The sequence below is a fragment of the Cydia splendana genome, chromosome 22, assembly GCF_910591565.1.
Source record: "Cydia splendana chromosome 22, ilCydSple1.2, whole genome shotgun sequence".
In the NCBI taxonomy this organism is placed as follows: Eukaryota; Metazoa; Arthropoda; class Insecta; order Lepidoptera; family Tortricidae; genus Cydia; species Cydia splendana.
Window position 1 is genome coordinate 10300751 of NC_085981.1, and position 144179 is coordinate 10444929.

Consider the following 144179-nt stretch of genomic DNA (forward strand, 5'->3'; position numbering starts at 1 on the left):
GTTAAAAAAAGTCGTGTGAAGAAACTGTCGCCAGAAGAAATCAGTTTTAGAACAAAGGGCCATATTACAATAAGGAAAAAGAGGTGCAATTTAAATAACAACTTTTTTGATCCATTTTGGGAGTTTCTTGTAGATGAGATGAACAAGGCTAATATGACAATGTCAGTAACAAAAACCACACTGAACCAACATCATCACGCTATAAATAACACAGCAAATACAATCGTCCAAAATTGTCCGCTTGAATATTGGAACAATTTAGGTAACGTATTGCTAGACAAAGAAAGAGATATCTATAGAGAAGACTTGGAAATAGAGCATGTGATAGATAAACTGATGACTATGGTCAAAAATGAAGGATTGCCGAAAGGATGGGAGACAAATTCAAAGTTAGAGGAATACAGTAGAACAGCTGAACAGAAATATATATTTATTTCCGATAATCTATTACAATTCTTTGCAAACATGCAAAAATCTCAATATTACAAAACAATAAGTATATATAAACACATTAAACAGTAATTAAATTGTTTTTTTTTACACATCACATCTCTTACCCTAGTAAGGTCGACATTGATAAGTGCAACAATGGGACTATTGCGTCTATTTGAGTTCTTTTTTACACAATGTGAAATAAAAGAGCTTCCTGCATCAAGTAAATGCCTGGCCAATCGTACCTATTCGACAAATAAGTGAAATAAGTAACAGACACAATTATCCTATAGATGCATTTACCCCAATTGGCATTATCATTCCCTGATAGGTCATTTATTGTTCAAAAAAACATACGTTATTTTTGTCAAAAATAAGAAAACTTACTATAGAATATTAAACAATCTTTTACTAACTTTTTGAGTTTGGTGGAAAACTATACATATATATTTTATGTCTTAATTATATTTTATTTTTCACCTCAGCAGCTAGAACAAGGGTAGGCACTTTGCATTATATTATATACTTTGCACAATATATAGCGCTGGTGGCCTAGCTGTAAGAGCGTGCGACTTTCAATCTGGAGGTCGCGGGTTCAGGCTTGTACCGATGAGTTTTATGGAACTTGCAAAATGCCGAGACAACGCGAGGAAGATGATGATGATGACTTTGCCCAATGGAACAAATAGTTTGTAAGCATTATTGTTATTTTAGTTTCATCTGAGATGTCATAACAATGGTAAAGATATATTTCCTGTTAGACCGATTCCAGTGTCCGCCATTGTATCGATATTAAATCCGATGTATCGTAATCCGGCGGTCGTGATGTCGCATCACTAATAGCGCGCGTTTTGCGCCGGCTTACTAGTGATGTGCCTGTTTGTTTCATCGAATCGATATGCAGGTGTTTTTATGCGGATTTAACGTTATTAATACCAAAGACATATCTAACTTCGTATAAGACGAATAAAGTCTAAGGAAAAAACGTGCCTCGGAATTGAAGCAAAAGTCATTCTCGAATAGATGGCGCACACACCTTTAGCCTATCCTCGGCTAGATGGCGTGACGACACCGTTTCATATTTAACAATTTTAACACATAGATATTAGTTGAATGAACATGGATCAAAATGATATAAAAATAATAAAATCATTTATCCATATATATACATTTTTTGATAACTTTATACGTTTTCATTTTGAGTTTTAGTCGTGTGTCGATAGATGGCAGTAAATTTACTGTGACTACAAAATTTACAATGACAGGACCCCTCTATACTATCTATTCTTTTTGTTAATACTAACAATTTTATGGACCTATGCAGTCTGAAATAAATATATTGAATTGAATTGAATAATGTATTTTTAGGGTTGCAAATAGAAAAAAAACCAAATGTTTTTTTTTCAACTTTATGAAAAAAAACCTGGCACCATGGTTTTTTTTCTAAATTAGGTTTTTTTCAGATGAACAAAAATATGCCACGATAACGGTTTTTCGTGATTTATTTATATAAGTAACTTAAAACCAAGTAATTTTTGGGGAATCCCTGAATTCCCTGATGCGGCGACGAGAGGCGTTGGTGTTGCCAACAGTAAATTGCGATAACTACCACTACAGATTTCATTTATGTTGTTATTAATCAAAGTTGTTAAATTAAATTGGTTTAATGGTTAACATAAAGTCTAAAACAAGTAAAACAACCGTATAAAAGTATTACCTGCCTTGCAAATTTTGAGTTTTCATACTTTTGAAAAAAAACGTACTCCAGAAAAAAAACGTTTTTTTTTTCACGGTTTTTTTCATGTTTTTTTTCAAGTCAGAAAAAAAACCGTTTTTTTACAACCCTATGTATTTTACAGTACATATGGTACTTTACCGCCCTAGTGCGGTAACTACCACAGCTAGCACTATACTTGCGTATGTCGAAAATTCAAAGGGCCGTATGTAGGTACTAAAACGTTGTACAATACACGTGCGAATAGGTAATTCGCAACTCGTGTCGATTTAAAACACTCCCTTCGGTCGTGTTTTAATTTATCGCCACTCGTTGCAAATCTCCTACTTCTCGTATTTGTATCGTAATGTACTAATATTGCACAAATATAAATATATTTCACATGTACCTAAAACGATAAAGAAAATTTAACTAAGTAACAACAGGCGGTCAACATTAACTATTAAAATATATAAGTATTGAAATTTAGCTCAGATTCGTTCAGTTATTGCTTTTTAGTTTTTGTACTGGTTTTAGCTTCGCTATGCACAAGTTGTTATGCAACCTATACACTTTACCTTTGCACACTATAATAGAATTTAGTTACTAACACAAATAAATTTAGTACCGAAATTCCACTTTCCTTTGTCCCAGTGACATTATTGACCCATTGAACGCTATAATTAAATCCATTGGTTGCATTACATCATTAAGGGGTTAATACTGAATTTCCAAATAGAACACTAGGCTATTGTCAATGAAACTGTACCTTAATCTGACAATGCAGTTGGTTAAGCCGCGGTTTCATTGAACAATTGTTGGTTTAAATATATTAGAAATGGTATGTACATTGTGCAACGTGGGAGGTAAGTGAAATATTTAGTTATAATCGTCAGTATTTTAAAACGAAAACTCATTTATACCTACTTGGTTCGTATGAATTAGTGACATAATTAATAAAAGCTATAACTTTAAAATGTGGGGTACGTCAGGGTGGACTAACATCTCCCGTGCTGCTCAACCTCTATGTGAATGAGTTGATTGAGGGGCTCAGCAATAGGTACACATGTCGGATGTCATATAGATACAATGTGTATTAACAACATCAGTTATGCAGACGACATGGTATTGGTGGGTCCGTCGAGCGACTCGTTATAGTCCGGTGGCCGGCTGCATGAAACAAACCTCATCAAAAAATAGAATATACCTACCCTGTAGAGGTACCTGACATTTAGTAGCTTCCAACGCACTTGGTCGGCCTAGGCTTAACCTGGCAGATTTTGTACAAATGGCAAAAACGTTGGACAAAAATTCATCAAAAAAAACCTCATCGAAAAATAGAATGAAACTTGTATGGTAGGATACCTGACCTTGAGGACAGTAAAAAAAAATTGGTCGGCCTCACCTTAGCCTGGCAGTTTTTGCAGTCCGACCAGATTTATTGGGTCACGTGAGAGCTACAATTTACCTCATCGAAAAATAGAATGAAACAAACGGATTATAATAGCTAAAATAAGCCTGTTGACGTATGTCTTGGTCGGCCTCACCTTAACCTGGCAGTTTTTGCAGTCCGACCAAATTTATAAAAAAATCATCAAAAATTTTTTATCGAAAAATCGTATGAAACTGGTATGGTACGATGGCTGCCTTTGAGGACAGTAAAAAAAAAGTGGTCGGCCAAATCCTGTGTTGGCAGGTTCCTGTGTCCGACCAATTTTGTGGTACCACGTGAGAGCTACAATTTTACCTCATCGAAAAATAGAATGAAACAAACGGATTATAATAGCTAAAATAAGCCTGTTGACGTATGTCTTGGTCGGCCTCACCTTAACCTGGCAGTTTTTGCAGTCCGACCAAATTTATAAAAAAAACATCAAAAATTTTTTTATCGAAAAATCGTATGAAACTTGTAGGGTACGATAGCTGCCTTTGAGGACAGTAAAAAAAAATGTGGTCGGCCAAATCCTGTGTTGGCAGGTTCCTGTGTCCGACGAATTTTGTGGTACCACGTGAGAGCTACAATTTACCTCATCGAAAAATAGAATGTAACAAACGGATTATAATACCTAAAATAAACCTGTTGACGTATGGCTTGGTCGGCCTCACCGTAGCCTGGCAGTTTTTGCAGTCCGGCCAAATTTGTGGTACCACGTGACAGCTACAATTTACCTCATCGAAAATAGGATAAAAAAAAAACGGATTATAATAGCTAAAATAAACCTGTTGACGTATGGCTTGTTACGGACGGCTTTCATAAATTCAATGTGGCAGTGTGCGGCAGAATCCACTTGCATCAAATTTGATGCAACACATTGTGGCTGGACATTAAGAGATGAAATGTATAAGATGAAATGGTTTGAAGGACACATAACGCCTTTGCGAGTCGAAGAAATAACAATAGATAAGTCGGAGTCTGGGGAAAGTTCGTCAGACTTCGACTCCGAAGATGATTATGATTAACAGTAATTATTAACAATAAAAGGGTTATTCCCACTAGTTACCACCAGGTTCTTATCAGTGGTAACTACTGGGAATTATTTTCCCACCTTTTACCACTGGTAACTACTGGGAAAAAAAAATCCTAGTAGTTACCACCAACTCGGTTTGGTGGTACCTACTGGGAATTTTTATTCCCTGGTAAAAGGTGGGAATTTCTTTTCTACAAACCGAGCTTCGAAGGAGAAATGATACAGTTGATGGAAAAAAGGCTGATTTGATGCAAAGATAATCACTTAATATATGTGAGGTTATCTTGTGTATTTTACCGTTTATTAAAATTTTGGAAGGCTCACGTGCAGTTTTTCCTCTTATATTACAAGTGTTCGATTGAAAACTAAGCTTTGGTGTATACCTGGATCACCTGCATGTACAAGAAGGCGTTTCATATACGCCCGCCCATCAGATAGGTACACAAAGTCATGATGCGTATGGAATACAGCATGTGTGGCCAAGCCATTATGCCCTAAATTATGTACTACTTCGTTAAAACTTAGCTTACCTGTGTATTTACTCTTTCCAAAATATTTATCTTCCTTAAAATGCAGCCTACACAAACGGTCTTTGTCATTTGCCTTAGTTTTTGGTACTCAAAGATTTTTCTCACCGATTTATGCATATCGGGTCCTTGGGAAAAAAGGGAGATCCTATAGGTATATTTCCACAATTTGTCGCACACTATTGCAGTATTGTGGAGAAAAAAAACATACAACCGAATTGATAACCTTCTCCTTTGGGATTTGGAAGTCGGTTAAAAAAGGAGAATGTTTAAAATTTATTGGAAACAATGTATGTGATTTGACAGTGACAGCAACTCCACTATGGAGGCGCCACCTGGCGTGATAAAATGTCAGTTATGCCTCCTCATTCTATCTGTAGTAGAAAAGTAGGATATACGATTCAAAACTTGTCAAAAATCGATGAAAACCTTTTTATTTTTGACATCTGTGAGACATCATCTCAACGTAAGTGTTACTCTGAAACCACGTCGGTAGTTAGAAAACGTTATTTAGATATTAGATAGATTTATGAATAAAATTTGAACTGAATGTTTTCTTTTTTTTTAAAGCCCTCTAAGACCTCCATGGACTCATTTACTTATGACTTTTTTCAGTTAGCATTATTAAGTTAAGTTCAAGCTGCGAAGAAACCATATTTTCAATATAGAAATTATTATTCTTTATTTTAATGTGGTCGGACTGCAAAAACTGCCTGGCTAAGGTGAGGCCGACCAAGACATATGTCAACAGGCTTATTTTAGCTATTATAATCCGTTTGTTTCATTCTATTTTTGGATGAGGTAAATTGTAGCTCTCACGTGGTACCACAAAATTGGTCGGACACAGGAACCTGCCAACACAGGATTTGGCCGACCACTTTTTTTTTACTGTCCTCAAAGGCAGCTATTGTACCATACAAGTTTCATACGATTTTGCGATAAAAATTTTTTGATGATTTTTGTATAAATTTGGTCGGACTGCAAAAACTGCCAGGTTAAGGTGAGGCCGACCAAGACATACGTCAACAGGCTTATTTTAGCTATTATAATCCGTTTGTTTCATTCTATTTTTCGATGAGGTAAATTGTAGCTCTCACGTGGTACCACAAAATTGGTCGGACACAAGAACCTGCCAACACAGGATTTGGCCAACCACTTTTTTTTTACTGTCCTCAAAGGCAGCTATCGTACCATACAAGTTTCATACGATTTTTCGATAAAAAAATTTTGATGTTTTTTTTATAAATTTGGTCGGACTGCAAAAACTGCCAGGTTAAGGTGAGGCCGACCAACACATACGTCAACAGGCTTATTTTAGCTATTATAATCCGTTTGTTTCATTCTATTTTTCGATGAGGTAAAATTGTAGCTCTCACGTGGTACCACAAAATTGGTCGGACACAGGAACCTGCCAACACAGGATTTGGCCGACCACTTTTTTTTTACTGTCCTCAAAGGCAGCCATCGTACCATACCAGTTTCATACGATTTTTCGATAAAAAATTTTTGATGATTTTTTTATAAATTTGGTCGGACTGCAAAAACTGCCAGGTTAAGGTGAGGCCGACCAAGACATACGTCAACAGGCTTATTTTAGCTATTATAATCCGTTTGTTTCATTCTATTTTTCGATGAGGTAAATTGTAGCTCTCACGTGACCCAATAAATCTGGTCGGACTGCAAAAACTGCCAGGCTAAGGTGAGGCCGACCACTTTTTTTTTACTGTCCTCAAGGTCAGGTATACTACCATACAAGTTTCATTCTATTTTTCGATGAGGTTTTTTTTGATGAATTTTTGTCCAACGTTTTTGCCATTTGTACAATATCTGCCAGGTTAAGCCTAGGCCGACCAAGTGCGTTGGAAGCTACTAAATGTCAGGTACCTCTACAGGGTAGGTATATTCTATTTTTTGATAAGGTTTGTTTCATGCAGCCGGCCACCGGACTATTACGGCAACTCATTTCGATGTGTGAGGGGTATGCTGAGCAGCATGGTCTTAGATATAACACAAGCAAGAGCGAGTTTGTACTCTTCCAGTAAATACAACCCTACAACAATACCTAGGATCATGCTGTGCGGCGTGCCCTTGAAGAGAGTTGAGAGGTTCAAATACCTGGGGCATATCCTTACAGAGACCTAAAGGATGACCTGGATATAGAGAGGGAGAGAAGGGCGATGGCGGTGCGTGGTAATATGCTTGCCCGCAGATTTGCAAGGTGTAATGAACAAGTCAAATTGACGCTTTTCAAAGCCTACTGTCAGACGTTCCACACTTGCAGTCTGTGGGTAGGTTTTACACAGAGGGCATACAATGCACTAAGAGTCCAATATAACAATATTTTGAGGATGCGGTTGCGGCTGCCGAAGCACTGTAGTGCGTACAACATGTTTGCAGAAGTGCGAACGGACGACTTTTTCGCAATCAGACGCAAGCGTGTGGGATCACTACTCAGGCGTGGCAGCGGCAACGGCCTCCTCAAAGTATTGTCGGAGAGCCTTGACTGCCCTTTAACTAAATACTGGGTCGAAGTGGCCATCGGCAGGGCCAAATAGGATGAGGCCGCGACCAATCGCGGGCCAATTTGTCATGTTTTGTATATTTTCTGTACCTACTAACTTAGTTATTAAGTCAAAAGTGTTACTAACATTATATGGATCTTTGATCTGCAATAAATGATTTTTATTTTTATTTAATTTATCACTCCCTAGGGAGTTATAGCTTTTCTTTCACAATCCATTACTTTCGCGGGAACAATATAGGCCTTTGTCCTTAGTAGCTACACCTGCATGAAATAAGATCTTTTACAGTACATATGGTCCTATTTTCCCGCACTAGTGCGTAAAATAGCACTTTTCGTATGATGTCAAAAGTTTAAAGGGCCATATGTACTGTAAAACGTTGTACGATACACGTGCGAATAGGTAATTCGCAACTCGTGTCGATTTAAAACACTCCCTTCGGTCGTGTTTTAATTTATCGCCACTTGTTTCGAATTTCCTCTTTTCCGCACTTGTATCGTAAATAACTATTTCGAGCAAGTGTGATGAAATACTTAGTGCGGAAAAGAGGAAATTCGAATCGAGTGGCGATAAATTAAAACACGACCGAAGGGGGTGTTTTAAATCGACACGAGTTGCCAATTACCTATTCGCACGTGTATCGTACAACGTTTTACAGTACATATGGCCCTTTAAACTTTTGACATCGCACGAAAAGAGCTATTTTACGCACTAGTACGGGAAAAAAGGACCATATGTACTGTAAACTGTATTTTCAGGCGACTTAGAATGTAGACTTACATCGGAATGATATTTGAATCATGTTGTTTTGTTATCGCGCGTCTTTTCCTGCCCGGATTTTTGACATTTGCAGCAACAATGCAGTCGGCAGCAATGTCACGCCGCAATAGCGCAGCAGTAACGCTGTTGCAGTTTGATTCCGAATGGGACCTTTAGGGTAACATTCCATTTCTGACCGCAGCTGCACTACTAGTACGAACGCGTCGGTGTTATTGTCAATTTCCATAGTAAAATGAACGGTAGTGCTGCTGTCGTTGGAAATGGACTGTCACCTTTAGGCAATTGTTATTTCACAAATCTTTCAATCGTTTATTTGCAATTTCTACAACGCAGTTCAGCTATACTGTACTCGTACCATTTTACTTTGATTAAAAACGTTCTATAAAATACTCGATTTGGCTTTTTAAAAGCTGACTGAAAACTAAAATGGCGGTGGGTGCTGAAAAAATGAAACAGTTATTTTTGTGTCAGCTTTTTCGGGTGTTTTAGATGAAAACTGAAAACCCAGGTATGGCATCGTTCTTTTTTTAGTAACAAAAATGTTTTTGCTTCTATTTTTAGACCTAAATATACAGAACGACTCATAAATCATATATGTACATAGTTAATATATATATGTAAATAGTTATAGCTTTGGGACAACAATGTCCGTGCAAGTTAATAATATATGCGAATTCTGTGACTTCTTGGTCACGGAGTAAAGTCGAGAGCGGACATACTTTTTGACTAAAACGATTATGAATTATAAACTGAAATGGATGTTATCTTCTTCTTCTTCCTCGCGGTATCCCGGCATTTTGCCACGGCTCATGGGAGCCTTGGGTCCGCTTGACAACTAATCCCCATGATTTGACGTAGGCACTAGTTTTTACGAAAGCGACTGCCATCTGACCTTCCAACCCAGAGGGTAAACTAGGCCTTATTGGGATTAGTCCGGTTTCCGCACGATGTTTTCTTTCACCGAAAAGCGACTGGCAAATATCAAATGATATGTTAGTACTTACCGAAAAACTCAGGATTAGTTGCCAAGCGGACCCCAGGCTCCCATGAGCCGTGGCAAAATGCCGGGATAACGCGAGGAAGATGATGATTGTGCTGTGCTATTCGCTCGGACGTATTGTACAGTCACCACAAGGGAAATTGGAAATTCTGTAGCGTAAGTATTAAACAACTAATTTAGCTAGGACCCTAAATGGCGCAACAATCGCGGGGCGTGATGGTACATGTAATAGCGGGCGAGACGCACGAGAACTAAATGACATCATTCATGTATTAATCTGATGTCAGTGTACGTTTTGTTATATTATACACTCATAATTATTTTGTTTACCAGGTAAAACTAAAATGTAGGTGAAGCATTGACAGCAATATAATTGTATAAAAATTCGAATAACAGTAAAAACAAGGCCACTCGCAATTTAATCTTTAACATAGATCTAGTAATGTGTATTTTGTGTCTAGTATTAAATAAAGTGTATTTTGGTTGAATAAACTGTTTGGGTTGTATTCAAAAGTTTTCTTCGAAACTCCAACGGAGGCCGCCCTGCCTCTCCGTCAATATACTTACCCCGTTCTCGAAATTGCATTAATGATTCGGTGACTAACTAATTGGGACGCATTTGCCGTTTCTAATTACGGTTCAGCCAAGTTATGGTTAACTTGATTTGCAGTTTAATCAGATACAGGTGTTGACAAGTTAGGGTGACATGGGTGTAATGGGTGTAATATGATTACGGCGATTGTATGGTTAATTTGTAGTTCAAGGGTTTGTGCCCTTAGCGCCACTTGTTCCATCTCACTAACCCGGGGTTAACCCGTTGAATCTGGAGTTCCCAATGGTTACCCGAACAAATTGACACTGGGTTAACGGTTTAACCGGTTAAACCCGGGTTAGTGGGATGGTGCAAGTTGCGCTTAGTGACCTGCACTTAGGGTTACCAGATTTAAATTTGGAATTTCCTGACAAAATTCCTGATTTACGAATGTTTTTCCTGGCGCTCATATCGGTGACGGGGGCTAACCGTAAGCGATATCTATGTAAATGCTTGATACATTGTATAAGAATAATGTACCTTTTTAGGTACATAAGTAATAGAAAAGTTAATTCACTAAAATTCCTGTCATTTTCATATTCCGGCCGTATTCCTGACAAACGGTCAAAATTCCTGACATGTCAGGAAAAATCTAGTAACCCTACCCACACTAGCATCTTTTGAGTGTCGGCGTCTAGTGAGCCCTATGGAAAATGGCGTCGCTGCGCAGTTGCGCCAACGTTGTGTCGAGCAGCAGCCATAGAGTTGACTAGACGCAGACGGAGACGCTAGTGTCGGGCGGCTCTAAAACTCTGGTTTCCTAGGATACTGGTGCCGTCTCTATACAAAATACTACGAGATCCATATTTAGCCGTATTATTTTTTATGGAGACGGCCGCTATATGACGGCACCGCTATCCTAGGAAACCAGAGCCTTAGGACTAGGCTCGGGTAGTATTTGTAAATTTGGAATATGTAGTACTTAGTGCACATATAGACTTAGGCTGCCTGTACACTGGAGAGGAGCGTGGCAGCGAAGCGTTGAGCGAGTTAAAAATCCACCATTAGAATTGCATTTAATCTCTATATTAAGGTTCCGTTATATTTGTTTATTTAATACTAGGTTCAAACTAATTTTAAACACGTAAGGATAAATGTCGCTAGCAATTTACTCATTAAGGATGACTCACGCTATTATAGACCGATTATATAATAGACCGGGCCGTGCCCGGGCCGAGGCGTCCGATATGTTATTTTCTATGACGGCTGATCGGTGATCACTGATCACGTAGTGCTTTCCATAGAATACGAAGCTCCGTCCCGGCCCCGGCCCGGTCTAGCGTGAGTCATCCTTTAACCATATTTCCGGGTATCGCAAAAGCCTCAGTAATCGAATGCACTCGGCCTACTCCGATGACCTAGATCCAAACGAATGCACTAATCATAGGGCTTGCATGATGCAGCTTTTATAGGCTTGTCAGCGATTAAGTGACATTAGAAAATTACACAGAAAAAACAGCGAAAAAAACAACCGACCGAGTGCGAGTCGGACTCGCGCACATAGGGTTTCGTACTTTTACGAAAAAAACGGCAAAAAAATCACGTTTGTTGTATGGGAGCCCCACTTAAATAGTTATTATTCTGTTTTTAGTATTTGTTGTTATAGCGGCAACAGAAATACATCATCTGTGAAAATTTCAACTGCCTATGCCTAGCTATCACGGTTCATGAGATACAGCCTGGTGACAGATAGACAGACGGACGGACAGACAGACGGACAGTGGAGTCTTAGTAATAGGGTCACGTTTTTACCCTTTGGGTACGGAACCTTAAAAACTTACAAAACTTGTACTAACAAAACACCCATGCGACAGACACACATTAAACAACATTATTAGATCCTTTACTTAAAATATATCGGGTGGAATGGAACAGAACGAAGGACTTTTACGCAAACGGGGAATTGTTTAGGCTACGTACTTTATTTTTCACTTATTAATCACGTTAATATTTCTTTTTGAGATACAGTTTGTTAAACATTAGTGCAAAAATCTGTATGTTTCAACCCTAGCAAGTAGATCCTAATGAATGACATGACATGTGTCAATTTAAAATGTAAATAACTTTGTAGGGTTGTCACTGGTATAAAATTATTTCATTTTATTTTAATGATTTTGTTTTACTTTTTAATCCATACGATTATAATAACTCGATTGTAGATCACATAGATAACACTATCTTTTCAGCTCAGTCTCTAGAAATGTTCCACCCATATGTATTGAATATTTAGATGAAATAGTCGTTTTCGGCAAGAATAACTGGCCTTCTGTCTTCTATTGCAGTCTTAAGGAAACAGTATTCCACTCTGAAATCGCTCCCCGACACGCAGACAGATATTACAATCTTTATTACCATCTTGTTCGTTTTAAAACCATCTAATGGCACTAGAACTATAATAAAGCTTTTTAAAACCGGAGTGAAATGCGTTAGCTCTCGTAGGTGTATTCAGACTTTCATGAGTTTTATAAACTCTGTAGTACAAATTGAATACGGTAAGTATGTGAATTGAATACCCGACTATACAGAGCCTCTACCATCAGTTTTAACATTGACATAACGCTCACGTCTACGTAATTTACTTTCTGTACATCTCTCTTCCACTATTGCTCGCATATGCGAGTACGAGCGAGATGCATAGAAAGTAAGTTACGTAAACGTGAGCGCTATGTCAATGTCAAAACTGGTGGTAGCCGTACAGGCCGTTTTTTGAACAACCAGCCATATTGTACGAGGTGATTTGGTGGGCCATACTGAACAACTTTTTCTATGGGACCAACTCCGAAAACACAAAAAAATTTTTGGCCGATTCATACATTTTGGTCCAGTGGATGTCGACGACGGGAAGGCCAAATCTTTTTTGGGATTTCGGGGTTGAACCCATTGAAAAAGTTGTTCAGTATGACCTACCTAATGACCTTGCACAATGTGGCTAGTTGTTCAAAAAACGCCCTGTATAGTCGGGCAAACCAATTTATCAATAGAAAAAGGTATAATTTGTTACTTTAAAAAATTTTTGTTGCGCGCGTAGGGGATAAACTTTCAAGAAAAATGTGGTGGTTAATTTTTTTACCATCGCTGATGTGTGTATTTATCACAAAGTATTGTGATAAATACATACTTACTCGGTAAATACGTCGGTCAATCCGTTTTTAACTTGGAAAATTATTCTTGTGAACTAATGAACAAACAACATTTCACCATATGTAAACTCAAATACTGACTCCGTTCCGTCGGTAAAAACATTAGATTGAGAGGTGTGCAAGTGCAATAAACAGTATTGTATTGTACCTACATTAAATGATATTAATCTCAGTACCTATGTACCACCAATAAATAAACGGAGAGTTTGCACCTAAATATCAAATCAATATACAATTTGATAAATCTAAATCTGTACCTCGGAATCCTTTTACAAATCGACCACTTTCGCAGCGTCATAAAAACGACCAATTTGATAATAAAACGGGCGACATTTCAAAGGCATTTGAACATTTTGAACTGGTTTAATCTTAGAGGATATAACCAAACGGAGACTCCATGTCTGTACTTTTCGGTACAAAATAGTCTGCCGATTTTTGCGGGAGAGGGGCACGTCAAATCTATACGTAGCCAGGCGTGGCTCACTCCGCGATTTCGTCGCTTTGCAACAGGTAGCTACAAGTACATCCGTTCCACACCAATTTTGGTGGCTAGCCATAAGCCGCGCGTGGCGCTGTCGCCACCTAGCGGCCATATCTGTCCTGATCGTTACAGACGCGTTTTGTTAGAGAGTGAGTCTTCTGTACCTAGTACTATTATTTATTCTGTGACGTAATGTAAAAATAGCCATGTCAGATAAACGTCAGTCCATACAATGTGTATGACCATTGGGTGCCTATTTTCGATAGAGGGGAACGCCTGTTAATGGCTACTCCGTTTGGTTATATCCGCTTAGGGTTGAATGCTAGTTTGAGCGAGACTCGGACTGGATGACACTTGCCAATAGATGTCTTTTCACTTCTATTTGCGTAGTTTATAAACTGGGGATTTTAAAAATGTCTAGAGTTAGACCGAGATAACTCTGCAACGATTTTCACAGAACAAACTAAGCAAGTTTTATTAATACGTCATAATTTCATAGAAGCTTGACGTTTAAAATAACACTTGCACAGTCTGGGCTATCAAAATCGCTGCAGACTTATCTTGGTCTAACTCTGTCATAAGTTTTCAGTGGCTGACGACACAATACCTATTACATTTCCGGTGTCACATGTGGAACCTAAAAAGAGTGAATTTCATGATGCGAAAATTCATATTTTACTGTGTTTTTGTCTAGACAGACAAACGGCAATCTGTTTTTTACTAGTTATATTTTTTAATCTACGTATATTTCGGGTGCTGAAAGATACACAATGTCCCCCGCCGTGTCTGTCTGTCTGTGGATGTACGAGTATGTTCGCGATAAACTCGAAAACTAAGTGAACGGACTTTCATGCTGTTTTCACCTGTCAATTTAGTGATTCTTGAGGAAGGTTTAGGTGTATAATTAAAGAAGCCAGGGCGGGTCGCTACTATATGATAAAACTTTCATAAGTTAATTTGGCCATGTGACCTTATCGTATCAAAACATCGAATTTAAAACTTTTTAAAAGTTACCTAACTATATTTAAGAGGAGGGATGTCTCATTATTTTATAAGACGGTGCTCATTTCAAGACCAATTGGTAACTTCTACTTACAGAAAGTTTTTAAATGTCTGACTCAGCATAGATTACTAAGGTACATGTTATTACAGCAGATACGTAACGTAAGCGTTTAGCATCTAGTTTGTGTATATTTGTGTTGTATGTGTTATTTTTTGTACTCAATTAAGATGTGAAATAAATGTATTTTCACCACACCAACCCGTAGCAAATATTAAATGTAAAATATCAAATAAGATCAAACCAAATATTAAATATTTATCATCCAAAATCATGAATTAAAAGTCAATTCTACCAGCAAACATAAGAAAACAACTCAAAATTTGCATTTGATTACTTTGCCTCACATGTGAATAAAATGCATCTTTGCTATCAGTTTTTGAAGTGCAAAATGCAAGTGCTTTTCCGAGTTGGTGCGGTGAAAATGTATTTCTTCTTCTAAAACAGAAAGTACCTACCGGAGATATATAAAATTATTGTTAGTAATTCCATGTTCTTTCCTCCTTATTCCTAGATATAACGTTTGGTAGTAGGTAGTAGGTCGTACTCGCATATTAGTGCGAGCGAGATGTATATAAAGTAAATAACGTTCTCGATAGCGTATATGTCAGTTTTGACACTGTCAGTGACTCATGGTACGGGCTGGTTATTTGTTTTGCACTTTACTTAACTGCTGGTTTTTAAGCACCAGTACAGGTGCGGATACAATGGGGCTGAGGCAAAAGCCAGCTTTGTCAGAAGGCGCGAAATTAAAAGTTTGTATCCTTCGCGTCTATATTATGCTCCCTTTTCTCACTGTGCGGTCTGACGTAAAACTCCCCAGCCAATGCAGGATTTTAGCAAATCTTAGAAATTATAAAAAAAATTTGAATACACTATCGTCACTACTTTGACGACCGGAGTGACCCTGCCTATGAATGATGCCGATGGTCCCGGGTTCGAATCCCGGTAAGGGCATTTATTTGTGTGATGACACAGATATTTGTTCCTGAGTCACGGTTGTTTTCTATGTATTTAAGTATTATATATGTCGTTGTCTGAGTACCCACAACACAAGCTTTCTTGACCTTACCGTGGGGCTTAGTCAATTTGTGTAAAAGTGTCCTATAATATTTATTTATTTACTATCAAGCATAAAGACTGTAACGTAGAGGCTCCAGTCCCCGACACAGCTCCAATAATCGACATTTTCAATCATACTGTCATAGCAATAAAGTTGATAGCAAGGTGTCGAATATTGGGTGTTAACATTGTTCGAGCCAATATAGTTTGATGTCCTAATTTCACCAAAGATGGCGCAGTTACAAACGCAAACAAGGTAATGGTAGTTCATCGTAGAATATGTACATATATAACTGTCAAATATAAGAACGATTGGTATTGGTAACTTAGCAACTTATTCAAACAAACATGTTGATTATTGGAGTGTCTACGCTAAATAACTTTACATAGTACTTAAGTAATCTGCGCTCAGACACTAAAGGGATTCGGAGACATCGCACATTTTACCCTATTTTATTGTAAACGAAATTCCTAGAATTCTCTTATTTGCGAGATTACCTAAAGCTTGTTACGGAATTTCATCTCTTTTTCAAGTTTTTTCGAGAGAGATAATATTTATTTTGCAGTTTCGTTTGACAGTAATTCGCAGAAAAAGCAGTAATGAGTATCTCTAGGGATAATATTTGAAGAAAACTAACAACTTCGGTAATGGTCTGTATAAAAACATTTTATTAAAATGTTAACCATTTTTTTTAAGGTTTGTAAAGCCTTAAAATGAAAGTAAGTTAAATATATATAAAGCAAATGACTCCAGTAGGTAAGTTTTTTTAAGCTGTTCTCGCGAATAATTAGTCCATTTTCTTTCGATTAAAAACTAGTGGTAATTATCAAATGATATTTTTATCTAGTCCCTCGTTTGAGCACTAAAGGGGCCCAAATATTACCAGTTCGCCCGCCGATATCAGCCTGTCAGTTAAACGCAAAAGATGACAGTTCCGAACAACTGACTAGCTGACATCGTCCGGCGAACTGGTAATCTGTGGGGTTAAGAAACTAAATTTTTGTGTACATTTGAATTTTAAGTAATAGGTACAGCCGGCGTATTATGTATAGCTTTGTCCATCTTTATACACGTGATAAAGTAACTGTCATTTTTTAACACCGAGGGATAGAAGTGACGGACGCCGTTTTATCACGCTGTCACGTATAGATAAGAACGACCATTATATCCGTACAGAATAAGTTAAAACAGAAGTGTTGACCAATAAATTAACAGATTTTAAAACATATACATATTATTTACAGGCAATTATGATCTTAGAGTTTTATTTCCAATGGTTTATTCACTTTATTCGCAAACAGAAACAGATATCGTTTTCTTTCAAACCACTTTCAATAACTACTCTGTATAGCTAACAACTTATTTAACAAAAAAATGGCTATTCATTTTAAATCCTCATAAAATGGATTCTCGAACAATCCGCGGATGATTGAAAAAGTTTAATTTCGAACAGTCCCGACACTTCGGTCTCTCTATCTATATTGGAACCTTGTCAAAGGAACTTGGTACAGGACGGAAAAAGTGGCTCATTAGGTTGCTATTCGAGTGGAAAGTTGTAGGTTTTAATAGAACGGGGAATTGCGTTGTGCAAAGTTTGCATTTTTAATTAAATACATTATAGTACATTATGATACAAGTGCGAAAAATAGGAAATTATTATATAATGACTTAAGGAGTTGCGAATTACCTATTCGCACATGTATCGTACAACGTTTTACAGTACATATGGCCCTTTAAATTTTCGACATACGCAATTTACGCACGTATAGGTGTAGTGCTAGTTACCGCACTAGGGCGGTAAATAAACACCATAATTATTGTATACTGTAAATTAATATGTAAAACTTTTGATCCATTAATTTACCTACACTATTAAAAAGTTAATAATCAAACTCTAAATATTAAAATACATACAGTATTCTTCATTTTAGTTTCAAATTACCCTCACTAAAAGCTAACGTTAAATGACTAATTTTGGCGCAGCAATATCGTTATTTATACCGCAAAGTCATTTATCAAAGCTTAAAAAGCACTTTTAGTTTTTTCACTAAGCATAAAAGCATCATAGAAAAAATGGACACCCGGCTTCAGTCCAAAAGCATGAAAATAAACATGTTTCATAGCGGAAATGCGGCCGTGGCAAAAATATGGTATTGCAAAAACCTAACCACAGAAGATGTGATATCAGAGAAGCTGGTCTTATATATGTGCAAATTAGCTCTGAAATGAAAACTCACGCCTAGTACTCTAACTCGAGCATTTAGTAACTGGAGACGTCATGGCTGTCATTTTCTGTAGAAAATAGTCTGCCGATTTTTGCGGGGGAGGGGACGTCAAATGTATTGCTATTTCTACATGATTTGTACGTAACGTACAAATAGCCATGTCAGTCCATACATAAATTTGCACAATGTGCATGGTTTTCGGCAGAGGGGTAAGCTCTTAAAGGCGACTCCAGTTATTAATGCTCTAAGCTAGTAGGTACTCCTTGCTAGGTCCTAGGTAAATTCCCTATGTTAAAGTTACCTAGAGTTAGACCAAGAGAAGTCTGCAACGATTTTGATAGCACACGCAGTGAAACTGTTGTTAAATTTATACGTCACAATTTCATAGAAATTTGAAGTTTAAAATAACACTTGCACTGCGCGTGCTATCAAAATCGTCGCAGACCTTTCTTGTTCTAACTCTATGTAATTCGTACTGTACCTAGTATGTAGTTAGTAGGTAGGTAGGTAGGTAGGTAGCTAAATCTATAAAAATATCAAAGTCCATCTTCCAGAAATAGACGTGATGATAAATATGATACCGTTAAAAATCTCTGTTTACATTTCGATCTACAAGTAGTGAATTCGTTTACTGCTACTTATTAAATGTTTACGCTTCAGCAGCTGAAATAATTACTGACAGACTGACAGACGAAGCACAGTCAAAAATATAAATATGCCTTCCTGAAGGTAAAGGTACAATTTGTCGCGAGATGTTATTGCATCTTTTACCTTTAACCCTTTATTGACATGCAATAACAGCAGTAACTTGTGGTAATGGTAACGACAGTATTTGTACAATGTTTTCCTTAAAGATCAATCGAACGTACTCTTAGCGGAAAAAGGATTGGCTCGAAACAAACAAGCATGCAATGTGTAAGCAAGGATATAATAAAAGTTGTCAATGGATTAAATAGACTTTAGCTGCAAAAAGGGAAAGTGCCTTATTTTATGAATGTGTTTATGTATGTGTGTGTACATTTTGATTTCTTTGATAGGCTTGGCTGATTTCATCCCACTTTCGTCACATTCGAGTCTAACGGAGTTAGGTGTCGGTTTTCGATAGGTAGGTACCTAAAGTAACAGAAATCGGAATTAAAAATGTACCTACTTCAATGTAACTTATTTCTTTTGATAAACATGGCGGTTGAGTAGAAACAGTAGCGTAGTTACTAGTGGTAAATGTTGGACTCTTTAATAAATATTTTTAGTTATTACTTATTAAGTTTTCATTAATAATGGTTATAAAAGTAAGTCGCGGCTCTGTATAGTTGAGGTTTCTGTGACATAACCGCATCTTCTTTATTGCTGTCCGGTAAAAACCGCCTAAAAAGTTTCATTATTAAGCACATGGTATATCATGCTTACGAAATCCTCTTCCTTTTTTTGTCAAATAAACTCATTAAATTTCATAGTAATTTTTTTAGGATCATCTAGTTTATCGGTAAGTATAAGTTTATTATTAACTTTTTAATCTTTCTGTATTCTTTTGAAAGAAAAATAAACATTTTTTATTCGTATAAATACTATTTAATTGTTTTCCTTAGCTATTCGTATTATATGCCCTGGTTGTCCAAATATCGTTTCCGTGCACTATTATGGCAATTTTAAATATAAATCTTTCATGATCCGACACATGCTGCGTTTGTATCGAGGTGATTTTATTTAATACATGACCAAAAACGTCACTTTCTGCTACTTAATACTTAAACATTTTATTCTATAGACGGTCAAACAAGTTTGTCAGTAGAAAAAGGCGCGAAATTCAAATTTTCTATGAGAGGATTACGCTTCGCGCATACATTTTTTAGCCGCTTCTTTCTACTGACGGAAATGGCTATACAGACTTTACCAATGTATACTTTTTATATCTTTCAAAAGCATTACAAAACGATAATTCTCAACCCATTGTGGTAAGTTTTGGAAACAATCTTCCGCCAACAATCCAGAAAGAATCTGTTTACCGCGCAGCTTCAAGGGATTCCGCGGTAACTCCGGGATACTTGCACAACTACGCCCGGGATTGAAAAAAAGTGATTAATTTGCGCGATGAATGATTTTGTGAAATAAATACGAGCCCCGATGCATATGTTTTCGTGTATTGCATATTTTTTGAGGTTCTCGGGTTTGTACAAAAATAATGTTTTTGTTTAAAATCACTAATATTGAATGCTTATACTAATGTAGTGTAATTTTGTATGGTAATATTCTACAATAAATAAATCCAAATACAAGTAATACCGTTTGTACTGAAAGAAAAAAAATAACGATTTTGTTTTTATTTGACGGGTAGGAATATAACAGATGTGAAAAGGGCTATTACTAGGGAAAGCAACACGGCTCTGCTAATGTGACAATTTTGTTTCGAGCCCATGCATGCAGAGGATAATATGATTTGGACAACGTTTTTGAAAAGTACCTTTTTTCAGGAATAAAAGTCAACTAGATTAAACATTACTATTTAGTTCCCATTACTGGGTATTTTTATGTTCATGTGTAAAATGTATTAGAATAAACAAAATTGTTGTGTGGAACTAGCTAAACGAACTAATTTGCATCGGGGCTCGTATTTAGACGAGTTTTTTGAAGATTATTTCTAATTTAGACTTTAGGAGAATACGGATTTTTAGGAGAATCAAATAAAAACCAGCTATCCTAAATTCCCAGACTCGACTACTCGAGATTTTTTTTAAACTAATTAAATACGAAATTTCTTAATCGACCCAGACCTCGGATAGCCCGGGGCAGATTGGCAATTATAAAAAATGGTCCCAAAATTGTCCCCGATAAAAAGGGGGGTCCGGATTGTTAACTTGAGGGACGGCGTGGCCGTACAGACGTGGCGAGTTGGTTGGATACGGTTTTTTATGACTTAATAATTAACCTAAGTTTAATAAGTATACTGGGTCAAGCAGTTCTTGTCAGTAGAAAAAGGCGGCAAATTTGAAAAATGTAGGCGCGAAAGGATATCGTCCCATAGAAAATTTGAATTTCGCGCCTTTTTCTACTGACAAGATTTGCTTGACCATCTATAGATGATGAGCTCCTTTGCTGGCAGTTCGTTTATTTAGCATTAGAAAAAAGGTAAGCAATCTTGACGTGTCTTTTTATTGAAAAACACTTTTGAAAAATATCTAGTGACTAACAGTACTGGCGAATTACCCTATCTCTGCAGTTCAAAATATTGGCAATAATGCAATTGTTCTCCATTTTTCTTTTTGTGGTCTTTACAGAATGGTAAGTAGATAGTGTAGATACTTTTGACGCGTAGTCTGATCCGCTGCTGTTGATGCTGAGTTATACGTCGAGTTTTAAGGTTATAAATTGTATGGCGATGACAGCTGCTGTCACCATACACAAACTACGTGAAAAATATTTAAGTGTATCCTACGAGTATATCTCCGTTTGAAAAAGTATTCGACAGTGGCACACTTTTGGAGCGTTGTTTCTTACGCTACTAATTCTATTGACGCTGACTGTACCCATTTATAAACTTACTATGAGGCTAGGTCGATGTATATAAGACTTTCACATTATATGTGACGTCCCACGGGTAATGGTACCTTATGGCGGTTGGCGCTTACGCTATTGTTAACGCCGCGGCGCTATGCGACGTAAGCGCCAGCCGCCATAAGGTACCTTTTGCCGTGGAACGTCACATATTTATTTATAAAAGCGACCAGGCTTAACTGAATTCACCATTGATTGATTGATTTAATCGTAACTTCAAGTAAATGAAGTCAGATTGCCTTTGAAGGCAAAGACCATGTTTGATTCATACGTGACCAAGATTAATCTTCGTCCTAGACTAGATGTCTGTATTAATAATACATGAATCAGTTACTAATTTATGTTTTTGTTGTTTACAGGTAAGCCATTATTTAGTATTATCTCTGCTAAGAGACAACGATCTGGATCTAAGGTTTGTTTAGAAAACTAAAAATTTCAGCTGCCTAGCTAATTAGCTATCACGGTTCATGAGATACAGCCTGGTGACAGACAGACAGACGGACAGCGGAGTCTTACAGACTTAACGACCTTAAAGACGCTAAAAACAGACTAACGAACGAAGAGAATCAACAATTAAACAGATGAATAGAGATGTCACTAAATATTACTACATATTTGTAAAATATGTTTACATTATTGTTGAAAATACTACCTACCTACTAAGAAATAATTAATTGTAATAGAGAGGTGAAGTCTAAGAAAAAAACGTATCCTTTAGTTTGACATCCAAAACAGATGGCGCTGTCCTGCGCCATGTGTTTTGCGGTCACTGAATTGTCAAACGTCAACTTTAGACATTCAGAGTTACCGCAAAATGTATGGAGCTGTACAGCGCAATCTCGTTTACCTGTCAAATTCGAAGCACGAAATAGGGTATTATACTGTATTTAAAATAAATTATTTTACACCATGCATGAAATAAAGCACCAGATAATTATTAGAAAAACACAGATAGGAATTATTTTTAAACACATGTTATTTTAATAAATCGGATAATAAAAAGTAGGTGAGTTGACCGTGACGTCACGATGTAATGTTTCATATAAATTCCATATTAGCAAATCGTTTTGACAGTTCTAAAAAAGTAACTGATTTGAGTAGTAGGAAAATACCCTATTCTTTTAGATTTTACTCAACCAATGTATCATTGGTATTACTATCTAATCTCTGGTGCCCGTATTCTGTACGCACAGCACCCGAAATCCGTCTCAACTCTCAGGCCGTCGAGCGAAGTTTAAATGAATATTACGTATTTTCGTGTAGGTACCTAGGTTGTAAATTGTGTTTTTGTGTAATAAGATGACTTTTTAACTTGATCCCAACTTTAATGGCTTATTTCCCCATAACGCTGTCTGCCTTGGAAGTTTGAGTTCAATGAATATTGTCTGTTTTTAGAAATAAATCTTTGATTAGATTTTGCTGAAGTTATTCCGAGAGATTCTTGTTTTTGGATGATATTGGTTGCAGAAATAGAAAACTTATTATCAAAGGGCATCTGAGGGCAAAATAAAATGTGGAAGCCCCGCATCTATAAAAAAACACGAAAATAAACTACTTTAGGAACTAACCAGATTGTTTTATGAAGTATTTTGTTTGCGTTTTCTAAGTAGTCACACAAAAAATTATAAACTGAAATATATGTCAAAGAAAAAGTGTTGGTCAGTTGACCCTCCAGACCAGTGGAGAAGGCCGCATTTGAACCGTCAGATCAGAACCGATCTGTGAAATGAACTGTCGCCCGAGAGCGTACTGCCATCCTAAAGTCCGGCTACGTACTTGCAACCTCTGTCGTGTTATAGGTGTCCAAGGGCGACGGCAATTGCTTACCATAAGGCGATTCGTCTGCTCGTTTGCCTCGAAAACATAAAAAAACTAATTTGGCCATCAGCACTGCAAAAATCGCACAAAATTATTATTCAAGATGTATTATTAAATGTAGGTATAGTCACCTGCAATAATATGTTGCACAACGAAGGCCGCAAAAATATCTGACACGATCTTATTTGTAGAGCCATAAGAGCGTGTCATATAATTTTGCGGCCTTCGAAGAGTAACATATTTTTGCAGGTGACTGACTACTTGTATCCAAAACAGAGTAAATTCAACCTTTGAACTGGTTGTGTAGTTAATATAATATAGGTATATAAAATACAATTTCCTTCTAACCGATCGCACAATTGCCGGCCCGGTCCCAGGCGGTTTCAGGGTTGACAAAACTTGGTTCAAAGTGCCTTTTGTCGCAGGTGAGACTGTTATGCTTTTGCCAACCCTAGCGAATTAAATAAGCCATACAGAATTTCTGGTACAAAAGCTTTGTTTAATATCAATTTTCGGAAGCGGAAAAGACTTAAGTAACCAATATGAGACGAAGAAAAAAACACCTAGTTGATATATTGAGAAGGATTCATTTAGACAAGTAGGAGAATATTAATTACAATACTATTTGGTTTTCAATGGTTGTTTCGATTAGATTTCATATAACAAGGAGGTCCTCTTCATATTATAAAGGAATTATATTCAGCGAATTTCGGTTTTTGAATTAAAATTAGTAAGTACAGTTAGAAGTAGAAGATGCTAAGCGGACGAGGTGTTCAAAATTACCTTTACGCGCTCTTATTCTCTTAACAATAAAGTCGCGCCAAGATCATTTTGACAACCTCGCCCGCTTAGCAACTATTGCTGCTGACTGTAAAATATTATTTACTTATAAAGCTCTTAAATGATCAATTTCCACATATCTATTGTTAAATATATTTATCAAACACAATTATTTAATAAGTACATATATGTGCCTGCAACTAAATTCTAACTTAATTTTACTGATACCTATATAGTAATTCATAACTAAACTATGCTACTATATTCATAACTACTATAATTGGTACTATATTCACATGTGCCATAAGAATGTCGGTATATAAAATAACTTAATTTCTTTTCGATTCCATTATTTCTATGCTTTTTCTAAAACACACACATAAATGTCAATCACATCACATGCGTATCGGCAATATTTTCATCACTATGATTTCGAACAGCTGATAATCCCACGGTAATATGTGACGTTCGACGGAAAAAGGTACCTTATGGCGGCTGTCGCTTACGTCGCATAGCACCGGAATTGTATTGGAGCGGCGTTAATAATAGCGTAAGTGCCAACCGCCATTAATATGTTTTTTAACCTTACACTTAAGAATCTATTACGGCCAAATAATTCCCTCTATCCACTCCATATACCTCCACACCCTAGTGTACACCCCTGGAGCCATTCTCCTCCCACAATCCCTTCCAAAGCTGGTAACCCCCACCACAGTGTGGAGGGGAAATGTTTTCTCACAATCCACTCTATCTGGCATGTACTGAAGAGGTCCACCAGAATCCCCTTGACAAGTATCCTTTCCGCCATGTAAATAATCTCCAGCACATAATTGATTATCAGTAATCCCATCAGCTATAATCTTTCTTTTTATCATGAACTTCATAGACTTATTACAAATTGAATTTTCCACTATATCCACCTCTACTTTCATCAACGTCTGACTGCCTTTTGCTGATCCTGATGATGTTGTTCCAAAGCCAATTGCTGTTAGTTTTAAATTTGGTATTTCTTCGCTTGTCGGTAAACAGGCGATTCTTAAATGCCTGTTTAAAACGAAAGGCTGATTAGCTTTCATTAAAGCTATATCATGGTATTTAGAAGGAGGTTTAAAGTCAGGGTGGACGATGATCTTCGCTACTTCTCTTTCTTGCTCTAATTCTGTAGCTTCATCAAACTCGAACGTAGCTGTGCCTATTAGGAGAACTGATGCTGGTCCGCTTGTGGGGTCTTCCGCGCAATGAGCAGCTGTCAGCACCCAGTCAACACTGATCATGGATCCTCCACACCTCCAGGCTGGTTCATCATGTTCCTTACCTGGTTTTCGAAACCCTACTAATACCATATGGGGGTAAAGTAACAAGTCTATCGGAACTCTTACTCTGGACGTTGGATAGTACACATTGTGGCATTCCAGCATTGTTTTTCCATAGTCTTTGCAAGCTTCGTACGCTTTTTCACCAACTGCGTCCACTTCTGTCCATATTACGACGGTAATAAGAGTTATTTTCGCATTAAATATGCGGAATATCTCCATCGCGACGTGTGTAGCGTATGAAGGCTGCGTTATCACTGATTTTCAAAGTGAATGCTTTTAATTTTAAAGTAATCTAACCGTTTCCAATCAATACCATAAAATTGCGCATTCGATCCGCATGTTTTGATCGGGTAATGTTTATTTCTTCTTGTGTACATACGAGTATTTTATAGAAATATTGGTTATTCGTTAACATCAATCTGGTTTACATTATTTTATCAATCTACCATAAATAACTACACCTTACAAAACAAAGTCCCCCGACGCTTCTGTCTGTCTGTATGTTCACGATAAACTCAAAAACTACTTAACGGATTTTGATGTGGATTCTTGAGGAAGGTTTAGGTGTTTAATTTGTTAATTCTTTGCTCGTGCGAAGCCGGGGCGGGTCGCTAGTATACATTAAAGCACTTTAATGGGTATGTTCTACGAAACGCGCGACAGTGACGATAGTAGGTAAAACTGTCAACGCTTGTTAACAGTTACTATAGAAAGCTCCTATCTCGAAATGTCAACTCGTGTCATGTTATGTGTCGTAATGTTTGCAGTACATTGCTGCTAGATAAATTTTCAAAAAATAATTATGGAGTCATAATTAAGTGCAACTTAAAAAAAACTAATAATTCAAGATAACACGGGTAAATTCTATGTCTGGTTTGTTTTATTACCCGTATTTGATTTACACGCTGTATATATTTTTTAGAATATATTGAGTTGGAATTGATTTGTTTCCGTTATAAAATAAATTAAATATTTTAATTAATGTTTTGCAGATTAGAAATGGTGTTTTTAATATTAATTGTTATTGTCACGCTTTTTAGCTAAATAAATATTGCATTTCATCAGTGCATTTCTGCATTGTTTTTAGTAGACGTAACATCAGATATATATCATATACCTAATATAACTTTAACTATTTAAGAGTTTCAGAAATAAAAAAATATTAATTAAATAATACTTCACTACACCTTATAAAACAAAGTCCCTTGCCGCGTCTGTCTGTCTGTGTGTGTATGTATATTCGCTATAAAATCAAAAACTACTGATCGGATTTTCATGCGGTTTTCACTTATCAATAGAATGATTTTTGAGGAAGGTTTAGGTTTAGGTTAGGCTACTTTTTTTAATGTCCGTCTCGTCACTGGCCCTCATTAATACAAGCCGAAACAACTTCCAATTTAAATATAAGTGGGTCAAACTTTATATTTTACCATTAAAGTATGGAATAAGCTGCGGTGTTAATGAATTATTGATTTCAACGTGATTGGGTCGGCTGCGGTGCAGGGCGAAATTCATTTCCCGTTTTTCTCTTTTTTTATTGTAGGTTAGGTACTTATTTTGGCCACGAATTACCAACATTCTACCCGTAAGTTATTCGATAGATGGATAAGCTAAATAACATTACCATTTGGAGTTGAAACTCTAGGTCCATGGGGTCCCAACGCGCACAATATTTTTGCAGAAATCGCGAAGTATCTGGTTGACGTAACTGGTGACCGAAGAGCTGGCGTATCAGCATTGCGATACAGCGAGGAAATGCCGCCAGCATCCTTGGTACAATGCCTCAGGGGCCTATTTTTGATTTAAGCTAGTTATTAATTTAGTTTATTAGTACCACTATATGTTATGTATAATGTTTAAATGTTTAATAAATGTTTATAATCTAATATAAAAAAGAATATAAATATTATCTTGTAAGATACATTAGGTATTGTCAAGAAAAGAGTTTAAGTATAAACGTACGTTCAGTAGTTCCCAGACATATTTTTATTGTAATATAAGACACCGCTCGCTAAGGCTTCAGGTGTTTGCACGAGTTTCAGCCAATTCCTTCTGCACCCGTCAGCGGTGAGTTGAGCGCTACCTGGACATACTTATTATTTAGGGTTACCATCATTTTATACATTTTTAGAATAATAATTTTCGATTTTCGGGTGTTAGGCAGGGATGTGTAGCGTCACCGTGGCTGTTTAATCTGTTCATGGATAGTAGTTTGCATGATTTGAGAAATGATGAATGTGGGCTGAGAATGAGTGGGTTATCCGTCAAATGTCTTCTTTACGCTGATGACCTGGTATTGCTAGCGTCATCGGGTGACGAGTTGCAGGAGATGGTTACTGGAATGCATGGGTCTTTTGAAAGGAAAGGAATGAAAACAAATGTAAGCAATACGAAATTAATGGTATTTGAAAAGGAAGAAATATGACAAACTGTGAAATTTCGATTGGTGAAGAAAGAGTGGAACAAGTGAAAGAGTTTGTGTATCTGGGAACCTTGTTCACTAGGGACGGTAAGCATGATAAAGACATTGAAAGGAGAGTGAATGCTGGAAATCGTGTGAATGGGGCACTTAACGCTTTTATGAGCAGCCAGAAGGTGTCGCATAAAGCACGGTTGGCTGTTCATAGAGGGGTGTTGGTGCCTACACTTATATATTTTGTGGGTCTTATGTATTAAGTTATTTTGTGGGTCTGACAATAATTGGTAATAATAATAAAAAAAACATTAAAACTGACATGATTTTAAGATTTTTTGGATTTACTTTTGCATTGATTGCTTCATTGCTTCATGGTTACCTAAATAAATGTTTTCATTAAATATTTAAAAACTAACCTAAAATTAAAATAAGCCTACTTAAAAATTAAACTATTACTTATAATATTATATAAAAACTAAAATATACTATATTTTGGGGTAGTTTCTTGTATGGTTGGGCATTGAGGTTAAGTGACAGTAGTTGAAACACATTACGCGTTGTAGAACCCACGTCTACTTACCGTTGAAGTCCGTCTCAAATAAATTTGCACACAATTTGAAGTGACAAATGGAAATTGCCACTTTAAACGTCATATTTTTATCACACACACAACAGTTTTGCAACACACACACAGCACAGCAGTTTTTTTACTTTGACAGGGTCACACTTCAATAGTAAGTCTATGCACAGTTAGCTTGGGCCGACTATTACGAACTTTTTTCGGCTCCATTTGTATTCAGCGATCAAGTAAATGAAGAGAAAATTACAAGAAAAATGTCCCATTGTTTTGGCTATAATTGTCACCCTACTTGTACCCGCGAGTGCAGCGTTCAAATAAAGAGCAACGGCGGCGCAATCAGCGGCGAGCAAACTTTAATCTTTGCTGCGGCGGCGAATCGTGGTTACCCTACTCTTAATAACTTGAACACTGAGGCATGATGCCGAATGCGCTTTTAACGGGTTATTATTTAGGTTTCTTTTTTTGTTTTGGACATTTAAAAGTGGTAAGTATGTCAAAAAATGAAAATTAATTCATATTCTTATGGATACTGTCAACCGGGGTGAATAGGGACGGCTGGGGTGAATAGGGACAAAATTAAAATGTGTTTTACCTGCCAGTACCTTAAAAATATTATCACACAATTTGTATCATAGACATAGGTTACACGCTAATTCTGGCGTCAGTTCAGTCCATCAGTCTGGTCAGACTGACGGGAGAGTTATCGTGTAACACGCAGACTGATGGACTGATGGTCTTGACTGATGAAAATTTAAATTTTTAGATAATATTCTTCAGTCCATTATGAATGACAGAAAACTGATAGGAGACTGATCGTGTAACCTGTTTGTGTGATTCTCGCGTCAGTCACCATATTAGACAAGACTAAATGACTGTGTCGCGTTCTGTGTCCAAACCGCGACTGTGTCGTAATTTTATCAGTCTGTTGTCAGTCTGGACTGATCGTCTAACCGTGTCCATTTTCCGTCATTCTGGCATCAGGCAAAAATCGAATTGACTGATGGACTGAACTGACGCCAGAATTAGCGTGTAACCGATGTCATACAATTTGAGTGGATATTATTTAAATATTGTCAGGTAAATCACGTTTTAATTTTGTCCCTATTCACCCCAGCCATCCCTATTCACCCCGGTTGACCTATAATTACTATATTATCTTTATTAATACACAGTAGCCCATCGTTTAGAAGTCAATTATTCCTAGGGCTGTAATAAGCGGTGGTGGCCGAGTAATAAGCGGTGGTGGCCGAGTAATAAGCGGTGGTGGCCGAGTGGATATGACGTCCGACTTTCAATACGGAGGTCGCGGGTTCAAATCCCGGCTCGTACCAATGAGTTTTTCGGAACTTATGTACGAAATATAATTTGATATTTACCACTTGCTTTTCGGTGAAGGAAAACATCGTGAGGAAACCTGCATACATCCGCGAAGAAATTCAAAGATGTATGTGAAGTCCCCAATCCGCATTGGGCCAGCGTGGGGACTATAGCCCAAGCCCTCTTGCGAGTGAGAGGAGGCCTGTGCCCAGCAGTGGGACGTATATAGGCTGAATGATGATGATGATGATGATTCCTAGGGCTGTAGCTGAGATGACATTCGTTCATTAACAAATGTCAATAGAATAGAAAACATGTATTGGGATGACAGATGCAAATAAGAGCTTCGAAGACCTTCTAACCTTCTAGAAGAGTGCGTACTCCCATCTTTAACGCCGACAACGCACTCGCAACCCATCTGGTGTGGCAAGTATTAATTGCTTACCATCAAGTGATTAGGCCGCTCGTTTACCTCATATATCATAAAAAAGCACGACAGAATTCTTGTTAAGGCTCCGTCACACAGGCGCGTTTTGCGGGCGGCGCGTGAGCGGGGCGCGCCGCTTTTACATATAAAACGCTCACGCCCCCCACGGAAAACTCGCCTGTGTGACGGAACCTTAAGGTATAACTTTTTAATGACTACTTCATTTCTTAGTACTTCATTTCGAACCCAGGACCATTGGCTTCACAGGCAGGGTCACAATACCTGCCGTCCAGTTAAAAACAGCACGACAGAATTCTTGTTTTGTCTTTTTAGGGTTCCGTACATAAGGGTTAAAACGGGACCCTATTACTAAGACTCCGCTGTCCGTCCGTCCGTCCGCCCGTCCGTCTATCACCAGGCTGTATCTCATGAATCGTGATAGCTAGACAGTTGAAATTTTCACAGATGATGTATTTCTGTTGCCGCTATAACAACAAATAATAAAAAGTGCGGTACCCTCGGTGGGCGAGTCCGACTCGCACTTGTCCGGTTTTTTTTAAACTAGACATAGAACTTCATTTCACAAACTCCACCATTTTCCATTGAATCGATCAAAATACCTCCGTCCACTGGCCCACTGCCCTTTTTGCAATGTTTCCCTCTTTTTGCCCCTTTTTAGGGGGGCACTAGTCCCCAAGCCACCCGTATGTGCTCACGGGCCTTGATTGCACTGGCACAGACACGGTACAGATATTTCACTGGTTGAAAGACTTACAGGCCTATTCGGATTTCGAGATAATCACAAGATCTTGAGACGATATAGAGATCAACTAGATCTACATTAGATATCGACTAGATGTGACTTGGATATCTAAGTCATAACTTGTCGAAATCGTTCAAGAGGACCTCCAGAATCGCGGAAACGTCAAATTTGACATATCTATCTTACAAATATCTTTAAATTATCCGTATCGTAACTTCCAGAATCGCGGAAACGTCAAATTTGACATATATATCTTACAAATATCTTTAAATTATCCATATCGTAACTTGTTGAAGTCTAGTAGAAATCTAATTGATTTTCCGAATCGAGCCGCTATGCTTTAAGTTCACTGATGAGAAAAAGGTGGGTTATGTGTTACCAATTTGTGGTTTTTATCACTATATCTATAACTCGCTTTTGCCCGCGACTTTGCATGGGATGATGATGATAGTTGATAAAGACTATCCTATGTCCTACCTCGGACTTCAAAATATCTCCATACGAAATTTCATCTCAATCGGTTTAGCGGTTCAAGCGAGAAGAGGTAAAAGAAGAGAATTATGCGGTAAAGTAAAGACCGTAAACGTACTAGTGCTCGACATGCTAATGCCCAATAGATGACACCTTGCTGTCACCTCTATTGACAATGACTTAAGTTTCAAGATGACATGTACTGGGACCGCGTCGAGCACCAGTACGTTTACCTTAATATTAGCAAAGACATATGTAACTTCGTATAAGACGAATAAAGTCTAAGGAAAAAACGTGCCTCGGAAATCAAGTAAAAGTCATTCTCGAATATCTATTCGCCGCACACACCTTTAGCCTATCCTCGGCTAGATGGCGTGACGACACCGTTTCATATTTAACAATTTTAACACAGATATCAGTGAATGAACATGGATCAAAATGATATAAAAATATTAAATTCATTTATCCATATATATACTTGTTTTGATAACTTTATACGTTTTCATTTTGAGTTTTAGTCGTGTGTCGATAGATGGCAGTAAATTTACAGTGACTACAAAATTTACAATGACAGGACCCCTCTATACTATCTATTCTTTTTGATATTAGTATGTATTTCATCAATTTTGTAGTGTGTTATCTATGGAACTATAGATGTTTGTATTTTATAATGCTATATAATATAATAATCCATGATGTAAAATCTGAAGTATTAACTAGATCAAGTTAAATCAATACGCTGCCCGAATCCCACGTTTTTTTTTTTAAAGACAGATGGATTTCATCCGTAATTATCCTGGACTTTCTCTATTTTCCCTCATTCAAATAAAACAAAAGCCAATAGGTATTCCGCAAACTAACAGTTCTTCGTCCAACACTCTTTCTTCGCCATTGTTCGAAGCAAACACGAGTGGATTGCCAAAGCGTTTCCAAAACATTCACGTGAGTTGGAACGTCGAACGCTCGGTAATACGCCAAGGAGCGAATTTGGGACGCATTTCATTGTTTTATCCATTGTCCTAGGCTAGCCTAACAGTACCTACGCACCAACTCAACGCTGAAAATCATTTTTTAAATAGGTAAAAATGCATCAACATTTTTTATTCATTGATTTTGTTTTCTTAAGGAAAAGTTAAATGATAAAAGTTTCTTATTAAGTAGTTTTTTCAAGAAATTATTGTATGCCTTTAAAAATTTCCACATCCTTAAGGGATGGTTTCGGGGGTAAAAACTATTCTATCTCCTTCCACACAACTCAAACTATCTCCATACCTCATTTCATCTCAATCGGTTCAGCGGTTTAAGCGTGAAGAGGTACTTAACAGACAGACAGACAGACACACTTTCGTATTTGTAATATTAATATGGATGTATCAATTGAAGAACAAAGATATTATTTTTTATTTTATATAGACTAAACACTGCCCCTTTTTAGACATATTGTTAAATGTATCCTTTGTGAGATAAAATAAAGAAGGTATAGACTAATCCTAAAATAAATATATCAGGACGTTATTGCCAAAGATCAAATAACCAATTTCCATAAACCGGGTATCGGTTACAAATATCCAATTAACCGTTATAATACCGTGTATACGCATAATATTATGACACATTATATCATACTCGGTTTCAGATATATTTAATACTATCATGACATGTCATATCTGTCGGTCTGGTTTTTATTAATGTCTATCCTAAGATAATAAACCGTAAAATGTTATTTGTTACGTGATAAATGTGACATTTAATTTGGGATCGCAAAAGATAGCAACGTTATTAATCCGAATGAATTTTTTACAAGTAATTTTGAGCTAGAAAATCTGTTCATTTGTCACGGCTTAATACGTTTTAAAAGTAAATTGAGTTTGGCTATAAATTGATCTATCTTTCTACCTACTGCTGGATTTTTAAAGCATATCTAAAAGGTTTTCTGTAAATGTTACATTAAAAGCTACTCAAAATAGGTTTGAAACAATTATTCATATCTTTTTATCAATAAGTTATGACTCAGAACGCATACAAAACAATTCGCGGTCACCGGTCATGCCGTTCCTATAATAACTAATAACTTAGTATAGTCTTTCGATTTGTGGCTGGCCCCGACGGCTAATCCTTTGTCTATTGTTAAGAAAAACCGCACGTGCTACTTACCTGCAAAAAAGGGTCTTAATTATGTTGCTAGTGGTAGCAGGGAAGTGGACCAGTTGGGCCGCCATGGCCTCTCATGTTCTAGAAGCGCCGGCCGAATATTCCGCCATAGCACCATTAATGATTTGGTCCGTCGCACGCTTGCCACTGTGTCTGTGCCTGCGGTTTTAGAACCCGTGGGCATGGCGAGGGACGACGGCAAGCGTCCCGACGGAGCCACGGTGGTGCCGTGGAAGTTAGGAAGGGCCCTGGTGTGGGACGCAACATGTGTCGACATCTTTGCACAATCTCACATTCAGGGGACCCGCATTCGGGCCGGCGCTGTGGCTGACCATGCCCAAGTACTCTAGCGCCGCAATTACTCGGCGTTGCTCAACGACTATGAGTTTGCGGCGCTCGCGGTTGAGACTTTCGGTCCCTGGTCAGCCGACATGAAAATATTCATGGGGGCAATGTCGGCGCGACTGCTTGACACCACAGGGGACCCCAGGGCTGGCGCGTACCTCTCTCAACGTATTTCCCTTGCGATACAGAGGTAACGCCGCCAGTGTCATGGGGTCCATGCCGCAGTCCGACCTGTTGGACGGGGTGTTCTTTTTGTAATTGGTTTGGTTTTTTGTAGGTAAGTATATTTTATAGTTTGTATTTTTATTTTATTTCTAGTTTTAACTTTAGTTTTAATTTTATATTACTCTAGAATTATACCTGAATAAAGTTTAGATCAGTTTAGTTTTTAATTTGATTATAAAGTATAGTTGAATAATAAATTTACTGTGCCAAAAAAAAATAGACAAAGGATTAAATAGCCGCACGGGGCCAGCTACAATCGTAAGACTATACGAGAGCGTTAAACTGCTCATTTCAGATGCGCCCAATTTTAGGATTAATTTTGTCCAATAGCAAAACGCAAATAATACAATGTTTGTCAGTGTATGTATGTATGTTTGTTCTTATATGGCATTCGTCAATTGATTTGTCTTAAGTGTCCAAGTGTCACTAAAGACATGGACAATCAAACGCCATATTGTAAAAAAGAAGAATCATTTGGGTATCATTTTGTAGGGATTTGTTCATTACAAATATCCTGAAATATAAAATGTCAAACATCCTTACCTTAGCCCATTTGCAAAATAGTTGTTGCAAGTAATTTAATTTTAATTTAATTAATGTCATAATATAATTATCTCTTGTTTAGATACGTACCTACAGTCATAGTTAAAGCGACTATGATCCATCAAAAACAACACAGACGATCTGCAGGTGCAAACTAGCGATATTATAGCTTTAGATATTAATTACGTTGCTTACAGCAAAGCCCAGATTGGGTCCCAGAACGTCTCAATTTCTATTAGTTTCTGTCATTTCCACTAACTAATCGGAGAGATTAATGCTAGAGGCCGATTCCGTTTCGACAATCTGATTGGACATCTCACCTGTACACAGAATAAGTAATAGTATTCATCATTCGCTTGCCCTTATCCCATTCATTTGGGGTCGGCGCAGCATGTCTTTTTCTTCGATACCTCTCTCTCACCCGTCATCTCATCATTCACTTGCGTTCGTTTCATATCATCTCTCACACAGTCCATCCACCTTAATAGTACTACCGTACAGAAAGGAAACTTCCTACAAAACCGAAGTTTGACAGCGGGGTCAGGGTCGAATCATGCTGTCCCTTTCTAATATATGGCACTATCCCTTTCGGCTATTTAGGGTTGTCAAAATTCAAGTTATCTTATCTGTGGTCGTGGTCGTGCACGCAAAGTTGTGTCAACCCTAATAATTGCTCGGAGCAATGCTGAGCCGAACGGAGCCGAGTTTGCCCGAAGTCAGGAGTTTCGCACACCTGCCTGTACCTTCAAACATTCAAGAAAAGGGCGTACTACCATCTTAAAGGCCGGCAATGCACTTAAAACCCCGGTGTTGTAAGTGTTCATGGCGACAATATTTGCTTACCATCAGGGGTCTGCCCGTTTGGCCCATATATCATTTAAAAAACCAGACAAGTTCGAGTCGGACTAGTCCACGGAGAGTTCCGTACTTTTTAATACTTGTTATAGCGGCAACAGAAATACACACATCATCTATGAAAATTTCAACTGTCTAGCTATCACGGTTCATGAGATACATTATAATTAAAACCGGATAATTTCGAGACTCGTCCACCGAGAGTTTCGTACTTTTTAATACTTGTTGTTATAGCGGCAACAGAAATACATACATCATCTGTGAAAATTTCAACTGTCTAGCTATCACGGTTCATGACATACAGCATACAGCCTGGTGACAGACAGATGGACAGTTTACCCTAAAAACAAGCGCGAGCGATGCCTTATAATATAAGACGACCAACTGTGATAGCATTTCGCGCGCACCAATTCGCGAGCGAGCAATCAGTCGTCTCATTAGGTATCTCGCTCGCACATATTGGTCCGCGTGAAATTACTCAAATGATGACCAGACATCGTAAATTTTATAGCATTTTTGGTGCAGCGGAGTGGTGTTAACGGAATCGGTATAGATAATTTCAACTGAAAGGTTAATATTAACGTAATTAACGCTAATTAATCATTAGAGTCGAAATTGTTATACCAATTCCGTTAACACCACTCGGCTGCACCGAAAATGCTATAAAATTTACGATGTCTGCTCATGACGCGTCTCAAGGTCGTACAAGATGAATACTTTACCAATTTAATTAAACAGAAACGGCCTCCTTACCTAATTTTAATGTAAATCGATTCATGATGGTTATGTAATCTTTCGATATTGGCTGTCTTAGATATTTGATCGGTTTATCACTGTTTTGGGTGGAAGTGCTGAAAATGGGTGTGCCTGTGCGGCCGGCCTTCTATTAATTGGATTTCCGCTTTCCTAATTCGCTAAGTGTTCTGCAGCTAGTGCAAATCATCATAACGCATTTTCTCAAATAAATTATGCACCGGTTTAGCTCCAGTCCGTTCCTTATTTCGAATGTACATTCAACGTGATAAAATCATACGGAAAATGAATTGATTTTTTTAGATTTTTCCCTAACCTATTTTTTTTCTAACGCATAAAAATTAGATTTTTTCCTGGAATTAATTCCCAACAAGCTGGAAATTGTCTTAATACCTTCATTTGGTTCTAAATTAGTGTAGTCCGAGTTTGCTCCATTCGAGTTGCGGAAAAAAATTTTGCTCTTTTTCAGTTTTTTGCTTGTAGTTAAGAAACGGTTGAGTTGAAACGGGCGGAAAATTTGCTGTAATCATGATAAAAATTGACATCTGACGATCCGAAAAGTACCTACCTTAATATGAATTCGTATTCAAACATTGTAAAAAATGGCCGCCACTTTGAATTTCTTTGTTTTTGGTAAAATCTTTGGCGTTAAGCCCTCTGATTCTGACGAGCTGACTACCTTCTCTTCTCCACCTCTTGAAGCCATCTTCATCGCGACTCCCTTAGCACTAGCCACACTGGTATAAAAACCTTGTCTTTATGACGCAGTTATTTTCACATTAGATTGGTATTAAATAAACCCAGCTTTATCATTTCTGAAAGCCTCATATTGCATGTTAATATTGCAAGACGGTTCTATGATCCCCCGTTCTTACTTATTCATTATAACCATTCTTATCTTCTACACGTGCAAAATTCTTATCTTATTTTTATCTTATTATATTTTCAAACAAATGTTTGCCTTAAATTTTCTTGGGTAAATAGGGAACTTGGAACAAAGCTTCTTATATAATGTTAAAACGTATTGTTTTTCTTTCTTTAATGACTTTAAATTTTGGTGTTTATTCTTTGACGTTTAGTACGGTTTCCGTTTGTATATTACTGGTAGAAGTGTTTTGGAGGCATTATGTTCATTTTTAGGGTTCCGTACCCAAAGGGTAAAACGGGACCCTATTACTAAGACTTCGCTGTCCGTCCGTCCGTCCATCCGTCCGTCCGTCCGTCCGTCCGTCCGTCTGTCACCAGGCTGTATCTCACGAACCGTGATAGCTAGACAGTTGAAATTTTCACAGATGATGTATTTCTGTTGCCGCTATAACAACAAATACTAAAAACAGAATAAAATAAAGATTTAAATGGGGCTCCCATACAACAAACGTGATTTTTGACCAAAGTTAAGCAACGTCGGGAGTGGTCAGTACTTGGATGGGTGCCGTTTTTTTTTTGCTTTTTTTTTGTTTTTTTTTTTTGCGTTATGGTACGGAACCCTTCGTACGCGAGTCCGACTCGCACTTGCCCGGTTTTTGTAATACCTATTTAACTGAATATAAATAATTATATTAATTATCAACCACCTGGGCACTTTTGCGTCGGGGGCAGCCCGGGACGGGCTTCAGTAGGTAGTTTATTTTATACATATTATGTTTATATTAATATTTAAGTTTGGTTTTTAATTAGTTTTATGTTTAGATTGTGTGTTATTTTATTAATAATCAACTTTTTTTTTAGGCTACTTTGGTGTCCCACTGCTGGGCAAAGGCCTCCCCTCGTTTTCTCCACTCGACCCTGTCATCGGCATTATTTGGAGTAGAATGCGTCCAAGTCATCCATTCATTCATTCATTCATCATAATAATCAATAGAGTAATCAATAATCAATGAATAGGAGCTAAATAAGCACACGAAATATAACCTAATGTATAAAACTAAGCGATTCATCTTTTTAAATATAAACATGAACCCTGAATACAATACAAATAGTACACTCCTTTTTTTGGGCATCGTGTAAATCTGTTCCAAAATCTGTGATTTTTTTATAATTTTATGAAATTGGCAACATGTAGATACACGATTACGACTGTCTTTTGTGATATTTTCCTTTTTATTGTCTTTGTTTCTTTTATCTTTGTTTTTTTTTTCTAATAGGGGTGCTAAGCTTTTAAGGGGAGCGCTGGTGGCCTAGCGGTTAGAGCGTGCGACTTTCAATCTGGAGGTCGCGGGTTCGAACCCCGGCTCGTACCAATGAGTTTTTCGGAACTTATGTACGAAATATCATTTGATATTTACCAGTCGCTTTTCGGTGAAGGAAAACATCGTGAGGAAACCGGACTAATCCCAATAAGGCCTAGTTTACCCTCTGGGTTGGAAGGTCAGATGGCAGTCGCTTTCGTAAAAACTAGTGCCTACGCCAATTCTTGGGATTAGTTGTCAAGCGGACCCCAGGCTCCCATGAGCCGTGGCAAAAATGCCGGGATAACGCGAAGAAGATGATGATGAGGGGTGCTAAGCTTTTAGTTTTGCCGACTGTACATAAACGGGGGCTTGAAATTTAGTCCGTATTTAATTTACACCCGGAAATAAAGTTTCCTCATGAAAAGACATTCTATTAACAAAAACCGACCAAGTGCGAATCAACTCGCGCACCAAGGGTTCCGTACCATTACGCAAAAAACAGCAAAAAAAAAAAATCAGGTTTGTTATATGGCAGCCCCACTTAAATGTTTATTTTATTCTGTTTTTAGTATTTGTTGTAATAGCAGCAACAGAAATACATCATCTGTGAACATTTCTACTGTCTAGCTATCACGGTTCATGACACACAGACGGACGGAAAGACAGACAGACAGAAAGACAGACGGACAGTGGAGTCTTAGTAATAGGGTCCCGTTTTTACCCTTTGGGTACGGAACCCTAAAAATTGACATTGAAATAGAACCACCGTTCAGCTGAGGTCAAACTTTCTCCACTCCCCTTGTTAAACCACTCGTTTAAAAACTCCAAAAAGCCGAGTAAATTACTTTTTAATCTGGCCACTGTTCTGCTGACACTCTCGACATTAGGCTAGTGAATCCACGGATGTATAAACCGTTTGTAGATATGCTACGTCACATTCATTTAAACCTCTAGCGGGCCACATATAAGAATAATTGGCAGTCTTTGAATCAATGGTATTCGAAAATAGAATTGATTTTGTTTTAAACTGAAATAAATGTCATATACTAAGAAAAAGTGACCAAGGCCAAACAAATAAAAACACAACAACAACAACAAGGTAAAAACAAATTAAAATATTTTTCTGAAATAATTTAATTTGTTCAAATACTTTAGTGATTTTGTTTTGTTTTAAAATCGAACGAAACAAAACAAAAACAACTCTATTCCATTTATTATTATTTAAATTTCATTGGAGATAATTTGTACTAGTATACATATATAGGAACCGGGGAATGCTTTCCATATTTATGTATTTTTTAAAGAATTATGTATTACTATCGATGCTGACAATTTACTTCCTGGTTTGTTATAACGAAAGTTTGTTATAATCATACGTTTTATTAAGTAAGGAGCTAAGTTAAGATTTCGCCTCTCAATCTCTGTAATTAGGGTTCACTTTAGCTTAGATCTTAGTGCACATAGCGATATAGAACTGAAGATTATGGTGTAGTTAGCATTAGACATTAGCTGAGGTTAGTATTAATATATCACGTGTTCCTTATCTATTGCAACGTGACACGATCTCCACATGGCGACTCTGCCAGGTTAAGTTCCTATCTACTCCCACAATGGGTTTTTATTTTAGAGTGGCGTCTCTCACATAGTGTCGTGTGATCTGTGGTAATAGTCTGAGACAGTTGGCTAAATGCCTAGGAGGTTTTAGCCCGTTAGATAAAGTCCATCTAGTTTTCGACCTAATGCATTTGTAGGTTTCGTAAATTACTCATACAGTATACTCATATTTTATTCATAATATAAATTACAGGTCAGACTTACATTACTAATATTAGTAATTTATATAAATTAAAACAATTAATTAATAATAATTAATAATTAATGAATTTTCATAGTTCATGGTATTAAATAGATCACTCGTGCCACACAAAGAATTTGTGTAGAGTTCTTATAGTATGTGTAACCGCCTCAGTTAAACAGTAGTGGCGTTGTTGTTAGAGACAGATACAATTTAACAGAGGTTTGCGAAATTATTTCATTAAGAAAAGTGAAAATAAGTTTTTGGTACAAGCTTTTATCGCTAACTGTACTTTTCTTTCCACAGGCAACTTAACTCATCGAGACAATACTAACAACCTCAAACACAATTAGGTTGCGTTGTTTTATCACAGAGTTCCTATGGCCACTTCCTGTTTCCATCATCAGATCAGCTCAATGGTACCATAATATTGCATTGTCACCCGACATATATGTAGGTTTCATGTATGGGTCAAATTTAACTTGCAAGTCTTGCAACATTTTATTATACACAGACAACGGGACAGGTGAAACTAAATAAAAGGTTGTAAAAATTACAAATTAATTTGAATCCTACAAATTCATGTCTACATCCAAGCCAAGACTCATCTCGGCTGGACTAAATATCCAAATAACAGCTCTCAGCTCGAAATAAACGTATGTTTCAATACCTAGACAAACAACCGCCATTTCGGAGTCGCTCCCACAATTAAATAAACGTTGCTCAATGACCTATATTATATTCGCCACGCAATACAGTCACCTGCAATAATATGTTACTCTTCGAAGGCCGCAAAAATATCTGACACGATCTTATTTGTAGAGCCATAGGAGCGTGTCACATATTTTTGCGGTCTTCGAAGAGTAAAGGGGCCCACTGATTAACAGTCCGCCGGACGGTATCGGCCTGTCAGTTGTTCGGAACTGTCAAAATTTTGTTCTAACTGACAGGCCGATACCGTCCGGCGGACTGTTAATCAGTGGGCCCCTTTACATATTATTGCATGTGACTGAACAGAGTAATTCAGAATACGAGAGCAGGATCAAACCAGTGTGTTCAGTATATTACAAGCAACTGTTTCGTTTCTTTTTCTATTTTTTTCATTTATTTCTATTGAATTCATCTTATTAGATGAGTTTTAATTTTTTTTGCGACTTCAATGGTGAACTTACAATTAGGTTACCATCAAATACCGATACTCTTTGCTTTAACCATAACAAGTGTCAAATAGGGGGTATTACTGCAATGTTATGCCGCCAGAGTGCAGCACTAAGCTAGCTAGTAAACCATAGAGTTATTTACCCAACTTATACATACTGTGCCTTGAAACTGTTTTTTGACAAGTTTTCACAGACAATAAAATATGACATTGATGCATCAAATCAAGGCTGTTTGTTAACAATGGCCTACCGGGAAAATCGAAATTTAGTTATCTGCCTCTCGAATATGCAAGAGTGATAGAGAAGTTAGATAACGAAATTTGCATTTCTTGTTTCGCGGTAGACCCCCAGATTCTGATGGATTGCGGTAGTAACGCCACCTACGCAGAGTTTCGCGTATTATTCCATATTGAATGCCATCAAGTGGTACCTTTGAAAAATCATGTGCTTGTCAGCCTGTATGGCTGAGGGTTGAATAAATACTCTGTATAAAAGCAACATATTCAAACCAACCTCATTGCAGACATCCACGCGGGAATAGACAGGCCATGAATATTTGAAGTGATACGCTCAATCTTACCGACATAGCCCACCGGATTAGCAAGCTGAAGTGGCAATGGGCAGGCCACATTGCACGCAGAGAAGATGGCCGATGGGGTCAAAAAGTGCTCGAGTGGAGACCACGGACTAGCAAGCGCAGCGTAGGACGTCCACCTACAAGATGGACCGACGACCTTGTTAACGTTGCCGGAAGACGCTGGATGCGGGTCGCTTCCAACCGGTATGTATGGAGGTCCAAGGGTCCTATGTTCAGCAGTGGACGTCTTATGGCTGAGATGATAATGATGATGATGATCCAAACCAACCTCATCGCAGACATCCACGCGGGAATAGACAGGCCATGAATATTTGAAGTGATACACTCAATCTTCGCAGATATTGGATCTCGACAAACAAATTAAATTATTTATCTCCCGACACTTCCGTTTTATTGTTTGGAAATTGCGGGATTTTTCCGCGAATGTAATCAATTCGCGTAAAGGATGGGAAAAGTTTGCGCAATATGCTCAATGTTTCTGTTTACGTTTTCAGTTTATTAAATGGGTTACTCGTGTTTTCATTTTCTTTATTCTTGTCCAGTACTGTCTTTACCATAAGGGCACACGGGGCTCGTGCCCAGGGTCCCAATCCTCAGGGGGCCCCGAAGGACAGACAGTAACAGTATACTTGATTACCCATAATAAATAGAAGATCATAGTAGAAAAATGTTAGTTTAATTCGCTTTCTTTACTTTCCAAAAGGGCCCCAGATTCTTATGTGCCCAAGGGCCCCAGCATAGTTTAAGACGGCCCTGGTCATCGGGTATACACGGTGGCTAAAAAATAACTGCATTCCTGTTGCCAGGGAGGTTTTGGGATTATACTGAGCAACTTTTTCTATGGGACCATTATAGTCATTATGAGAAAACATCCGTCATAGAAAACGTAGTGTCGGAAGCCTCGGCCCCGGTAATAGGTACTAACCAAGAGACACCGTTTTTGGTAGCTAAATAGACCGGTGCGAGACCGACATGGTCTACCGCAGACCACAAGAGAGATTTAATTAATCAATTTCAAACAATCATACTTTAATTGCAAGATAGAATTAGGAACAGTGATAAGGGAAAAGTGTGGACTGAATGTAGATGTAGTGGCAAAAATTGAGAAAGGTATGTTGAGATGGTTTGGACTTTGGACACGTGGAAAGAATGAGTGAAAGAAGGCTAACAAAGAGAGTGTATAACAGAGAAGTGGAAGTGGGAGTTGGAAGGGGTAGTAGACCTCGGCGGACTTTATCTGATCAGATCAGGGAAATCCTGAAGCAAGGCCAGGTCAAGAGCACCCTAAACCGGCGAGCGTGTATGAGGAATGTTATGAATGTAAAGGAAGCGAATGAGTTATGTCAGGATCGTAGCCAGTGGAAATCCGTGGTCTCTGCCAACCCCTCCCGGAAATAGGCGTGATTATATGTATGTACATATGTATGTATGTATATAACGTAGTATTCAAACATAATTCACGATATATCGTCTCGGGGACAACACACTCATTGTATTTTAGGACAATGATTTTGATGAGGGTTATTTTGGCACTACATTAGGGTTCCAAATTGGGTGGGTCGTATAAAGGTGAAATTAGAAATCGCTATTATTGACAACAGGCACAATGGTACCTTTTCCTTATAGCGTTACATAACTGGAGGGATTTTACATTTGTAAAGTTTTTGATTTTTTTGTGATACGACTCAACGTTCACAAATTAGTGCGAGCGAGCCGTTAATAAATGACACATCTTACAGTGCAATGTGCGTGCACCAATCAGCGCGAGCGATCGTATCACAACAATGCCAAAATCTTAATTTAAATCTGAAATCCCGCCCCCGTTTTTGTGGTTCTAAATCGAGTCATCTTTAGGGAAAATAGGTCGAATATCTATAAGGGTGGTTTATTCGGGAAGTGTACAAACTATGCGTTTTACCAAGACCATGTAGGTGGGATACATTCCGTCCTTTGAGGACTTCGGTATTTTAACGATCAAAGAATTCTTCGATAAACAAACATTTATAGTTGAATTATCGAGAAGATGGAATTGCATTTGTAGTGGTTGTATGCTGATAGTACAAGAAAATAGAAAATTCAAATATAGAATGCCTGTAAACAAACAATACTACTACATATGCAATTCCACGCTCTCGATGATTCAACTATACGAAGGTTCTTTACGTTTTACCTGACCGGGGAAAAGGACCCATGTTTGTATAATTTTTACTTTTAGCTCGAAACTCTAACGCTTTAAGATTTTAACAGTGGTTATTTTAATATTTTGAAAACGTGTGGTTTTTTACTTATTTTTAATTAATTTACACTAATTCCTTGGTACAGTTGTAGCAATTATTCGATGGAGCTCAAAAGCATATACCTATCATAATTATACGCAATATCGGTCAAAAAGCAAGTATAAGTACTGATACTATGGAAATATCGGAGATCGGTCAAAAATCAAGCAGGTACCTGCTGATACTATGCAAATATTAACTTAGGTCGTTGAGCGACGATTCAAGAGTTAAAATTTTGCCGAAATCGAAAAGTTTTTTATATTTTCCCTTTCTTAAGAAAATGGAACACCTAATAGTACTTGAAAGTACAGTGAAACCTGGTTAAGTGGGACCTGGATAAGTGAGAAGCCTCTATAGCTGGGACTCATGGTGCGGTCCCGACACTTTAGCACTGAATTACCTCTGTTAGTGAGATAAAACGAACCTCTATAACTGGGATTGTTGTTGTAATTTTATAGTCACATTTACCTCTATAATTGAGACAGAGAGTGTATTTTACCTCTTTTACTGAGACTATATTTATAAAATTACATTTTCCTAATTGTTTTTTTTTAGAATTTTATACGTTTAATTACCTCTGTATCTGAGATAAAGTCAATCTATGACCTCTCTAATTTGGACTTTATTGATCTATTTCCGTATTCTTACTAACTCTTAGTCTATCCACAAATTCCGCATTTGCTTAATTGTGTCCAAACGACTTCAAGTTTCATTTAGTTACTTTATGTAGTTAAAACTATCGAAACGAAAGCTGAAATCTTGATAAGTAACAAGAATAAACAAGTTTTTATTTAATAAATTTCTAAGACGCTATGAAGTCTGTGTTGATTGAAAAAATCTATCCTTTGGAAAATCAATCAAAATAAATTCAAAGAAATATTTAAACAGACTTAAAAAATATTTAGGGACAAGGATTATTTTATAACACTTTAAACTCTCGCGTTTTGTACACATATTTAATTACATATTTAATTAGTGGTGTTTTATTAATATCTCCGTTGACATTTGTTGGGACGTCAGTCTTTCCGTGACCACAGCTGGTGCAACTCAGCTGAAACGTCGGAATTAAAGGTAAAAACAATGAAATTATATCGCGGTAGACCCGTTTGTGTAATTAAATAAGGATTATTTTACCTAAACATTTAAAGATAATTACAAAATTAACCACCTCTATAACTGAGATATATCCTCTATTCTCACCTCTATTAATGGGACCCTCTGTAAATGACACAGAAATTTACTTGTACCTGGCTAACTGAGAGCCTGGGTAAGTGGAATACCTCTTTAAGTGAGACAAATCTGCTCGTCCCTTGAAGTCTCACTTATCCAGGTTTCACTGTATATTTACCAAGCATGCTCATTTTATATATTCGTCGAAAATTCTCGTGTTGACACCGAAAACATATAGTTTGAAATGAATTCCACAACTTTTGCGACCGGATGATTTAGCAGTATGAACGAAGAAACGGGGTCAGACATGGAAGTTATTTTATTCAGAACTTTTCTGCTGGTTGAGATTTTTGCGGGTTGGTATATATTATTAAATTAATTTTAGGTTAAGTTGCTGACTAGAAATTGACTGAGTAGGTAAAATACAGTGATACATAAAATTATAGACATTTTTTGAGGGATATGATGTAGACACCCGTACATCCATCTCCTTCTGTCGCATAAGCGCGTTCTTTGTGTTAGTTGTTTGACATTTGACGATTGCCATAGGTACATATATCGAGTGGAACAGAATGTGGGACTTATGCAAACGGGGAATGGTTTAGACTAATTTAATTTTTACTTATAATTTACTTATTACTCACGTTAATATTTCTAAGCTTTTTAGGGTTCCGTACCCAAAGGGTAAAACGGGACCCTATTACTAAGACTTCGCTGTCCGTCCGTCCATCCGACCGTCCGTCCGACCGTCCGTCCGTCCGTCCGTCCGTCCGTCCGTCCGTCCGTCTGTCTGTCACCAGGCTGTATCTCACGAACCGTGATAGCTAGACAGTTGAAATTTTCACAGATGATGTATTTCTGTTGCCGCTATAACAACAAATACTAAAAACAGAATAAAATAAAGATTTAAATGGGGCTCCCATACAACAAACGTGATTTTTTACCAAAGTTAAGCAACGTCGGGAGTGGTCAGTACTTGGATGGGTGACCGTTTTTTTTTTGCTTTTTTTTCGTTTTTTTTTTGCATTATGGTACGGAACCCTTCGTGCGCGAGTCCGACTCGCATTTGCCCGGTTTTTTGAGATACAGTTTGTTAAACATTAGTGCAAAAATCTGCATGTTTCAACCCTAGCAAGTAGATCTGAGCATCGAATGTAAAGTCAAGTCATTGATAGATATGAAAATATTAAATTTTAATGATTTTGTTTTACTTTGTAATCCAACTTTACGATTAAAATAACTTTATTGTAGATCACTTAGATAACACTATCCTTTCAGCTCAGTCTCTATAAATGTTCCAGTATTTGTATATTGTGTCTCCATGTAGGCTTTAACATCAAAACACAACATTGTAAGAATCCCCCAGTCCGCAGCCTCCGACAGATTTGCATGACAATGGCGGCTCAGTTCGGTTTTATTTTACAAACCGTTGACTGGGAGCGATCGCTTTATGGCCTATAGCCGTTTGATGGATATAAACAGGCCACCGGAATGGCCACGTTTGTTTACTATTTGGGATTTTATGTTGCGATAGAATTTGCGCTGTAGGTAGTCTAAAGACTGACCCTTTTATATTCATAACACTTATTAGTAGTTTAGTATTATTCATAGATATATTTAGTTCATAAATCATAAGTTCATTATTTGTCTTTTTATTGCCTTTTTCAATGAAATAAACCTGTCAACAACATAAACACGTCTGTATAAATATGTTCACATATTTACACAGATGTGTTTTTATTTAAAAGGGCTCCTTAATTAGTTAATTCATTTCGAAAGTTAGGTATAATCTTTATAATTAATTGTTGTCTTAAGTAAATAGCCCTTTTCTGTTAAGTTCAAACGTGGTTTTATGATGTTTTTTCAGTCCTTTTACGACCTTTACCATTTTGAGCATTATATATTAATTTCCTGAAACATAAAAGCGATTATGAAGCCGTCAATTGATTGATATTTGACAACTTGAAAGCCTTAATGGTTTAATTAAATTAATCAAACTGGTAATAACAATTAATTCGTTATCAAGCCTTATGAGATGGCTCTGGCTAAAATATAAGGTAAACGTACTGGTGCTCGACGCGGTCCCAGTACATGTCATCTTGAAACTTAAGTCATTGTCAATATGTAGAGGTGACAGCAAGGTGTCATCTATTGGGCATTAGCTTGTCGAGCATAGTACGTTTACCTTATATATTAAAATACCATAACTAATTGATAAAAAGGGGCAAATCGTCGATCGCACGCTAGAATGGTCACCATCCGTGACAACAGATGGTTACTGTCAAATGTCAAATCTAATCACACGTTAGACAGGATGTAAATGTATGGGAAGTTCCAATTTAACTATTAATTTGCAAAAAGGGAAACATTGTAAGGAAACGTTGTATGAATATACAAAAAAATCGTAAAAAGTGACAGTTGAGATTCCGTTGTAAAGGTCTCGCTGGAGAGGCGTGGGAAGGTCTCCAACAATATTAATTGACGGTGTGGACACGTAGACAAGTCGTTGTGGAGATCCTATTGTCGAGCGGCCTTAGAGCATTTAATAACTGGAGTCACCTTTAAGAGCTTACCCCTCTGCCGAAAATCTTGCACAATTGTGCAAACTTTTATATGGACTGACATGGCTATTTGTAGGTACGTTACGTACAAATCATGTAGAAATAGCAATACATTTGACGTCCCCTCCCCCGCAAAAATCGGCAGACTGTTTCGTACAGAAAATGACAGCCATGACGTCTCCAGTTACTAAATGCTCTAAGCGAGCGGCTCATGATTTCCTGAACCTGTAGAAACAACGAAATAACTTATTTATGTAGATCAAAAAATAGACAGAAAAGCCAACACGCACCGTTATTTTGTACTATAATTCAATAGGTACCTATAATGAATTTAGAATTTAAATGTCATTACGTAAAATTTTCAAGTAGGCATATTATAATGCGCCTATGACTGTCAAATAAACGCTACACCGGCTCTAACCCTACACCTCTGCCCGAGAAAATTTAATTCCCTCCGCAATTGGATACCTCAAAATTGGACCAGCAAGAAACACGGCGGTAAATACATCTATTCAAAACATTACATCTTACAATTAACAAGCATTAATTTACTTTACATTTATAATAAATAAATAAATATTATAGCACAATTTTAACAGATTACACAGATCGGCCTAGTCCCACAGTAAGCTCAGTAAGGCTTGTGTTGTGGGTACTAGACGACGATAATAAATAAACAAATACTTATATACATAATAGAAAACATCCATAACTCACAAACAAATATTTGTTATGAAAACACAAATAAATGCTCTTACCAGGATTCGAACCCGGGATCTCCTGCTTCGTAGGCAGGGTCACTAGGTTAGGTTAGGACTACCGACTAGGTTAGGAGGCCGTTTAATATTGAATAACTAATGCGTCATTTCGCGTATACTTATATAGCCAATAGGCTTACATCACGATCTTCGATAAGGATACCCATTCAATAACGCTTGCCATAAAAATAGCGTTCCAGTTAAAAAACAGTGTTATCGTTCGGAAAATGAAAGCTAAATAAAAGTGGGCCGACCCGTCGTCAAATATCGGAGCATCTGCTATCAAAACTTTACGCGCTTGGACCTTAATACGCTGGATGAGTCGGCTGTTTTTGTTTTAGATTTTCACGTTGTCCGATATCGGATGTAGGATTCTTATTATAATAAGGCCGCGGAGGCACCGTCTTTAGCGGTAACGCACACTACAACGAGCATTTATACCTGCACATACACACAAACAAATATTATCTGTCCGACAGCTCACGCGGCTCTGACATGACTGAAATTATCGGAAGCGCCCGGAATAGGTTCGGTATTTGACTGTATTAAAAGTACATTATTTTACACCATGCATGAAATAAAGCATCAGAATATTAATAGAGAAATGTAGACAGCAGTTATTTTTAGACACAATTTCTATTTTGAAGCCCGTATAAAATTATAAAGAGTAGGTCATTTGATTGTGACGGCACATGCTAGTGTTTCATATAAATTCCATAGTAGCAAAATCGTTTTGACAGTTCGAATAAAGAAACGAATTTGACTAGTAGTCAAATACCCTATTATCTTAATCTGATGACTGTAAAACTAAGTATTACACAGACAGGAAAAATAAACACCTATACCTACTTAAAATAGAACCAAAAAAAACCGAAATCGGTCCAGCCGTTTTTAAGAGATCGGATAACTATATAAAATATCTCGACGATCTAGCTTCATTAGATATTTTAAGGTCGGTTAAAGCAAAGCCATGTGGCACTGCCCTATCTTAAAATATGTACAGTCGCCATCAGATATATCGGAGCGGCCAAGATGTTCACAATATCTGAACACGCGCTCTAACGCCCTGACAATAGAGGCGTGTTCCGATATTTGTGAGCACCTTGGCCGCTCCGATATATCTGATGGCGACTGTACGTTCACTGAGGTTACTATTTGGTATTTTACTGTTATCAGGGGTGCGAATCTCCTGACTTCGGCCAAACTCGGCTCCGCTCGGCTCAGCATTGCTCCGAGCAATTATTAGGGTTGACACAACTTGACGTCCCTTTGCGTGCACGACCACAGATAAGATAATGGCTTGAATTTTGACAACCCTAAATAGCCGAAAGGAATAGTACCATATATTATAAAGGGACAGCATGATTCGACCCTGAACCACTGTCAAACTTCGGTTTTGTAGGAAGTTTCCTTTCTGTACGGCATTACTATTATTTATTCTGTGCTTGTTATACGCATTACAACAAAAATGTAACACCTGTATATATATAATAATACGCTTGTTTGATGCAAATAAACATTCATTCATTCATTCGTTCATTCATCATCATCACCCAGTCGTATCACTAAATAAATATTAGTCTGAACTACGTACACAGAAGGCTGTTTTTATGGCAAAGTACTTGTATATGTATCGGATTTAATGCGTAATGTTCTAATGTTAAATATACAAATATATTCAGTTTTCACGATCAAAAGAATTCTACGGCAGGTCACGATTTTAAAAACTTGGGGTTGATTCATCATCAGGCTATAGTAGTCCACTGCTGGACATAGCCCTCCCCTAAAGAGCGCCATAGCGCCCTGTCCTCAGCTTGCCGCATCCAGCATCTGCCCGCAGTCTTTCGCAGATCGTCATCCCACCTGGTCGGAGGGCGTCCTACACTACGTTTGCCGAGTCGCGGTTGATTAATACAAAAGAAAAAAATATTACAATAAAATACCCTGTTTATATAATTATGTCACATCCAGGGCTGTCAACTCCTTGTGCTGCGAATGTCACGTGGGTACAGTCAGCCAGTTATTGCTTCTAGCGCCATTTTTATCAACTTTTTCTCCTTACTACGTGTTACGTCGTTCAGGTTTTGGTAGGTTTGTTCTGTAGAATAACGTCGTATCTGCGTATAAAGGATATTCAGATACGGCGTTTCGTTGTCAAGGTTTGCCTAGGTCTACTTTGTATTGTGTTATTATAGTTTCCCTAGATTTTTTCGTTAGGTAGATAGAAATGCTTTGTAGGCAGGGTTGGCCCAGTTAATAATACATTGTCTACGAAGCCAGACACAAATGTTAGACATAGAACATTTTCAATCAACATTTTGACTATCATGTGTACACATTGTGTTACGTAAGGAATTAGATACGTGTACGTTAGTGGATATTAAATATCTTAAAACTTTATACCTGATATGTTTTTTTCAGCTAAACTCCTTCTAGAAAAGTTCATACCCATTCAAAAGTATTCTCCTTTAGTAGGTACATAGTTCTAGTACCCATGATTTATCTATTTTCTCTCTAAATAGCCTTTAACATGCAAGTAATTATTATATTTTTACACGACTTCTTTTGCTGGTAAAATATTAGGCATATAGCGTTTATTTTATGACCCCAAACGTATTATAACAAGAATTATATAATTATTTTATTATCCTATTATCCCCCAAAACTACTTCTAAAAGGGAATCGTATTACCTTATCCGAATTTATCCCTAATTTATATTGAACATTTGTGTAACATACGACTTTGTGAATACTTCCATCGAGTATCCAATTTCGGCGAACAATGCCCCATCTGGGGGTAAAATGACGCAACTGCAAATAAAATAAACATCGGGGTATGAAATGGTACAAAAATTGGGTGATATCAAAATTTTACGCCAAAATATCTGGGAGACATATAAAAACTCAAAAATGCATGAATTGCTCGTTTAATGATATAGATAAGATATAGGTAAGTAAAAAGTAAAAAGGCGAAAGATATAATTGAATAGAATATTAATTGAACATGGCATTGTTTATAAAATAACCGAAATCTATTTAAAAACAAAGGCAGACATTTTGTCATGATATATGTCTCGGCAAATGGATTTAATCAATTTAAAAATGTATTAATTATTTTGTATGATGTTGGTAAATAGTTGGTACCTACGAAAGCAATTAAAAAGTGCTTAATTGTATATAAATTACGTTCTAGTCTCGTATCAACTGTGTGTAATACATAAAATTACGAATAGAAAGGGGACGGCCGTTTCTCCATACAAAAGTTCCCATTTCCTCTCTGGATATTGACATTATGATTTTTTTTTACATAATTTGATGTATATTAACCATAGCTATGCCCCTAGGTTTGACTTTTTTCCATTTTTTTATTATTGTAAAAATTAGGAGCGAAAATCAGTTTTCATACAAATTTTTAAATGCTCCTAACTCATATAATAATTAAAAATTCGAAAAATATCTAACGTAGGGGCATAGCTGTGGTTGATATACAACACATAGTGTCATTGTCGCTGGTCCTCCACTTTCGTCTTAATGGGCCCACTGATTAACAGTCCGCCGGACGGTATCGGCCTGTCAGTTGTTCGGAACTGTCAAAATTTTGTTCTAACTGACAGGCCGATACCGTCCGGCGGACTGTTAATCAGTGGGCCCCTACATACCTACTATCCACCCATAATTCCTTCGGCCCTCCTACCGTACTACCAGTGGCGGATTTGCAGTCTTTGCCGCCCTAGGCCCCAGGCCCTGTCGCCGCCCCCCTTTCTCAGCATCAGCACCCATCATATTGACTACATTTAGGTCAGGCAACAAAAAGGTATAGTTAGAGGGAAATGCTTGGGACACATTTTTAGAGCACCGTACAAAACTTTGTTAACTTAGTAACTTTGTTTGGACTCGTAGGCCCTTGAGCGGGCGGGGGTAGGGGGTTTGAACGTCCCATTTTTCGGTTTTTCGCTTATAATATCTCAGAAACTATGCATCCTTGCGACATGATCATTATACAAAATGAAAGCTGATTAAATTTGCTACAAGTTTGATACAGTCGAGTTTTTCGACCGGTAAGTAGATTGTTTAGTTTTTGAGATATCCGCTCTTGAACGTCTGTAATTTTGCATTACATTTCCTACAATAATATTCACGGTGCTCACGAGGAAAGGAACCCGAAAGATTTTAACAGTTTATTGGGTAGTTTTATTTATTACTAATCACATTTAAAGACTAAAATGTCCTTTCAACTTTGACGTATGACTACACACTCGCAAACATCACGGTTACTTCACAGTTTAGTTCGCGCCAAGATGGCTGAAAAGCATCAGCTGATCGAGTTTAACTGTCATTTATCTGAGACAGGGCCCTCGACACTCGTGCGCGAATCGCGGCATCACGAAGCCGCGAACGCGAGTGTTTCGTCGATTTCGCAGATTGTTCGCGCCTCCGCGCGTTCGCGCGAACTAGCAAGACTCTACATTACACACTATTCTGGCTAGCTCCGTTGACGCGGGCCGAAAAACCGACTAAAAACGGGGAACAAGGCGCGAAGGCGTGAACGATCTTCGCGCCGCGATTTGCGCACAAGTGTGCCATCTTGGCGCGAACTAATTAAACTGCGAAATCACCAAGATATCGAAAAACTTGACTGAGTAAAACTTGGAGCAAATTTAATCAGCTTTGATTTTGTATAATGATCATGCCGTTAGAACGCATAGTTTCCGAGATATAAGTTTATTGAAAAATCTAAAAATGGGACCTTCAAACTCCCCCCTACCCCGGCCTTAGGGCTAGAGTCTGTGCGGAAAGAGAAGAGTCGTGGAATGTATTGGGCTCCATACATTTCACGACTCTTCACTTTCCGCACAGACTCTACTGCCGGGGACTTTTGATATGTTCACCTCCTAACTAGTTCAAACAAAGTTACGAAGTCAAAAGTTGTATTCCAAACATTTCCCTCTATCCTTTTTTTTGAGAAATCGTTGCCTGGCCTAATTTTGAGTTAGGTATTTCTTGTTATCATCAGCGAATTTTTTGTCAGAATTTGCCGCCCCTAATATCTTGCCGCCCTAGGCCCGGGCCTACTGTGCCTTATGGGAAATCCGCCACTGCGTACTACTCAGCAAACAATACTAAATTAGATTAACAATCTAATATTCTCTTGAATGAATATTGAATTTCCTAATAAGAACGTTATTAAACATTCATAGAAGCAGATACGACCTTTCTCTTCTTCATTTTGTGCACATTTGTTATAATAAGTACTTATAATAGAGAATAATAATGCATTCATTCCACCCCTGTTTTCTTTACCGCAGAGCATAACAGAACTTTCAATTTGAACAAAAAATATTGCGTTCCGATTCTATTAAGATTTTGGCGATTTTGTTTGTTTTTACTTTTATTTCGCTCAAATGAACAAAAGGTAGGTAATAAGTGTAGCTTCATTTTCTTTTGAAACTTGTGGTTAAAACACTTTTTGTATGTTTTTATATTTATGTAGGTAAGGTCACTGTGGGCAAGTCCGTCTACAAGGCAAGTCCGTCAACACGTTATAACTTTTGAATTTGAAGGCGTATGCGACTTTGGAGTCCAGTCGATTAACCAGTTTTTCGCGCTAGTTCAGTCACTGTAAAACAGATGGCGCTGTGACAACCAATTTTAGAGCAATCCGACTCAACAAGTCATTTCGTGTTTTGAACTCAAAGTCATAGTGCGACAGCCGTTCGAAAAAAAATTGTTAAAAATAGTTTTTGAAAAGATTGTGCATCAGAAAGTAACTACGTAGGTAGCATAAGAACCAGTTGTCTTTATTCTATTTTTAAAATATCAGAAATTAGCTTAGTTTTGTAATTATACGGTCCACAATGTATCATATTAAAATTTGACTAAGTTGGAAAGTCCGTCTATTATGTTCAAGGCAAGTCCGTCATATGCCGGACTTTCGTTAAATCAGAGATTACCAACTGTTTTTGCGACTTTAATATTATAACGATTTGATAAGTTATCAAAAAATCCTCCTGACTTTGCGCATGATGTTACTTTACTAAATTTTGATCTCAGTATATTAAAAGAAACGATTAAAATTAATTTTAAAATTACTATTGATCTTTTATTTCGGAAATCAAAAAAATAATTATGTTTAATTATTTGCCAATAAAGGTTTACCACCCCATTTTGGTGGTATATGCCTTTGTTTTAGAAAAATGGTGTTTATTTCGAATCTGAACCGTATATTAACAAGTTTAAAATACACTTTTCATTGTCTTGATCCGTTCTTTTTAGGAATTTGACTACGAACATATACGCATCCATAGATTGGCTGATATCATAACTAGACGGACTTCCCTTAAACTGCACGGGAAGTCCGTCTACTCGCCGAATTTTAAAAACTGCCATTGCTTTTGCTTAATTTGTGCTTGAAATGATCTGTCACTAAGGCTAAATAAAATAAATAAATAAATAAATAAATAAATATTAAATATTATAGGACATTCTTACACAGATTGACTAAGTCCCACAGTAAGCTCAAGAAGGCTTGTGTTGTGGGTACTCAGACAACGATATATATAATATATAAATATGTACTTAAATACATAGAAAACAACCATGACTCAGGAACAAATATCTGTATCATCACACAAATAAATGCCCTTACTGGGATTCGAACCCAGGACCATCGGCTTCACAGGCAGGGTCACTACCCACTAGGCCAGACTGGTCGTCAACTAAACTATTAATTATTAAATTCTTCATCGTATGCGATTACAAGCAGTAACATAGGTGAATAATTAACGGAACTAGATCACTCCAAAGTCAAACAAAAATAAAGTATGCCGGACTTCGCCACAGTGACCTTATACGCAATCTAGTTTTTTAAGTGCTATGGATATTTCTCTCGTAACCCCGGCTCGTACCAATGAGTTTTTCGGAACTTATGTACGACATATCATTTGATATTTACCAGTCACTTTTCGGTGACGGAAAACATCGTGAGGAAACCGGACTAATCCCAATAAGGCCTAGTTTCCCGTCTGGGTTGGAAGGTCAGATGGCAGTCGCTTTCGTAAAAACTAGTACCTACGTCAATTCTTGGGATTAGTTGTGAAGCGGACCCCAGGCTCCCATGGGCCGTGGCAAAATGCCGGGATAACGCGAGGAAGAAAAGAGAATACGCAATCTAGGTACCTATCTTACCAAACGTTTCTAAATTATATGTTACATAAGAAACAAATCTTCTAGGCCAATATATCTTACCAAATAATAATAAAAGCATTAGATTAGACTATTTACAGTATTTACATTGGTTATAATTATGTTTCAAAATTTTGTAGATACACAAATATATTTCTCACATTTTCAACCTAACGTTTTCTTCAGTTATTTCGGCATTTTAAAGTCATATACCGCCTTAACATATAATTAGTAAAACACACCCGTCAAAATGCTGTTACTCAATACAGAGTAATTATGTATTGTTACTACTAACTATCACCAATTACCGAACAGAAGGACATACAAAAGAGCCCTCACAGCTTTACAGATAATTAGTTAAATTAGACTCATAATTATTACCAAAATAATACCACAAATATTAATGAACAATAGTTGTGCATATGGTGAACACTTTGATGTGGTTTCAGGTCAAATGCAGAATGTGCAATCATTTATTGATGCGAAAATATCTCAACATAACGCCCGCATTTACAGAATATTAAAAATTGGAGTATCATTTAAAAAACTTAAATATGTTTACAGCACCAGCATGCTTATATTAATAATTATAATCATATACCATCCCACAAACCACATTTTCATGTAAAATGTTGCCAAGACGAAGCCAAATCGCTTGCACTGTCAAAAAGTTATCAGATCTCATGTAGAGCCAAGCTTCTAACTCTATACGCCCTGACTTCACAAACTCCACCTTAGTCAAAATATAAGGCTTGGTCGCTTCGTTACAAGAACTATTGTATAAAAGAAAAGTAATGAACAATGAATAAATTTTTACTTTATGCCCATTTCACGGAAGCGAAACGGCCTAGCCCTAGCTACAAATTATGACCAAGGTGTTGATTCTGTTTTTAAATATTTTTCCAATTTTTTTGGCTAGTGTATAGCATTCCCGCACCCAAAATCCCGGGTACGCTAATAAGATCCCAGTCACATTTGGTTTGGTTGCACCCTAAAACGATTGCCAATCGAACAGATGCGTCCAAAAGTTAAGAACAAAAACCTCAGGGCAAGACAAAGCTATATGCAATCCAAACATATTTGTACCCCAAACTACCGACTAGTTCTAATCTCTCCTCCCATTCTGTTTGCACAGCACCTAAATCAACCATGAATTTAATTCTGCTGTGTTTATTTTTCATTATGACATGTGCGGGGTGCATTTGAGACCTATTGTTGGGTAGTGTACAGTCGGCGGCGGGATATGGGGTTTTAAATTGGGGATAAACTCTGCCCAGCGAATCGTGACTAAAAAGTCGGTAAGGTGTATTCGGGTATTACCGAATGTCGGATAATTCCGAAATTCAGGTGAAAATCACCCTTAATTCCATCATAATAAATGTCTCTTTCCGAATTATCCGACAGTTTTCGACATTCAGAATTACCCGAGTAAACCTTAAATACAAAAGGAATCAAATCGGGCTGATAAAATTATAGTTTTTTATTAAGATAGCCAAAACTTACTTTAGGACGTCTGCGAATTTTTTTCTAATATTGATTATAGGAGGCTTTTATACAGAGCTTTAAAAATAAAACGCCATTTTGTATATCATAGGAACATTTAAGCTCTGGCAAATTTAAAGATAATGTACCATTAAAATTCATCCTGTAACATAAAAGATTTAAAGAAATAAAGAGTATTCTTTAAGTAATGCTGAAGATTCTAATTGTACAATCACTAAGTAGTCCGTTTATTTAACTATGAAGTATCAAAGGAAATATTAATGTATGGACCGCTCTTTGTTTCTGCCATAGAAAATATATGGCGAAGTATTTCATAGTAGACGTGCGCGCCGCCGCCATAGAGAGTCAGCGCGCCGCCGCCGCCGCCGGTAGTTTAAAATTCGCGCCGAATATTTTTTTATAAGACAGTATTATGCAGCGTTAAAATATGTAAGCCGATAAGAAATAGTTGAAAATTATTGCGGGCACCACTTCCTACGTAACTCTCACATTTTTGACGTAAAATACTTACTTACATGGATATAATTTAGTACGGAAATTTTTTGGTTATTGTAGAATTTAATTTCTACTATTTTATGTCGCACCAACACAATACTATTTCTTATGTGGCAGTATGATTTACATAAAAATGTGTTGTATGTATGGGTAAAACACATTTACAAAGTATAATGTCCAGGGTTTTAACCGTTGTCGATTACACGGCACTTTTGCTAAGTCCAGTATGTTGGACATTACCAAGTATGCGAAGAGTAAAATTATCAAATTTTCTGGTAGTTTTTATTGTAAATAAATTAAACAGAGGGATGTTAGGTGTTTCAAAACGTTTTAAAAAGTCATTACTTGTCGGTTTACAACTTAATGAACTAATGAACCAAATAGATAAAACAATATTTTTACGGATTTTTTTTCCTGTGCGTTCAAGAGACAGACCCGATTTCATTTGAGAAATTTCTTACGAAAATGGTGATAAAATTGCATGCATTATTGTAAAAACCATTGCTCAGATGTTGCTGCCTCCTAGTCCTCCCACGATACCCCGCTAAGTTTGATAAATTACGTCAATGACTGGTAAAATTTTACCACCTACGATCTATAAAGTTTTTGTAAAAATGTAAAAATAATAGGTTTGACTTTAATTCATAACATAAGTTGACATTATCAGTAAGTGTATTTGTAATTAAGAAATGCAATTATTCTATATTTATTAAAAAACATGAATTTGATAAAAAAAGCCTTCTGCACATAAAGTACTGTATGTATACTCATTACTCGGCAACGTCCAAAATACTAGACGTCTTTTCATTATGCGGCGTATCCTTTTATTTACACCGAACCTGGCAACATCCAACATATTTAACATACGTATGTTTTTTTCCAAACTATTATAAATAGATTTTTTTCATGATTTTTCCACAATAAACAACCACATAATAAGATAATAACACAAAAAAAATCATACTAACACAGTTTTTTGAGATTTTTTTCCCTTCTCGAGGAGCTACCCGTGGTTTTCATCGATTTATGACAAGTTTTGAATCGTATCTCCTTTTTTTGCGCTACAGATAGAATTATAAGACAAACGGTTATCGGTTTTTCAATCTTTTATCTCCGGTTTTGTCCACCGGATTTTGAAAAAAAATGAATACTTATTTTATTATGATTTTTTTAAACATTGTCTAAAAACACACTTTTTTTGTATCTAGTTTGCAGTGAAGGATCTTACATGTACGAAATCTACATATTTGGGTTCGTCTTTGACGTCTCGAAAAACGTGTCCAGGGTTTTAATTTTAAATTAATTAACACAAAAGTTATGGCCAGAAAACCAGTTTTTTAGCCCAAAATTGTTCAACTTTGATGCCAAATATTTCGAAGACAATGAACTTTGAAGTAAATATGGGATACTATATTACTTAAAGCCTTGCTGTTAATATAATAAGCTACAAAAAACATTAGAAAACTAAGGGATACAGATCAAAGGTCATTGGCGGGGGGTAGCCCCTTAAGGGTTAAGCGTAACTTTTAATTATACGGTTTAATATTGAAAAGTTGAAAAATCCCACGCCGCCGGCGTTACGCCGCCGCCGCGGATTTTTTCGTGGCGCGCCGCCGCCCGATTTTTTTCGACCGGCGCGCACGTCTATTTCATAGTTAAAAAAACAGACTCTAATCGGAACACGGGGCTCGGAATAATCGGTGATTACACATAGAAAAAATTGTCACAACCGAATACAGAACCTCGTCCTTCTTCGACTTGTAATCGGTTAAAAAACAGCCTCTACGTCAAAAACATAAACTATGCGATATAAATATGTGTGTGTAATGTGGCTGACTATACCAAGGTACAGTTGTGAGTAAGATATTCATTTGCCGATTGTTATTTCGTAGCTTAATTGGAACCTGTGTCTACGTATTATTCTTATATGAATGTTTAAAACATTATTATTACTCTTGGGACTAAAGTTGAAATAAAAGCGAGCGCTATTAGTATTTAAATTCAAGCACTTAGTTTTCATGGATATTTTCTAACGTAAATTTTTCACTACACCTTATACCTAAAACAAAGTCCCCCGCCGCGCTCTGTCTGTTTGTGTGTATGTATGATAAAACTACCGAACGGATTTTCATGCGGTTTTCACCAATCAATAGAGTGATTCTTGAGGAAGATTTAGTTGTGTGATTTGTTAAGGTTTTGTGTAACCCGTGCGAAGCCGGGGCGGGTCGCTAGTTTGGTAAATATGGAGAATTTTCTGCAGGGTTAAATTTAGGTTTAGAGTGGCAGTGTCTTTTCCTGTCTAATTAGCGTGTCTAATGTGTTAAATGCATAGCCAAATGTTTTTAGGGTTCCGTACCCAAAGGGTAAAAATGGGACCCTATACAAGATTCCACGGTCCGCCTGTCTGTCTGTCCGTCTGTCTGTCTGTCTGTCTGTCTGTCTGTCTGTCTGTCTGTCTGTCTGTCACCAGGCTGTATCTCATGAACCGTGATAGCTAGGCAATTTTAACATCAGATTATGTATTTCTGTTGCCACTATAACAATAAATACTAAAAACAGAATATAATAAATATTTAAGTGGGGAATACAACAAACGTGATTTTTTTGCCGTGTTTTGCGTTATGGTACGGAACCCTACGTGCGCAAGTCCGACTCGCACTTGGCCAGTTTTTTGTGTTATTATTTTACGTGGGGTTAAGTTTAGACATGTCTAGACATGTACAATCAGTTCTAGAACTGATTTTACGGGCCGACGTGTTGTAATTAACGCGCGACTGCTCTTAAGAATTTATCTGTGATTTTAACGTTTAATTATTCAATGTAATATTAGCAATAAGGTTTTCTCAATAAATTATTCTTATTCTTATTCATGTTTTTTTTTGTTTCAGGTAAGCGTGGTTTAACTTAAGAGACCAGTAGGTAAAGAGGCGTAGCGGTAAGAACGTGTGACTTTCAATCCGGAGATCGGGGGCTCAAACCCCGGCTCGTACCAATGAGTTATTCGGAACTTATGTACGAATTATCATTTGATATTTACCAGTTGCTTTTCGGTGAAGGAATACATCGTGAGGAAACCGGACTAATCCCAATAAGGCCTAGTTTCCCATCTGGGTTGAAAGGTTAGATGGCAGTCGCTTTCATAAAAACTAATAGTGCCTATGTCAATTCTTGGGATTAGTTGTCAAGCGGGCCCCAGGCTCCCATGAGCCGTGGCAAAATGCCGGGTTAACGCGAGGAAGAAGAAGAAGTAGGTAAAGAGGATTCTAATTAATGATAAGGTTAGATAAGAGCACACAGACATACATACATACACGCTACACTGTAGTGTTGCGGCTACAGTATGTGAGTTCTTCAAGTGAGGAGTGTAACCACAATACCAAGGGGGGTTAATTCTTCAACAGTCTCATTCCCCTGGCTATACATATTCGCAAATTGCCAGGAGATTCTGCTAAGCAATTTTGCTTGTAGATGGAACTTGGCAATCTTGGCATGGGTTAAAGGGATAAAGTGGAATCTCCTGAGAATTTGCGAATAGGTATAGTGCGACATAAAATAGTAGAAATAAAATAAAATGGAACTAAACAATTTCCATACTAAATTGATGCTATGTTTAAGCATTTTAAGTCAAAAATATGACAGTTACGTAGGAAGTGGCGCCCTCAATCATTATCTACAATTTCTTTTTGGGCTATATGGCCAGGGGAATTAAATTTTTCGGGCATTACCCGTCACAATGATCCGCCGCCGTTCAAAATGGATGTAAGATAGACAGTGACCATATTAAAGACGAATAAGCAATTATGATTCGAATTGCAATATGTGAAGTTTAAAGTAGGCCGCCATTTTGTATTAGACTGTATGGTAATGACGCCGTGCGTAATGAATTCACGCGCACACTTGCGGCGCTTTCGGTTGGCGTGATGACTGCCGTGCCGCCTTTAGTACACCACAAACATTAGCTTGAAGATAGTAACTGTCGTGTACGGGAATGAGGTTTCGGTGTGGTGTGATAACTGCCCGACGCCCGTGACGCCTTTACGCGACCACAAACATTGACTGGAAGACAGTAACTGTCTAGTCTACGACAAACATAGACTTGGAGGCTGTAACTTGCGGCGCTTTCGGTTGGCGTGATGACTGCCGTGCCGCCTTTAGTACACCACAAACATTAGCTTGAAGATAGTAACTGTCGTGTACGGGAATGAGGTTTGCGTGTGATGTGATAACTGCCCGACGCCCGTGACGCCTTTACGAGACCACAAACATTGACTGGAAGACAGTAACTGTCTAGTCTACGACAAACATTGACTTGGAGGCTGTAACTTGCGGCGCTTTCGGTTGGCGTGATGACTGCCGTGCCGCCTTTGGTACACCACAAACATTAGCTTGAAGACAGTAACTGTCGAGTACGGGAAAGTTGAGCTTTCGGTGTGATGTGATAACCAAAACATCGTAAATTTTATAGCATTTTCGGTGCAGCGGATTGGTGTTAACGGAATTGGTAAACAATTTCAATCCTAATGATTAATTAGCGTTAATTACGTTAATATTAAGCTTAATATACCATTTCAGTTGGAATTATCTATACGAATTCCGTTAACACCAATGTACGATCACTGCTAATAAGAGACACATATACAACATTTATTTATTTCTTATTAGGATCCTTCATACCCGTATAACAGTTAAAGTTTTTCGCAAAGTTAACATGATTCCAACAGGCAAATGAATATGTATAATCGTGGCAAAATCTTAGAATAGATCATTTCATGTTGTGGTTGTGGCAATCATTTCATATCATGAAGTGATCAATTCTAAAATGGCATTTCATGAAATGATCCGAGGGCCTACAGCGAACCACGAACGAATTTACAAGTGCGTCAGAGAGGCAAAACTTTGCCTCTCTGACGCACTTGTAAATTCGTACGTAAGTGCGACAGAGAAGCAAAACTTCGTGATTCGCGGTAGGCGCTCTGTAGAGCTAAGATGGTCGGCTCTTTATCTGCCTGTCATGTTCTAACAAATATGTAAGTGCGAAAGTGACGCATGGCATGACCGATGATAAAAATGCGACCATGACACCGCTGCTAGCCACGACTTATACCTACAGGACTAAGCTAGTGACTCGTCCATTCCAAACGCGGCACAAACAAACGTCCACTAGGAATCGAATTTGATTTGCAGCTCGAACTGATTCCCGGTTCTAATCTAGTCGTCGCAGGATTGCGTATTGTCCGTCCGTCCGTCTGTCCGTAATCAACACACAAATGTGCTCATTAAGTATGCTTATGACTTTGAATTTTGGTCTCTAAATAGGCTAATCTGTTATTTCAGGTCGGTCCATTGATTTAAATTTTACTCTAAAGTGCTTTTTTAGGGTTCCGTACCTCAAAAGGAAAAAACGGAACCCTTATAGGATCACTCGTGCGTCTGTCTGTCTGTCTGTCTGTCTGTCTGTCTGTCTGTCTGTCTGTCCGTCTGTCACAGCCGATTTTCTCCGGAACTACTGGACCAATCAAGTTGAAATTTGGTACACATATGTAAGTTTGTGACCCGAATACGGACATGTAACGTAAACAAATGAATTTTAAACATGGGGGCCACTTTTGGGGGGTAAATGAAAAAATGAAAAAAAAATTTTTTCAAACTATATCATGTTACATATCAAATGAAAGAGCTTATTGTAAGGATTTCAAATAATTTTATTTTATAATTTTCGAATTAACAGATTAGAAGTTATTCAAGAAAATAGGCAAATAATGACCATTCCCCCCCCCTTATCTCCGAAACTACTAGGTCTAAAATTTTGAAAAAAATACATAAAATAGGTCTATACCTATAGATGACAGGAAAACCTATTAGAAATGTACAGTCAAGCGTGAGTCGGACTTAATTACAGTTTTTAATCCGACCCCTACGGATTTTTTAAAGAGATTTCACTCACGTTTCACATAAAAAATACATTGTTAACAGTGCCGGATTACTTAGAGTAGTAGTTTTCTTAGAATAATTGGTGATAATTTTCTGATAAGATAATCATTTTAAATATTTAACGGTCTTACCTACTTACGAGTAATTGTAAGGTCAAATTAAAAATAATGTTTAAAAAAAATGTTAAATTGAGAGTTAGCTTAAAGTTTTTTGTACTCGTCGACTTTAATGGTTGAATTAATAAAGACTTTGTAACCAATAAGCAAAACAAGCACGTTCTTAGGGTACCACGTTCAGGAGGGGCACCCAAATGCCAGGTTGAAAAAGGTGAACAAATTTTAAAATTAGGGACAGACACATCGTTTTTACCACACGATTTTTTTAGCTGTCCAAAAGCTAATTTGCACAAATAATGGCGCGTAATTCTTTGGGAAACAATCGGTAGCAGTAGAAGAGTCGTGATTACATGCATAGATTCGATTTCAACCCACTCTTTTGCGGTTCGGCGTTAGGTCTTATGCGAGGCCTTCTGCCTTAATTACACTTGGGCGTGGATCCAAATCCAAGCTTTCCTCTTTCGTAGCTAGGCCTACTGCCTTTCTCACACTTCGCCAATTCAATTCCAAGCTCTGCTTTCTTGCATATTTTATGCATGAAAACAACCTCGAATATCGAAGCCTAAGAAATATCGAGCCCTATGCGAAGCTAGGCTTATAGAAAACTGTCCCATCCCTTCTCTGTATGAAATCCTGGATTCGCGCCTGGTTGGGACTAAAAGTAAAATTGCGTTAAAAGCAAAAATTTTCGCGCTCGCTTCGCTCGCGTTTTCAATAACTTTATGAGGTATGATAAAGGTGACATTCGGGTGGCGACTGCAGCAACATTACTCTGTTGCAACGTTACTGCTGCAGTACTGTCAACTTCCGTGATAAAATGATGTGACTGATTTCCATACTAAAAGTAAAAATTTACAACTGTCTATCATATTGCGTTTTTATATCGAAAAATTTCCGCGCTCGCTTCGCTCGCGTTTCTATTACTTTCTAAGCTATGATAAAGGTGACATTCGGGTGGCGACTGCAACAGCATTAGGTACTCTGTTGCAACATTACTGCTGCGGCACTGTCAATTTTCGTGATAAAATGATGTGACTGATTTCCATTCTCAGCTGTAACACGGCAATGAAATTCTCTCAATTTACCAAAAAATCAATGTAATCTTGATGACCCGAGGGAGAGAGGGCACCTAGAAATCCTTAGGGCATCAACATATCTTAATCCGGCACTGATTGTTAAAAATTGTGTAATATACGGAACCCTTGGAACGCGAGTCCGACTCGCACTTGGCCGGTTTTTATATATTGACACTAACACAAAAATCACCACTTCCCCGCACGTGTGTGGAAAAGTAGATCCCGCGAGTCCAGAGCACTTGGTGGCGATTATTCCCATTTTTCATGGAGGAAGAGGGGGGAGGCCTTTGCCCAGCAGTGGGCCACAATAGGCTCACAATAAATAAATAGATAAATACATTCATGTTATACTCGTACAGTGTATCGACATACGATTGCAATTGCTTACTTTCCAATTTGATTTATTGCTGAAATATTATGTTAATCCAGGTACCAGGTACCAGGTGATAAACATATTATTTCAGTCATGCCAATTGTAGGTACTTTTTTGTTGATGTTTTGTTTTTTGGTGGTGTATAATAATAATCTAACAGCCGTATTCGAACAATCGGATATGTCAGTGTCAAACAAGTGTCAAAATTGACGTTTCTTCAAACAAAAACGTTATTTTTGACACTGACATATCCGATCCATATCGTTCCAATATCTAGTATTTGACGTATCTCATTGTTCGAATACGGCTGTAAATCCATACTAATGCGAAAGGAACCCTGTCCGAAACCGCTAAACCGATTTGGAATGGTTAAAGCCCGGGGAAGAACTTAAGATACCTATAGTTTTTACCAATCGTTATCATCACTCCACGCAGACGAAGTTGCGTGCAGAACCTAGTTTCAAATAAAAATAAACAAACATTTTAAATTTGCAACCTTTTCAACCTTATTGTATAGCCTAACTTGAAAGCCTGAAACCTGTGCAATACCTAGACTCAGCCTTTAGATCACACAATAAGTTGAAAGCAGAACATCTATAAATGAGAACGGTTTTATTTTTCTTTGGAACTAAAGACTAAGACTCTTGGGAGAAATAAAACTTTTAGTAGGTGTCACCTGGGGCAGGTCTGAAAGTTTTTGTCTGAGAATGTATAATAGATGTGATACTGTGATACTTGCCCTATTTTAGACCAATAGTCTGAAGCGTTTTGGTGGCTGAGCGGTAAGAGCGTGAGACTTACAATCCGGAGGTCGCGGGGTCAAAACCCGGCTCGTACCAATGAGTTTTTCGGAACTTATGTACGAAATATCATTTTTCGGTGAGGGAAAACATTGTGACCATGTGAAGAAACCGGACTAATAGTTTACCCTCTGGGTTGGAAGTCAGATGGCAGTCGCTTCCGTAAAAACTAGTACGTCCATTCTTGGGATTAGTTATCAAGCGAACCCCTGGCTCCCATGAGCCGTGGCAAAATGCCGGGATAACGCAAGGAAGAAGACACTCTAAAACCTATACTCTATTTTCATTAATAAATATTTTTGACATTTATATATCATCATCATCTTGTCAGCCATAAGACGTCCACTGCTGAACATAGGCCTCCCCCTTTGGGGGGTGTATGCCATAATCGCCACGCTTGGCAGGCGGGTTGGCGATCGCAGTCGAGTACACCGAATTTGAGGGACGCTGCTGCCCGTCCACCGGTGGTCTTGGACGTAGTTTAAGGACATACCCGGGTCCAGGTTTATATATCATACATATAACAATCTATAGACTTTACTTGAATGTTAATGTCAAATATCATGCATGTTATTTAAGCATGTCAGAGCTAAGGAGGAAGGAGGAAGATGAGTCTATTAAAGAAAGGGACCCTTTAATAGAAATAAAATGCTAGGCAGAGAACCTGGCTCCAATTTCACCACGGTGACAGGCGCGACAATTGTAAAACATCACTGTTGCTGACGTCACAGGCATCCATGGGCTACGGTTACCGCTTACCATCGGGCGGGCCGTATTCCTGTTTGCCACCATCATTGTATTATTAAAAAAAACTTTATTATATCGGAAAAAAACAGATATTTCTTTTGCGAAGTTTCTGACAATTGTCAAGATTTAGAAGAATTGTAGGTAATTCTTGACAGGTAATGAGTTATATGTCGGAATTTCGTGACAATTGTAGTGTTTCTTGTGACAATTGTCATAAACTTAGCAAGAGAAATATCTGTTTTTTTCCGATATAATAAAGTTTTTTTTAATAAAACAATGATGGTGGCAAACAGGAATACGGCCCGCCCGATGGTAAGTGGTAACCGTAGCCCATGGATGCCTGTGACGTCAGCAACAGTGATTTTACAATTGTCGCACCTGTCACCGTGGTGAAATTGGGGCCTGGTCTAGTAGTAGGTATGGTACCTAGTGATCCGCCATATGAACCCGGTGGTCTTGGGTTCGAATCCCAGTAAGAACAAATATTTGTTAAGTCATGGGTGCTTTCTAATCCCTACTAATATTATAAATGGGATAATAACTATGTCTGTCTGTTACCTCTTCACGCATAAACCGCTGAAGCGATGCATATAAAACTGTATAGGTAATAATTAAGAAAATCAAAATGCCGCCCTACGATTATTTTTTAACACGCCGCCACTGTAACTATACGATAATTATACTTAGATCCTTGCAAACTTATGCCGTTAGGCTAGTGATCCAAAAGACTCGAGCCTTTGGAGCTCTTTTTTTAGGGCTCGCCTCATCTCTTGACGCCTAAAAGGCTAAAAGCCTATTTAGCTCTTTAGCCCCCGAGCCTAGTTCTATTTAAGAGCCTAGAATCTTGGGGCTAATAACCTTATTAAGTCCCTAAATAAGCCTATTTAGCTCTTTAGCCCCCGACCGGCTGGCCGGGCTTAATAAGGTTATTAGCCCCAAGAGTCTAGGATCTTAAATAGAACTAGGCTCGGGGGCTAAAGAGCTAAATAGGCTTTTAGCCTTTTAGGCGTCAAGAAATGAGGCGAGCCCTAAAAAAAGAGCTAAAAGGCTCGAGTCCTTTGGATCACTTCGTTAGGCCGTTGCCTGGACGCACGCGACCGGCGGGGCAGCGAGCGGCAGATCAAGGCTACGCATATCACCAAATGTATGAACGGCCTTGATCTGCCGCTCGCCGCCCCGCGGGTCGCGTGCGTCCAGGCCGCGGCCTTAATGTTCATCTCACCTAGTACCTTGAGTGGTACTGATGGTCCCATTACTCTTGCGTAACGCACTGAAGACGGATATCGCCACTTTAGCCGCTCTTAGCGTCAGTTCTATATGTTTCTACATTGCTGTTGATTCACAGTTCGTACACTTTTATTGCAAAGATATAAGTTCAAGTATAGTTAAGAGTCACACAAACCTAGCCGCCGCCATACAATTGGAGTTACGCTCCATTTTCAAAAGGACAAGCTCAAATTAGGTACCGTAAAATGGGGTGAGTTGGGTGAAATTTGACTTTCAAACCTCGATAAAATTTTATTTTTACATGTGAAAACTGAATGGTGTATATAATAAGTGGTTCGGACGTTTGTATTTTATTTTGGGTAGTTCCATTTCATTACTTTGATGATAAAGAGGAAAACCCACCTCACCCCGTAGTGCCTCGTATTTGGGGTGAGAGGGTTTTTCATACAAAGGTGATTTTGGAAGATTGTTGGATCGATTTTTTTTTATTATGCGTAGGTATTACTACATCCCCATTTTAATTTGGGATACATTATTTTTGTAGCAGTAGCAGCAGCAGCCAGGAAAACATCGTGAGGAAACCGGACCAATCCCAATAAGGCCTAGTTTACCCTCTGGGTTGGAAGGTCGGATGCTCGCTTTCGTAAAAACTAGTGCTACGCCAATTAGTTGCCAAACGGCCCCCTAGGCTCCCATGAGCCGTGGTAAAATGCCGGGATAACGCAAGGAAGAAAACATTAAAAACCTGTACTCACTCTCTCTCTCTTCTTCCTCGCGTTGTCCCGGCATTTTGCCACGGCTCATGGGAGCCTGGGGTCCGCTTGGCAACTAATCCCAAGAATTGGCGTAGGCACTAGTCTTTACGAAAGCGACTGCCATCTGAGCTATACTCACTCTATTTGCATTAATAAATATTTTTGACATTGTCATACGTATACCTATATCTACAGACTTTACTTGAATGTTAATGTCAAATATCATGTAATTTAAGCATGTCGTTTTAAAATGAGAGCGATTCGATTGTATGGGAGCGGCTTTTTGGCTGCAGGTGTGAGAGACTAAGCTCGCTGTATCAGAAAATCAAGACAAAATTTGAAATATTATTGGTATCTGTCGATGCAAACAAACAAGTACCTACAGTCGCCGTCAGATATATTGGAGCTGCCGAGGTGTTAAAAAATATCTGAACACGCACTCTAACTCCCTGACAATAGTGGCGTGTTCAGATATTTGTGAGCACCTCGACCGCTCCGATATATCTGGGCGACGGTACCTACATCGTAAATGAAACTTAAAAGCGGTACGTATCACAATTCCTTTGAAATTGTTCGTATAGAGCACTAAGTGGGGTTTGTCTGGCAGCTTGTGTTACGTAGACTAATGCCTCAGAATCGGTATCACTTCAACTGCTTTAAACTTAGAGGGTATAACCAAACGGAGTAGCCACAGGCGTTCCCCTCTATCCAAAATAGGCGGCCAATGGTCTACCAGTCAACCATTGCTGCAAGGATATGTCAAAATATTCCTGGCTACCTTTTTACTACCTAGTCTAACCTTAAATCCGAAAGAACCTTAATTTCCCAATCATTGTTTATACCACGTTGGTGGCATACAAGCACACGGTCCGTAATGGAAAGCGGTCACCACAGCCTATGGACAACAGCTCCAGGTCACAGCCTATGGACAAATGTTTGACACTGACATATTCGCGTGTGCGTTACTTACTTTCTATGCATCTCGCTCGTACTGGCATATTAGTGCGAGCGAGATGTATAGAAAGTAAGTTGGTCAGTGACAAGCTCGTGGTAGCTGTATAGGTCACCGTAGCCTATGGACAAGTGAAAACGCAAGTGACAAGTACCTTAGTGATACCTACTGTCAATCTAGCGCTATTTCGAACGATTTTTCACCCTTTCGGGAGCGCACTATAAAGGTAACTTTATTGAATAAAGGTGATCGACCAACGTATAAAAACGACTTTAATATCTGAACAAAATTGAACTTTACTCCATTTCAATAAGACCTGTTTTCCAATAGCTGTCCTATTGCAATATATTTCACATTCTAATATAATATTGTCGCGTCGCAGTTGTAAATATACGGGGGTTCGTTTTATTTCGTTTCGTGTGTAATATGAGATACAAAATGTACTATTTTTGGTTTAAATTTGTCTGTGAGTTTTGGTCATGTTTTGGTACTTAATAGAAATAGGTTTATTCACAATAATCTGTACTGAATTTGTAACATAAATATGAAATAAGTTTTTTGTATAATTTCATTTTTGTTGCAAACTTAACACCGCTGGTTGTACATAACAGATATATAGGTAGTACATAATTGTTTTCCTTCGTATTTTCTCGGAAACGTTCGTATTTGCCATGCTTCATACTTCAGTCTACCTCAGTAGTTTTTGTGCCGAGACTGACTGCAATAGCAAGACACGTTCGTACGTTTCCGTGAAAATCCGAAGGAAAATAATTATGCACTAGATCTGTAGTATCATGTATTAGCGCGTGTGAGACTCACGAGAACTAAATAGGTAACAGCGATACAGCGAGGAAATGCCGCCAGCATCCTTGGTACAATGCCTCAGGGGCCTATTTTAGATTTAAGCTAGTTATTAATTTCGTTTAGTAGTACCACTGTGTACCACAATGATTTCCAACCATAAAAAAAAATTGGTAACATGATTCAAATATCATTCTGGTAGCTGAACTTCGAATGCCACTCTAGAAGGGTCATTATTATAAAAGATATCGAATCACATCGCCTTGGGCGGGCAGACAAAAAGTAAATTAATTACGTACAGGCTTTCTTGTGATGCGAAATGGGTTGGATTTCCTTAGAAATTGTTTCAAATTTTGATTGCGATTTGACCATCTGTGCCTCTTACTTACGGAATGAGGGTTAGCCTTCCAAAGTCCCTTACTGAAGAGAAAAATGCGACAATACGACACAACATAGCAACAGTGTGGTGGTTAGAAAATCTTTAACAAAAGAAAAAAAACATATTACCTTTTAAATTATCATTTCATTTCAGTCACCTTTTTGAATCAAAAAGCATTTCTATCTCTATACAATTAAAATCTAAAATCACTACTATCATATACGCTTGCACATTTTATTTTTGAAACATTCTATTGCAAAATAAACTCAGTGCCTCTACTATTAAGGTTGCTTTTTGTATCTTCACAAACGCGTGTACACCGTTTTTCAAATAAAACCACGAAACGTCGCAAAGGAAAATGAAGCTTGTACCTCAATTTTAAGGTACATTTTCGCAAGTTTTTCCACATGTTCTGTAGCATACATCGATTAGATCTATTGGTTTAGGGTTAATTGGATCGTCCTCTGTCACTATGAATAATTGATAACGCCTTCTTGATTAAAGCATTTGTCCTTCGGGGAAAAATACGTGCGTGCAGATAATGGCCTGAGGGAAAAGATATTCTGAAAGATTTTTAGTTGGTCCTGAAAAAATAACGTAGCAGGAAATCTTAAAAAAACCGGGCAAGTGCGAGTCGGACTCGCGCACGAAGGGTTCCGTACCATAATGCAAAAAAAAAACAAAAAAAAAGCAAAAAAAAAAACGGTCACCCATCCAAATACTGACCACTCCCGACGTTGCTTAACTTTGGTCAAAAATCACGTTTGTTGTATGGGAGCCCCATTTAAATCTTTATTTTATTCTGTTTTTAGTATTTGTTGTTATAGCGGCAACAGAAATACATCATCTGTGAAAATTTCAACTGTCTAGCTATCACGGTTCGTGAGATACGGCCTGGTGACAGACGGACGGACGGACGGACAGCAAAGTCTTAGTAATAGGGTCCCGTTTTACCCTTTGGGTACGGAAACCTAAAAAATAGGGTATACCTACCCTACCACCTCTACAGGTAAAGTGGGAATGGATTTTTTTTTCGTTTCAACCATTTGGTTTGAGGTGTCGTTGGATAGGTCTTTCACAGAAAAATCGAAGCCCTTTTTTATCGGAGACATATGCATGTCTTACTTAATAAGTTTTACTTAACTTCACTTAAAGCCGAAACTATAGTAATTCGAGGCTTAAAGTCAATTTATTAACTTAACACCTATATAGAGTGCCACTTAAATTGATATTAGAGGTAATAAGTAAATCAAATTGGTATATTTACATATCCAGCCTCCGGCTCAGATGTGAGCGCGAGGCACTTAAAAATTCACATTAAATAAATAAATAAAATACAATACATATTTAATAAATTACATATGAATACTAGATGACCGGCGAACTTCGTTTCACCTATAACTATCTCTTTTTGGCACTTTTTTTTTTTTTAATTTATTTATCATAAAGTACACAACACTTTTATAAACATTATATTCCTCGCCAAACTGCAATTGCAGTTTGTTGGCGAGATCGCGCTCATCTTCACAGACATACATATTATGCTATGCACTAAATACTAAACTTAACTTAACAACTAAATTCAGGTATATTTTAGGTACAGTTTAAATGTTAGGGTATATTATCCAATAACGTATTTTTTAACTCAGTTTTAAATTTAGCCCTACTACGTTTATTTTCTTCCCTTAGGTAGTTAATTTCGTTATACAATTTTGGTATCAAAAATAAATCAGTTCTTTTGCCATAATAGTTTTTAGCAGTATTTTGTAAAAATTTTTTAAGCCTTATGCTCTTTGTTCTATATCTACTTTGTTTCAACACCTTAAATTTATCATCAAAACAATTTTCTACTGCTATCAAGTATTGCACCTTTTGGTGTATAGGAAGTATTTTACATATCTTGTACAATTTGTCGTAATTCCCTTTAAGCCTATTTTTAATTTTTTTATTAACTAGGTATTTCATAGATCTTAACTGTATTTTTTTAATTTCGTCTAAATAAGTATGAAAAGTTCGACCATAAACACTTAGACCATAATTAATGATTGAGTCCACTAACGCGTAATAAACAACGAGCATTGTCTTTTTATTAATATATTATATTATATGACATGAACATTCAAATAACATACTTGTTATGTAGTTACTGGTGCATACAAACTTAATATACATAACTAGAAAAAAAAAACATAATTAAATAACTAACCTACAAAACTTAAAAACTAAATCTAAAAATAAATAAAACTAAACTTAAAATAAAAAAATTACAAAATATCCCCCTGCGGAATGGTGCCGTAGATGCTGGCAGCATTTCCTCGCTGTATCGCAATACTTATTCTTTGTGCGAGGAAGCTGCCAGATCTACGGTCACCAGTGGCGTCAGCTATCCTTTTTGATAGTTCCTTAAAAAGGGTAGACGCGTTCGGACCCCACGGGCCAAGGGTCTCTTTTTATTAATTAATCTATTTAAGTGATATAACTTGCTTAGGACTGAACGGAGTTTAGAACAAACTGCAGTAACATGTGTTTTCCAGTTAAAATTGTTATCTACATGCATACCTAAATACTTGTATGTACTAACATATTCTAAAGGTTCACAGCTACAGCTATAGATATTATTTATTCGGTTGTGCAGACATTCGTACCCGTGACCTATAATTCCATACTCATTGTAATTAACAGTTTTCGCCTTACGATTGTATGGGGAATATATATGCATACACTTCGTTTTTGATAAATTGATAATTATACCGTTATCGTGGGCCCATTTCACTACATTGTCAAGGTCACTTTGAATGTTATTATGGGCTACCGATATATCTGTATCTGAAGCTAGTAAGCACATATCGTCCGCGTACATAAATACTTTACATTTGCTCACGACGTTTACAACACTGTTGACAAGCATTAGATAGCCGACAGGGCCGTACACCGAGCCGGTCGGCACCCCGAGCGTGACGTCACACTCCGCGCCCGTGGCGCCGGCGATGCTCGTGCGTATGGTCCTGCCCGCTAAATAGCTGCGGAACCAGTCGTTGACGGGGCCAGCAATGCCACACTCACTCATGGCCTGGAGTAGCACTTCATGGTCTAATGTATCAAAAGCCTTTTTATAATCTATAAAAAGTGTGAGAACTTGCTTACCGTCGTTCAAACAGCTGTTAATTTCATCTGAGAAGTGTGCCAGAGCTGTCCCCGTGCTTCGACCTCGCCTGAACCCGTGCTGCGCGTCCGTAAGTACATTGTGTTTCTCCAGAAAACCTGATATTTGTCCGACGACCACCTTCTCAACAATTTTATTAATTACCGGCAAAATTGCTATAGGCCTATAATTCGTGTATTCCAAGTGATTTCCATTTTTGTAAATAGGTCTTATAACGGATTTTTTCAAGTTTTCTGGGTAAACACCTTTTGAAATACACATATTAACAAAGTTGGCCAAAATGGGGCATAATTGCTTTTTAATATATTTAACGTCTTGTATTCAAATTTGATCCATTCCTGGCGCCTTATTCAAACTTAAATTATTTATAATTTTTTCAATGTCATTTGCACATACTTTTTTAAACCTAAGAGACAAGTCTAGTTTCTTAACATAAGTGTTGCGATCTAAAAATTTTACATTACATTTGTGCTTTATGTTTAATATTTCTTGAGTAAATGTTTCAGAGAACCTACTGCATATATTATAAATATTATCAAATTTTCCCAAATAACGCATGACCACCTCGTCTACATTTAGTTTATGTCTACCTAACCAGCTATTAATTGTGCTCCACATTTTTTTATAATCATTTTGACAATCTTTTAGTTCCTGTCTAGGGGCTATTCATAAATTACGTCATTGCAAATTAGGGGGGGGGGGTCTGGACATCGGATGACGGTAGCATGAAGTAGGAGGAAATGGGGTCATTTGAAGCATGATTTTTGGATGATTATAGGGGGGGGGGGTCCAAAATCGTCAAAAATCGATGACGTAATTTATGGACAGCCCCCTACGATACTTATTCTTGGCAATATTTATTAGTTTATTTACCTGGTTTCTACACTTAGTATAATCTAACCTCTTATTCATATTATTTGGTGACGCCTTCCAAACTCGAAACAAATCGTCCCGCTTAGATATCATAGCAAATAACCTTTTATCTATCCATGGTTGAGTAATCCTATTTCTTTTAATATTTTTTTCAACCTTACTTTCACTATAAATCGATTCAAATACATTACATAGTTTGCTATACAACAACACAGGACAATTTATCAGCAGTAATTGTGACCAATCGAAATTATCTAATTTATTGTTAACGAGTTTATCATCTAAAACAAAACGCGTACCTGTTTGCAATGTACTTTTAAAATGCTCACGGTCAAGGTCCAAACGTATGCCAATCATATGGTGATCCGATATTCCGCACTCTATCACACTCGCAGCCGCAGGGTCATCGTGCACTTGTTGCCGTTTCGCTCGCACCCATACGTGGTCTATACACGATTTCTTAATTTTTCCTTAAGGGGCCCACTGATTAACAGTCCGCCGGACGGAATCGGCCTGTCAGTTAGAACAAAAAGTTGACAGCTCCGAATAACTGACAGGCAGATACCATCCGGCGGACTGTTAACCAGTGGGCCCCTTTACATGAGGACCTTCCCCTGACAATAACAAACACAACAAAAAAATAATTAGCGAAATTGGTCCACAAGCTACAAGTTGTCCACCTACCATCACGCGGGCGATACGTTTATTTACCACCATTCTCATAAAAAACATTAAACGAATACCAACTTAGCTAAATGCTTAATTAGATTGAAACGATCCTTAAGGGTCTCCCAGATATATCGACGCGAAATCGGCAAAAGCCGACAGGAAAAAGCTTTATGTCTGCGCAATAAGAGCGAAAAAGCCGCAGACGCGTCGGCAGGCGCCGGCCGATGCGAGCCGAGCCGATCGACGACTTTTTCGCTCTTATTGCGCGGACATAAAGCTTTTCCCTATCGGCTTTTGCCGATTGCGCGCCGGTATATCTGGGGAGACCATAAGTTGAGAAAAAGCCGCATTTAACTTTGAATAGTTTTTGCGTTTCCTTTTTTCAACGAAAGTATTCTCTTGGAATACAGATACTTACCCTCTTTTTGTAGGATATTAACCATTTTACGGTATTCTATAAAGTAATGCGGGTAATTACATTAAACAACGGTAAAAGCAATTAGCCACGTCTCACGGGACTTTTTTAGGGTTCCGTACCCGCGAAGGGTAAAAACGGGTTATTACTAAGACTGCTCTGTCCGTCTGTCTGTCTGTCACCAGGCTGTATCTCATGAACCGTGATAGCTAGACAGTTTAAATTTTCACAGATGATGTATTTCTGTTGCCGCTATAACAACATGCAAATACTAAGAACAGAATAAAATAAATATTTAAGTGGGGCTCCCATACAACAAACGTGATTTGCCGTATTTTGCGTAATGGTACGGAACCCTTCGGGCGCGAGTCCGACTCGCACTTGGCCGGTTTTTCCTCTTGCTCACTTATTAAAGTATGACAATTTCACTGTATTTTTGAGATGATTTGAGTTAGTTTCATTATAAATCGCTATAATTTTAGCTTAGCGATTTTCTGATGCTTGCGTGGTAAAACAACGCGGGTACCGCTCGGTAACCTAATTTAAAGATTTAGAGCAGGCACATTTTTAAGGTCACTTACAGGCCTATTCGGATTTCGAGATAATCACAAGATCTTGAGACGATTTAAAGATCAACTAGATCTACATTAGATATCGACTAGATGTGACTTGGATATCTAAGGGCCACTTGCACCATTCACTAACCCGGGGTTTACCGGTTAAACCTTTGCGTTACCATGGTTACCAGTACAATTTGACACTATGTTAACGATTTAACCGGTTAACCCCGGGTTAGTGGGGTGGTGCAAGTGGCGCTTAGTCATAACTTGTCGAAATCGTTCAAGAGGACCTCCAGAATCGCGGAAACGTCAAATTTGACATGTCTATCTTACAAATATCTTTAAATTATCCGTATCGTAACTTGTTGAAGTCTAGTAGAAATCTAATTCATTTTCCGAATCGAGCCGTATTAATTATTTTAGATCTTTATAGGGGATATTATTAACTACGTCTTGTTATTCGGAATAAGTCCAGTGTCTTCTCGATGTTTTCTTTCATCAAAACGCGTCGGTACAAAACTTTAAAATTTAATGTAATAATTCAGTGAAATATATTGGAGAAAGTCAGGATTCGAATCCATATTCGAAAGAACATACATATACTCACATATACACACATATAAAGTGCAATGGTCCCTTTGTATTCGTTTTTAAAAATGAATGTAATTTTTTTTACGGCTTAAATCTGCGAATCTGTTTTATTGAATAAAAATGTGATCATTTAACAAAAAAAGTGTTATCGTTATGTCACGATTATTTTAAAGGAACAAGAATTTTAAAAAACGAACGTCGATTTGAAATAATGTACTAAGTTCTCATTTCTTCTAGCTAAAAGCTGCCTTGTTTCCTGCTACATAGTAACATTAGTATAAATACATATTTGTATTATTTGTTAAAGTGTAGTATTTCAAGACAAGTATCTACCTCATCTTTGAATTAAATAAATATCGTTTGATTATTAATTTATTGACCTTTGCAACTTCCGAATTACATACCATTGACGTTCTTTTACCGGTGTTTTTATTATATTGTCACCAATTAAAACATAAAACATAATGACATACAAATTTTATTAAAACATTAAAGTCACAATTCTGTCAAACCCTACTTCGCTACTCGTCTTTATGTAAACAAGATGCCACTCGGCGAAATGCTTTTGAATATATTATACATAATTAGCCCATAACACTTGGAGTGTTATTCGCCAATAAAATTGCTCAGCAATAAAACATTTATTCGACGCATTAAAGTAGGAATTCGCGAATTAAAATCTCAAACATCAAAAGTGCTTTGTGTTAATTCTCACTTGGAAACCTGACACTTTGCGCCGCCATCTTGGAAACTTTTCATCCGCCATAATAGCTTATTATTCCCAGCGTGTTCCATTTCAAAGGTCGATATTTGTAAAATTAACGACATAATTGGGCAGCCAGTCGAGTACTGAGCACAATGGAGTGGTTCGTACACATCTGGTACTTGGAAAAAAGGGCGGATATACCAAACACGGGTTCAATGGCGATGTCCCAAAAGCATACTCCGTCCTTTAATAAAACGGCGTCAAAAATAAATAGAGACACTCAAAAACGTACTTAAGCTTTACGGGCATAAAGTTTAAAGTCGCATCTACAGGAAATACGAGTTTAATTATATTAGAACGAACGAAAACGTTGCATCTGAACATCCCTTAGAAACGCATTCATTCGCTGCTGCGAATCATAAAGTCGTATCTGCATCACGTGCGTGCAGTTTAGTGACCTAATTTAAAGAGATAGGGTTGTCTTTTCTGTGTTTTAAAACGCAATTTTAAAGACTGAATTACTGCCTGACCCTTTGTGAGTGCTAGGTGTAGCGTATAATTAGCTATTTTATGAAATTGTTAGGTAAATTTGTAGGTAGTCGTAATTTTGTAACAAGAGTTGCATGTTTGGTCGCTACGCCTCCGTTCCATGTCGTAAGTTATTTATGTTGGAAAAATAAAATTACAATGTTGTTTGTATTGCACTGTTATTAGATGTGTTTTAAAATTAACTAGCTCTGACTTTACGGTTTATGGCAATATGTCAAATAAGGTTTAACATATTTACATTATTTACATCGTTGCTAGTTGACATTCGTAAACATAACCCGTTGGTAGAACGATTTGCTTTGGGTTTTGTAACAAGTAGACTGGCAAAAGCTGGTAAAGGGGTCGAAATTTCGGGATGTTTTTTAAATTCATTTTATTATTTCATAAATTCCTATCGCCATAACCGAAGACAATATTAATAACCAGATATTTCCATGGGTATATATATCTATACTAAACCTTCTTTTATATTTATTTTACAATAATTAAATTTATTACATCGCTTTAGCTGCTAATGTTTTGTAATATATACAACTAGTTAGGTTATACAATCCTTTCTCGCCATTTCAATATATTAAAAGCTTACTTAGGTATTTTATTTACGGTCTAATTTAATTTCACAGAATATTTCGTTTCACTAAAAGGCTGAAGCCACTTCAGCGCACATTTATTAACTTAAGTGATTTTCAATTACGGCTATATAATGAAAGCGCGTTTTTAGCAAATTAAACTGTATTTTGAAAGTGCGTTTTCGGTAGAACGTGATGGAATAATGTTTAAATCAGCGAATCTACCGAACTACCGTGCCCCCGCCAAGACGAGCAAAGCGGAGCGCAAGGGCACTACCTACCTTTTCTCGAAGCGCTTCGTCGTTTTTTTGAACCCTCATAACTTGGGTTTGGATTATTCCAGATAAACAAAAGTCGGAATATGATTTCAATAGTGGACTTGTTACGCATAAAAAAATTAATTGTATACTTTAGATTTTATTCATATCTAAAAACCCCCAATTTCGTCAGTGACTCACTCACTCACTGATGATCATCAAAACCTTAGGGTACTTCCTGAAGTCCTAGGAAGCTGACATTTGGTATGTAAGATAGTCCTTATATCCAATTCTGTTTATAGTTAGACTGGGCTTCCACCCACAACGTTACCCGTGTAATAGTCGTTAAACTTTCAATCTAATAGGTAATATCCTAAATTGTGTTGAATTTACAAAACTGCAGTCTTTGCAGGTGCAGATTTACAACATTTGAAAAATATGTTTCAAATTCCAAAATCCAATTAAATAATTATTATTTAGTAGGTAAAAGGTCGATACAGTTTCACGTTTTTAGTAAACATACCCTAAGGGTAAAAACGGGACCCCATTACTAAGACTCCACTGTCCGTATGTCTGTCATCAGGCTGTATCTCATAAACCATGATAGCTAGACGGATGAAATTTTTACACATGATGTATTTCTGTTGCCGCTATAACATCAAACATTAAAAACAGAATAAAGTAAATATTTAAGTGGGCTTCCCATACAACAATGCGTAATGGTACGGAACCCTTCGTGCGCGAGTCCGACTCGCACTTGGCTGGTTTATTTTATTTTATATAAGTACACTTAGATAATTTAACACAAAACCCGCAAGAAAAACTCACTTACTCGTAAGTACAATCCAAGCCGCCATAACGCGGGTAAACAAGCCATAATTTCAACTTTTCCAAACATCTGCATTTTCTGCGAGATATTTCACAACGGTCATCACTCCCGCTGAAAGAACTTGCTACATTCTTCGGTGAAGAATTAGTTCGGTTTCCTTTGCAAAGTTCATTCGATTCGTAATTCTGTGAATAATAGATTTTGTTTCGAATTTATGAGAAGTTTTATATTAATTGTAGAAAATAATACATTCAAGAATAACTAACTACTCATTCACTTAGGTACTATTTCATTTACTTTAAAAGACACTGCACCTACTTAATCTTTCTGGTTTAACTCATTGGTTGACTGGTAGAGAATGCCTTAAGGCATTAAGGCCGCCATTTGTACCTTCATGTATTGTGCAATAAAGATTAAAATAAATAAACTAAATAAAACTCTACTATAATCAGACATAATGTATTGTTATGTTTCTACAATATTCTACATGTAATATTTCGTACGCAAAATATGACAAAATTATTCAACAAATACACATATTCGATAATGTGGAAGGTGATTTGAATGTATTTAGATTATCATATTCTAATACGCTGGGATAACCGAATATTTTTCTGCTGCCTTCGAAATAAAAAACTAAGGGACTTTTTTATGTCGAAAACAACGTATATTTATTACAAAAAGATAATGGGTTATAAAATGTTAACATTGTTTTTGTGTACACAGTTACCTTTTGTTGATATAACTTTGGCATTTAAGTTTGGGACATTAATAACTGTTCAAAACTCCCGTTGATACGCTGCGACATTCAGAATTTCGATGACATTTCGGCCATTATTTACGTTAAAACCGTCTTTATCGATCTGTCCTCAACGGGCCATCAATTTTTGAATTATATTCCATCACAATAATTTTAAAACTAAAAACGACATTATTCAATGTTGTCTCACGCTGCGTCCGTAGTTAGTAAGGCCGGGCACCCCGGGGGTCAGAACCGGGTTTTATCTAATACACCATTAACATTTGTTACCATTTTATTATCGTTTTTACCATTTGTCTGTCCACAATTTTTTTGTCGAAGGCATTCAAAAACAACTATGGGTTAGAACAAAGTCGCATCTGCATTTTGAAATAATAAGCAGTTACGACATTGTGTTTCGTAAAGGGTTTTGTGTGTTTTTCAAATTGGTTGAGTGGTTTAAATTAAGGATACAGAATACAGATGCGTTTACTAAAGATATTTAAATCAGTTGAGTAGAGTAATCTTAATCAGTTTTAATTCTTATGTTTGTTACCAAATTGTGTAATATCCGGCAGATGATTGAGAATGAGAAATATTGTTATAATAACTTTACCTAATTAGATTTTTTGTTAACGAAATGTTTGTTGAATTATTCGTTTAATTTTATTTAAATCACCTAGTTAGTATGTTTAATTTTGATATTATGTTGATTAACATGATTGTGCGGGTAATTTGATTTACTTGACTTCGAAATTATATAACTTCAATGTATATATATGCTTTATCGATTTATTAAATAGAAATCGTATCAAAAAACAACAGTGGTCTACGTTTTTCCAATAATTGTCTAGATCTGCGTGGTGTGAAATAATGTATTGTAAATACAGTCCTTATTTCCGCTCTAGTGGTTAATAAGACTTTATTATTGTCGCCGGAAACATCAGAAGTTGTTATTCAATTCATAAGTATTTCTTATCCGGCCACAATTCCTAATGGTCGAAATGATAGAATGCATGGAATTATCACCATCCACTCTATCATTAGGCCTCTGTCCGTAGTTTATAACATTCCATTATGAACTTTATCTACATATACTTTTAGTCCTTTATCCCTTGCGTTTATTTATAGAATTCTATCCCATACAGAAGATTCCTCGAGTATAACACGATCTTTTACGCTTCAATGCGCACTTGGAAAGGAATTCTCTTCACTATACCGTCTTCAAACGCACAAGGTTGTATCTGATCAGGAATATCTTTGCACATACGACTTTTTTCCACGTAGACTACATAGTAAAGTAACCAGTGTTGAAGAGCTCTGTATTCTAACATTTTCTTAAATTTTCAAGTTCAACTTAGCGTAGCCATTGCGTGTCTCAATACTTGACCCTTTTAGGTGTTTGATTTTTAGACACAATATTTGTAGATGTAGGTTTTGGTGCGATCAAGAAGTACCTAGTCACAAAAGATTCGAAAATACGCGTTCTCTGCTGTTGAAATATCTAGAGAACTGTTTTAGTCGAGATTTTCTATTTTTGCCAAAATTTACATTATTTAACAAGTCAATCAAACTTCATAATCATACGCCACTCGATTGACAATGTTTAAAGGCGATTTTTCCAAAAAAAATACAGAAATGATCTGATTTTGTTCCGGAAATTAACTGAATGAAAATGGTAAAATTTTACTTATATTTACCGGCTGAAAATTACTAGTTTACTGTACATAACTTTCATAATAAATGGTGAAACACATAACCTTCCTTCTTAGCATCTGGCATTAATCTTCTAAGTAACTGTGTATGTACTGCGAACGACGACAATGATGGAATGAGGTCGGGCCATCGCCTGGATTACCTCGCACAGACTCCGTATAGTCCGTATCATATATCAAAATACATATATATGTCTAAATTTGTTATTAAATTCCTGACCTTGAAGTTTGTGGCTGATTTCGTATGCCTAGCTAGGCAAAAGAAAGATTAAAAAAGCGTGTACACATCCTTCCTCAGCAGCTGGCATCAATCTTCTGAGTAACAGTGTATGCACAGCCAACGCGACAATGATGGAATGAGGTCGGGCCACCACCTCGCAAAGACTTCGCATTTTGGATCGTCTCGGTCATCCCCTAAAATCCCCGAGACGATCAATCGCAATTCTAAATTAGATTTAAATTTTCATACATTATTGACGATTGAGGATAAATGAATTTCAATCAGTAGGTACCTAGATGTATTTGGGCACCTTGTATATCTAGAGTTAAACTAAGATAAGACTTCAACGATTTTGATAGCACACGCAGTGCAAGTATTTTAAACGTCAAACTTCTATGAAATTATGACGTATTAAAAACACTTGCACTGATATCAACATTGTTGCACACTTTTCTTGGTCTAACTCTATCTTCTATAATCGAGGGTATAGATACAAACAAAACAATAAAAGCGATCAGTCGGTGGAGTCAATCAAAATTTCAGACAATCGTCTGCAATCACAGCTGCCAATTGGCAAAAATCTCTTCGAGCAGATATTCTATAGCCAGCTTGTCATCCTTAGATTCTAGAACAACAAGCAGGTGTTATTATTTACAAGTGAGTCGCTGTACAAAATACTACTTTTGGGCAACCTTTCTGGCCTAATGGGTAGTGCCTTGCCTATGAAGCTGATGGTCCCGGGTTCAGATCCTGGTAAGGACATTTAAAATTTGTGTGATGAGCACGGATATTTTGTTTCTGAGTCATGGGTGTTTTCTATATGTATTTAAGTATTTATATATATCGTCGTCTAGGTACCCACACCACAAGCCTTATTATTGAGCTTATTGTGGGACTTTGTCAATTTGTGTAATAATGTCATATACTATTTATTTAAAATAAAATGGCAAACCCTAATCTAGCAGACAAGTGGTCTGTAAGCCATCACCTGGGTTCACGTCAGGTATTGATGGCGTACCGCGTTAGTGTCATTTCTGAGGAAGGTTTTAATAAATGGGTCATACAGGGAATAAAAATAATCTTCGCCCAGCAGAATACATCACTGGGGGCTTTTTGGTAAAATACTTACTTCATCGAAAACTCTCGATGATGTACAACTAGGCACCTAGCCAAGGTGGATTCCAATTATAAAGTGGGTATCTTGAACCGGTCTGGCCTAGTGGGTAGTGACCCTGCCTGTGAAGCCGATGGTCCTGGGTTGGAATCTCGGTAAGATCATTTATTTGTGTGACACATATTTGTTCCTGAGTCATGGCTGTTTCCTATGTATTTGTGTATATAAGCATGTATATCGTCGCCTAGTACCCATAGTACAAGCTTTGCTTAGTTAGGTCGATCTGTGTAGGATGTGGCCCCTAATATGTATTTATTTATTTATCTGGGTATGTACTTTTCCAGCTCGCTATACACGGCGAAAATTCAAGAATTTTCATTATTTCATTCCGATCCTTTGCTATTCGATTGGCTTTTACGATTAACTATCACTATTATCTTATCTTTCCTTGAACACCGAATACCTTCAGTACCTATTATGCATAATCATTATGCATTCATGTCAAATGCATTATCGCACGCGGCCCACAAACGCAGTGTGGCGACTAACCGCGTACATGGCTGCATGCTTGGATGCGCTCGAGTCGAAACTGGTTATGCAATGCGTCTTAAGATGTTGTTCATATAAGTACATTTAGATGTAAAAAGTAGGGTCGCCATCAGATATATCGGAGCGGCCAAGGTGCTCACAAATATCGGAACACGCCTCTATTGTCAGGGCGTTAGAGCGCGTGTTCAGATATTTGTGAACACCTTGGCCGCTCCGATATATCTGATGGCGACTGTACTACTGAATGAAACTACTGTATAAATGTGTTTTCTTAGCACTGAACTGAACTTGAAATGCGAAGAAAAGCGTCCTACTTGGGCCATTTTTAACCGACTTCAATTTCATAGAAGGAGGAGGTTCTGTATTCGGTTGTGGCAATTTTTTTTTTTTTTTTTTTTTTCTATGTACGTTCACCGATTACTCCGACATCCGTAGTCCGATTTGAGTAATTCTTTTTTTGTTTGAAAGGAGCTACCTCCGAGTTGGTCCCATTTTAACTTGGTTCTGTTCTGATGATGGGATCTATGAGGAATTGAGGGAACTCCTCAATTTTTAAAGGCACATGCATGGTGTTTTGGGCGTTTTCTTAAGCAACTCGAGCATTTTCTCTCGAAAACCACTAATTTGATGAAGTAGACCTGATGATGATGATTATTTTGATGATAATGATGATGATTTCTTTAAATGTAAATATGTTCAGCGATTACTCTGGCACCTGTGATCCGATTTGAGTAATTCTTTTTTTGTTTGGAAGAAGTTACCTCCAAGGTGTTTCCGTATTATTTTTGGTTCTGGTCTGATGATGGAATCCATGAGGAATTGAGGGAATTCCTCAATTTTTAAAGGCACTTGTTAAGTGATTTCGGGGTTTTCTAAAGTAACTCGAGCATTTGCTTCCGAAAACCACCAATTTGATGTACTGCAACTGTAGCCTTACCACGAGTTTGACATTGACATATTCGCATTTTTTTTTATGCATCTAAATGTAACTTTTTATGCATCTCGCTCACACTAAGGTTAGTACGAGCGAGATGCATAGGAAGTAAGTTACACACATGCTAGCGAATATATCAATGTCAAACTCGTGGTAAGCTGGTAAGGCTACTGATCGGGGGTTAGGGTTAGGAGTTAAGGGGTCAGAGATTAACGGGTCGGGGAATGGCGGTTGAAGGGTTGCTGGTTCAGGATCGAGGGGTTCCTGGATCAGGGGTTGATGTGCTGTGAGGTTGAGTGATCGGGGGGCTGAGGGATTGGGTCAGTGGCGGGGTGGGCGGATGGATTTAGTTGACAGGAATTATAATTTCCCAGACGGACTCGAGACAATTCCTGGTTCAGGGTCGAGGGGTTCCTGGATCAGGGGTTGATGCGCTGTGAGGTTGAGTGATCGGGGCGTTGAGGGATTGGGCCAGTGGCGGGGCGGAGGATGGATTTAGTGTAGTAGTGACAGGAATTATAATTTCCCAGACGGACTCGAGAAAATTCCTGATTACATACATATTTATTAAAGTAATAGGTACACGAATTTAGTGTTAAACATGATCTTGTTTTTCATTCATGCGTCGCGCTCTTAACAATGCGTTAAAACTAAAAATGGAAAAATAAAAACTTTTTACAAAAAAAAGCAAACCGACTTCAAAAAGGATGAAATAAAATATTATCCTTTTTGAAGTCTATGCGTTACCAACTGATATGTTTGAAGTCGGTGCCAAGCCAAGTAGTAACAATACCAGTCAAAATAATCAGCTTTATAGCTATAAATCCCATTAGAACTGCACTAATAACTATTACAAATGTGTAAGTAATTTTGTCTGCCTCTTTGTCGCCTTTTCATGGCTAAACAACTGAACCGCTTTAGGTGAAATTTGGCAAGAAGGTAAATTTCTTAAATTGTTTTATATTTTGAAATGTAGTCCTCTGGATAAGGGACGGGAAATTACTCAGTCCCAATCTCACACTTGCGTGCTATAGACTGTTCGAGCATTAGTAAGAAATGCTCTTTAAAAAAACCGACGAAAAAAAAATGCATTAGATTTCCACTAATGTGCCGACAAACATGGTACAGACTGCGCCAAGAAGGTTTGATCGTGTGTTCTGAGGTGTGTTCTTAGATACAATGGACGTCAAAGATATATTTACACTTTTGCACCTTACTCCTTTGTAATAAGGCGAAAAGTGTAAACATATTTTTAACGTCGACTGTACCTACAGAAAGTACGTTCATTGTCGTCGTGTAAGGCAATCCAACGTAGGTACATCCTTATCGAATCGCACCAAAATCATGGTATGCTTCAAAATTTGGCTTGGCACCGACTTCAAACATATCAGTTGGTAACGCATAGACTTCAAAAAGGATAATATTTTATTTCATCCTTTTTGAAGTCGGTTTGCTTTTTTTTGTAAAAAGTTTTTATATATAAAGATCTTTACTACCTACTTACGACACATACACAATTTTTTTGTTATTTCTACTCAGCATCACGAGCTCTTTCGATCATAATAGAAGAAAAACATTTCCTCAAATTATGACTTGAAGAGATCCCATACTGAGATAAGTTAGACTTTGTTGTATTTAATTCACTCTGTAACTGTATTTCTTGTGTTTGTTTTTTGATATACAATAAAGAATATATATATTTGCATCTAAATTTTGAACTTTAGTTCTATTTTATTTGATTTATAATTTATTATGTAATTTTATTTTAATCTTAATTTAATTTATTGATTTTACAAGTTATGCACTCAACTAACATATATTTTAAGCGCAGCTTAAACTAACAGAATATTATTATGGGCCGACAGACCTGAAAATAAATACTTTCAATTTCAATTAAATTTCTGTTCAAGTCTAATACGTTATAAAATTGATGAGCACCATTAATGGAGCCTAAATGTAGTCAAAGTGAATACTAAATATTTAAACTAATATTTTAAGACATGTGAAGCGGTCGAAATGACCTAATTTAATCATTAAAAGCTACCTCCGCAACCTACTCGGAACAATTATTTATTCCACCTATACCCCACAATGTCGTCCCCAGCTCTGGCCAAGCGCGCACATATACATAATACGCTTGCTAATACAAAAAGGTCGTAAGTCTCCTTGTGTCGTATAGTGACATAAGAGGTTTTGGAGTTAGTTTAGTGAAAGGGAATCCTATTAACGTCCTGTCTGTGCCTTCGTTTGTGCCTTTGGCCGCTTCCAAACACATTTAGGTGTTCTGTGCATGTATAATTATATAAGCTCTGTAGCTCTTTGTATTCCATTGAGCTAGGTTTCCGTGTGCTAAGAAAGCCTTTTTGGTAACACTGCTGTGCTGTGTTAACACTGTGATAGAAATGGAACTTGAGAAAAGGATAATTATGTTTTTTTAGGGTTCCGTACCCAAAGGGTGAAACGGGACCCTATTACCTAGACTCCGCTGTCCGTCCATCCGTCCGTCCGTCCGTCCGTCCGTCCGTCCGTCCGTCCGTCCGTCCGTCCGTCCGTCTGTCACCAGGCTATATCTCGTGATCTGTGATAGCTAGACAGCTAAAATTTTACAACTAAAAACAGAATAAAATAAAGATTTAAGTGGGGCTCCCATACAACAAACGTGATTTTTGACCGAAGTTAAGCAACGTCGGGCGGGGTCAGTACTTGGATGGGTGACCGTTTTTATAGATAATGGCACGGAACCCTTCGTGTGCGAGTCCGACTCGCACTTGGCCGGTTTTTTTTCATACCTATTACCTACCCAAAGCAAAAAAACTCTTCTTTAAATATAAAAAAAAAAATGTTGTTTTTCCGGTTCGTTACCGAATAGAGACACAATCATTAAAAATAAAATAAATTGGACTTAAGTAGATAACTTCGCCTTAACTAGATTAAAAGTATTAAAACCATCTTTCCACTATAACTTGTTTCATGGGTGTTTTCATTCACATGAGGAAATACCTAAATCAAAACAGGGTGACTGCTATAGTTATTGGCCACTACGTAATAATTGGCCACTCCTTTCAAATCAGAAAGAAACAAGCCAAATTGAAGCCTTCTTGTTAAGAGTGGCCAATAACTAATAGTAGTCACCCCATGCATCAAATTACATTGCAACTCCTGTCGATAAAATGCGACTTTCTTATTACTTTTTAAGAATAAATGAGCCTTTACGAGCTGGTGTTGTGAAAAATACTTTTTGTACCTGGGACTCTAAATAGCGCGACACCCTATATTCAGTATGACATAAAATCTGCATCAGTGTGGCTACCACCAGTTTGGCACTAACATAAACGCTATCGAGAACGCAACTTACTTTCTATACGTATGCATCTCGCTCGTACTCGCATATTAGTGCGAGCGAGATGTATAGAAAGTAAATTACGTAGACGTTAGCGTAATATGTCAGTTTTGACACTGTCAGTGACTCATGGTACGGGCAAGCATGGCTCACTCCGCGATTTCGTCGCTTTGCTACAGGTAGCAAGTACATCCGTCCCACACCAATTTTGGTGGCTAGCCATAAGCCGCGCGTGGCGCTGTCGCCACCTAGCGGCCATATCTACCCTGATCGTAACAGACGCGTTTTGTTAGATAGTGAGTCTTCTGTACCTAGTACTATTATTTATTCTGTGATACGGGTACAGCTCACAACTTAATTCACTCATCAAAGCCAATACCACAAGTACCACAACCTATTATTAAAGATCGTAAAACCGTATTAAGTAAATACATCTATAAACTTGATGAACGAATCAAGACAATTGTAAACTCGCGATCACAGATATATCGGAGCGGCCAAGGTGTTCACAGTATCTGAACACGCACTCTAACGCCCTGACAACAGAGGCGTGTTCAGATATTTGTGAGCGACATGACCGCTCCGATATTGACGGCGACTGTACATTTACTGTATGTTTTAAATGTAATCAAGAATATTATAACGAATGGATAATTGAAATGTTATTATAAAATATTTTTATGTTGCGTTGAATATGTATTTGACGTACAGTTGAGATTAGATGATTTTGAATATAAAGTTATTATTGTTATCAAAGAGAATTTAGACTAGAGGGATATTGTCAAATTAAATTATGTAGTCGGTACATTCACTGCCATCTTGCGACACAAATGATTAACACTTTTAGAACGCCATTTGACTGTGATCCTTATTTTTTCACTAATATCTGTTAAATTTGTTAAATGTCAAAAAGTGTCGCCATCTACTCGAGAGTAGGCCAAAGGTATGGCGCCATCGCTCGAAAAGATAACACCATACTTTTTTCGTATATAGACTGAAATACTGTTATGACTGTATAAAATAGCTAGTCATATAGGGTTTTAAACATTTAAAAAGTTATTGAGTTACTTTAAAATCCCGTAGGATGCCCATATCTTGCGTCTCGCGACCATATCTTTTGGTCCTTTCTAATTTCCTGCCTTTACGGCCTTTTAATAAAAGCATATTTCCAGTTGTTAAATGCATCGTATTTCACAGTGAACTGCTGCACTGCACTTAAGTGTAATAAAAAGTGCATAAAGGTTGTACTAATCAACAGGTTTTAAAACAGATTATGGCGGCTTAAAGTTCTGCGTGGGCGGTGAAGCGCGAGGCGGATTATTGTCTAAGGTACTTGAAAGTGGAGATGTTAAACTTATCAATTTGTTTTTTTTTCATTAGTTTAACCTAGTCTGGTTGATAAGGATACTGACCAAACTTTAAGTTTTTAGCCACTTGCTGTAGTAGTAGTCGAGGCGGAGGCAGACCGAGGAAGAGATGGCGGGATGACTTGGATGCATTCCAGCGGGATTGGCGGGATCTTGTTCAGCACAGGGAGGATTGGAAAGGAAGAGGAGAGGCCTTTGCCCAGCAGTGGGAAACACACATAGGCTAATAAAAATAAAAATTAAATCCATTCTATAGGTACATCACAACTTTGGTTGAAACTACGATTTTTCACCACCGCACACATATGAAAGGTTAAAACTTAGCAACCTCAAACAAATCTTTGATAAATCTTGTGTCTTTCTATATAAACAGAAATGTCAAAATGAACGATACGGACAAACGATTATCATCTGTTTGTTAGATTTGACAAACGATTATGAAATTTATGAATAAACTCATAAGAATTTGGGGTTTTGGAAATATTGTATTCTTATTTTGTATTTTCATTCAAGAATAGGCATAAACCTAAGGTAGATATTTAATTCGTCATCGAACTTTGTTTAAAAGCAACTAGATTAACTTATGTAAGGTTTACAAATAAAATAATTCAAAAAAAATGCCCGCGGAACCCCAAGACGGGCGCACGCACCAGCCGGCGCGGGGCTTCGGAAACCCTTGTATGTTTGCCCGTCTGTCGGCCCGATGTGCTGAACCGGCTGATACTTTCTTTATGCTCTATTTTTTGTTTTACATGCACGTGGATAAAGTATATTGGTTTCTGTAAAAAAAAAGCGCTGGTGGCCTAGCGGTAAGAGCGTGCGACTTTCAATCCGGAGGTCGCGGGTTCAAACCCCAGCTCGTACCAATGAGTTTTTCGGAACTTATGTACGAAATATCATTTGATATTTACCAGTTGCTTTTCGGTGAAGGAAAACATCGTGAGGAAACCGGACTAATCCCAATAAGGCCTAGTTTCCCCTCTGCTTTGGAAGGTCAGATGGCAGTCGCTTTCGTAAAAACTAGTGCCTACGTCAAATTATGGGATTAATTGTCAAGCGGACCCCATGAGCCGTGGCAAAATGCCGGGATAACGCGAGGACGAAGAAGATATAAAATAACGTAAATAATATTTTTTTAAGGTGTGCAATAAAGGGTATTTGTATTGTATTTCCATGCAATTCTCAACCGACCCAAAAGCCTTAGACGAACTAAATTGCTGCGCTTAAGCTGAGGTGCGGGATTCGATGCCCGGGTGAAATTAATTAAACCCAGCTTTGAGGACCGCCAAGCAATTCCGGGGGCAAAGCTAGTCTAGCTGCTGTTTTGATTGCTAGTTGGACACTTAAGAGCTGTTGCCTCTGGTGATCCGGTATTAACACTGTCACTACGACGCACTATGGGCTGAAACGGCCAAAAAGCGGACATTCGAAGTGTTTTGCGAAAACGAGGATCATTAAACGTCATCGTTGTGTCGTTCTCGGAAAAAGGCATATTTAAAGCGCAAAAAAATAAAGTGTTTTTAAACCGGTTAACCCCGGGTTAGTGGGATGGTGCAAATGGCCCTAAGACCTATAAGACCCTCCTTAAGCCCTGCCCCAGTGCCCTCTATAAGACGATCTTTTTGGCGTTTCCCTTGAGATTTGTAGGTACTATCGAGTTCGCACTGTATTACTAATGATTTGGATATGACTACACTGGTTTCTCTGCAATTTTGAGCATTTGACTCGCCTGCTTTTGGTGAACAATTGGAATAACATTAGGTCTCTCGAGGTTAGGTAGATATAGATAAAATTCTTTCAACTGAGCTTGTTCACTTACCTGTACTAACAATGGCATTGTTCTATTACAATCCTATTATCTGCTTTTGTTCTCGTAGGCGCCAACCAATTTACTTACAAAATAAGTTAGAAGTACATTGCATGTATATTGAATTCTAAACCTTATTTCTTGTTGAATGGGGTTAAAATGGTCTAAAAAGATAATATCATATTCAATCTTTTGGAAAGTCACATGCACCTTAGCCACGACAGGTGTCGGTGGTTGTTAAATGCAAAAAAAGTTGGGTTAGCCATTATTTAGTTAGTGTATTTTGTAGTCTATTGTTTAAAGAAATAGAGTCGTTAATATATACTAACATTTCAAGGCGGTTATAATCTGCTTTTACTACGAGGGGATTATCCTAATTTGTGGTTTACCACTCAATGGTATTGTATTCTTGAGACTCTTTGAGTAAACTAGCTCAGATCGCTTGATTCACACTATACTTCATACCGGCTTTTGGTAGTATACTGTGTCGTTTTACTAAAACGCCTTTGTTAACAAATTTTGGTCATCCTTCAAGTTTTTGTATTAAGTGAGTTACAAATACAGTGACAATGTCTATAATGTTACTTTAAACAAAATAAGGTTTTGCCACCTTACAGGTTTTAGGGCGACCAATTATAATTAACAAAAAACATTAATAATATTATTTGCGTTAAACATTAATAAAAATCATAATCATAATATCGTTCATGTCTCGCACGCAATGTTTAGGACAAATGAAAGATAAATTGTTGAAACATAATTTTCACCACACCAGCTCGGAAAGGCTTACTTTGCACTTCAAAAACTGATAGCAAAGTTGCATTTCATTCACATGTGAGGCAAAGTAATCAAATGCAAATTTTGAGTTGTTTTCTTATGTTTGCTAGTACAATTGACTTTTAAATGATGATTTTGGATGATAAATATTTAATAACATTCATTTGGATTTGATTTGGTTTGATTGTGGTTGATATTTTACATTTAATATTTGCTTTGGGTTGGTGTGGTGAACATTTTTGTGTTTCACTCGGGGGCACATTTTGTTTAACCCTCGTGCTTTGAAACCCTCGCAACGCTCAAGATTCCATTTTACGAACCACAACTTGGCCCCCTTGTAAAACAAATATCTATTATTAAACGAAAAAGTCCCTGGATGATCTCCAAAGCATGATTCAAGGACTATACCATGCTTCTATAAAGGTAGGTCTTAAGATGAACATGTCCAAGACCAAATTTATGACGAACATCACTGGCTTTTCGAATCTCACCATAACGGTGGGAGCCGAAGAGCTGGAGGTGGTCGAGCAATACGTGTATCTTGGACATATTCTATCTTTCGACAAAAAACAACAGGAAAAGGAGGTCTCCAGAAGAATCCAGTTGGGTTGGGCGGCATTCAACAAACTTGCGGACATCCTCAAATCTGATAACTTTCCACAATGCCTGAAAACTCGCCTCTTTAATCAATGTGTCCTGCCCACCATGACATACGGTGCCGAGACATGGACGCTCACTAAGGGGGCTGTGCATAAAATACGAGTAGCACAAAGAGCCATGGAGCGCACCATGCTCGGCATTAAACTGCAAGACCGAGTGAGGAATGTCGACATCCGACGCCGCACCAAGGTACGAGACGTGGGTGACGTCATCTCCAAGCTTAAATGGAGTTGGGCGGGACATGTTGCTAGGCAGAGTGATGGCAGGTGGACCAAAATGTTGACGGATTGGTGGCCGCTTTCGGATGAAAGAAGCGCCTGGCGTCCGCTAGCTCGTTGGGTGGATGACATTCGGAAAATCGCGGGGCACTTTTGGATGAGACTAGCCCAGGACCGGGATAAGTGGCGTACACGAAGAGAGGCCTATGCTCAGCAGTGGGCGACTGAAGGCTAGAATGATGATGATGTGATGAATAACGAAAACTCTTCTCAAGTTGTCATATTGTGCGTTTCTGTCACAAAAATACGTTTTCCAACTTCCAAACGCTTAACAAAGTGTCAAAAATCAGATACATAACGATCACTGGGTGCCTAGCCAAGGTGACAATCGCTTGCGCTACGACAACGAAACGCTTTGTGTCTCTCTATCACTCTTCCATATTAGTGCGACTGTGACAGTTGCGTTTCGTTCGCTACGGAGCGTTAACGATTGCAGTGTTGGTTACACACCCTGAACAGATTTACTTTATTCAATTAAGCAAGCAATTATGAACTCTAACCCCACAGCAATAAGGGCTTAGATAGAAGTGTACGAATAAAAACAGTTTCTGACTGTTAATTTATGAAGCCGCCGACAGATCCTGTGTTTAGAAAAAAACTTTACCGGAGTTAGTTTCTTAAGTTGTTTCCGTATATTCGCCCGACACAAGACAATTTTTGCCGAAGCAAATTCAACTTTAACTTCCAGCAAATACGGTTCAGTTTCAATGGGGAATCTCACAGATGGTCCTCATACCAAGACATTTTAATCCCGGATTATGTTCAGGTATTTTTTAAAGTGTCAAATGAGTCTGCAAGCACGTATATGTTTGAGCGTTAAAATGATTTTGAACTTTAAAAATACTGGTACAAGGTTGATTTTTATAAATTACATAATTTGTTAGGAGGTTTCGTAAGTTATCGGTATGTAAGATGATAGTATTTTGGTGCAAAAACCTTTGATTTAGGAGGGGAACCGTAAAATCCTGTCGGTGTTTATTTAATACGGTAAAGTATGGGATAAGGGTGATATTTGGAAACTATTGACATATGTTGAGGGTAAACATGAGCCTAAAACGACACAAACATTTGGTAAAGCCTCCTTAAGTTAGGCTGGAGCCACTAGCCAAGTTAAAATGATATTTAGGGATCATCCATTAATTACGTCACACGAATTTCTAGGTGTTTTGACCCCTCCCCCCTCCCCCCCTCCTTGTCACACTTGGTCACATTTTGCAAATCCCTCCCCACCTGGTGTGACGTCACATTTTAGGCAATTTTGTTTTCAACGAAATCGGCAATACTAACTCGGCATAATTTTTTTAATAAAAAAATATTTTTGGTAAAAGAAATATTAGTACTTAAGTAATTTTATAACACAAAACCAATTAGGAACGAAAATTACTTCCAAAAACACATTAAAAAATATAAATTAATTTTCGGTTACTGATGAAGTTAAAGTGACGTCACAATGTTAGTGACTCCCCCCTCCCCCATGTCACAACATGTCACATTTTCTTGACCCCTCCCTCCCCCTAAACGTGTGACGTAATTAATGGATGACCCCTTATATGACCTTATATTTAGAAATATATTTCGTTTTTACATAAGTAAGTACTTATCTATCTATCTAAATACCTTTAAACGAGCAATTCTTGTTTACTTATTTATATATTTCGGGGATCTCGGAAACGGCTCTAACGATTTCGATTAAATTTGCTATATGGGGGTTTTCGGGGGCGATAAATCGATCTAGCTAGGTTTTATCTCTGGGAAAACGCGCATTTTTGAGTTTTTATATGTTTTCCGAGCAAAGCTCGATCTCCCAGATATTTCTAACAAGAAAACACAAAAGTTCATATTAATACTGTATTAAATTAACTGACTCTTACATTCTTCCAACTAACGTGGCGAACAGTAAAAAACTTTAAAGAGATTCAAGCTACTCTAGCTCCTATTCATATTAGGTTAAGATACATAATGGAATGTATGCAAATACGGGAATTTTTCACATTTAACTGACTGGGACGGAAAAGAAAACGGAGCTACCAGTAACATTTGTAACTTATCATTTAAAGTGTTACGGGCGTATTCTAATTTTAATTATAGGATATGGATTCGATCTGGATTAGATATGGATCGGATCTCTCAGTGTCAAAAGTAACGTGTTTGGTTTGGTGAGGTTTGGCTGTCGCTGTAGGTGTAGATACTAGTGACTATGCCAATTCTTGGGATTAGGTAGCCCAGAGGATCTCAGGCTACTTTGATGGGCCTAACTTAACCACAATGTACGTACAGTCAGCCAAGAAAGTGGTCTACCACTTTTCGACTCTATCATCTGATTGATATGTAGTAGTATTTTATATACAGTCAGCAACAGAAGTTACTAACCGGGCGAGGTGTTAAAGATTACCTTGACACGCTCTTTCGAGATCATATTGAACACCTCGCCCGCTAAGCAACTTCTGCTGCTGACTGTACATATGTAAGTACAATTAAAGTAGAAAGCTCATGTTACATATACATTTCTGTCACTATGTTATCAAAACATAAGGATCCTCTGTCCCACAAGGATCCGTGATATCATGTTTACTTTTCCTGGCTTACATAAATGACCTGCCGAAAACGATAGACGCAACATGTATAATGTTTGCCGATGACGTGTCACTACTCATTGGCACCAAAAGTAGTACAGAATGTAACGAACGCCTACAACAAATTATGCAAAAAGTTACCGATTGGCTAACAGACCATAACCTATTAATAAATCTTAAAAAGACCAAAATTCTCCAATTTAAACCCTACCAAAAAAAACCACTGGATATAAAATTAGAAATAAATGGTGAGCCGATTGAAGAAGTTAGCGAAAGTAAATTATTAGGGATAACAATAGATACATGTATTAACTGGAAGAGCCATATTCAGGACGTAAAAACAAAACTTTCACGGTTTGTCTACGCTCTCAGTATTCTTAAAAGAAATACAGACCTTGAATCTTCAATAACAGCATATTACGCATACGCCTACGCGTGGCTCCGCTATGGTGTGGTCTTGTGGTTCTCCAGCACAGATACCTATGATTTGTTTATCATGCAAAAGCGATGTGTCCGTATCTTGACTAACACCCAAGTACCAAAAAGTTGCCGTCCGCACTTCATACAACTGAAATTACTTACCTTGCCTTGTATTTACATCTTAGAAGTAGCACGTTTTGTCAGGAAGCACTCTGAACTATTCCAAACCAAAAGCCAAGTCTGTAACAGTAGAAATAGATCTAAAAACAAGCTAGCCATACCAAACACGAAGTTAGCCATGTGCAAGAAGGGCCCATTCTATCAATGTGTCACAATAACTAACAAACTACCACATCATATTATGCAGGAACCCAGTGACAAAAAATTTAAAACTGTTTTAAAAAAAATGTTGCTTGACAAAGCATACTACTCAATAGATGAATTTCTAAACGACCGGTCACTATTATAATTATGTATAAGTAACTCACCTTATGTACCTACCCACTGACATCTTAAGAATAATAATATTGTAAATGTAAACAATCGTCATATAATTTTATGTTATTTAAGCCTATAATTTGTATAGCTAAATTATAAATTTATTGTAATTCCTATGCTGTCATTGACTAAATATAATAATAATAAATAATTATGATAACCGACATTGAATAGAATGGAATCTTGAATAAAATGATATGTTGATGTTTGTGACACTATGATACAAAGCTATAATTAAATGAAATTTTTACCTGCCATTATAATAAATGAATAATAAATAAATAAGATTAACTCGCACTGTTATGGTAAGTACAGTACAGGGATACATTCGCAATATACCTAATAAAAATAAGTTAAGTTAATGTACATACCTACTAAAAATATGTTTTAGTTTAAGGACAATAATATTGTGTGCCCTACAGGGTGTCATGTACCTACCGCTTTATACTTGTAACACCTTACTGTATTATGAACATGACTACAATGAAATGAAATAAAGAAATAAAGAAATAAAGAAATAAACATTATTATTTCTCACTAAAAGACACTTATCTTACAGTCATTTAACCAAACGTTTTCCCTTAGCTTACCTGCCCGATAAGGGGTTCCGTTCCCATGTGTCAAGGTCACCAGTATAACTTGGTCTTAGATCACTTATACTTGTTACGTATTGAGGGCTCACTTTAATTATAGCGGCGGTTTCCCAACCGACGCGCTTGCTGCAGTCAAAGACATGTTAACAATTTTGCACCTTACGCGTTTGTGATAAGTGGAAAAATGTATACTTATTTTTGACGCAAATTTGTTCTATGGCAGTCAAATATTGTTAACAATGTTGCACCTTACGCCTCTGTGATAAGAACTAAATTCGTATATTTATTGTTGACGCAAAAGTCCCATAAAAAGGCACACATATTTCCGTATGAATATGTCCCCATGTTTGTTTGGTGCTAATGCGGCTGTTTTGTTGAGGCTGAGGTAAAAGTGTTTTCCTTGAGGAAGTTAGTTTGGGGAAACGATTGGGTCACAAAGGAGTGAAAAAACTAAATATTTACGTGTTTTCTCTTGTCGTATATGTTATAGAACTGAGAAATATATTTCTTAAGTATATGCGTAAAAAGTTGCTGCTGTGGTATTCTGAAATGTTTTGGATAATTTCATCCATCATACAACAAATTAATGCAAAGCAATTTGACCCATATTGATCTGTAGTAACACACGTCTGATACTGAGTCGCTACGACCCAAATTGAGTTAGTATCACACGTGTGATATAGGGCGCTCCACGGGTTAAAAGAGTCTTTTAATTAAGTCTTTTGGGTCTTTTAAAAAGACCAACCCTATTTCTCATTGATCAATTATATTATTGCTTATGGTTCACGCGGATTGCACTGCGAGTTTTGTCAAAGTCTTATTATATTAATAGCATATCAACAAGGCTCTGAAAAACGCCCGTCATTTTGAAAATATAACCCTGTTCCGTACCTACAACAGAGACTTTCTTATACCAAAGTCAACGATTAAATATGCCCCAATGGATCCTAAATTATGGTTAGGTATGTTTTCAAAATGACGGACTGGAAAAATGCCCGTGATTTTGGAAACATAAGTAGGTACCTATTAGCCTTGCATATCAAGTAGAGATTTATATATAAAAGTATGATTTAAGCATATCAAATTTTCCTTAACTTTCTAAAACTCATCAAAATTTCACAAAAGTGCCCAGACAACAGACCAGACTCATTCTGTGGTCCAGAAATTCGCTTGATAATGTCTCGAGCTGCTTTTCATTAAACGAGTATTTGACCTACTCTGATCACTTTCATAATTTCCAAGAATATCTCTAAACTTTGTTTAATATCTTGGCTTCAGTATACATTACATACAATACGTGTCTGAGATAAAATGAAACTCCCAACTACGCTTCTGTTGGCAAAATTAGTTTTCTAATGACGAAACTGTTTATAGAAAACGAGCAATAGTTATGCAAATCCGACGTATTCCGAGCTTGCGTCACGGGGCTGAAGACGTTATACGATCTGTATTAAATAGAATTAGATTGGTTTAAGTATATCCGATCTTACTCAGAACTAGGTTAGTGGAGTATTTTCTATCTTCTATTAGATAGAGCCTTAGCCTGTATTGTATGTTTTACTTCTCTCCTCCTAGCTAGCCTATTCGTCAATGACCCTTCCTACGAAGGAGGAAGACCCGGGTTCAAACCCTGGTAAGGGTATATTTGTGCCCTTGAGGTCATCTATCTTTTGTGCGTGGTTGCCACATGGGTTCTTAAACTTAAAGCAATAAATGAAGTACAATTGTGACACAAACGATACGATAGAAAAAGTGACCAACGGTTTTGTTTGAAGAAACGTCACTTTTGGCTAACTGGTAACTAGACGTAATATTTGACGTATCTTAAAGTTCGAATCGGGCCGTACGGCCTCCAGTGCCCAGGGCTGGGAACGAACCAGCGGCCTTTGCATTCGTGGCAGATGCCTCTACTACTCAGCCACTCGAGTGCCAGCGGTATGGGTCGAATCTTCTCGAGTAGGTATAGGTATACCTATACCATCATTTCTTAGGGCCGATACAGACGGACTGCAACCTGACTGCATATTGTATGGGAACTGCACGCCGACTGCACTCCAACTGCAACGTCGGCGTGCCCATACTGTATCGGCCCTTAAAGTATTACGGTGCGCTTTCGCTAACTCTAAGGAAAAGCATCATCATCATTGGCCTGTAACATCAATAAGATGATGGTTTAAATAGCGTCCATGCATAAGAGTGCGGCACTTCCGCAAATGACTATTAAAACCAAGGCGAGAGCGGCAGCCGCGACCGCATAGCTGGCAGAATGCCGTGCCCGCTGACGAAGGTGGGAGAGCGGCGCGCTGGTGTCTCAGTTCTCGCCTAGTGTGAAGAAGGCTAAACCACGCTTCATCGTGTGCAACTACCCCTTCACCCAGGGTTTTCCTCCAGTGGTCGCGATCTTCAGCCTCCCTTTCCCAGTTGGTGGGAACGATCCGGAATGATGTCCTTCCGGCTTTGCACTATCCTTAAAACTAATCATTGGTCGCCCAACCGGTCGTTAAGCGTGCGCTATTTCGCTCAGGAGAGTCTTACGTGGCAAAGGAATTGCAATGTCATATTATTTTCAGATTCCACCACTTTTATTCATAACAGAACAACCATAGCCATTGACCGTTAACTTTTGCTCCACATTCTGCGTCTGTCACATTAAAAAGACCCCGCTGCGCCGCGTTGCATTAAAAATGCACTTTATGTGACTTAGAAATTGTATAGAACAAACAATTTTATTAAGGTCCGACGAAACTTGTGTCCGTAGTGATGGACCGCGCTCAAGTTTTCGACTTATTAAAGTTTTCGATTTATTAAGTTGGTGAGTCGAGTGAGTGCTTGGTAAACTTCTTAGAAACACTTTTGTATTTCTACTGCATTTATCTTTAAATCACAGGCATACGTATAGTTGATGAAAATCTGCACCTATATCTCGATTATCTCTAACAACTTAAATGGTAAAACGGTGCAAAGTATATTTCATCAAATGTACGATTCTGCTAACAGATAACAGAACTGTTGTTATAAGAATCTAAAGCTGTCAATTAGAGATTCTATTTACCCTATTTGGTGTTTTAAATATTTTATTGTTTTATATTGACCACGAAAACTTTAAATAAAATAATTTAAACAGGCTATTTCGCGTTTATCTGACGAAGCACCACCACCGAACAGTTGAATTAAACTATAATATTAAATCTTTATTTCAAACTTACTAACTATTTTGGCGCGATGACCCAAAATAAGTCTTGACCTCCAACACAAGAGCACGCCTTTTTACTCGGTCCTGCGCGGATTCACGCCAGTTTTCACTGACGCCGAGCTCCCGGAGATCGGCCTCCACTCGATCCGCCCACCGATACTTAGGACGACCTACAGGACGGTGTCCAGTCGGTCGACCCAAGTATGCTCTCTTTACAGCACGATCTTCACCCATACCATACATCATCAATGGCCACTACATCCCTGAAGGATGATTGTTGCAACGCTGTGTCAAGAGCGGTTGAGACGGCTAATGCATTTCCGCGTATGGCTATACAAGCTGCACGGCACTTCTTGCCGCATAAGTCGCATGTGTGAATTTGTTGAGCCTCTGGATTCGAGACCAGACTACCAGCCCGACGACGCTTGTGCCTTTTATGTCTCAAGTTTTCCAGCCACACTTCGTCGTGCTTTTTCACTCCCATGCATTGGTCTCTTCGCCAATCGGGTCTCATTGCAGTACTCGGGTCTCATTCACCCATACAAACAAATTGTCATAATCGAGGTCTTCTGTTTATGTGCCGACAAAGCGTCCCAAAACTAAAAATACCTCCTAACTACCCGTACAAATGTGCCTCCACTCCAAAGGTGCAAAGTGAGTGCATTAGAGTTATTTCCACCGCATTTATCATGAACTATTTGGCATTAATCACACGTCGTTGTATAAACTGACAAGTCATATACCTTATTACAAGGACTTAAGGTCTACTTATGATCGATTTATAGCCTTGCTGTTACTAGTCATGTGTGTGACAGCTGTGCATTCAGCTGCGGATTTTGGTTCCTGTTTAAGTTGCCATTCGATTTTAAACCCTGTTATTAGCGTTGGAGAGTTAGTTATCGTAGAGTTCAAAATCGATTCGACTTTAGATTTTTGCGAATTTTAATTGGGAACCGGAATGTGTCTAGAAGTATTTTGTATTTTTAAGAAATATTAAAACATAATTTTTGTCAAAATACGTGAACCTAAAGTAATGTGTTAAAATTACAGTTTCACACGATGGTATCCCAAGGGACTACATTATTAGGTTCTTCGAGAAAGGAGTGTTAGGTTTTTTCATGTTTGTGAGTTATACAAGTTATAACAAGCATGTGTTTTAACCTCAAATGTATATTTTATTTAATTTTTACTGAACTAGGAACAGTAACAAATTACAAACGAATAGTATAAGGTCACTGTGGGTAAGTCCGTCTACAAGGCAAGTCCGTCAACACGTTATAACTTTTGAATTTGAAGGCGTATGCGACTTTGGAGTCCAGTCGATTAACCAGTTTTTCGCGCTAGTTCCGTCTCTGTAAAACAGATGGCGCTGTGACAACCAAGTTCAGAGCATTCCGCCTCAATAAGTCATTTCGTATTTTGAACTCGAAGTCATAGTGCGACAGCCGTTCGAAAAAAATTTGTTAAAAATAGTTTTTGAAAAGATTGTGCATCAGAAAGTAACTACGTAGGTAGCATAAGAACCAGCTGTCTTTATTCTATTTTTAAAATATCAGAAATTAGCTTAGTTTTGTAATTATACGTTCCAAAATTTATCATATTAAAATTTGACTAAGTTGGAAAGTCCGTCTATTATGTTCAAGGCAAGTCCGTCATATGCCGGAGTTTCATTAAATCAGAGATTACCAACTGTTTTTGCGATTTTAATATTATAACGATTTGATAAGGTATCAAAAAATCCTCCAGACTTTGCGCATGATGTTACTTTATTAAATTTTGATCTCAGTATATTAAAAGAAACGATTAAAATTCATTTTAAAATTACTATTGATCTTTTATTTCGGAAATCAAAAAAAAAATTATGTTTAATTATTTGCAAAAAAGGTTTACCACCCCATTTTGGTAGTATATCCGGCCGGACTTGCCTTTGTTTTTAGAAAAATGGTGTTTATTTCGAATCTGAACCGTATATTAACAAGTTTAAAATACACTTTTCATTGTCTTGATCCGTTCTTTTTAGGAATTTGACTACGAACATATACACACCCATATATTGGCTGATATCATAACTAGACGGACTTCCCTTAAACTGTACGGGAAGTCCGTCTACTCGCCGAATTTTAAATTATGCCATTGTTTTTGCTTAATTTGTGCTTGAAATGATCTGTCACTAAGGCTAAACTATTAATTATTAAATTCTTCATCGTATGCGATTACAAGCAGTAACATAGGTGAATAATTAACGGAACTAGATCACTCCAAAGTCAAAAAAAAAATAAAGTATGCCGGACTTCGCCACATTGACCTTACTATAGTTATCACAAATTACATTACAATCTACGCTTGTAACTTAAGACGAAACAGGAGCTGAATTTTAAATATTTTAGGTAAATATACCCGTCTCGCTAACGGAAGCGGCACCTAAAAGTAGTGCGATAAGGACAAGGCGAAACATCCTGCGTAAAAATCTCAAAAATCGAAGTTTCGTACTCCTCTGTTTCCTCCTCCAAAACTTAACCAATCGTAACCAAATTTGGAAATCTAAATGATTATGAAATTATCTGTGTCGGACCGTTTTGCTTTTTTGGCTAATTGATATCAGTTTTGAATGCCACGCCTCTCATTGCGGCATAGTCAATTAGGCCATTTTGGCCATTTTTGAAGGGCTCTAGCGCCTTAAAAAACAAAAATATCAAAAAAAGCAAAACGGTCCGACACAGATATTGACAATATTAATCTGTGTTGAAAAAATCATTGCTCTAGCTTCAAAAACCACGGAGGAAAACGAGGAGTACGTTTGTATGGAGAAATGACCACTCCCGTTGGCTCTTACTTTACTACGAGTTTATATCAAGGACCGGAAAACCCCTCTTTACGCTTAATCCTATCCATTCGGTAACCCAATCGATTCGGTTACCGTATCATTCGGTAACCCTATCATACTGTTACCTGATTGTAATGGTAAGCTTATTGAAACGGTAACCTTAACCTTTAACCGAGTTAATCTCAAAACCCCATCGCGATAGGGTTTTTGTTAGGGGTTTTTAACAGGTTTTTATTCGGTTATGGTAACCTTTATTATCGGTTGCTTATACGTTTGCAACATCCGTATTTAGTGACGTGCCGTCAGTAAAATACTAAAAAAAATAGTTGTTTTATTAATTGTTAACTTTCTTAATTTTGTTTTTTTTACTTTTTTGTTTATTTATTTACTATAATTCATTTATTTCATTAATGTTATTTATTTTATTAATAATATTTATTTTATTAATGTTATTTATTTTATCAATGATATTCATTTTATTAATGTAATTTATTTTATTAATATACTTGGTCAAGCAGATCTTGTCAGTAGAAAAAGGCGGCAAATTTGAAAAATGTAGGCGCGAAGGGATATCGTCCCTTAGAAAATTTGAATTTCGCGCCTTTTTTTACTGACAAGATTTGCTTGACCGTCTATAATATTCATTTTATTAATGTTATTTATATGATTAATATTATTTATTTATTTTGATTATTTTGTTTATTGTATTTATTGTGTTTATTTCGTTCATTTCGTTCATTTCAATCATTTCATGTATTGTTTAGTATGTGGTTTCAGTGACAGAGTTATTCATACTGCGACCTGCAACTTTCTGCATTATATTCAATTAGAATGTTATTCTGAATTAAGTTAGCTTTTGTAGTACAATGTATATAATTTGTAAAATAAATTTCACTCCTCTTTTCAATGGTCGGATTGATTTGATTTTTTTTAGCGTAAAAGTTGTGATTGTGATAGATAGGTAGGTACATTTTTTTAGGAGCTTTCGAAACGGTGATGATAATTTGATAATGAAGCTACATAAAAAGTAAACTGCGAAATTATAATTATGATGGTTCAATGTATATTCCTTTGCCAATTAAGTATGTATTTTGTTTATTATTCTTATCAGCCTTGAGGTCTTACGTATGCTATCTCTTTCACACATACGGAAAGTGAATGAGATAGCAAATTACAGCAGGTAAGAAAAGAGTCCTACGCTTATCACTAGATTTGCAGAAAGTCGCAGATCGCAGCATGAATTATTGTATTGTATTATTTGGCGTGTTTCCACTTGAGACCGTCATTTATTACTCATTGGCAATAACAATAAGATTTAGTCGTGGCGTGGTTTTTTTGACAGCATTTGTGATTTGAGACACGTGCGGTAGGCGGTGTGTGAAACGATATTAATACCTATTGATTTCCGTCTAATAATGAATGCAAATTTTAAATATCAGCTGAACTTTTAAAAACACAATGAGTCTCGGTAGTAACTCGGACACTGAAACTACATACTAATGCCTATTCCCATCTGTGCCCGGCGGAGAGAAATAGGAATACACCATATCGAGCTATTCCTTATCATACCTTTAAAAACACCTTTTTTAGGGTTCCGTACCCAAAGGGTAAAAACGGGATCCTATTACTAAGACTCGGCTGTCCGTCTGTCTGTCACTAGGCTGTATCTCATGAACCGTGATAGCTAGGCAGTTGACATTTTCACAGATTATGTATTGCTGTTGCCGCTATTACAACAAATACTAAAAACAGAATATTATAAATATATAAGTTGGGCTTCCATACAACAAACGTGATTTCTTTGCTGTTTTTTGCGCAATGGTACAGAACCTTTCCTGCGCGAGTCCGACTCGCACTTGGCCGGTATTTTATTTTTTACATTAAATTAGGCACAGTGAGCCATTGAAGTGTTTCGCTATCCACCATCCGGTCAGATCAGCTGAATTGTACCTGATGATTTAGTTATCACATTAAAAGCAATACGGGTATCGACCAATACAAAGACTATGCGGCAGTAAATTAAAGTAATAAAATTAGGTATAAATTAGACAAGAAACTATTATTATTTACTTCTATCTATACGGCACCCAGACTGCATTTTAATCCAGGAATATTATTAAGAATATAAAATCATGATTACATTTACTTGATTAAGAATGAGATTATTCTTATTAAATTTGTTCACATACGTTTATTATTTCCGATCAAAATTATTGGAATAATTTTGACGGAAATAAAATCAACATGATTTTATTCTTAGGAATTCTTATTCAAATAATGATTTTATTCTTGAATGCCCAACACTGCTTACTAAGTATGTATCTATTTAATTTAATCAAAATTATTTCACCTAGGTACCAATGTTACAGATACTCAATAAATATAATGAATTCTGGTATTAATGAAAGATTTGAAGTATTAAAATAAGGTTATCACTGCTATAGATAATATATATATTTTCTGCTCGCTGCATTAAGCAAAACAAGGTAAATTACGACTTTTAGCTGACACAACTCACCGCATCTGAAAACGTTTAAAAGTAGTTGCTTATTATAAAATAAGCCCATAATAACTATATACCTATTATGTCATTTGTCAACAATGGTTAAATATCTACCACACTACCACAATCCGCTAATGCATGTATCTTTATCACAAAGTGATTTTTTTAATCACTCTATCTAAAGATAAACTATACCTACCAGTAAAATTACTAGTTAGGTTAAAATATTTCCTTAAATCAGTCTTTACTCTGTAGGTACATACCAAGTTTGAACCCGAAAATAGAAAAATAATATCTAAGTAGCATTAAAAATATAACTAAATAATAGCAGATATTGCTAGGATAGGATGGTCTTTATTGCAGCAAGCCCTTTTCTAAAAATTCCAAACTAGAATTGCTCTGAAATGAACAAAAACAATAAGAACACACAGGTACAGGTATAAAGATAAACAAAGGAATGGCCGCGCTGCGGCTGTCGCTCCAAAGTAATACTGTAATCGCTCAATAATGTTTTCAATTTTAGCTTAAGGACTCAAAGTACAATATTGTTTGAATTGACAATAAGCGAAGTTACCGACAAAAAAACATGTTTGTGCTGGAGACTTAATAGACCGCCCATGCCAACCACGGTTATTCAATAATAAGTTCAATTTAAGTGTGCGTAAAGATTACAATCGTTTGAACTGGTTCAAAACCTTATTATGAGGTAACTGAATCGACTGGGTTTTTATTTCGGTTACCGGTAACAGAGGTTAACTCGATCTGATACGGTTACCGAATCAAAGTGTTACCTCATCAGACGGTTACCGTTATGGTAGGGGTTTTTATAACCACTTTTAAAATAACCCTATGAAAAACCCCGGTTAAGGTAACCGGTTCCGGTCCCTGGTTTATATTAGTGCGAGCAAGACGTGTAGAAAGTAATATACGCATACGCTAGCGAATATGTCAGTGTCAAACTCATGGTAAGGCTACTGTTTTATGTAAACTTTAAATTGCAATCAACAAGGCTTTTTATGTAAAGTTTGCCTTATTTTAATGGCTTTCATTTATTGTAAGACAGAGAAATATGCCAATCACGAAGTTACGGCCCTGTTTTTACTAAATGACATTTCAATGTTGGTAAAGACATCTGTCACTGTATCTTTGTCCTATGCAGTCGCATATACCAGTTTCCTTGTATGGGCCATTCCTTCGCTCGAATCGCTCAATCAAGGACAGTACAACCGACCAAAGAGGATCTTGAGATCGAAATAGTTGAAGTCGATTTTGTGTAGTCGAATTTCGAATTCGAATTTTGTCTTAGCAGAATAAATTATCTTGTAAAGATATGAAGCTATGGAAGATCGAAAACACCTGGTCAAACTTTTTGTACATTGCCATAGACATAGAAAGATGTAAGATCGAAAACAGCTAGTTGAATATAGTTTACTCGAATTTTCAATTTTAATTTCACTATGTCACTAGCTGTGTACAGTCGCCACACGGGATTGTTATGCCATTTAGGGTTCATGCTAAATTGGAAATTCTATAGCGTAAGTATTGAACAACCAATTCCTGCGATTAGTTGCCAAGCGGACCCCAGGCTCCCATGAGCCGGGACAACGCGAGGAAGATGATGAAGTATTGAACAACCAATTTAGCTAGGACCCTAAATGGCGCAACAATCGCGGATAGTAGGTACATTGCCACGGATAGTTTGAAGATCGAATCGTTGAATCTAATTCAGTCGAACTTTCAATTGAATTTTCGTCACATCACTAGCTAGCTCTGTTAATTGCAATGAAAAGTTGTATAATCAAAAACAACTTAAGTAGAATTTAATTTAGTTGAATCTTGCCTCGATAAGTTGAATCCGGGGAAGTCGAATTTGGTCGAATTTCCAACTAGGTGACATCACTAGTTGTGTACACCGTGGAAAATGAAAACGCAGCTATATTTGCTGTCTCCCCGTTATTTACTCTTGCAAAACCAATAATTCTTGTACCCTGCTTACTCCACTAAAGCACAATAGATGGTAGCAATAAAATGTAAACAGGAACACCAGTTTATTAACTCTATAGTTGCGTTGACATACTTTTACTGGCACAACTTTGAATAGTAAACTTGTGAATTGAAAGAGATGTCATATCATGGCTAAAATTGTAGGTTTACCATTGAATTGCCGACAGACATTTCATCGAATGTTATTTCGAAGACAACGTTTCAAGTATTTTCATTTCATCGACAAGTTATTCCGTCGAAGAATCGACACTAGTAAATTTAAATGGGGGACTTTTAATTAGTACTTGAATTATTTTGTATATAGTTTATATCGTGGTATTTTCTTACGGGTTTTCTTATTTCATTTTGGATAATTATAATGTGACCTAGAGTCCTAGAAGATACAACAAATAGGTATGAATAAATACTTACGAATAAAACTTTTCGTAATATTAAAATATCATAAGTAATTAAAATAAACCTACTTAAAAATTTAACTAATACTTATAATATTATATCACAACACAACATAGAGAGAAGTATTCTCAACATCAAAAAGAAAGACAAAATAAGACTAAGCACCATAAGAAAAAACACAAAATTAAGAGATGTATCCTATGTAACAGATAGCCTAAAATGGAAATGGACTGGACACATGCTCAGAGAGCCAGGACAAAAATGGTCAAAAATTGTTACAACCTGGTACCCCAAAGACGGGAAAAGGAAAAGAGGCAGACCTTACCGCAGATGGGAAGACGACATTAGAGCTATCGCTGGACCAACATGGACATGGACAAGAAGAGCAACTAACAGAGAGGAATGGAAGGTCTTAGGGGAGGCCTATGCCGGGAGGCAAGTCGACCGATGTCAACTCTAACAAAAATGACAACCAACCTTATTCTAAATCAAATTATAATAATAATAGTGTAATATGTTTGACTAGTATGACAAATTTGACAAATATTCAATAACATGACAAAACTGTACCATTTAAAAAAAAAAAGGTCGAAATAAAAGGCTATTTTATTTTATTTTATTTATTTATTTTATTTATAATATTATATAAAAACTAAAATATACTAATAAAATATATGAAAATAAAAAGAAGTTATAAAGAGAATACCCCTTCTAGAACCTCCGCCTGCGGCATTGATCCCATAACGCTGGCTGCGTTACCTCTCTGTATTGCCAGCGATATGCGCTGGGAGAGGTAAGCGCCAGCCCTATGGTCTCCCGAAGCGTCGACCATTTTGGATTGTATTTAATAAAATTTATTACGCGTAAAATTATTTCAATTTGTAATATTTCGTAATCGAAACTAAAAGCAGTCACGTCAGTCGGCTCACTCTGCGCGATTATAGCTATGTGGGAGTTTAAGATATAAAATTGTTTATCTGGACATACATACATAATTTTGAGAAAGCGGCAATTTTAAGTTTGCGCTCTAATTTTGAAGATATAATTTAACAAGGCTGACATTTTCATTTTGCCAAATTATAAATAGGTTGGTAACAATAATTTAAGCCGTTCATTTATGTGTAGGGTCGCAGTTCTAACCTAACCTAAACCTACTTTGAAAGCCGTTCGTTTCTGTGTGGGGTCGCAGTTCTAACCTAACCTAAACCTACTTTGATAGCCGTTCGTTTCTGTGTGGGGTCGCAGTTCTAACCTAACCTAAACCTACTTTGAAAGCCGTTTGTTTCTGTGTGGGGTTGCAGTTCTAACCTAACCTAAACCTACTTTGAAAGCCGTTCGTTTCTGTGTGGGGTCGCAATTCTAACCTAACCTAAACCTACTTTGAATGCCGTTTGTTTCTGTGTGGGTTCGCAGTTCTAACCTAACCTAAACCTACTTTGAAAGCAGTTCGTTTCTGTGTGGGGTCGCAATTCTAACCTAACCTAAACCTACTTTAAAAGCCGTTCGTTTCTATGTGGGGTCGCAGTTCTAACCTAACCTAAACCTACTTTGAAAGCCGTTCGTTTCTGTGTGGGGTCGCAGTTCTAACCTAACCTAAACCGATTTTGATAGCCGTTCGTTTCTGTGTGGGGTCGCAGTTCTAACCTAACCTAAACCGACTTTGATAGCCGTTCGTTTCTGTGTGGGGTCGCAGTTCTAACCTAACCTAAATCTAAAATTCTTACAACAGAAAAATGTATAAATGTGTAGTACGACATATAAAAATGTCTTAAAGTAATACGTCCAACAAATGAATTGCAATGTTTAGTAGTTGTGCCAATTACAATAATTTGAAACGAATTAGCGATCAAGTAATATTCGTTAAATAGTATTTCTACGCAGTAAGAAAAATTTAAATAAATAGTATATGAAACAAAATAACGCCAAACAAAATTACTAGTACTAACGTTTCGATGAATCGTTGTCGATGAAATAATATTCGATGAAAAGTTTGTCGGCAAAACAAGGGTACACCAAAATTGTAACTGTCTCAAAAAATGTATATACCCTGAAGAGATTTTTTTCTGGAATTCGCCATGTTGCGGATTTCAGTGGTACTAATTTATTTTACTGGCAAGGAGACTCTTTGACAACATACGTTGAAAGCGTTGAAAGTTATCGAATGTCACCGATGTAAATAAAAATAAAAGATTATACACTTATTATTATATTAAACGATTATTGATTGATTTTGATTATTGTATTGAACGATTTTACCACAAAAATGCCGAATAAGATTGTCAAAAATGCAAGAGAAATATATTATTATCACGCGAGATAAACTACCCGTCCGTCTCTAATTAAAATAGTTAGAAAAAAACTGGTACTTTATTTTGCGAGCAAGATACTAACGCAGCACTCCTGTGCTAAGCCTACAGGAGTGTTAGCAAAGTGCCCCATGGCCTCTGGGGTCATAGCCACGATTGTCCATTTGCAGAAAACGAAACGAAACGCTGTTTCTATCGCACTAATATGGAAGAGTGTCAGAGACACAGATAGCGTTTCGTTTCGTTTTCTGCAAACAATTGTCATCTTGGCTAGAGGCCCCCTGTCTATCTCACTGCGAGGGCTCATTTTGACGGCGCGAGAACGCGCAGGCGATTTTAGTTACATTGCGGACCATTGAGGTTACATCAACTCAGCCGACCGATCAAATAACGCAATGTAATGAAACTCGCATGCGAGTTCTCGCACCGTCTAAATGAGTCCTTAATTAGTTGAGTTTGTACTGGTAATATTTAAACTGCGTCAGCACTAGCAGCAATAGTTTAATTACCCCGTGTCCGTGTGCCTATTGTTGTAGTTTTATCGTTGAAGACACTTTAATTTTCGCGAGTGCCATTAATGCTTTAGCTGCTAGCTGCCGTCCGCGTAAAAGTCGTTAAAATAACAGCTTATGCCAACATTACAATGAATGAATGAATGAATGAACGAATGAACGAACGAACGAACGAACGAACGAACGAACGAACGAACGAACGAACGAACGAACGAACGAACGAATGAACGAACGAACGAATGAAAGGAAGAATGAATATTCTTTATTTCAGACCAGGCGGTCTAGCATAAGTTGCGTTCGCGCGAGTCAATACTTGAAGTCGCGCTTGATGTATGGAGTCGCGCGCGAGAACGCAACTCAATGTATAAACAAGTTTTTGTCAAAAAATTATTTTGCCACGCACACTTTTAAATAATAGTTATTTACGATACAAGTGCGGAAAAGAGGAATTTCGAAATGAGAGGCGTTAAATTAAAACACGACGAAAGGGAGTGTTTTAAAATTTAAATCGACACGCGAGCGTTTGCGTTTGCGTTATCTATTTTTGTATGCGATTTTGAAAAGCGCGCCAAGCGCGACGTTTTGGAAACTCAAAATCCCATACAAAATGGCAAACGGAAACGCGCACGTCACGTCACGCGCTATCGAATGAAATTTTTCAACCTCTTAATTCCCTGTGTACAATTTTTTGTACATATTCCAAAATCTATTTTGAACTTTTATTGTGTAACTAAGGGTTCCAATTTCAAAAACCAAACAATTGCTTCTGGGTCTCAGGAGGTTAATTTACCATCGTCGTAATATAAAATCAACCCAACATTTTCAATCTCCGATATTTTCCTCGAGAAAATCAAATTTAAATATGCAGCGCCAAATTAGATATTCCCCTGTATGATTCTGATATCTTGTGTACCAAATGTTACGTATCCCTGAATTATGACATGTGGACCTTAGGCTAATGTATTAAGATTTATATTTGTATGGCTAATCTGGTTAGCTTTAAAGGTGTAAACACTGGTTTGAATAGTCGACAATGTTTTGAATGTGTGTGTGTAATCGATATGACTTTTCATTATGTTTGAACGTTTACTAATAAAATCCTTTTTATTTTTCAGGTAAGCATGGAGTTATTTTATGATAAGGCAGTAAAAAGATAACAGTACAAGTCACAAATCATGTAAGTGAATCATACAAGGTGGACCAAGGAATTGGTCAATATTGCAAAAACTTTTGAACCACAATTCATTTGGAGCTTAGCTAACAAGTTGTGTCACAATTTGTCAGCTTAACGCTTGTCAAATAAGCTGTCATTTCGTTACATACCAATTTTATTGTATTATTGTGTTGTTGTAAGAATTTATTAAAATACCGCGTTTTTTGTGACACAATTCGTTGCTCCGTCTAGAAACCTGTGATGAAATGCGAACATTAGAGTGAATTGCAAAAAAATGACGAGACGATATCCCTTCGCGCCTACATTTTTCAAATTTGCCGCCTCTACTGACAAGATCTGCTTGACCAACTTTATATTTCAGTAACGCTGCGTTTATAAACGCCAGTGTGGATACACCCTTACAGCAGGCAGAGGTGCTATCTGGAGTCAAGACATATTTAATTCATGAAACCTTACCGCTGGCATGCAAATCGGACATGCTTGGATTTTATACATTTTTGTATGACTTTTGATAAGGTGGACGTGTTAAATTCACAAATATGATGGTAAAAATGTTGTAGACTTTTTTTAATACATACTATTTTACAATAATTGCACCGTGAGTCCGAATGACCCAACATACTTAGAATAACGATGAATAACCGTAGATTTTATTATATTACATATTAATTAATAAGTAACTGATGAAAAAATCTCCCAGTAAGCACATAAATTATATTGTTAATTCCTGGTTAATACATACTTCGATATCTGTCTTTCTTACTACTAAAAACAAATCACAATCAAAATTGACAAAGTGTATGTAAGCATGTAATTATGTAATTCCGTAATTACTAATAGGTACTTACCCCCTGGTAATATTTTTTTGTTGATATGTACAATTATGTTATCTACAATTTTTGTAATAATTGCGGTAATTGTTACGTCAAAGGTGCAGTTCTCAAAAAAAGTCCTAAAAAATATTTTTTAATAATAAAAATAACTAAATTAGTCCTGTGTTGAAAATAACATAATTAACAACAGATAACACTCATACTCATAATTTATTGATAATATGAATTACAGGTCGGGCTTACATGACTAATATAAATTAAATAGTCATAGTCATGTGTTTAAAACATTGCCCGTTTATCCAACCCCACGTTGTATGTTACAATCATGAATGAGCTGACTGTTGCACCGACAGTGTAATCACTCAGACACTCATCAAATATGCGTCTGCGGTGTACACTTGTACAGTCACAAAATATGCATCTTATTTCAACGGAAATATTTTAAAATTAGGTCACAATTTTAGATACAATTTAAATACGAACAATAAATAAACACAATGAAAGGGTAACGCAACCTCAAAACAAATTAAATGTGCCGTAAATAATCAAAAAGCTACAAATAGATACGAAAATACCTTTTAGCGTCGAATTTTCGCACAATGCCTACGACAGATGGAGGACACACCGTCAATAAACGTATGAAGCCCTTGTCCTGTAAGTAATAAAACGTTTAAACCTCCTATTTGATGCATATTTATTTAAAAGTGAACTTTATTTTAAGCGTGTTAAGGTTCACTATCAACAAACAGATCTATAAGATATGAGGTTTCAAAAGTAATCGGTTCAGCTCTTCAGCTTGTATCTCCTACGGAAATGGACATTTTACTCAAAAGTCCAACAAGCAAATTTTTACCTTAATCATCAAGGAGTAAAGTCTGTTTTTCAACGTAAGAGATTCAGGTTCATTCATTAAATACGCTTTGGGCACATTATTTCCAAAACAGCGACACCGCAAGCACAATACGTTATTGTTCCAAATTCGAATTTCTAAGAAGGTCACTGGCAGGCAATTCTTTTCGTTCGAAAATTAAAACAGTGATAATTACTTCGAAAACGGAACGGTCGGCGTTACATTGTTTTTTTTCTTTTCTACATATTTGGTGGCAAAGGTTTTGTGTTTGAGGAAGTGTTGTAAATTAACGTTTTTTTTGTTCGAAATTTGAAAGTTACTGCTCAATGGCGTTGAAGACATTTTGAAATATTACAATTTAGTCTTTAGAACTTGGTTGTTCAAGATTTATTTACTGTGAAATTAATTGATTTGGCCATTGTTGCCAAAACAAGTATCACTCAATTTTAGAGTTTAACCAGAACTTATGAAAATTAACTAAGTAATTGCTAACTTTATTTTGGGCACGGGTCTTTTGATAGAGTTTACTCAAAAGTGGTGTATAGTGTAATATAATTAAATTAAGTGTGTAATAAATCATACTTGGTTATTTGAGACTGTATACGTGTGAAACCTCCACAGATGGTACTTATGTTGAGGTCCTGACACTCACGTAATGAATATCTCTGTTAATGAATTTTTTCATCGTAATTACGTCTATAATTGTGATAACAATTATATTTCTCCATTTTACCGGGACTATATTTTAAAGAATCCTTTTTTTATTTAATATGTGTTGACCTCGGTATCTGAGAAAACGTCAATTTATAGGTATTGGATACACTATACATTACATTAAACATTTTACATATTCGTGCAGTCCCCAAGTCCCCATATGCTATACATAGGCCTATAGGGTATTTAACTACTAGTCAAATCAGTTTCTTTTTTCGAACTGCTACTATGGAATTTATATGAAACACTATCATGTGACGTCTGACGTCACAATCAAATTACCTACTCTTTATAGTTTTATACGGGTTTTAAAATAGAAATTGTGTCTAAAAATAACAGCTGTCCGCGTTTTTCTATTAATCTTCTAGTGCTTTATTTCATGCATAGTGTAAAATAATTTATTTTAAATACAGTAAAATACCCTATTTCTGTCGCTCAAAACCCAGAGAAATGAGTGAAATGTAAACAAAATCGCACATTAATAAGTGGATCCTAGATATAATATGTATAACATTTTGTTACGAAATTCGTACAATTAAAAGGGTTCGGAATTTAATTAGTAAAGGGTCAGGGCCGCATTCCGGTACCTGGTGGGAATGTAATATCGACACGAGTCTATTTTGGACAGCCCTGGACTTTTCTTGTAGGGTTTTTTTCTATACGCAAGAATCTAAAAAGTATTTTTCTATACACGATGATTTTTAATCGGTGATCAGGCACATTTTTTTCCAACTCAGTAATTGATGTAGATCACGTTGAAGTCGTAATTACATGGAAACAAACTTTTTATATCATAATTTTGATTCTGAGATCAATTTTATCCTAAAGTCCTTGTCACTCTACTAATCGGTATCTATGAGTCATAGCCTCTTTACAAACTTAATGGCAATTGATAATTTATGAGTAATAACTTGTCATTATCATTGTCATATGCATAAACAAACTCATAGATCCGTCAAATTTCCCGCCATATCGATGGCACTTGACGTATCGTAGTTACTTCATGTAGGATAACCATGTATTTAGGGGTTATTAGTTTTAATTATGTTTTAACTTTTAATTAATTAAACAATGAGATCATTGCGTGAGGGCTAGCCTAATAAGTTTAATTTGGGCTAGATATTAATATTTTTCTACTCCTGATCACCGATTAAAAATCATCGTGTAGGTAAAATCACTTTAAACTCTCGCGTTTTGTACACATATTTAATTAGCTACACAACTCAGCTGAAACGTCGGAATTTAAGGTAAAAACAATTAAATTATATCGCGATAGACCCGTTTGTGTAATTAAATAAGTATTTTTACTGTTCTTAAAATTTAATGACAATTTGAGAATGGCAATTATAGTATGTCAAACAACTTTGTAGAAATTCAATTTTTCTATAGGACGATAACCATCGCGCCTACATTTATTAAAATTTGCCGCTTTTTTATACTGACGGAAATAGCTTGACGGACTATATAATCGTCTGCGTGGTATGATGATGATTAATCATAAAGCCTATCCTTCCCGGGGCCTCAAAATATCACCATATACCAAATTTCATCGTAAATGGTTCATTAAGGGTAAAGAGGTAACAGACAGACAGACAGACACTGAAGGACAAACAATAATAGCGCTTTCTCTGCTACTCCGACTGATAGTTCCATAAGACCATCTCGTTCGGTGATCTTCCCCTTCCACCCTTGTCACTTCTATTAATATTAATTGTTCCTCTGTGGCAAAATATCATTTACAAATAGCACTTCAAATTGACAGCCTGATGCCAAAACGAGTCTTAAAATAGGCATCATATCCACCATTAGCATTGACAAATATCCGGATTCTAATAAAGCCCGTCAAAGGATTTCGGAGCGATGACGTCACAAATCTGTCGCCATTCGGAATCAATTCGGCAATGCAAATGACTAAGTCTAAAATGGCCAATTAGATGCCATGCCTCATGCTGAGATTTTGGGGCGGCGGCGGGCGTGCGACTAGTCGCAGGTAGCAGTCGCAATATAGTCGATACATTTTTTGACCTGAGACTGACCCAGGAGACATAACCATGGTAACGAACGCAACAATCTAAACATACTGGTAATGACTGTATAATCACTCATTCAGTCAGGTGAACCACACGATAATTTACCTATAATTCAATCTCTGTACTGCTTCAAGAGCATAGAGACAATGTCAGGTCAAAAAATTCTGACAATAATCCACTGCGACTGCTACCTGCGACTAGTATTTATACTAATTTTACTAGTATTCGCGTTTGTGGGCATTTTTTAATTTACAGAATTTCACCATAAATCTAAAATTGCTGATTAAATTGGAGATTGACGCCAATTTCTTTTCTGATCAATCGGTCGGTTTGATCGTCGCGTCGCGTCTGGACTGAGACAGAGGGCCTACCGCGGACCACGTTCGACGTGTTGCCTCCTTGTCACACTTACGTACGAATTTACAAGTGCGACAGAGTAAATTCTGTAAATTAAAAAATGCCCACAAACGCGAATACTAGTAAAATTAGTATAAATACTAGTCGCAGGTAGCAGTCGCAGTGGATTATTGTCAGAATTCTTTGACCTGATATTGTCTCTATGCTCTTGAAGCAGTACAGAGATTGAATTATAGGTAACTTATCGTGTGGTTCACCTGACTGACTGAGTGATTATACGGCCATTACGGTATGTTTAGATTGTTGCATTCGTTGCCATGGTTATGTCTCCTGGGTCACTCTTTGATACGTGATTTTGTATTACATATAATACAAAATCACGTGTTTTGTATTACATATTAAGAATTAATAATTAATAATAATATTACCAAATATCCATTTTTGTGGAAACAATTTTTATACCTAGCCATTTACTCAGTAGATATGTTAGATAGTAGAAAGCTACACGATATTTTTTCTCAAAAACTGTACTCGTATTACTATTGTCTACTGACTGACGTGACAAAATAATAATAAGCAGAAGAAGAAGAAGAAATATGTACGTTTATTTTAACGCCACGTTAATAAGGTGTTGTCAGTTTTTATAAGGTTGTCTAATTTAGCGTATATCGAAGAGGATTGTTATGTTATGAGACTTTTGGGATCATTTTGATCATTCAAATGATGGTGGATTAATTTCTTTTCTTTATCAGACAATCCTAACAATTAAATTATCAAAATATTTAATGGTGAAACATAACTTATAAACACTGCTAAATCCCAAATCGGCTCATATTAGCCAGCCTAAACTCAATAGCCAGACATCCTAATTATCGAGCGTCGAATTTAGCTCGTCATTCACTAATAAAGGACTCTGCCGTCGGTCGGGTTCAAATCTACCCTGTATACTTTTAATCAATCGGTCATTATTCAAAAAGGCCCAGCTGGTCACGTGATTTATGAACATGATAGGGCTTTTCAGGTGGTTTCCGTCTTTTGAAGCAGAGTTGAGATTATAAGTATGTTCCTACAAGATGGCGCAAAAAATACATTGAAAAAGTTTTCTTTTTCTTACACGTCTTTTACTAAATGTAAATAATAATTAAAACTACAATCATTTAACTAAAACGAAACGTATTATTGTTATATGTGTATACTTACCTAGGTTTTTTTGGGTCACCTGTACTCGAACTTACACATAAAAGATTTTTTTAAATTTTTTTTTATTTTTGTTTTTTATTACTTTGTACAAAAAAAATATCCCAAATTTTCTTAATTAATATAATTTTCAATATAATGTAACTTTTGTTACATTCGTACAAATATATTCTGACCTACATACAAATGTATTGATAGAAAATTTTGTTTTTCTATGTGACCTAGCATTTTTTAATGTGACTGACAACAGGCTGAGCCTATTCAAATAAAAATAAAACAAGAAAGAACGAAAGAAAATACATTTATTTACGTCATACAAAACGCGTGCAAATACTTAATTCGTACGAAACTCAAAATACTGTATTGAGTGTCGTACAAAGTAAGTACCTAAGTGATTAATTACTTTGACCCTCTTTTCTATATCAAGCCGTTTTTTTCTAAATTCCTAAAGTAGCAAACAATGGAATAGGAGAAAACTAAAAACACTCAATTTTACTAACAATATCTGCCCACCTAATGGGCCCACTTGACATACCGACTTCATTATCAATCACATCAATCAGGCGTTTTTAAAAGAAAAGGAACTGTCAACGAATACCTTAAAAACAAAAGCGAATCGTCTTTTGTGAAACTTTTTCCGTCCCATTCAAATTTGAACTGAATTTCGAAGATATTAAAGTATATTTTGCAGTAATAAGATTGTGTGAGATATGATGTTATCGAAAAGGTTTGATGTCGGGGTAGCTTTAGAATCTGTCTGGAAATGCCGCCGTGATTCTTTCAATTTAATTTTTTGATGTGGCTCTGAATTGTTCCGAGCAAATGCAGGGAGGTGATATAGTGTAAGCTACGCTATGTTGAAACTAACATGTAACAAGAATTATGAAAATTTAATATTATGAAACTGTAATGAAAATACAGGGTTTTTTTGCAGAAAAAGTGGAACTATTTGGAAGTCGGTTATAAATAACCTTTGTTTTCCTAGCCATCAAAACCGGCTAAGTATTTCGACGCTTCACGACATTCGTGATTTGTGAAGCACATTACTTAAACATCGAGCTCTCACTCATGTCCAAAAATAAACTGGTAAAAACATAACCATTCCATTCGACTTTATCGTAGTGTTGGGTGAATATACCTAGATATCTCTAAAAAAATCAAAAAGTGACCCAGGAGATAAGCCAAAGTTGGTTGAATCAACACACTACAAATTAACACAGAACCCTCCTTATTAGTGTCCGTGTTTAGAATTAATATTGAATAAAATAATATGTCTCAAAAATACTAAATTATGATAAAATGGACCAAAACCGTGCTTATTTTTACAAGTTACTATCTTTCGCCTCGCTTTAAACACATAAAAGCCTTACAAATATCATATTTTATCATCTATCAGTTTTTTCGCCGTCTGTCATCCATCCTCCTTTGTCTAAAGGTCTGGTTTATTCGGGTTCACGGAAAAACGGCAGCCCGAATCTTAATTATTTATACCCTTATGAATTAAATATTTAATTTTAGTATGGATTTTGGAGAATTTATTTAACGGGCTTTTGATCAAACGGTCTGTTCATATTTGAATTGTGGAATCAATTTGGTTTGAGGTTATACTTATTTAAGAGTAAGTGGAATTATCCAAGATTACTATATCTAAATGAAATATATTTTTCTTAAATCTTAATTGTCATTATTAAGGAAGTTTTACTTCGGATGAATAAACAGAAACACACATAAAGAATAAACATATATACTTATTTATTTAATTACAGCCCTTTATTTATATTTTGTTAGATTTGCGGAGTGCGGATTCTTTGATAAGGTTTTAAAGCAAGTTATTCACAACATGCTAAGGAGTTGTTTAAGCAGCTGAAAATTCTCACGTTACCTTCTGTATACGTACTCGAAGCATGCAAGTACATACGACGCAATCTCGAATGGATTCCCTCTAATCACCAAAAACTCCAGACTGTAACGCGTAGACGCAACCTCCTATACGTGCCACCGCGACGTCTAGCAAAGTCTAGGAAATCCTTACACATAGTAGGCATAAAACTTTACAATACTCTAGACGAAGAGTTAAAAGCTACTTCGGACTCAATATTTGAGAAAAAACTTAAACTGATATTGTTGGACATGGCGTGCTACAGTATTGACGAATTCGTAAACTGCTACAAGTCACTGACCCATCTATCCACCTGTTAAATAAATTATAAAAAAATTATTATACTAATCTTAGATTGTATAATGTAATTTAATTCCTAAACCAATAACGACATTTTATCATTGTAAATCTTTCTCGATATTTAAAGTTTGTGTAAACAGAAAATGTTAAATGACGTGTAACGCTTGTTATCAATAAATAATTGATTGATTGATTGATTGACATAAAGTTCAATTTCAATAATTTCGATGACGCTTTGTAGCTGATCGAATAAGATGCTTGATAGCTGATCTGATGATGCATTTGGAAGGTAGCCAAAGGTATTCCTCGATGGAAGATCACAAACACATCAAGTTTAGGCTCATGCCTTGATATGTTTGACATGCATATCTGAAGTAAATACAAACAGCGGGCTCAGCACGGTTCCATTTTTATCGACTATCACTATGCGCGTCCCTTTCGCACTTACATACTTGTTAGAACGTGACAGGCATGGTGACAAGGGATAAAAACGCGACCGTGCTAAGCCGCCTTAAAAGTCCGTGTCACAAAAAAATTACAGTAGCTTGTCTATAGGTATAAATATAATAAGTACATATAATTACTAGGGACTATTATTATTATTACGGATTTAGTTAATTTGTGTAAGAAAGAAGAAGAATGTCCCTATAATATTTTCTTTGTATAATTATATTTTATTGTTTAATAAGTGACCCAGGAGACAAAGTTGATTCAATCAACAAACTACAAATTAATACAGAACCCTTATTATAATCAAGAACGGTCCAGTGTCAGTGTTTAGAATTAATATGTATATTCGCGGTGTAAATTGCAAATGTGATTATGTAAAATGGACTGGTCCTTCGTGCCGGATCGCCTAGATAAATATAGTTTGATATTCCGCCATTGTTAGGCGGATTAAATTTAAAGATACATAAAACTAGTTTATATGTTTGAGCAGGGACAGTATGTGGGTAACATGGAGGGTTTAAAGATAATATTTGTTGTATGTTTTATCGTGTTGAATGTAATCCTTAGTTGTTTAAGTGAAAGTTTAAGTAAATGCGGATTTGTTTACATCACGTACAATTTTGTAGAAATATTTTTTTGTTGATTATTCACAATAAGTACATAAGATTAAGAATTAAATAGAAACTGAATCTATCTGAAAACGTTTTCGATCCAGTCAGTCGCTTGTCAAAACAAAACTAAATATGTATATAGCAATCGGTTCTTCCGTTCAGAAGCTTCATGATTTTTACAACAGTGCCAAAATTATCAAAAACTTGCAAAAGAAAATATGTATATGCAATAGTTGGTAATGTTAATGACCACGTTAACTTGAAACTAAAGGTACCATTTGGATTCAGACAGCATCACCGTTATTTTTGCAATATTGCGGTGCGACATTGCCGTCGAAAATGTCAAAAATCCGGGCATTAACATTGTTTTTGCAATTTGTGCAGTCTGAATAGTCCCTTTAATCGTATAATTGACCTATTGTATTTTATATTACACAAACGGGTCTACCACGATATAATTTCATAGTTTTTACCTTAAATTCCGGCTGGTGCAACTCAGCTGAAACGTCGGAATTTAAGGTAAAAACAATGAAATTATATCGCGGTAGACCCGTTTGTGTAATTAAATATGTGTACAAAACGCGAGAGTTTAAAGTATTCTATTGTATTTTGTCACAACGCTGTCACAAAACCGCGCTGGACACCAAAGCCTTACTTTACCACCGACGGCTTCAGATTTCCAATTTGTCCAGGTTTAAACAGTGAGTTTTCCGTTTCTTGTTATCCGGCTTTCATTCTCATATTGTTTACTGAAATTGGATACAGCTACGGCGGCGGTTTGATTTTGCGGTTACTGTGACAATAATAACTATGGCTTTCTGTTTTAAGGTGCTGCCAGACGGAGCGATAATATATCGGCAGATGCGATTTAAGATGCGGCTTATGTTATCTCTTACGTCCTATTTGACAGAGTCCACACACGAAGTTGTAATATATATTTTGTCATTGAACATAACACGTGTAATTTTTTTTTCAAAGCGGGAAAGCCAAAAATAACTAATAGTAATATTACTTAAAAATGTAATCAGATCAAATAATCCGCTCTATTTTATACATTATTTACCCAACAAAAAACATTTATCGCAATGCTTGCTTAGCGTCTAACGGCCCGATTCGGATTTTGAAATAGACATCTATTAGACATCTTTTAGACATCACCAAGATACGATAACGATATGTTTAAGATCTAACCTGTCAAATTTGACATTTGCGCGATTGCGGACATACTGTTGAACGATTTCCACAGGATATGACTTAGAGATACAATTCACATCTAATAGATATCTAACTCTATCTAACGTAAAAGTGACATTGGTTGCCCGAATTGCGCTGCAAAAGAGAACTAGTTGATATCTAAACTATAACGTATCTATAGAATGGATCTAGTACGTGTCGTCTCTTGTGAATATCTTGAAGTTCGAATAAGGCAGTAAGGGTATCGGCATCGTAATTATCACGTGATCTTGTGACAGGGGGGGTTAAAATCACCAAATATCACCAAGGGGAGGGGGGTCAAAAATAGGCCAAATATGATCACATGATTTCTGGACGACCCCCTTGTAACGAGTATATAGCTCGGTATATTTTGTCTCTCTCATAATGGGCTAGATAGAGAGCGATATATATTTTCGTATCGTTGGCGTGTGTGATACTTAGCGATATTCTAAGATATCTGCCGATATTTGCCGATATATTATCGCTCCGACTGTGACGGGCTTAAGTCCTGGATTCGATGGCTGTTGGAAAAGCGGTGTTTCATTTATTTTTCGATTCGGTCAAGATAGCGGAAAATTATATTCCGTATGCCGTACGCGTTTGCGTTAAGTGTCATTTTGTCTTAGAGCATTTAATAACTGGAGTCGCCTTTAAGAGCTTACCCCTCTGCCGAAAAACTTGCACAATTGTGCAAACTTTTGTATGGACTGATATGGCTATTTGTACGTTACGTACAAATCATGTAGAAATAGCAATAGGTACATTTGACGTCCCCTCCCCCGCAAAAATCGGCAGACTGTTTCGACGACAGATGAGACATTTTGTATAGAATTTTGAGTTTCCGAAACTTCCCGCTTGACGCGCTATTCAAAATCCCATACAAAAATAGACATAACGCAAACGCGAACGCTCGTCACGCTATAGGCCCCGTGCATGAACTATAGGGGGCAGCATAGGAGCCGTCAGATTTTTGGCGCGAGGCGTAAATGTGTCATTTATGCTTCCGATGCAGCCCACATGATGGCAGAACCTAACTATGCACAAGGAAACGTACCGACGAGACGGTAGATGGTAGCACTTGCTTTGGCAATGTACATGTGCACATATGTTTCCGATTCAGCCGGCCTAGCACATGATTGGCGCGACAGTATCTCGCGGCGAGATAGACTACCCGTCATTTTCTAACTATGTTAATAAAAGAGGGACGGGTAGTCTATCTCGCCGCGAGATACTGTCGCGCCAATCATGTGCTAGGCCTACAGGCCACAATATTGCAGACCCTCCAACGCGCACGGTCCCTATCGAATTAAATTTACACTAACTGGGGGTACCTACTGGGCTGTATTGTGTGAGACCTAGCTTTGTCCTTAAAATACACGGTACCTCAAACTTCGTCACATCTATTCTAACATGTACCTATTAAACTACAATGAATTGGCAACATAGTTCCTGGCTCGATCATTACTGGCACTCGGTCTTAGCGGGAATTATTCAGACCGATGGAGCGCCGGTCGGCTCATTGCATATTCTCATTTTAAATCACCTCCGATAAATGGAGCCAAGGAGGCAATTCGAACTGAAATTCTGTTCAAAGATGTGTTGAAGCGGTATTAGCGATATGCCGTTCTCGAAATTTTCCCGAGAACAGAGAAATCTATCGGAAACGTTCTCGGAAATGTTCTCTGAGACGTTTACCCTTTCGTCGCAAAAGCGATGAATTCTTTTGTTTAATCGCTTAATGTAGACGATAAGACAAATGCCATGGAAGCTTAAAAGCAAATACTTGGCACCATTCATAGCTATATAAAAAATAATACTAATTGTTAAAAAACTAGGAGTAAAACAACAACAAATTGCCCAAACAAGTTATTTGAGGCAAAAGGTATACCTAAACTTAACAAAAATAAATATGTCGTTCCATTAAAAAATCAAGATTGTTCATAACTTATTTATTTTTATAAGAGAACGTTCTCGAGAAATTTGGAAATATTAAACTTTGCAATGAATTGGCAACATAGTTCCTGGCTCGATCATTACTGGCACTCAGTCTTAGTGGGAATTATTCAGACCGATGCGATGGAGCGCCGGTCGGCTCATTGCGTATTCTCATTTTAAATCACCTCCGATAAATGGAGCTAAGGAGGCAATTCGAACTGAAATTCTGTTATAACCCTTTAAAGTCTTTAAACTGTCGCGTTTTGTACACATATTTAATTAGGGTAAAAATGGGATAGATGCCCCACTTTTTAAAATTATTTGTTATCTCTTAGTACAAAAAGCAAGATGCCTTATTTGTAAAACGGGTAAGTACTTAGGTTTATTATCTTTAATTTTATGAAAGGAATAAACATTATCTTTGATATTTCCAGAGTATTGGCGATTATTGCGGACCTCTAAATTTTGGGACAACTATAGGGGTGTATGGGATAGTTGCCTAATCCATGTAAATTACGTTTAGGATAGATGCCGCGGCGAGAAAGAGGATATTTATCCCGCAAAATCTTTGATCGCACCTAGCCGTCCAGTGTTGCACAGAGATATGCAACACGGTCAACTTAGTTATACTTAGTTGCAGCAGAGTCTGTCGATAGATAAATAAAATAACATTTATTTCATTCGCGAAACTAGAGTAATTGCAATCAAGGCAACTATACCCCCGGGGCATCTATCCCACTTTTACCCTACACAAACGGGTCTACCGCGACATAAATTCATTGTTTTTACCTTAAATTCCGACGTTTCAGCTGAGTTGCACCTGCTGTGGTCACGGACAGACGTACGTCCCAGCAAATGTTACAGATGGAGGGCATAATTATTTTCCATAGTTTTTTTACGGAAACAAACGAACGTGTCTTGCTATTTCAGTCAGTCCTGATACAAAAAGTACTGAGGTTGACTGAAGTAACATGACAAATACGAACTTTTCCGGACGCACTACATCTGTAAGTCGGAGTGGTGCTGACCTGCAGCGAGTGTGGCATATGCACTTCTAACATTGGATATGTCAGTCACCTTACCGACGTCAGCGTACCAACGACGCTCTCAGCGATAAAACGCAGTCGCTGTGGCCGAAAACGGCTTCGCCACCGTTCACATGGCTCTCCATACCGCCAGACCAGGCGTGTCTCACTCCGCGATTTCGTCGCTTTGCTACAGGTAGCTAAAAGTACATCCGTTCGGCCCCAATTCTGGGGAAAGCCATAAGCCGCCCGTGGCGCTGTCGCCACCTAGCGGCCATATCTGTGCTGATCGTAACAGACGCGTTTTGTTAGAGAGTGAGTCTTCTGTACCTAGTACTATTATTTATTCTGTGCCGACGTCAGCGTACCAACGACGCTCTCAGCGATAAAACGCAGTCGCTGTGGCCAAAAACGGCTTCGCCACCGTTCACATGGCTCTCCACACCGCCAGACAGAAAGAGTTGGACTAGGAATCCTCTAGACGGAGCTTAGAGCAATTATTTCATGAAACCGATGCTGCCAAAAATACAGGGGTGCGGGGGACGAGGTGAGCGAGTGATTGGTCCGTTCAAAGACACGGGCGTCACACAAAGACACTTGACTCGGAGTAAAACTACCGTATATTTGTGGCAGAGGGGGTAGCGCTACTATGCTCAGTCTGGTGCAGTTGGAGGAAGATCGTAAGAGAGAAAGTGATACAAAAGAATCACGACCCTCAATATTGAGGAATACGACGCAAGGAGGAGGTTATTCGCGCATGCTTTTCCCTCGTATTGGCGCGAGCGAAACAGCGAATGATAACAAAATGATAACATTTTGAGACCGCGATGCAAGCTCGAATGGACTCCGTCCTTGGTACAATACTGGTAATGAAACATGCATTTGAAGGCTTCTTGCACAATTCGCTGATTCGGAATTGTTAAAACTTAAAGCGTGATCAAAAATGCAATTGTGGAAATCTGATTGTCTCGATGGAAAAGGCTGCTGCTTGCTATGGAGTTGCAGTGTCCATTAGGCGGTTCATCTGCTCGTGCAAGTCGTGCATTACTCAAACATGTTCTCTCTCTCTCTCTCCCCCTCCCTCCCTCTCCCCTCTCTCTCCCCCTCAATCTCCCTCTCTCTCTCTCTCTCTCTCTCTTGAAGTTTGAAAAAACTATTGAAAATTTTACAATTTACCTATAGTTTCCGAATTGGGTAATAATATGACAGATGAATAAAAATACTTCATATCATAAATGATAATCTGGGGTTTTGCAAATAAGGAGAGTACTGGTTTTAAAGGGATCGGCAACGCGCATGTGTGATTCCTGAAGGTGCAAGCTTATACTTGTTTGCCACCGACGACATATATATACCTAATGTAATGCTAGAGTTGGCCGTGATTACGAGGCTTGGCCTAACGTACTCGGTAGACATGGCATCGGGAATATGAATAATAATGGTCAACTTCTACTCAGCCTCTGTGCCCAATTTGACCTGTCTATAACTAACACCTTTTTCCGACTGCCATCTAAGCACAAGGCTACTTGGATGCATCCTCGTTCAAAGCATTGGCACCTCATTGACTATGCCATTGTGCGACGTCGAGATATTGGTCAAGTCAATATTACACGCGTCATGAGAGGCGCCAATTGCTGGACTGATCACCGACTTGTGTTAACTAAAATTAACATAAGTCTTCGTCGGCCTTCTAGGCGCAATGTTGTAAAAACTGTGCGCACGAATATAGAAAACCTTCAATGCATTCCGACAAGAGAGGTATACATTGAAGCCGTAAATGAAGTTTTGTCTTCAGTTGATGTTCAAAGTGAAGCTCTTGAAATATCCTGGCAGACTCTGTCTACAAATCTCATGGAAGTTAGTTCTAAGGTATTGGGTCTCAAACCCTATAAACAGGAGGACTGGTTTGATGAGTATGACGAGACGTTCACTGAGGCCTTTAACAAACACAGAGAGCTTCTCAAAAGGCAAAGTTTTGGTATCGGACAAGTAGGAGAGTTCGTAAGCATTAAAGAGAGCAGCGCTAGAATTAGAAAACTTACCAGGGATGCCAAAGATAAATGGTGGCAAGAAAAGTCTCAACATCTGCAATGGCTGTCGGATACCAACCAGCTGGGAGCTTCTTATGGCGAAGTCCGAAAGCTGATACGGCCAGCAAGCCACTGTTCTGTTCCCATAAAATCGAGTGATGGCGTTTCACTAACCAACAAGGCGGGCATAATGAATCGTTGGGTACAGCATTATAGTCACTTGCTTAACGTTGATCGACAAGCAGATCTTGAATTTATTAACTCACTACCGCAGTCGCCGCCACAAACAGAGCTTGCCGATCCACCGACGCTTGAGGAGACTATAGTAGCTATAAAGCAATTGAAAAACAAAAGGGCGGTAGGTGTTGACAATATCTGCGGAGAGTTGCTTAAGTACGGAGGTGACAATCTGCATAACACCTTGTGGAAATATTTTGTGCGTATGTGGGATGAGGAGCATGTATCAGAAAGTTTTAAGATCTCCCGAATATGTTCCCTGTACAAAGGCAAAGGAGACCGTTCCGACTGTAATTCCTATAGGGGCATATCGTTACTTTCAACCCCGGGAAAAGTGTTCGCTAGAATACTCCTCAACCGCCTACTGCCATTGTCGGAAACTATACTACCCGAAACCCAATTTGGGTTCAGGCCGGATAGGGGGACATGTGAAGCCATCTTCTCCGTTCGCCAACTGCTTGAAAAAAGCAGAGAGCAACTTCAACCTATCTTCCTATGTTTTGTAGATCTTGAAAAAGCCTTCGACAGTGTCCCCCGCGAAGCACTCTGGACAATTTTGACAAAGCTTGGATGCCCTGACAAGTTTGTGAAACTACTACGACTCCTACATGATGAAATGAAGTGCTGCATTACTATCAACGGCGAACAGTCTGAGCTTTTCTCCGTTTCATGCGGAGTCAAGCAGGGCTGCGTTCTTGCACCGACTCTGTTTGCACTTTATTTCGCATTTGTTGTTCGGGAGTCTATGAAAAACTTGTCAGAAGGCATAGGCATTCGGTTCCGCATGGATGGAGGACTTTTCAACATTTCAAGGTTTAGATCCCGTACCAAAGTATCCTATGCTGTCATGACAGATATTATGTACGCGGATGATTTATGCTTTGTCTCAAATTCAGCGGAAGGTCTACAAAGATTAATGTCGAGTCTTCATGATGCTTGCACTACATTTGGTCTTAAAATAAATGTCAAAAAGACGGAAGTCATGGTCAACGTCCCTGACAACGAACCAAATGCGAGTGTATGTATCGGTGACGAGATGTTGAAGCGGGTGGAGAGGTTCAGGTATCTTGGTAGCACGATAACAGCAAAGTACGACCTAGATGCTGAAATAAATGCTAGAATTGGTGCTGCAGCTGTAGCGTTCGGGAAACTCCGGCCAAAGGTATTTCGCTCCCATGACCTGAAGCTCTCCACTAAAATTAGTGTATACATGGCAGCGGTGCTGCCGAACCTGCTGTACGCATCTGAGACATGGGTCCTTTACCGTAAGCATATACGTACACTTGACAGATTCCACCTTAAATGCCTCCGAGATATTATGAATATCAAATGGACGGACCGGGTCAGAAACACAAACGTCCTGAGGCGCGCAAATGTCGGAGGCATTGAGGTGTATCTGATGAGGCGGCAGCTGCGGTGGTGTGGGCACGTGTCTCGGATGTCAGAAGACAGAGTGGCGAAGCGTATCTTCTTTTCAGAACTCCAGAATGGTAAGCGTAAAAGCGGTGGCCAGTACTTACGATATAAGGATGTTCTGAAAAGACATATGAAGAGATGCCAACTAGAGCCCTCTGACTGGGAGCGGAAGGCAGCGCAGCGGCCCGAATGGCGGCGCCTCATTAATGATAGAGTTAACATTTTTGAGACGGAACGCCGCAGTGAGCTCGACAAAAAACGTGATGAGCTTAAGGCTCGGCCGCCAACCTCAATTTCCTACAACTATGTAGGTGGTGTGCTGACGTGCCCAAAATGCGCTCGAGTATTTAGCAAGAAGATAGGGTACGTGAGCCACCTAAGAGCGCATCAGAGAGTGGATCAGCTACACTCTAATAACACGAGCTAAAAATTGCCTAGTCCAGAGCACACAGTCGCTGGGGCCGAAATCGGTCAGGAAAGCATCATCATCATCATCATCATATATACCTAAACATTCTCAGTAGATTTAATAATACTAAGCGCACTATATCTTAGACGTATTATACCGAAGTATTTCTCAGGTATACATACTTGAAACATAACCACATATTCTAATGGCTTAAAACCGAGATATCCCATTGACTATCTCGCTCTAGACTAGTAGTAGGTAAACGATAGTGCGGGACAGCGATGCTGTGACAACTGCTGTGTTATTTCGTGTAACTGTAATAGTCTAAGAGGCGACGCCGAGATGTAGCAACATCTTGTAGTATTCTGTTTCGTACTTACGATGACATACGACCTCTTAAACTCTGATAACGGTGCTATCATTAGCGACCGTCTCCATACAAAATACTACTCCATCCATATTTTGCCGTATTATTTTGTATTGAGACCGCCGCTATATGACAGCACCGCTATCCTAGGAAAAAAGAGCTTTGTAAGGGGATTTATTAGTGTGTTAATCACTAAAATATATTCCTGAGTTATGAATGTTATCTATGCATCTAACTAAGCATGTATTTAACTAGGTAAGTATGTATATCGTTGCCTAGTACCCATAGTACAAGCTTTGCTTAGTTTGGGGATAGGTCGACTCTTGAAAGAGCCCTGGAGTCTAACTTGTAGATTTTTTTTATGAATGTTTATTAAACCTCTTATCTGTGTATGATATGAATCTTTAGCCATCTATTTGCGTTTTTCCGTAAACGATTTTTTCTGCTCTATACAGCACAACCGAGGTTTGACCCCACGGTTTTTGACCACCACCTACATATGAAAGGTTAATAAAAAGATTTTTTTGATATTTGATGAGGTCACCCCTATTAAGGATAACTCACGTTAGACCGGGCCGTGGCCGGGCCGGAGCTTCCAGCGCTTACTTTTCTATGACATGACAGGCGATCACGTGATGCTTTCCATAGAAAACGATACGCCGGAAGCTCCGGCCCGGTCTAACGTGAGTCATCCTTTATTCGTAATCACAATTTTATTTTCACTAACCTAAACCTATATCGGCTATATCCAATCTGTATACAGGATGATTCATGAGACGTGAGCAGGACTAATCCTGCACACTCAGTAACTGATAATTGATCGATCTCCGTCGTATTTAGGTGAAACAACCACACTTTTTCCTATTTTTTCACTTTTTGGTGAGGCCAAATTTAATTCTCGACAATCATGGTCACCCTACAAGACCTAATTAATAAACATAAAACCTCTTTAACCGTAATGACAGCATTTTGATTACGAAGAAAATAAACTATCAAACTTGAGTGAGATATGTGTTTTCAAAAGTGACCAGACCGTGATGACAGTGATGACATTCAATTTGACACAGAATATCGGTAGTTTAGTATTCTAATTTTAGGGTGACCATGCATGTCGTAAATAAATTAATAACTTTTTTTTTCAACACGACTAGAAAATTAACGTTAACCTCACTAATACTGATACGAAACAGTTGCTTATAATTTAGGAAATACACAGTGTTAGTCCTGCTCACGTCTCCTGAATCACCCTGTATAATCTTAAAATTAGACATATTTTCCAGCCCAGCTCTTGCACTATGAAATGGAAACGAGAAAGCAAATTTGCGTCCGATATTGCTCGCGATATTACGTTCCTAATCGAATCGTGGCCGACTGTACCCCGATAAGAATCTTAATGTACACTATTTCAGGCAAGTATGGGGAAGGGAATGTTAGACGCTTCGTCTTTTGTGAGTTGAAGAATTATACAAGAGATTTGTCGAGTGACTCGACCAATGTTTGTATTTTTTAGAGACAAGTAGGTACATATAACACTTTAAACTCTCGCGTTTTGTACACATATTTAATCATACAAACGGGTCTACCAACAACTCAACTGCAACTCACCTGAAACGTCGTAATTTAAGGTAAAAACAATGAAATTATATCGTAATATGTACATAATTAAATAAGTAAATATAGTATGAAATTTTCCAGTAGATTTTTGTTGAAAGAAAAAACACGTCATGAGAAAAAGCAAAAATCCAAGTAGCATCAAGTAACTAAGTAGTACCTAGTAATTTTTGAAATTCATTTCAAATTTTTTTAATTAATTGAGAAACATGTCTTAGCGCGAGGAATACGGCCCAAACTATTAAAGCCGACCACTGACTAACAGTCCGCCGGCCGGTATCGGCCTGTCAGTTGTTCGGAACTGTCAAATTTTTGTTCTAACTGACAGGCCTATACCGGCCGGCGGACTGTTAGTCAGTGGTCGGCTTTAATAGTTTGGGCCATATTCCTCGCGCTAAGTTATGTTTCTCAATGAATTAACTAAAGGTTTCCTCTAAAGGGGCCCACTGATTAACAGTCCGCCGGACGGTATCGGCCTGTAAGTTAGAACATAATTTTGACAGTTCCGAACAACTGACAGGCCGATACCGTCCGGCGGACTGTTAATCAGTGGGCCCCTTTAGAGGAAACCAGTGCCCAGAATTCCTTTCTTAAATAAATAAAAAAAAAAACATTTATTGCAGATCAAAGATCCATATAGTAACAATTTTGACTTAATAACTAAGTTAGTTTAGTAGGTACAGAATATATACAGAACACGACATTGGCCCGCGATTGGTCGCGGCCTCATCCTATTTGGCCCTGCCGATGGCCACTTCGACCCAGTATTTAGTTATAGGGCAGTCAAGGCTCTCCGACAATACTTTGAGGAGGCCGTTGCCGCTGCCACGCACTCGCCTGAGTAGTGATCCCACACGCTTGCGTCTGATTGCGTAAAAGTCGTCCGTTCGTACTTCTGCAAACATGCTGGACGCACTACAGTGCTTCGGCAGCCGCAACAGCATCCTGAAAATATAGTTATATTGGACTCTTAGTGCATTGTATGCCCTCTGTGTAAAGCCTACCCACAGACTGCAAGTGTAGAACGTCTGACAGTAGGCTTTGAAAAGCGTCAATTTGACTTGTTCATTACACCTTCCAAATCTGCGGGCAAGCATATTACCACGCACCGCCATTGCCCTTCTCTCCCTCTCTATATCCAGGTCATCCTTTAGGTCTTCTGTAAGGATATGCCCCAGGTATTTGAACCTCTCAACTCTCTTCAAGGGCACGCCGCACAGCATGATCCTAGGTATTGTTGTAGGGTTGTATTTACTGGCTTTGAAGAGTACAAACTCGCTCTTGCTTGTGTTATATCTAAGACCATGCTTCTCAGCATACCCCTCACACATCGAAATGAGTTGCCGTAACGAGTCGCTCGACGGACCCAGCAATACCATGTCGTCTGCATAACTGATGTTGTTAAAACACGTTGTATCTATATGACATCCGACATGTGTATTGCTGAGCCCCTCAATCAACTCATTCACATAGAGGTTGAACAGCACGGGAGATGTTAGTCCACCCTGACGTACCCCACATTTTAAACTATACTCGTCCGAGTCCTCACCCGCCCATCTCACGCAATTGACCTGACTGCTGTACCAGTACTTTAATAAATCGACGCACTAGTCTTAGTTAAGCACTACAATGATTGAAGACTGTTTCAAAACTTTTACCAGACAATGATATTCAGCATTTATTTGCTAAATGGTTAAAAATCTCAAACCTCGGTTGTGCTACAGCAATCTATATACATAGAGCCGAAAAAAATGTTCACAACGGCGGAACTTAATCGGGTAAAACTTGTGAATTTTTTTTTCTTAAGGATGACTCACGTTATACGGGCCGTGTCCGACCCGGAGCTTCCGGCCGATCGTTTTCTATGGAAAGCATCACGTGATCGCCTGTCATGTCATAGAAAAGTAAGCGTCAGAAGCTCCGGCCCGGACACGGCCCGGTCTAACGTGAGTCATCCTTTAGCCCGTTATAGAGAGTCCCACTGCTGGGCAAAGGCCTCTCCCCTTGATTTCCACAACTCCCTTTGTTGTGCTTTTGTGTTGTGTGAATAATAAGGAGTAAAGATCGTGAAAGACGATCTTTACTCCTTAAATTACTTTGAATTTAAAGAAAGTTTAAATCAGTGTTTCGAAAAAATAGTTCTTGAATATTCAAAAAAGTGACAAATTCAGTCAGGATCCTTATCTTACGCAGACAAGAGATTAAACTGTTCCCTCCCTCCAATTACTTCTTAATAACAACTACAGTATCCACGTGGGAAAAGAAAACAGCAAATAAAACTGCAGGACATATATTGCCAGTTAAACGTTCGGTTTTATCGTCTAAAAGCGATGTCTTCATGGCGAGAAATTTACGACACATCTAGTCTTATAGTGTCAAGTTTACGAGTACGATAGTTTTAACGATGGTGAGTAAAATGTGGGGTAACTACTGTATTAAGTGGTTCTCGTGTATAAAATGCGACAAATTATATCGTTATACCCATGAGACCGAAAATGTATGGTTTTATAATTATTTTCATCATATAATTGTCAATGTAAATGTTTAATTGAATAGTGAACTATCGAAATGATCTACCCACTCGCAGAATTATTATTATAATGTTTTTTTTTCCATTTCGAACATTGCATCTTCAAATACAAGGATTCCTATAAATTTAAGGCTTAGATAAGCTTTGCTCGGAAAACATCTAAAAACTCAAAAATGCGCGTTTTCCCTGAGATAAGACCTAGCTAGATCGATTTATTGCCCCCGAAAACCCTTATAGCAAATTTCATCGAAATCGTTAGAGCCGTTTGAGCCGTTTCCGAGATCCCCGAAATACAAGAATTGCTCGTTTAAACGTAGATAAGCCCAGGGGTCGTTTCCTACCTTCTTAAAAGTCGCAACTTTGACAATTGTACTTACTAGAAAGACAGGCCTATTCGTATTTCGAGATAATCACAAGATCTTGAGACGATTTAGAGATCAACTAGATCTACATTAGATATCGACTAGATGTGACTTGGATATCTAAGTAATAACTTGTCGAAATCGTTCAAGAGGACCTCCAGAATCGCGGAAACGTCAAATTTGACATATCTATCTTACAAATATCTTTAAATTATCCGTATCGTAACTTGTTGGAGTCTAGTAGAAATCTAATTCATTTTCCGAATCGAGCCGAGAAACAAAATATTAACTATCAGAGACAATATTATTATACCTAAGTATGATCTTTTGTATTGTCTTCTTTTATTGAGGTGTGGAATAAAGAGTATTTGTATTGTATTGTATTGTATTGTATGATAACTAAATGGGTTAGACGCCAACATCTACCTACCACTATCTAAACCACAGACAGACAGACACACAGACAGAGTTGTATGAGAGACTGGTAACGGCTGAGCTTCGAATGAATTACTCAGTTTCAAGACTGGAAATAACTCTGCCATTCATTAAGACGTTTGAATCGATCTTTCATTTTTAGACTAGCTTTGCCTGCGACTTCATCCGTGTAAAAGTACCCTACCCCCTACCCTAATTGTACTCTTGAACTTTTCAACCCCTATTGCACCATGCCGGGTGTACCCTGTAATACGAGCAAAAAATGTAACTGTACTTGTTGGAACTGGCCATCAGGTACATTACTTTTCTATATGACTGCTGTATTTTCAAATGTATATTTGACAGACTTCAATAAAAATTGTCCTAGAGGAATATTTGTTTCAATAGGTTATGGGCCCAGCACGCTTCCACTGCGCCACTCTGCTCAATAGTACTCCTCATACTGACCAACATTTGTTCAGCGTCTTTTAAAAATAATTTGGAAAGGGAAAAAAATTAAGCTTTATAGGACCTCTCGTGCGTCTGTTTGTCTGTCTGCGTGTTTGTCCGTCTTTCACAGGCAATTTGCTACAGCACGAGTCTCACTCGCACGTAGCAGTTTTTTTTATCTGTCATTTTATAACCCAATCTCAGAAACTATTTTACGAGTAACTTATGTTGGGGTGTTGGACCTATTTGTAACATCTCCCATTTTGCGCGAGTTACAATTTTGAGCGCGCTATCATAAAAACTCGATACAAATAATCACGTCACGCCATCCAATCATATTGTCGGTCACTCACGATCGAATAAGTCAATTTACTACAGTTAGTAGAAATATGGCAGTGGCCTATAAGCCGTAATCAATAGAGCGCCGACACCGAAGCACGCTGGATAATTTGCGGCTGACTGGGCTTTGGAAGATATAGAATAGACCTAGAATAATATTATTTCATACATGGCCACGCCCCGAACGAAATTACCTGATTCACTAAATTGACTGAATGGAACCTGTCCCAACAAATCAGTAATATGCACTTACTAGACACATCACATATCTATCACACACATATAATAAAATCTATCCGACAAAAAGCAACCGGCCGCCCGTATTTCTAGCGAGGACCGATTGACTCACACAAATGATACGAACAAAATAAAAAAACCGGGCAAGTGCGAGTCGGACTCGCGCACGAAGGGTTCCGTACCATAATACAAAAAAAAAACAAAAAAAAGCAAAAAAAAAACGGTCACCCATCCAAATACTGACCACTCCCGACGTTGCTTAACTTTGGTCAAAAATCACGTTTGTTGTATAGGAGCCCCATTTAAATCTTTATTTTATTCTGTTTTTAGTATTTGTTGTTATAGCGGCAACAGAAATACATCATCTGTGAAAATTTCAACTGTCTAGCTATCACGGTTCGTGAGATACAGCCTGGTGACAGACGGACGGACGGACGGACGGACGGATGGACGGACGGACGGACGGACAGCGAAGTCTTAGTAATAGGGTCCCGTTTTACCCTTTGGGTACGGAACCCTAAAAAAGATTGACTGAATCTCAGCTCGATTAGCAACGCGGTCAACGTTCAAAATGTCGGTACTTCGACGGTCATTTGGTTACTATCAGGCGATTTATCCGATCGTTTGCCTCCTATACCTATCATAAAAAAGTGCCTGGAACTTGCTTAAAACCTAACAAAAGGAATGTATACGTAACTTATACCAGGTGTTGCCTGTAACACACAGCAAATAATTAAAACTTATACTCCTCCAACTATAAAAGTTTTGATAAACAACTTATAACATTATGAATCCTTTAGAGTCCTCTTTTCCATACAAAATAAATATTGCTTTCAATGGCTTCAATGTACGCTGATCAGTGTGTTTGACGTTGCTTGTCACGCTTTAAACATAACAAATTTTGCAATACATTGCGTCTTAGAATAAACTTTAAAGTGTAATAAGAATCAAACCATAAGTTATTTTTAAAAGTTGCTGAACAAATGTTGGTCAGTTTGAGGAGTATAGCCTACTATTTAATTTATTGCTCCTGTCACAGGAAACACCCGGTATAATTTATGTCCTCCAATATGTTTCTTTATTTGTGTTTAGAAAACCATAATAACTGATCTTCTTTATAAACAAATCTTCTAAATGCCCCTTCTAAACCTAACACAGGTCTATGGCATTGCCATCCGAAGCGACCGCAAGCGAAGCCGGTCGAGTCACTTGTATTATGTTACCAATACCACTCGATTCACCGGTCGTTTGATAGATTTACCCGCGTTTTCGTAATTGGACCTCCAATATCAATATTACACTAGTACATTACGGCTACGTTTAAAAGCTTTTATTTTATATAATTTGACTTTAATTAATATCAATAAAGCTTAGCATTTAGCAACTGGAGACGTCATGGCTGTCATTTTCTGTACAGTACTGTCAGTCTGCCGATTTTTGCGGGGGAGGGGACGTCAAATGTATTGCTATTTCTACATGATAACGTACAAATAGCCATGTCAGTCCATACAAAAGTTTGCACAATTGTGCAAGGTTTTCGGCAGAGGGGTAAGCTCTTAAAGGCGACTCCAGTTATTAAATGCTCTAAGCATTTAACGGGTCTAACGCAATTAAATTTCATTATTTTACCTTTTTTCCGACGTTTCAGACAGGTTGCACTAGCTAATGACATTAATTACTTATGTTATGTGTACTAAACGGGAGAGTTTAAAGTGTTTCGCCCTTATTCATAATCGCGCTAAAAGCCTCAATTAGCTAATAATCGTTTGTCTTTATCTGTCATTTTGACTTATGTATTTGTAAGAAAAGGATAAAACATAATTTAACTAAATTTATTGTTATTTTAAATCAAATTATTCATTATTTATTTGTACTCAGAATAAGTTCTTATTTCAAACAAATACGCTATTTTAACATTTCCCGGTAAAACTGAAGCTCAAACCGGTCCGATCTGCAATAATCTGCATAGATCCGGTTATATCCGGTTTGCTCTAGTCCCGTGGCGCCGCTAAGTGATTGGCCGATACCGACGGTTAAACTCTTTGTCTGTTAGGAATGCAAGTACTTGCTTATTTGTGTTTAAAGAAATCCCTAGGTCACTAATTCTTATTATCTATTTTTTTTATATGAAGAAGCGAATTTTTTTATTGGAAAAGTAAAGGTACATCATGAATAAAACTATAATTAAAAACTAAACTAAAATTAAAATAACACTAAATAAATCTGATGGCGAGACGAGCTCCTTTTTATAAGAATGGCCGAAGACTGCTCAAAACCGGGAGGAATGGAAAAAAATACTTTAATGTAAATGTACCTAATAAATAAAATAAATAAATATTATAGGACATTTTTACACGAATTGACTAAGCCCTACGGTAAGCTCAAGAAGGCTTGTGTTGTGGGTACTTAGACAACGATATATATATAATATATAAATACATTTTTTTTTTTTTTTTTTTTTTTTTTTTTTTTTTTCATATTCATATTCGTATATTCATAATAATTCATATAACTAACCTACAAAACTTAAAAACTAAATCTAAAAATAAATAAAACTAAACTTAAAATAAAAAAAATTACAAAATATCCCCCTGCGGAATGGTGCCGTAGATGCTGGCAGCATTTCCTCGCTGTATCGCAATACTTATTCTTTGTGCGAGGAAGCTGCCAGATCTACGGTCACCAGTGGCGTCAGCTATCCTTTTTGATAGTTCCTTAAAATATATAAATACTTACATACATAGAAAACAACCATGACTCAGGAACAAATATCTGTGTCATCACACAAATAAATGCCCTTACCGGGATTCGAACACGGGACCATCGGCTTCATAGGCAGGGTCACTACCCACTAGGCCACTATGATTTATAAATATGAAATCTGAAATGTTTGTCCATCGTTTTCGTATATCTATTTATTGGAAACAATGCTCCATATTTAAGGTATTTTAGTTTAAATTTTGTGATTTGATGACATTTCAATATTGTTTTATGTATTCAAATGTAAGTTGTGTTTGTCTGAGTGATCAATATTTGATGAATAAATTTGTACTTAACGATATTCTATTCTATATTTTAATAAAATACTACTGGAAATCCAGAGACGAGTTTTCCAATATATGTGACGTTATCTATGAAAAGGGACCTTATTGTCGATGGCGCTTACGCCATTATTAACGATGCTGCGATGTAAATACAATGTCGCGCGACGCTGTGCGGCGTAAGCGCCATCGACAATAAGGTCCCTTTTTATAGATAATGCCCCATATCTCAAAATGCTCGAGTACAATTATTTTTACCGATAATATTGAAATAAAATGTTTAAGATGTGAAAATTATTCTTTCGGTTTTCGAAATGGAATCCACAAAATTTGGGGCAGTAGATACGTATCGGTTATTTTGCTTTTTGAATTTATGTGTCAGGTTTATAAATACATATGTTTTACAGTACATATGGTACTACTTAACCGCACTAGTGTGACAATTAGCACATTACGTAACTATTTCGAAAATTTTAAGGGCCATATATTATTATGTATTGTAAAACGTTGTATGATACATGTGCGAATAGGTAATTCGCAATGGCAATGAGTGGTGATAAATTAAAAGTATTAAAACACGACTGAAGGGAGTATTTTAAATCGACACAATTTCCTATTTTTGGCACCTGTATCGTAATGTACTATTAAAAATGCGCTCTTAAGATAATTTTATAACTCTCTCGTATCTTCTAACTTTATTTTTTTTGAAACAACACTCTATGAGTTTACATAATACAGTTGAAATTCCAACAATAACAAAAGGTTGATAAGACCTTTTCAAAGTTACGTCCAAACGTTCGAAATCTGTTTGTGGCCAGTTGTTGCTCAAATGCACGCGAGTATTTGCCTCAAGTACAAACCAATAAATGTACCTGTTCTTGTAATCTTATGTGTAATCGTGGAACACACGTGCATTGGTGCATTAGAGGCGATTGCTGGGAATGCGTTTGGAATTAGAACAGTCCAGTGAAATGACTCGAATAAAACTTCCAATTTCAAAAATGTTTTCAGCGCATTCAGATTAACATGTGTCCTTCTGTGTAAAGAGGTACCCAAGGGTAACTGGCGCTTACATCACCTGGCGTTTCAAACATTTCGGCATATCACATATCACATGTCAATATTTCCTATAACTGCAGATGATTCTACATATTCCACACCTCAGAGTATCAGAATCAGATTGATCCGACATAACAAAATCACTCTGTTTAAAAAGTGCGATGCTTTGTGATGTAACCGCCATATAATTAAGGATCCCTTTTTAATAGGAAGGACACATAAATGTGGCGAAAATTTTGCGACGAATAAAATCTACATGATTGGGTTTTTACAGTGTAAAACGGTTAAGTAATTGCATATTCGGATTTCCAATATTGTGAGTATTGTAATCGTTCATTTTGTATTTTAGTATGATTGCATCTGACAGTTGGAATTTTATATGACTGTTATTTTTATTTTATATTTGAAAGTTAATATAGGGTCATTGCGTCAGTTTACCCGTCCGGTGTCAGTTTCCGTCCACTTGACGGATTAGTAAATTACATTTCATTTATAATTTGCTACTTGCGAAATATATTTTTTATGTAGTTAGATAAATTGTTTAGATATTAAGGATGCAATAAGTCCAAATTTGTGCAGCAATGAAAGTTTATATTCAAATTTCGTCAAGTGGACGGAAACTGACACCGGACGAAAACTAGCACAATGACCCTATACAGAGAGGAAAAAGGGAACTACGTTTGTATGGAAAGACTTTCTTGCGCACGTCCCACTATCTTCTTAAAATGTGTCCATATGTCCGGTACCCACGTGGTCACGTATACCCGTAGCAAGGACAAGAACAATAGGTACCTATTTAATAGTGTCCGACCGAAGATTCGGTTTCGGCCAGTTTCGGCCAAATGTCATGTTCGGTTTCGGCCAAATACGGCCGAACGTTTCGGCTGGGCCGAAACTTATAAAATGGTACTTCGCATTATGAAACTAAACTATGTTACATAAACCAAAAGTTGGGGAACAAGTAAGGCACCAATATTAAATATACTGATTTATGTATACAGAAATTAATTGGTTTATTAGAAAACACAATTCCCCTAATGAGGGCGCCACTCGACGGTCGACGCAGTCTTAATATCTGTATAAAAGAAGCTTTATAAAAAAAATCCACGATTTTAACAAGCCAACAAACGTTTTGGTTTCGGTTTCGGCCGGAACTAGAGCTAAAGCCGAACCTTCGGTTTCGGCAAAAAAACATAGTTTCGGTCGGACACTAGTATTTAATCATTGGAACCCTTTTCTCCAGTCAAGTAAATCTCACTCAATCACCGTTATCACCGCGATAAAGGCTCGAAGCAATAAAAATGTAAATAACCACTTAATTGGTCCGTGGGAACCGATCTAGTGTTTATCGGGCCCTTTGTGTCTATCCTATTGTTGTGAATACAGTTATGAGCTGAGGGCCGGGTGTGAGCGAGACAGAGATATGTACGTATGTGTCCCGCTCGCACACCGGCGTGCGGTGCGTCAAATTTTTAGACCGCCTTAATTGCTATTTGACCGGTTCCATACAAAAAGAGGCCTTAGTTAGTGGGCTTTGATTGGCGATTACGTCACTAAGTTTTAGTTTATGTTAATTAGTTTACTCCTAAACTTCAGCCACCTTTTACTAGAAAATACGGCTCAGATATGTGGTACCAATAATACAAAACGACTAAAATAGTTGACCTTTACCTCTGACCTTCTACAGGGTTCCGTACCTGAATTGCCAAATAGACCTTACTAATTCTACGCTGTCTGTCTGTCCGACCTTTACAAGACTTAGTATATTTAGAATCATTACATGTAAGTAGATACCTAACTAGTAATTTTTTCACATTCGCTTATAAAAACACACGTATGTATTTTTTTTTATCAAATTACAAACAACATAAAAATACAAACAAGATTCCGTAGAGACTATGACAAAGCGTAAAAGTTTCAGTATAAACGTCAGTTTACATAGTTTGACATTTATGATGGCACTTCCACCCTTGTCACTGCCAACTCTGTGCAGCGGTATCTTGGTCCGAATCTACGTAAAATAGCGTCTATAGTGTCATTTAAAAAAAAATATCTTTAGCCGTGGAGCGAAATCCGACTTGCACTTGACAGAAGAAAAATCGTATTGTTTACTCTGAGCCCACGTACCTTTCTCCCGAGGGCTAATAAATTACTCCCCACTAAGTGCTAATTAGGAGAAACAATGCCAGTAATTATCTTACATTCTTACATAGCAATGTACAAGCTTCGTCCTACGGATTTGCACGATTTCTACCTGATTAAATAAAAAGACATATGTGAGGTCCCACAGGTAAAGGTACCTAATGGCGGTTGTCGCTTATGCTATTATTAACGCCGCTCCAATACTATTGTGGTGCTATGCGACGTAAGCGACAGCCGGCATAAGGCACCTTTTGCCGTGAAACGTCACATATGTGACTTTCTGGAAAAGGGCCCTTAACCGGTTTGGCGCTTACACCATTAGTAACGCTGTTATAGTAAATATGCAAAGATTTTTAACGTAAGCGCCAATAGCTCTAAGCTTTTTTTGTACAGTTTGACATAAAAGCCTTCTATCGGGTGGAACAGAACGATGGACTTTTATGAAAACGGGGAATTGTTTAGGCCACGTACTTTTTTCCACTTATTAAGTTATTAAGTACTAATTAATAATTCTAACCGTTTGTCAGATACAGTTTGTTAAACATTAGTGCAAACATCTGCATGTTTCAACCCTAGCAAGTAGATCCGAGCATCAAATTGTAAAGTCAAGTTAATGACATACTCGTATGTCAATTTAAAATGTAATAGTACATTACGATGCAAGTGCGAAAAGTAGGAAATACGCAACGAGTGGCGATAAATTGAAACACGACCGAAGGGAGTGTTTCAATCGACACGAGTTGCGAATTACCTTTTCGCACGTGTATTGTACAACGTTATCTGCCTGTGTCAAAAATTTAAAGGGCCATAATTATGTACTGTAAAACGTTGTACAATACACGTGCGAAAACCCCCTTCGGTCGTGTTTATTTATCGCCACTCGTTGCGAATTTCCTCCTTTACACACTTGTATCGTAATGTACTATTGTGTTGTAACTGATACAATACTATTTAATTTTAATGATTTTGTTTTAATTTTTAATCCAGCTTTACGATATATGTAATAACTCGTTTGTAGATCACTTTCAGCTCAGTCTCTAGAAATGTTCCACCCTGTATAGTTACGATTTAGTATTGAACAATAAAATCTAATTAGAAGCAAGTATGTCTATGGTCAAAATGTCGTTCCTCGTGAATGTCTCTTGTCTCTCTTGAACTTTGACCCTCAGGACCTCTTTAACCCCAGTTTCACTCGGTCTGAGTTTCCGTGCTTTAGAAAGGTTAAAGATTAAGCTTTATTGTTGGGGTCTTAAATTATCAAAATGGTCAATATCTAAAACATAATTGCAGAATTCCAGTGGATGGATGACACTTAAAACCATG

The 144179-nt window shown here is 37.4% G+C and overlaps 1 protein-coding gene across 1 annotated transcript; it reads right to left on the reverse strand.

Annotated features, from left to right (window-relative positions):
* Nucleotides 1–23671: 23671 nt before the first annotated feature.
* LOC134801407 (serine protease snake-like) lies at nucleotides 23672–25830 on the reverse strand. Its single transcript, XM_063773940.1, has one exon. The coding sequence runs from the start codon at nucleotides 25684–25686 to the stop codon at nucleotides 24754–24756; it is 933 nt and encodes a 310-aa protein (XP_063630010.1). The 5' UTR covers nucleotides 25687–25830; the 3' UTR covers nucleotides 23672–24753.
* Between the last annotated feature and the right edge of the window lie 118349 nt (nucleotides 25831–144179).

Coding starts and splice junctions, on each gene's coding strand:
- LOC134801407 (XM_063773940.1), bottom strand. CDS start 25,686: ATGGAGATATTCCGCATATTTAATGCGAAAATAACTCTTATTACCGTC.